Below are 122,130 nucleotides of genomic sequence, written 5' to 3'. Positions count from 1 at the left end.
CAAGAGTCAAGACTGAAGTCCACTCCGCGGGGCAAAAGTACCAAGACAGCAGGCAAGAGTTTGTGGTACAGGCAGGCAGTGGTCAACAAAACAGAAGTCAATAACTTTGGTCGGTAAACAGGTTTGGATCGTAACGGGTAAACAATGGTTTGACAAAAACGCTCAAAAGTGCACTGATGAACAGGAGGCAACAACTCTGCCAAGACCTGACATGAACAATGAGCTTATGTGCAGGTGTAGACAGGTGCAGACAATTAGCTTGAGAGCAGGAAGCGAATGGAAATCAGGTGTGGAGGATTGACAAGTTAACAAGATAATTAGTAATCGTTAGTAATAAACCTATCCTGACCTTGCGTTAGTAAATTAGTAAAAGACATGCACAAGAAACATAAGGTAAACATGAACACATGGTTAGAATGTTAGTATTACCCAATCCTGATCTAAAGTTAGTAGATTAGTTAGTAGACACGGGAAAATGAAACAATTAGGGAAGCGGGAGTGATAGCAGGGAGAGAGGGAAAGCATGAACGCAAGGTTTGCAGAAAGACGTGAAAACGTCTATGCTAATTAATGAACGGAACAACATAACATGAAATAACCGTAAATCGTGTATGTAACGGGACATGACAAGACTAGAAATTACATTGTAACAAGACTAACATAATACGTGACATGACAATAAAATAACTAAGACAATAACTATACATGAAACATGACACGACAAGCATAAAATGTGACAGACTTGGCACCTGCCCACAGCGCCAAAACTACTAGTAACTGGTTTGCTGACCACGGTATTACTGTGCTTGACTGGCCAGCCAACTCACCTGACCTGAACCCCATAGAGAATCTATGGAGTGGGGTACTGTCAAGAGGAAGATGAGAGACACTGGACCCAACAATACAGAAGAGCTGAAGGCCGCTATCAAAGCAACCTGGGCCTCCATAACACCTCAGCAGTGCCACAGGCTGATTGCCTCCTTGCCACGCCGCATTTATGCAGTAATTTGTGCAAAAGAAGCCACAACCAACTATTGAGTGCATAAATGAACATAGTTTTCAGAAGGTCAACATTTCTGTATTATAAATCCTTTTTTTGATTGATAAATTGACCAAGTAGGCTCTTATACAGGATAAAACTGAGGTTGAGGTGCCATTCAGTAAGTCTGAAGCAAAGTCCTTCATACGGAAAAATAATGGTGGAGAGATGGGAGGAAAGGTGGGAAGGGGAGAACAAAGGGGAAGGCATTTATTGAAGATTCAAAGTAGAATTAGGACCCGGGAGAACGGCAGAAAGGAATAGACGAGAAGAAACAATTTATACAAGATTACAGAAAAGGCACGGTGGACTGAACAAAAGACTGCATATGGTTGGGAAACATAATATAGGGTATTGTGAATACTGTTAGGAGGCGCAGCATGTGATACTGCTGTGTGGTCAGTACAAAAGGGAGAGAGAGACATTAAATACGAATCGGAGGGCAAAGGGAATCAAGGAAATAAACAGTAAGATTATAGTACGGGAGTTCATCGCACAGGGAGGCTAATGCACTTTTTGGGTTTCTGGGGGAAACAGGATGAGCGAATAGGATTCAGATGAAGGTAAATATCAGGTTAAGATTCTGAATCAGAAGGTGGTAATGCACCTCTTATGTTGGATGCCAACCCCCGATAAACTCCCCCAAAGAAAGAAGAAGAAAAGCCAAGCAGCACAGATTCAGCAAATGTGCTCAGCAAATGTTCAAGGTAAAAATCCTGCATAGTATGCCCTAAAGAACACATAATTCAACAGGCAATTGAGTTTTACAAATAAAAAGGCCTGATTGAATGTAGAGAGCTCCTGCCTGTGTAACAGGTCCTACTATTTTATATGTGGTTTAACTGTTTGTTTTATTTAATAAAAAACATTTGCATGTAGGATGTAACATCGAAGTATGATATGTTATAATATTATTGTATATGACCGCCTCTATTGGGGATTATGGAATGCACTCACAACAGAACCCAAGGGGTGGAGAAATGTAACAAAACTAATTTATCATCATAATAATCTAAATTATATATAATCTGGGGCATCCCCTTGCCGTTTGCCTCTCTGCCCATTGTCTTTATCTCTCTAATTGCTGGAATTGAACTTCATCAGAAAACCTTTTTTTTAAAACATGAAAAATTATTTGAAACATAATGAGAGAGAATATACACAGAACACTTTTTTATTTTTTATTTTTTTTACTTAACCTGCTGTAGCCTATCCACTTGGAGTTATGATGCGTTGTGTGTTCAGAGATGCACTTCTGCATACCACTGTTGTAATGTGTGATCATTTGCATTACTGTCACCTTCCTGACAGCATCACGACAGGAAGGCCATTCTCCTCTGACGTCTCTCATTAACAAGGCTGCTCACTGGATTTTTTTTGTTTTTTGCACCATTCTTTGCAAATTCTAGAGACTAGTGTGTGCATGAAGATCCCAGGAGCTCAGCAGTTTCTGAGATACTCAAACCACCCTGTCTGCAACCAACAATTTCTACGGTCAAAGTCCCAATTCAGTTAATCCATTACTTACCTGAAGCTCCTGACCCGTATCTACATGATTGTGTGCATTGCACTGCTGCCACACAATTGGCTGATTAGATAATCGCATGAATAAGTAGCTATAATGAAGTTAAATTGTTCCTAATAAAGTGCTCGGTGAGTGTAACTTGTGTATGTTCGAAAGAAAATAAAAACATGTATTTTCTAAAGGAAATAAAAACATGAAAAAATGCTCTACCTCTGATCTAGCTGTTGTTGTTCCATGGCATCACATGCATGATTTGTGCAGTGACCACAGGCAAAGAAGGAAAATTAAGAGGTAGCTATATATCATGGTTTAGGAGGCTTATTATAGTGTTGTTGAGATTAGCAGAGATGAGAGGAAATGTGGAATATTCATATATTTTCTGAAAGAGACAGGGTTATCAATGAGATTGTAGGAAATAATGGGAAATGAGAATGAAGTAGGATGAAATCATCAGGTTTCCTGGCGGAGTCGGGGAATCCGTTTTTTCTGTTCGTTTGTTGGTTTGTTTGTTTGTTTTCTTTTTGTAATATATTGTATACCAACAGAGGGCGATAATACGTCACGAATGTAAAACGACCAAGTACAGCCAAAGCCCAAGGCTACATTCAACTGAAAAACTACTTTGCATACAGTTTGTGAAGCAAACATTACAAAGATGTTCGGAGATAAAACGTTTAAGTCCTTTTCAATAGATTTCGACGCACCGAATGGGATTCACCTTTTCTCAAGCGGCGATGTTGTTTCAGGGCGAATTATTTTCGAATTATCAAAAGAAATAAGAGTTAATTTGATCTCTGTGATTGGAAAGGGAAAAGCGAAGGTTGCGTGGAGCACCGGGTCGAGTAAGAATAGAAGACATTATTCTGCAAGAGAGGACTATTTTAACATGAAGTGCGACATCATACAACAAAACGGTTTGGCAGCTTTGTATCTTGTGTAGCTCCCATTAGCTTGCTGTCTTTGCGAAGTGTTAAATTACATTTCCGTGTTTTTCGTTTACTGTGCAGTTGTAGTAGGGCAATTAACCAACAGCGTGTGCATTGTATGATTGCATTTGAGCAATTTTTTCCCCATCTTTACAGGGGCTATTGGTGGTGGCGAGACGGTCCTTTGCGAAGGAACGCATGTCTACCCATTCACAATGCAGCTGCCACAAGGGTGTGTCCACAAATCCACTTTCAGGACAATTCACTCATTATGTTCGAATACTGTAGTTCAAGAGATTATTCGGAAATGCCAACCATATGATGATACGTTTTTCTTGATTTTGCAAATAGAAATTTTCCGTCAGCATTTCAAGGGGTTCACGGCAGAGTGACCTACGCTTTGGTAGTTCAGATACACCGACCATGGCATTTGGCCAAGGAGTTCCGGGCAGAATTGAATTTTGTCAGCCACATAGATGCCAACCACCCACAACTGCTGGTAAGGCATTGTCTGTGCATGTCCATGTTGTCATAAAATGTCCACTTACCGTGAATAATAAGGAACAGTTTACATTCTGGACAGATGCAGGGGAGACTGGGGACCAAACACTTTTATTTTTTCGTTTAATTAAAAAATATATACACATATTAGAGCAAAAAGTGAATCGATAATTTGAGTATGGAACATCCGTATAATACAAGGATATTCCTGGCGATTACTACAGTTCAATCAAAAGTAGCGGGAGTTCAATTTTCAACGTGCCCCGACTACGGGTCTATATTTAGTTTGACTGCATTTGAAACCATTCATATGTAAATAATGTATCGGGAAAAATTGATTAGAGTGAGTGCTACATAAGACCGAATAAGTGCACGTGGAATATGAATGGTAAATGGTTGGAATTTATATAGCGCCTTTATCCAAAGCACTGTACAATTGATGCTTCTCATTCACCCATTCACACACTCACACACTCACAGGTGTCTTGCTCAGGGACACTTCGACACAGCCCAGGCAGGGAATCGAACCGGCAACCCTCCGACTGCCAGACGACTGCTCTTACTGCCTGAGCCAATGAGACGACTGCTCTTACTGCCTGAGCCAATGAGACGACTGCTCTTACTGCCTGAGCCACGTCGCCCTTTATAGGCCTACAACGTTACATTTAAATATATTGCGGCTGATGCATTTATAATGTGTTGGAACACGTTACTATAGTTGTACTACTGCATGGCTCACAGTTTCTGTTGGCTTGTGACAATGTGTCAAAACTGTACCATCTTATGAGCCACAAGCCAGTGATTTAAATGACGCATATGTGGTGTTCACACATTTTCAGTCATTATCATGCGACAAAACATTACTTGCATGGTGCAAAAACACAGATTTGTTAATAACTCAACGTGTTCAAATCGTCCTGCCGCTCACACATGATAATATAGAGATAAGAAGTGAAAAGAAAGCCATCATTCTTGCATGTTGTCTCAACGTCTCCCCTACCTGAAAGGAAGTGATGGTTGACTTTCCAGGAACCATTGGCGGCTTCCAATAGCAAGGAGCTGTGTTGTCTCTGCTGTACTTCCGGGCCCATCTCCATGAATGCTGGTCTGGAGAGGAAGGGTTATGTTCCAGGTACTGGAAAACTCCTCACTAATGCAACTTTTACTGTACTGTAGAATGACTTCACATTCACCCAGGGTTGTGTCCCAATACTCAAAAACATTTATTCTCCTTTCCTCCACTCGTCACCTTCTAGTAACATGAAGTATGGTGAGAGGAGACAAGTGGAGGAAAGAAGGATACATTTTTTTGAATATATGTTGAAATGTCACCCATGGTATACAACTTTCTGTCTTGGTCCAGGTAAACGGCACTGGTTTGTTGTTGTCTCACACCGTCTCTTGCAGACACACAATTTGCCTGCTCAAAATGACCCTGAATCGCTTCTCTTTTACAGGAGAAATGATTCAGATCATCGCAGAGTTCGAGAACTCCTCTTCCCGGACAGTCATTCCCACGGCAACACTCGTACAGACGCAGACCTTCTATACAATCAGCAGATCATCAAAGACACTTGTACCTAAAGAACTCGTCAAGATTGAGGGAAGGCATCTCATGCCCAATAGTACAGGAGTGTGGGGCGACCAAATGCTGCAGATACCTGCTAATACACCCCTCACCATCTCAAACTGCCAGATTCTGGAGGTGGACTACTATCTGCTGGTAAGCATCAGTGTTGGACCAGTTTATGGCATCCTTACATTAATTTGAGTGTTAATTCCTGACCATATTCACATCTTGATTCACGTGACTATTGTTCATGATGTTGTCCTAACTTGATTACAGGTGAGTCTGAAAATTCCCAATGGAGTCAACCTCAAAGTTATCATCCCTCTGGTGATTTGCTCTATTCCTGTGTACCGTCCTCCCGCAGACTTCTAAAAACCTCACAGATGCCATGGAAATCAGACTGCCACTATCCTCAGTACCTGAATGGGTCTGTGCCTTGTGTTGCTTTTTTACATATTCTATGCCTTGTGTTGCTTTTTTACATATTTGTAGGTTATGTGATATCACCACTTTTTCCATTCAAGCCAGGTCTGTACAGAATCTACAATTTCAGGGTTGCATTTTCTGTCTGGAGAATTTTGTAATCTGCCATTTTAATCTGGTTTAATACTCAGAGCAACTGACGTGCGAACACTTTTTGATTTTATAACTTTGAAGCTATTTACTGCACAAATCAATTTCCTTACCTCAGCGAAGGTCGGAGTAGTGCTACAGAAGTATGTGTTTGCCGGATATCGCCAGACGAAAGGTCTCGTATTTGATTTGTAGATATTTACTGTGAATCTTTTATCTAGTTTTGAACGTTGATGCTCTTTTTAATCCTGATGACTCGAGAGTGAATGTGGCAGTCGACATTGGCTCAGGAGGTTAGAGCAGTTGTCTGGCAGTTGGAAGGTTGCCGGTTTGATCCCACCCTGGGTGTGTCAAGGTGTCCCTGGGCGAGACACCTGACCCTCAAGTGCTTCTGACGAGCTGGTTGGTGCCTTGCATGGCAGCCAATCACCGTTGGCGTATGTGTGTCAATGGGTGAATGAGAATGAGATCAATTGTACAGCGCTTTGGATAAAGGCGTGATATACAACATGCAGATCATTTACCATTTGACATTTGATGCTAGGTGAGATTTATCTTCATAAATAATAATTAATTCCATGCATATGTAAAAACATACCTGTACTTTTCTACATTATCTTACACAAGTAATGTGTAAAAATGATACATTTCACATTCATATCCAAAATGCCATCTATAGTGTCTGCTGTATGTCTACATGCAGCATTTGTAACTGGTGCCATACAGGCTCATATCGGATATAACAAACTGCTTTGACCTGGGCTTGGGTAGCAGATGACTGACATTTGCAGTATTTTCGTGAGTTTTAGTGTCTAGAAAAGTGCTATATACACTCAGTGATCACTTTATTTGGTAAACCAGCTTGTTAATGCAAATATTTAATCAGCTAACCATGTGGCAGCAACTAAATGTATGCAAGCATGCAGACGTGGCAGAGAGGTTAAGCTATATTTCAGACAAAATGTCAGATTGGGGGAAAAAAAGTGATCTAAGTGACTTTGACCATGGAATGATTGTTGGTGCCAGACAGGGTGGTTTGAGTATCTCAGAAACTGTTGATCTCCTGGGATTTTCATGCACAATAGTCTCTAGAATTTGCAGAGAATAGTGCGAAAAATAAAACCCTTCTAGTGAGCAGAAGTTCTGTGGGCAGCAACACCTTGTTAATGAGAGAGATCAGAGGAGAATGGGCAGACTGATCGAAGCTGACAGGAAGGTGACAGTAACGCAAATAACCACACATTACAACAGCGGTACGCAGAAGACCATCTCTGAACAGAGAACATATCAAACCTCTAAGTAGATCGGCTGCAGCAGCAGAGGACTTAAGAAAAAAAAGAAGTCTAATAAATACCTAATAAAGTGCTCACTGAGTGTAAATACAATGATCTATCTTTCTATCTACATCTAAGAACAGGGAGAGGAGTACAGATTTGGCAAATTTGGTCAAAGACAGATGGCCAGTGCATCATGCCTGAGATAGTTGAAAGGAAAAATATTGCATGGTATGCCTTAAAAAAGAGAAAAATGTCAATCCCTGATCCTTCAACAGGCAATTGAGTTTTACAAATAATCTGTATAATCTTATGTAATAATTATATACATTTGTATAATCTGTATAATTTGTGGACCAGGTCGTGTCATATAAAATGCTTTGCAATTGTCCTGTTTTCGTTTTCATTAAAAATATATCATGCAAGTCTTCCAAATGAAATAAAAACATTAAAAATGCTCTACCTCTGATCAAACTGTTGTTGTTCATGACATCACATACATCATTTCTGCAGATGCACAATTACCACAGGCAAAGAAGGGAAATTAAGAGCAACTGTATATAGCATTGCTAAGAAGGCTTTGTAAGAAATGAAGGTTAGTATGCATGTATTGTAGGGTTAAGTAGATAAGCCAAGCAGTTAGTGTGGAGGAAGGCAATGGGGATGTGGCGGTTGTGCTGGGATATATTATGACTGTAAGGTACATGAGTCAGCTATCTTCCAGTTATAGAAAACAAAGATTGCTAAATTGCATTAACATCACATACATTTTTCCTACAGACTCCTTTTCCCTAGTTTTCCATACTTCACTGTCACATGTGCCCACATTGCACAATTCTGTTTCTTTGCCTTGTAAATAGGGTTTTTGAAAACTTCCCTTTTGTCTTATTTGCTGTACCGAATGTTCAAAAGGAATTCTAAAAGGAATCCCAGGGTCCTACCCTTGGTCCACAAGTTAACATTGACTGCAGCAGAAGTCATGGGACCAACTGGCTCATTTGACTACTTGCAAGGTAAGCAAAATAGTACAGAATTTCAGTGAACTGATAACTTTTAATTGTCCATCCATCCATCCATTATCACCCGCTTATCCGGACTCGGGTCAAGGTGGCAGTAGGCTAAGCTGGGTATTCCAGGCGTCCCTCTCCCCAGCAATGCATTCCAGCTCCTCCTGGGGGATCCCAAGGCGTTCCCTGATATATAATCTCTCCAGCGGGTTCTGGCTCTACCTCGGGGTCTTCGTCCAGTTGGACGTGCCCGGAAAACCTCCAAAGGGAGGCGACCGGGAAGCATCCTGATCTGATGCCTGAGCCACCTCAACTGGCTCCTTTCGACACAAAGGAGCAGCGGCTCTACTCCAAGCTCCCTCCGGATGTCCTCACCCTATCTCTAAGGTGAGCCCAACTATATCTAGTTGGTACCATTCTGCCTCCCGCACCAGCTCCAGTTCCTTCCCCACCAGAGAGGTGACATTCCACATCCCAAGAACCAGTCTGCGATGCCAAGTATCAGCGCACCCGGATCCCCACCGTTGCCCAACGCCCATTGGGCAAAGCACCCGACTCCGATGCTGACCCCTGCAGGTGGTGAGCCCACAGGGCGGTGATTCCACATTCCCAATTCAGGGTGTGGGATAAGGCCCGGCCACCAGACGCTCGCCGACAAGCTCCCCTCCCGGGTCTGGCTCCAGAAAGGCTTCCCTTTTCCGGGCGAGGTAGCTTGGTAATTGTGTGCCCGTATCATGTCTTTGAATTGAATTCAACTTTAATTGTTGATAAATTAATACATTTAGTAAGTGTACCTCACCGGTTTAAAGTCCACTTTCTACTTGTCACTCTAAAAATATTAAAATAATGACATAAAAAAATACTTGAGACTTGCCCTGTAAGACTTGAGACTTGACTTGGACTTGCTCTGTAAGACTTGAGACTTGACTTGGACTTGCTCTGTAAGACTTGAGACTTGACTTGGACTTGCTGAAAATGACTTGGGCACAACTCTTTCCCCAACGGATCAAAAGATCCACATAAAGGTAGAGCAGGTTCGATTCAAGGGGTGCCAGAATTTGGGATCTTTGGTGTCAAGAGGCTTTCAAACCATGTGTCTGGCTATACTGCAGAGATGGTGGCAATATTGTTTGCACTGCAATGGATGGAGGAGAGGAAGCCAGTTAAGGTGATGATTTGTACTGATTGAACTTCAATGCTGCAAAGCTTAGACTCATTATAGCAGACATGATATACAGGTGCATCTCAACAAAGTGGAAAAGTTCCTTTTTTTCCATAATTCTAAAAGTGAAACTTTCATATATTTTCCAAATCCAAAAAATTATATTCTATATATTCAAAAATCAAGTATCTCAAAATATTAGAATATTACATAAGACCAATCAAAGAAAGGATTTATAATACAGAAATGTCGACCTTCTGAAAAGTATGTTAATTTATGCACTCGTACTTAGTCAATCATGGGAAAGACTGCTGACTTGACAGTTGTCCAGGAGACACTCATTAATACCCTCCACAAGGAGGGTAAGCCACAGAAGCTCATTGCTGAAAGGGCTGGCTGTTCGCAGGGTGCTATATCAAAGCATATTCGTGGAAAGTTGACTGGAAGGGAAAAGTGTGGTAGGAAAAGGTGCACAAGCAACAGGAATGACAGCAGCCTTGAGAGGATTGTCAAGCAAAGCCAATTCAAGATCTTGGGGGAGATTCACAAGGAGTGGACTGAGGCTGCGGTCAGTGCATCAAGAGCCACCATGCACAGACGTGTCCAGGAAATGGGCTACAAGTGTCACATTCCTAGTGTCAAGACACTCTTGAACCAGAGACAATGTCAGAAGCATCTTACCTGGGCTAAGGAGGAAAAGAACTGGACCGTTGCTCCTTACTTTACTTTCAGATGAGTAGATTTTGCATTTCATTTGGAAATCAAGGTCCCAGAGTCTGGGGGGAAGAGTGGAGAGGCAAATAATCCAAGTTGTGTGAAGTCCAGTGTGAAGTTTCCATAGTCAGTGATGTTTTGGGGTGCTATGTCATCTGCTGGTATTGGTCCACTGTGTTTTATCAAGTCCCGAGTCAACACACTGTCTACCAGGAGATTTTAGAGCACTTCATGCTTCCATCTGCTGGCAAGCATTATGGAGATGCTGATTTCCTTTTCCAGCAGGATTTTGAGACGGGTGCATGGGGGTTGGACCCAAAATGCACAACTCAGACAACAAAGATGTGATAAAGTTCCATCAGGGCTTTATTAGGGAAATGTCGAATGAGTGTAGTCGAGAAACAAGCCAAGTTCATACATGTATAATCCAGCCAAAAACAAAGTACAGTACCGAGGGAGAAGGCAGTCTCAAAATCAGTACACCATGCAAAAATTCCAGTAACCAGGAAAGCTGTCAGTGGGGCAGTAGTGCAGACGGATGGCAGGCAGGCTCGGAGTCGAAGGCGGTCCAAGAGTCAAGACCGAAGTCTACTCCGCGGGGCAAAAGTACAAAGACAGCAGGCAAGAGTTTGTGGTACAGGCAGGCAGTGGTCAACAAAACAACATGAACAATGAGCTTATGTGCAGGTGTAGACAGGTGCAGACAATTAGCTTGAGAGCAGGATGCGAATGGAAATCAGGTGTGGAGGATTGACAAGTTAACAAGATAATTAGTAATTGTTAGTAATAAACCTATCCTGACCTAGCGTTAGTAAATTAGTAAAAGACATGCACAAGAAACATAAGGTAAACATGAACACATGGTTAGAATGTTAGTATTACCCAATCCTGATCTAAAGTTAGTAGATTAGTAAGTAGACACAGGAAAATGAAACAATTAGGGAAGCGTGGGAGAGAGGGAAAGCATGAACGCAAGGTTTGCAGAAAGACGTGAAAAAGTCTATGCTAATTAATGAACGGAACAACATAACATGAAACAAACGTAAATCGTGTATATAACGGGACATGACAAGAAAATGAAACTTAACAAGAAATAAAACATTAAAACATGGAGACACTAGACTAACATAATACGTGACATGACAATAAAATAACTAAGACAATAACTATACATGACACATGACATGACAAGCATAAAACATGACAGACTTGGCACCTGCCCACAGCGCCAAAACTACTAGTAACTGGTTTGCTGACCACGGTATTACTGTGCTTGATTGGCCAGCCAACTCACCTGACCTGAGCCCCATAGAGAATCTATGGAGTGGGGTACTGTCAAGAGGAAGATGAGAGACACTGGACCCAACAATACAGAAGAGCTGAAGGCCGCTATCGAAGCAACCTGGGCCTCCATAACACCTCAGCAGTGCCACAGGCTGATTGCCTCCATGCCATGCCGCATTGATGCAGTAATTTGTGCAAAAGGATCCACAACCAAGTATTGAGTGCATAAATGAACATAGTTTTCAGAAGGTCAACATTTCTGTATTATAAATCCTTTTTTTGATTGATAAATTGACCAAGCAGGCTCTTATACAGGATAAAACTGAGGTTGAGGTGCCATTCAGTAAGTCTGAAGCAAAGTCCTTCATATGGAAAAATAATGGTGGAGAGATGGGAGGAAAGGTGGGAAGGGGAGAACAAAGGGGAAGGCATTTATTGAAGATTCAAAGTAGAATTAGGACCCGGGAGAACAGGAGAAAGGAATAGATGAGAAGAAACAGTATACAAGATTACAGAAAAGGCACGGTGGACTGAACATATGGTTGGGAAACATAATACAGGGTATTGTGAATACTGTCAGGAGGCGCAGCATGTGATACTGCTGTGTGGTCAGTACAAAAGGGAGAGAGAGACATTAAATACGAATCGGAGGGCAAAGGGAATCAGATGAAGGTAAATATCAGGTTAAGATTCTGAATCAGAAGGTGGTAATGCACCTCTTATGTTGGATGCCAACTGCCAATAAACTCCCCCAAAGAAAGAAGAAGAAAAGCCAAGCAGCACAGATTCAGCAAATGTGCTCAGCAAATGTTCAAGGTAAAAATCCTGCATAGTATGCCCTAAAGAACACATAATTCAACAGGCAATTGACTTTTACAAATAAAAAGGCCTGATTGAATGTAGAGAGCTCCTGCCTGTGTAACAGGTCCTACTATTTTATATATGGTTTAACTGTTTATTTTGTTTAATAAAAAACATTTGCATTAGGATGTAACATCAAAGTATGATATGTTATAATACTATTGTATATGACCGCCTCTAATAGAGATTATGGAATGCACTCACAACAGAACCCAAGGTGGTGGAGAAATGTAACAAAACTCATCTATCATCATAATAATCCAAATTATATATAATCTGGGGCATCCCCTTGTCATTTGCCTCTCTGCCCATTGTCTTTATCTCTCTAATTGCTGAAATTGAACTTCATCAGAAAACTTCAGGTGGTGATCAGTTGACTGCTCTGCTCCTCTCTTCACCCGAGTTTCCAAGACATACAGCCGTTTTCATCAGGAATTTATTATTTTTTTTTAACATTAAATGAGAGAGAATATACACAGAACACTTCTTTTTTTTTTTACTTCACCTGCTGTAGCCTATCCACTTGGAGTTATGATGTGTTGTGTGTTCAGAGATGCACTTCTGCATACCACTGTTGTAATGTGTGATTATTTGCATTACTGTCACCTTCCTGACAGCTTCACGACAGGAAGGCCATTCTCCTCTGACATCTCTCATTAACAAGGCTGCTCACTGGATTTTTTTTGTTTTTTGCAAATTCTAGAGACTAGTGTGTGCATGAAGATCCCAGGAGCTCAGCAGTTTCTGAGATACTCAAACCACCCTGTCTGCAACCAACAATTTCTACGGTAAAAGTCCCAATTCAGTTAAAATTACCTGAAGCTCCTGACCCTTATCTACATGATTGTGTGCATTGCACTGCTGCCACACAATTGGCTGATTAGATAATCGCATGAATAAGTAGGTATAATGAAGTAACAATGTTCCTAATAAAGTGTGTATATAATATAATATAATATAATATAATATAATAACTTGTGCATGTTCGAAAGAAAATAAAAACATGTATTTTCTAAAGGAAATAAAAACATGAAAAAATGCTCTACCTCTGATCTAGCTGTTGTTCCATGGCATCACATGCATGATTTGTGCAGATTTGCGCAGTGACCACATGCAAAGAAGGAAAATTAAGAGGTAGCTATATATCATGGTTTAGGAGGCTTATTATAGTGTTGTTGAGATTAGCAGAGAAGAGAGGAAATGTGGAATATTCATATATTTTCTGAAAGAGACAGGGATATCAATGAGATTGTAGGAAATAATGGGAAATGAGAATGAACTCGGATGAAATCATCAGGTTTCCTGGCGGAGGCGGGGAATCCGTTTTTTCTGTTCGTTTGTTGGTTTGTTTGTTTATTTTCTTTTTGTGATATATTGTATACCAACAGAGGGCGATAATACGTCACGGATGTAAAACGCCCAAGTACAGCCAAAGCCCAAGGCTACATTCAACTGAAAAACTACTTTGCATACAGTTTGTGAAGCAACCATTACAAAGATGTTCGGAGATAAAACGTTTAAGTCCTTTACAATAGATTTTGACGCACCGAATGGGATTCACGTTTTCTCAAGCGGCGATGTTGTTTCAGGGCGAATTATTTTCGAATTATCAAAAGAAATAACAGTTAATTCGATCACTGTGATTGGAAAGGGAAAAGCGAAGGTTGCGTGGAGCACCGGGTCGAGTAAGCAAAGAAGACATTATTCTGCAAGAGAGGACTATTTTAACATGAAGAGCGACATCATACAACAAAACGGTTTGGCAGCTTTGTATCTTGTGTAGCTCACATTAGCTTGTTGTCTTTGCGAAGTGTTAAATTACATTTCCGTGTTTTTCGTTTACTGTGCAGTTGTAGTAGGGCAATTAACCAACAGCCTGTGCATTGTATGATTGCATTTGAGCAATTTTTTCCCCACCTTTACAGGGGCTATTGGTGGTGGCGAGACGGTCCTTCGCGAAGGAACGCATGTCTACCCATTCTCAATGCAGCTGCCACAAGGGTGTGTCCACAAATCCACTTTCAGGACAATTCAAACAAGAGATTATTCGGAAATGCCAACCTTATGATGACACGTTTTTCTTGATTTTGCAAATAGACATTTTCCGTCAGCATTTCAAGGCGTTCACGGCAGAGTGACCTACGCTTTGGTAGTTCAGATACACCGACCATGGCATTTGGCCGAGGAGTTCCGGGCAGAATTGAATTTTGTCAGCCACATAGACGCCAACCACCCACAACTGCTGGTAAGGCATTGTCTGTGCATGTCCATGTTGGCATAAAATTTCCACTTACCGTGAATAATAAGGAACAGTTTACATTCTGGGCAGATGCAGGGGAAACCGGGGAAACAAACACTTTTATTTTTTCGTTTAATTAAAAAATATATACACATATTACAGCAAAAAGTTAATCGATAATTTGACTATGGAACATCCGTATAATACAAGGATATTCCTGGCGATTACTACAGTTCAATCAAAAGTAGCGGCAGTGAAATTTTCAACGTGCCCCGACTACGGGTCTATATTTAGTTTGACTGCATTTGAAACCATTCATATGTAAATAATGTATCGGGAAAAATTGATTAGAGTGAGTGCGACATAAGACCGAATAAGTGCACGTGGAATATAAATGGTTGGCATTTTTATAGCGCCTTTTTCCAAAGCACTGTACAATTGATGCTTCTATTCACCCATTCATACACACACTCACATACCGACAGCAATTGGCTGCCATGCAAGGCACCGACCAGCTCGTCAGGAGAATTTGGGGATTAGGTGCCTTGCTCAAGGACACTTCGACACAGCCCGGGCGGGGGATCGAACCGGCAACCCTCCAACTGCCAGACAACTGCCAGCCCTTACTGCCTGAGCCAATGAGACGACTGCTCTTACTGCCTGAGCCACATCGCCCTTTATAGGCCTACAACGTTACATTAAAATATATTGTGGCTGATGCATTTATAATGTGTTGGAACACTATAGTTCTACTACTGCAAAACTGTACCATCTTATGAGCCACAAGCCAGTGATTTAAATGACGCATATGTCATCACACATTTTCAGTCATTATCATGCAAAAAAACATTACTTGCATGGTGCAAAAACACAGATTTGTTAATAACTCAACGTGTGCAAATCATCCTGCCGCTCACACATGATAATATAGAGATAATAGGTGAAAAGAAAGCCATCATTCTTGCATGTTGTCTCAACGTCTCCCCTACCTGAAAGGAAGTGATGGTTGACTTTCCAGGAACCATTGGCGGCTTCCAATAGCAAGGAGCTGTGTTGTCTCTGCTGTACTTCCGGGCCCATCTCCATGAATGCTGGTCTGGAGAGGAAGGGTTATGTTCCAGGTACTGGAAAACTCCTCACTAATGCAACATTTACTGTACTGTGGAATGACTTCACATTCACCCAGGACTGTGTCCCAATACTCAAAAACATTTAGTCTCCTTTCCTCCACTCGTCACCTTCTATTAACAGGAAGTATGGTGAGAGGCGACAAGTGGAGGAAAGAAGGATACATTTTTTAGAATATATGTTGAAATGTCACCCATGGTATACAACTTTCTGTCTTGGTCCAGGTAAACGGGTATAGTTCCGGTATCTATTGCTGAGCTAATTATGACTATCATAGTATTTATGGTGTTGAATTTAAGGGGCATCAAGACAGTACTGAAAGAAAGAGAAAAATGAAACCCAGGGACTAGTATTAAAATCTGCTTTATTTATTGAATATATGCGGTGATCGGCTTAGTAACCGTTTAGTGACAGCTGTTAAGGAGTCATTAGGTGTGGCACTGGTTTGTTGTTGTCTCACACCATCTCTTGCAGACACACAATTTGTCTGTTCAAAATGACCCTTAATCGCTTCTTTTACAGGCGAAATGATTCAGATCATCGCAGAGTTCGAGAACTCCTCTTCCCGGACAATCATTCCCACGGCAACACTCGTACAGACGCAGACCTTGAGGGAAGGCATCTCATGCCCAATAGTACAGGAGTGTGGGGCGACCAAATGCTGCGGATACCTGCTAATACACCCCTCACCATCTCAAACTGCCAGATTCTGGAGGTGGACTACTATCTGCAGGTAAGCATCAGTGTTGGACCAGTATATGGCATCCTTACATTAATTTGAGTGTTAATTCCTGACCATATTCACATCTTGATTCACGTGACTATTGTTCATGATGTTGTCCTAACTTGATTACAGGTGAGTCTGAAAATTCCCAATGGAGTCAACCTCAAGGTCATTATCCCTCTGGTGATTTGCTCTATTCCTGTGTACCGTCCTCCTGCAGACTTCTAAAAACCTCACAGATGCCATGGAAATCAGACTGCCACTATCCTCAGTACCTGAATGGGTCTGTGCCTTGCTTTTTTACATCATATGTGTAGGTTATGTGATATCACCACTTTTTCCATTCAAGCCAGGTCTGTACAGAATCTACCATTTCAGGGTTGCATTTTGGAGAATTTTGTAATCTGCCATTTTAATCTGGTTTAATACTCAGAACAACTGACGTGCGAACACTTTTTGATTTTATAACTTTGAAGCTATTTACTGCACAAATCAATTTCCTTACCTCAGCGAAGGTCGGAGTAGTGCTACAGAAGTATGTGTTTGCTGGATATCGCCAGACGAAAGGTCTCGTATTTGATTTGTAGATATTTACTGTGAATCTTTTATCTAGTTTTGAACGTTGATGCTCTTTTTAATCCTGATGACTCGAAAGTGAATGTGGCAGTCGACATTGGCTCAGGAGGTTAGAGCAGTTGTCTGGCAGTTAGAAGGTTGTCGGGTTTGATCCCACCCTGGGTGTGTCAAGGTGTCCCTCGCCGAGACACCTGACCCCCAAGTGCTTCTGACGAGCTGGTTGGTGCCTTGCATGGCAGCCAATCACCGTTGGTGTATGTGTGTCAATGGGTGAATGAGAATGAGATCAGTTGTACAGCGCTTTGGATAAAGGCCTTTACCTTTTGATGCTAGGTGAGATTTATCTTCATAAATAATAATTAATTCCATGCATATGTAAAAACATACCTGTACTTTTCTACATTATCTTACACAAGTAATGTGTAAAAATGATACATTTCACATTCATATCCCAAATGCCATCTATAGTGTCTGCTGTATGTCTACATGCAGCATTTGTAACTGGTGCCATACAGGCTCATATCGGATATAACAAACTGCTTTGACCTGGGCTTGGGTAGCAGATGACTGACATTTGCTGTATTTTAGTGAGTTTTAGTGTCTAGAAAAGTGCTATATACACTCAGTGATCACTTTATTTGGTAAACCAGCTTGTTAGTGCAAATATTTAATCAGCTGATCATGTGGCAGCAACTAAATGTATGCAAGCATGCAGACGTGGCAAAGAGGTTAAGCTGTATTTCAGACAAAATGTCAGATTTGGGGAAAAAAAGTGATCTAAGTGACCATGGAATGATTGTTGGTGCCAGACAGGGTGGTTTGAGTATCTCAGAAACTGTTGATCTCCTGGGATTTTCATGCACAACAGTCTCTAGAATTAGCAGAGAATAGTGCGAAAAAAAAACCCTTCTAGTGAGCAGAAGTTCTGCGGGTAGAAATACCTTGTTAATGAGAGAGATCAGAGGAGAATGGGCAGACTGATCGAAGCTGACAGGAAGGTGACAGTAACGCAAGTACAGATTTGGCAAATTTGGTCAAAGACTGATTGTCAGTGCATCATGCCTGAGACAGTTGAAAGGAAAAATACTGCATGGTATGCCTTAAAAAAGACAAAATACCAATCCCTGATCCTTCAACAGGCAATTGAGCTTCACAAATAATCTGTATAATATTATGTAATAATTATACAGATTTGTATAGTCTGTATAATTTGTGGACCAGGTCGTGTCATATAAGATGCTTTGCAATTGTCCTGTTTTCGTTTTCATTAAAAATATATCATGTAAGTCTTCCAAATAAAATAAAAACATTAAAAATGCTCTACCTCTGATCAAACTGTTGTTGGTCATGACATCATATACATAATTTCTGCAGATGCAGTTATCACAGGCAAAGAAGGGAAATTAAGAGCAACTGTATATATCATGGCTAAGAAGGCTTTGTTAGAGATGAAGGTTAGTATGCATGTATTGTAGGGTTAAGTAGATAAGCCAAGCAGTTAGTGTGGAGGAAGGCAATGGGGATGTGGCGGTTGTGCTGGGATATAGTACGACTGTCAGGTACATGAGCCAGCTATCTTCCAGTTATGGAAAACAAAGATTGCTAAATTGCATTAACATCACGTTAATTTTTCCTACAGACTCCCTAGTTTTCCATAATTGTCATTGTTACATGTGCCACCATTGCACAATTCTGTTTCTTTGCCTTGTAAGTAGGGTTTTTGAAAACTTCCCTTTTGTCTTATTTGCTGTACCGAATGTTTGAAAGGAATTAAAAAAGGAATTCCACGGTCCTACGCTTGGTCCACAAGTTCACATGCAGCAGAAGTCATGGGACCAACTGGCATATTGACTACTTGCAAGGTAAGCAAAATATTACAGAATTTCAGTGAACTGATAACTTTTAATGTTGATGAATTAATATATTTTGTTAGTGTAGCTCACCGGTTTAAAGTCCATTTTCTACTCGATAATGCACGATAATCACAATTACTCAACTTTTCACCCTAAAAATATTCAAGTAAAGACATTTAAAAAAAAGACTTGACTTGGACTGGCCTTTTCCGGGCGAGGTAGCTTGGTAATTGTGTGAAGTTGAATTGAATTCAACTTTAATTGTTGATAAATTAATACATTTAGTAAGTGTACCTCACCGGTTTAAAGTCCACTTTCTACTCGTCACTCTAAAAATATTAAAATAATGACATAAAAAAAGACTTGAGACTTGCCCTGTAAGACTTGAGACTTGACTTGGACTTGCCCTATAAGACTTGAGACTTGACTTGGACTGGCCCTGTAAGACTTGAGACTTGACTTGAACTTGCTGAAAATGACTTGGGCACAACTCTGTCCCCGACGGATGAAAAGATCCACATACAGGTAGAGCAGGTTCGATTCAAGGGGTGCCAGCATTTGGGATCTTTGGTGTCAAGAGGCTTTCAAACCATGTGTCTGGCTATACTGCAGAGATTTTGGCAATAGTTAGCACTGCAATAGATGGAGGAGAGGAAGCCTTAACTGGTGGTGATTTGTACTGATTGAACTTCAATGCTGCAAAGCTTATACTCATTATAGCAGACATGATATACAGGTGCATCTCAACAAATTAGAATTTCGTGGAAAAGTTCATTTTTTTCACGTAATTTAATTGAACTTCATATATTCTCGAAATCCAAAACATTATATTCAAAAATCAAGTATCTCAAAATATTAGAAGACCAATAAAAAAAAAAGGATTTGTAATACAGAAATATTGATTTTCATGATCTGTAATCATCAAGATTTAAAAAAAGGCCTGAAATATATCATGAATCTCGAATATATTAATTGAATTTTAATTAAATTAAGGAAAATTAACTTTCCCACGATATTCTACTGAAAACTAAGGTTGAGGTGCCATTAAGTAAGTCTTTCATATGGAAAAATAATGGTGGAGAGATGGGAGGAAAGGTGGGAAGGGGAGAACAAAGGGGAAGGCATTTATTGAAGATTCAAAGTAGAATTAGGACCAGAGAGAACGGCAGAAAGAAATAGACGAGAAGAAACAGTTCATACAAGATTACAGAAAAGGCACGGTGGACTGAACAAAAGACCGCATATGGTTGGCAAACATAATACAGGGTATTGTGAATATTGTTAGGAGGCGCAGCATGTAATACTGCTGTGTGGTCAGTACAAGGGAGAGAAAGACATTAAATACGAATCGGAGGGTAACGGGAATCAAGAAAATAAACAGTAAGATTTTATAGTACGGGGAGTTCATCACAGAGGGAGGGGCTAATGCACTTTTTTTGGTTTCTGGGGGAAACAGGATCAGAAAATAGGATATAGATGAAGATAAATATCGTGCTAAGACACTGAATCAGTAGGTGGCGCTAATGCACCTCTTATGTTGGATGCAACCCGCCGATAAACTCCCCCAAAGAAAGAAGAGGAAGAAAAGCCAAGCAGTAGCTATCTTTAACTGGAAAATTACTTTGTGTATTCTTTACTTTGAAAAGCAAACATTACGAAGATGTTCAGAGATGCGTTTAAATGTTTTACAGTAGATTTCGACGCACCAAATGGGAGAGACGTCTTCACATGTGGCGATGTTATTTCGGGGCGAATTATTTTCGACCTATCAAAAGAAGTAAGAGTTACTAAGATCAGTATGACCGCAAACGGAAAGGCGAGGGTTGCGTGGACCGCTGACCGTCGAAAGAATAGAACACATTATTCTGCAAAAGAGGACTATTTTAACACGACATGCGACATCATGGAACAAAAAGGTTGATAGTTTCCTAAATTGTATACATTAGCTCGCTGTTTTGGCGAAGTGTTAAATTAATTGTCCGTGTTGTGCATGTAGGCTACTGTGCCTTGTCGTTGGATAACTATCCAGCACCATGTACATTGTAGGATCGATTTTGACTGTTAATTGTTCTTTTTATTTCCAACTTTACAGTGGCTATTGGTGCTGGCAAGATTCTCCTTCGCGGAGGAACGCATGTCTATCCATTTAGATTCCAGCTACCACACGGGTGTGTACATGCCGATTTATGAACTCCGCTTTCTGGACATTTCACTCACTGTAATGGCACAATATTGTATTTTTACAAATTACTCCGAAAGCCCAACCCGATGCTGATACACACGTTTTTTCCTTGGTTTTCTAAATAGAAATTTCCCGTCAGCATTTCAAGGAGTTAAAGGCAGAGTGATGTACACTTTGGTCGTTGAGATACATAGACCATGGCATTTCGCCAAGGAGTTCCGGACGGAATTGAATTTTGTCAGCCACATAGACGCCAACCACCCACAACTGCTGGTGAGACATCGCTCCGTGCATTTACATATTGTCACGTGTCCATTGTTAGTATTTGTAATACTGCATCATGTGTTGGATGAATGAAAAACTTTTGTTATCCGTGCTATTTGAATTGCCTGGTTCTCTGTTGGGGTGAGGCACTTTGTTGTCTGACAACTATTGACCCTTGTTATCACGTCGTAAGGAGCTGACGGTAATTTATCTTGTATATGTAAACATTTCAAGATAAAGTTCTAAACTAACTGTTAATTGGTTCGGAAAATTTCTGCATTTTGGTTTGGGGCAAGTGTTTTACGTTTTAGAAGTGATGTGAGGTGACCTGGTGCAAAATGGCCGCCATGCATCACCAAGATGAGTGCTTCACATTGGTTGCAGTTGAATTCCCCCTTCAATGTAAGGACTAAGGAGGACTAAGCCACCTATGCTGCCAGTCTCCATTGAAGGGGTCAATGTGGAGGTGGTCAGCACATACAAATACCTAGGGGTACACCTGGACAATAAACTGGACTGGTCAGCCAACACTGATGCACTCTACAGGAAAGGGCAGAGTCGGCTCTACTTCCTCAGGAGGCTGCGGTCTTTCAATGTCTGCAGTAAGCTGCTCTGGATGTTTTACCAGTCTGTCATCGCCAGTGTCCTTTCTTATGCCGTTGTGTGCTGGGGAGGCAGCATTGAGAAGAGGGATGCTGGGCGACTGGAAAGGCTGGTAAGGAAAGCTGGCTCTGTAGTTGGAATGGAGCTGGAGTGCTTAATATCAACAGCAGAGAAAAGGACACAGAACAGGATGCTGGCAATCCTGGACAATGACCGCCATCCACTATATAACACACTTAACAGACAGAAGAGCATCTTCAGCAGCAGACTCTTGTCTCTGACATGCTCAACAGACAGGTTAAGAAGGTCCTTTGTTCCATGGACCATTCAGTTATACAGTGGTGAGAAAGTATTGCCCCCTTCCTGATTTTATTTTTTATTTTTTTGCATGTTTGTCACACTTAAATGTTTCTGATCATCAAACAAATTTAAATATTAGTCAAAGACAACACAAGTAAACACAAAATTAGTGTTTTTATTATTAAGGTAGACAAAAAATCCAAACCTACATGGCCCTGTGTGAAAAAGTGATTGCCCCCTAAACCTAATCACTGGTTGGCCCACCCTTAGCAGCAACAACTGCAATCAAGCGTTTGCGATAACTTGCAATGAGTCTCTTACAGCGCTGTGGAGGAATTTTGGCCCACTGATCTTTGCAGAATTGTTGTAATTCAGCCACATTGGAGGGTTTTCGAGCATGAACCGCCTTTTTAAGGTCATGCCACAGCATCTCAAAAGGATTCAGGTCAGGACTTTGACTAGGCCACTCCAAAGTCTTCATTTTGTTTTTCTTCAGCCATTCAGAGGTGGACTTGCTGGTGTGTTTTGGATCATTGTCCTGCTGCAGAACCCAAGTTCGTTTCAGCTTGAGGTCACGAACAGATGGCCGGACATTCTCCTTCAGGATTTTTTGGTAGACAGCAGAATTCATGGTTCCATTTATCACAGTCTTCCAGGTCCTGAAGCAGCAAAACAGCCCCAGACCATCACACTACCACCACCATATTTTACTGTTGGTATGATGTTCTTTTTCTGAAATGCGGTGTTACTTTTACGCCAGATGTAATGGGACACACACCTTCCCAAAAGTTCAACTTTTGTCTCGTCAGACCACAGAGTATTTTCCCAAAAGTCTTGGGGAACATCAAGATGTTTTCTGGCAAAATTGAGACGAGCCTTAATGTTCTTTTTGCTCAGCAGTGGTTTTCGTCTTGGAACTCTGCCATGCAGGCCATTTTTGCCCAGTCTCTTTCTTATGGTGGAGTCATGAACACTGACCTTAACTGAGGCAAGTGAGGCCTGCAGTTCTTTGGATGTTGTTGTGGGGTCTTTTGTGACCTCTTGGATGAGTCGTCGCTGCGCTCTTGGGGTAATTTTGGTTGGCCGGCCACTCCCGGGAAGGTTCACCACTGTTCCATGTTTTCGCCATTTGTGGATAATGGCTCTCACTGTGATTCGCTGGAGTCCCAAAGCTTTAGAAATGGCTTTATAACCTTTTCCAGACTGATAGATCTCAATTACTTTCTTTCTCATTTGTTCCTGAATTTCTTTAGATCTCGGCATGATGTCTAGCTTTTGGTCTACTTCACTTTGTCAGGCAGGTCCTATTTAAGTGATTTCTTGATTGAGAACAGGTATGGCAGTAATCAGGCCTGGGTGTGGCTAGAGAAATTGAACTCAGGTTTGATAAACCACAGTTAAGTTATGTTTTAACAGGGGGGGGCAATCACTTTTTCACACAGGGCCATGTAGGTTTGGATTTTTTTTCTCCCTTAATAATAAAAACCTTCATTTAAAAACTGCATTTTGTGTTTACTTGTGTTGTCTTTGACTAATATTTAAATTTGTTTGATGATCTGAAACATTTAAGTGTGACAAACATGCAAAAAAAAAAAAGAAAAGAAGAAATCAGGAAGGGGGCAAACACTTTTTCACACCACTGTACAACATCACACAAAACGGGAGGAGAGAATTGGACTTTTCAGCATGAGTCTCTTTCTGCTCCTTCCACCACATCACCTTTGTCTACCATCCTCTATCCATTATCTGTCTGACTGTCCTAACAGGCTATATTAGCCCCCTACACAATCTGGACTGTAATCCTCTCTTTTACCCCTGTTGACTTTTCTACATGCTGTACCTTTATAATTTTATTTGACCTTCCTTAGCTCTTTTATGCTTAAATTATATTATTATTATTATTATTATTCTTTGTTAAGCAATTATTTTATGTTCACACTCATTGTATGCCCCTAGTCATACTTAACAACAAGCACAACCTGCACTGAGTAAATCCCTGCACTCTTTTCTGTTTACTGTTTACTTTGTGTGCAATGGTGGTAGTGCAAAAGTACAGTCTACCATAGCACCTTATCATGGTCAATATATCACAGGGCCAGTCCCTACTAGGCCTTTGTAATCACTTCACATGCTCTTTACTTCTTACTTTTCTGTGAGTGATTTTGATCTTTATGTGTGTGAGATATGTGTGTATATGTGTGTATGTATAAGCTACTGGATGCCTAAAATTTCCCTCGGGATGAATAAAGTATCTATCTATCTATCTATCTATGAAAGGTGATGTTGAAATATTCTTCTTATTATTATCTCCTCGATTCACTTGAAATATGCCATGCTTCAGATTTCACCCTGGTCCAGAGAGCCAGAGACACTGCTAGTCTTTTACATTTTTTATGGATTAGGGGACAATGGCAACAATTTCATCTGACAGTAATATTGAGCAACATATGAAACTTGATTTTAAAGATGCCTTTTGGATTTTAGGCGCTTGCTCTTTTGCATTCATTATGCAAGTCCCTGTGCATGTGTTATCATATTTGAATACTTGGCAGGATTTTCACACCCGAGACCACCAGTGGAAAATGGCATACTGAGGGGAGAAATTTCAGAATGCAAATGCATTGTATCCATATTGCTACCAATATGTGCCAGTATGAAGAGGTATCCAAAGTGGTGTTTTTTTTAAATATGCAAAAATGAAGGATTGCCACTTTACCTGTAATTGGCATCCTCTTCAGGTCCAAGAAACTAGGTTAGGTGATTTACCTGTGTAAGTAAATGTTTTAATTCATTAATGAAGTACTGAGCATCAGATATGCACGGTCTGTGGCTTTTAGCATACCTTAGCTTACATACCGCCACATAAATCGTAATGGACTGATGGTTGACTTCTCACCTTTCTTATCCAGGCACCGCTGTCTGCGTCCAAAAGCAAGGAGCTGTATTGTTTCTGCTGTGCCTCAGGGCCCCTCTCCATGGACGTTCGTCTGGAGAGGAAGGGTTACGTTCCAGGTACAACTCCCCACTAATGCAATTTTTAATCTACCAAGAAGGCAACATGTGTTCTGCAGAGAATTCATTAATATTGATGAAGCTAAACCATTCTGGTTCTACTGCTGAGGTAATTATGACTTTATTACAGTATTTGTGGTGTTCAATTTAAAGGGTGTCAAGAGATATACTGTGTACTAAAAGACATCTTTCCAGGGTGTTGATATAAAGTAATACATTTTTGAATACAGTTCAGTATATATGGAGAATGCAAGGTAAAGCATTGACACTTTTAGGCTTAGTGGCCTTTTAGTGACGGCTGTTAAGGAGGCACCCTAAATCGCTCCTCTTTCACAGGAGAAATGATACAGAGAGTTCGAGAACTACTCTTCCCGGACAATCGTTCCCAAGGCAACGCTCGTGCAGGCGCAGAACTTCTACACTACGAACAGATCAGAAAGGAGACATGTACCTAAAGAACTCGTCAAGGTCAAGGGAAGGCATCTCATGCCCAATAGTACAGGAGTGTGGGGCGACCAAATGCTGCAGATACCTGCTAATACACCCCTCACCATCTCAAACTGCCAGATTCTGGAGGTGGACTACTATCTGCAGGTAAGCATCTCCAGAGTGTTGGACCAGTTGGCATCCTTAAGGCAATTCCACAGTCACTGACTTTACAACTGCTGGATATTTTGGTGGTAAAGCCCAATAAGACATAATAGACTGATAAGAGTTATTGACACCTGAGTGTTATAAAGGCATATGCCAGTCTCTTATGTAGCTGTATTGGGCTTTACCACCCAAATATCCGGCAGTTGTAACATCAGTCACTGTGGAATTGCCCCTTACATTAATTTGAGTATTAATTTCTGACCACAGTCACATATTGATTCAGGTGATTCATATTGTTTACAGGTGGGTCTGAAAATTCCCTATGGAACCAAACTTGAAGTCATCATCCCTCTGGTGATTTGCTCTATTCCGGTGGACCGTCCTCCCGCGGTCTTCTAAAAACCTCACAGATGCCTTGGAAATCAGACTGCCACTATCCTCAGTACCTGAATGGGTCTGTACCTTGTGTTGTTTTTATAGGTTTTTGTAGGTTGTGGGATATTGCCACTTTTCCAATTTACATGAGGTCTGTACAGGACATTTCAGGGTTATATTTTCTGTCTGGGTTTTACTTCTGCCATTTCTGTACAGTAGAACCTCAGAGAACCCAAACCCAAAGTCCGATATTGCAAAAGGTATGGAATCGGAATACAACATAAATACCCAATGACGACTGCAAAACGTGAACGTGTGACACTATTAAATGCGAGAAATCTGTAAATGATATTAGAATGACAGTAGTTAGGGCGTGGTGCTGTCGCGTGGCTAAGCGTTGGACATTCGTGCAGGGACTTGGCCGGGAGGTTCACTGCATGCGGTTCGGAGCTTGAGACCATGCGGCTTGAAGAAGGCATGTGGATCTCTTTCCAGCTGCGGCAGTGTTTCCTCAATATGCAAGGGCGATTTAAATAAATGGTACAATTGGCCACCAAAAGTACAGTGGTTACTCCCTGTGGACAAGGGAATGAGCTTAACGGCTCTTGCTAAAGAAATGCCTACAAGAAAAGTTTGCTGTCGGATGGTAGTGAGAAGCAGGCAAATAATTTTAACTTCAGGAAAGGTTGCGCCTCTCTGATGGCTGTGGCCGATGCGAGTGGCAGCTTTCACTTCCACTTTCCATTTGCGTTCATCCACAAGAGTGTTAAACCTTGTTGCGTTGTCAACATCTCGACGGATTTGATTCTGATTTCGCTATTTTACAAGTTTAGCCTATTGTTGGTTATTTGATTGCCCTTTATATGACCGTTACTGTTTGGCCATTGTGGTTATTGATTTATTATTACTCAAAATAAACTGAGCTTAAGTAAATATTTAATATTGAATATTTAATGAATATCCAATTTTGAGTTTCAGAGTTTTCTCTGAAGTTCTATTGTATCTCGTACCGCCTGGTCCTTGATTTAATATTAGAGTTGCTCCGATACCAGTATCGGAAATGCCTCCGATACAGCCCAAAAAGCTGGATCGGGTATCGGCGAGTACGCCTGTCTATTCACCGATCAATAAGTATCTTGGCAATATGGCAATATTTTACACTGGAAAATTCCGCCAGTAAAACGGCGATGAGCTTTGGTTTCGAGGGGTGGCACTAGTGTTGCCAATTTCAACACCAGCAATCTTATAAAGCATTTGAAGGTGCATCACACGGCAGTGCACGATCGGAAGTAAAGGGGAATGGAGTTTTAAACATTAGGTTCACAGAAGATCTGCGGTAAACTGAACGTGAATTCAAACTACCGGCAAACTGAACGTAGCGCTCCACTATGCTGTATCTACATAAAAATAAAAGTAGCTCATACATCATTGGACAAATGCTGCATGGAATATTACAATACGCTGTTTCCATTCTGAACTAGCAATATGCAGCCATTTCAGAGGGTTAAGAATGCAAACACCGCAGGGAATTGAATGCTGAAGTACTATAGTTATCAAATCTTTTTTGTGTGTTTTAAATCTAACTGTTTCACTTATGGCTCATTGTATAGCATTTCTTCATCCACTATGCGATATCTGCATAAATAAATGAAGCAATACATTATCATTAGTCTATTTATCCATTGGATATTGAAAGCGAAAATTCCCTGATTTCAGAAAAACATGGGCCATGTTAATCTCACCACCACGATTGTCCCACGCCATATAAAATGCATTGGCAAAGTTTACCGTTCCATAAAAATATATGAAATTGTATAGAAACCTGTATTGGCATAAAAGTAAAATCATTATACCTATGGTATAATAGACCCGCATATTATATCAGGCAAGTTCTTAACAGCAGCATATTTACAGATTTAATGCCAAATCAAGTCTATAAAAACATGAAGAATTATCATTTTAACTGATGCATTTAAAAAAATGACACACAATTGACCAGCATGCCGTAAACTACGGCAATTAGGCTATTATCTGACTTACAATGTTAACATTTAACTATTGAGATGGCCCTAAATTAAGTTAGAAAATTAAATTTAAATTTGTCAGTACTCCAGTTAAAAAGAAAAAAAAGAAAAGATACGACCCCTAGCGGTTATAAGCAGTATAAGTTACACATGGTTAAATGTTATATACGTATATATCTTTTATTTATTTATTAACGCACAGGTATAGGATCGGTACTCGGTATTGGCCGATATGCAAGTTCAGGTATTGGAATCGGTATCGGGAAGGAAAAAAAATGGTATCATTACATCTCTATTAAATACTCAGAACAACTGACCTGCACACTTTTAGTTTTTTCATTTTGTGCTGTTCGAAGTGCTTCCAGATCCTTTCCCTGGATCCATCAATTGCCTTATTTCCGAGGTCAGAATACTACTCGTATTTGATTTGCAAATATTTACTGTCAACCTTTGATCTGTTTTTCAGTGTTGCTCCTGTTTTTTATCTGATGACTGGAGAGTAAATGTGGTGTTATTAATTCCACACAAACACAAAGATACTTTTCAACATTAAGTAATACATTGTGTTTTATTTATACCTTTTCATATTGTAACTGTTTGACAATTTTCAGTCTTGCTGGGATGCTGATCCATTTTTTAACAGAGAAATTCAGGGAACAACATGTGTGTTTGCTTGGATGTGACATCCAGGCAGTACCTTTAGCTGAAGTAATGAAGATTAAAGTGAAAACATTCAGCACAGTCCGCAAAACAAGCCAAAACTGTCCAAAATACTTATGGACTGCACTCTGTGTGGCTTGGTGATATAGACAAGCTGTCGTTTATCTAAGAACAGGGGAAATAATGTTTTGGTGTGTGTGTGTTGTGTGAAGAGCTGAGCTAGTAATAGCCAATATTACCAATAGCGTTTATAAATTAGGGTAGAAATTGTGTATATACAATTAAAGAAATACAAGTATTTACAAATATATAGCATCTAAAGCTTCAGAATGGGCATATCTTAGGGGGCATTTTAAAGGCATACTATATAGGATGTTTGGCCTTGCTTTTGTCCTGTGTTTACAATCAAAGAAGTCTCCTCTGTCCTCAACCCCACCCTCTCACCTCAGATTTTATCTGTTTTTCCCATAGCTGTCACCATTGAAGAAGAGCAGTTTTTTTTTTGTTTTTTTTAATGAGCCCTGCTGGCTTGTGATGTTGCTTGTGATTCCCCTCACTGGAGTAACTAGCTAGCTACAAACACTCTGCTGAAACCTGATCCCATCCCACAGGCTCAAGCCACAACAACCCATGGTTGTTGTACATTTCCGAGGCAAAAATCCTCCATAGCATGCCTTTATTTGCATAATTAAAAAGGCCTGGCTGCTGTTTGTGTAATAGTGACTATTTCATAGGTGGTTAATTTAAAAAATGTTCAATGAATAAGAATATTAGCATTTAGGATGTAATCTCTCTTCTCAGTCTTTTCTACACTTTTCAGAGAAGCAGAAAAGTCTGGTATTTCTTTTGAATACCAATGTAATCTACCTCTTCTGTAACATATTATGTTTAGTATCGCTGCGGGTTTTCCTCTTGACACGGTAACGTAGATTTTTTTAAATTGCTCATTTGAACAGCAAGGGTTAGGGCTTGAGCCAGGTTGTTTGTCTATTACCTGTTAATCACTTCTACTGGTTGCATGCCTGTAGAGTGATTGAACATTTGTCTTAGGTAACTTAAATAGCTGTGGAATTTATCAGTAGATTAGCTTTGATTTGGTATTGCTTGTGAGCAATTGTAGGCCATTTAAATAGGCGTGTCAGAGCGACGCTAGCGTATATTAGACTGGCGAAAGTTGTCCTTAGTCAGTAAGTGCATCATTCTGACCAGGTGTTTAGTATCGCTGCGGGTTTTCCTCTTGACACGGTAACGTAGATTTTTTTAAATTGCTCATTTGAACAGCAAGGGTTAGGGCTTGAGCCAGGTTGTTTGTCTATTACCTGTTAATCACTTCTACTGGTTGCATGCCTGTAGAGTGATTGAACATTTGTCTTAGGTAACTTAAATAGCTGTGGAATTTATCAGTAGATTAGCTTTGATTTGGTATTGCTTGTGAGCAATTGTAGGCCATTTAAATAGGCGTGTCAGAGCGACGCTAGCGTCACTCCGTCCCCGTTTGTGATGTTATGTTTCTCCCCATCCCAGTCTGCTCTCTCCCTCGAAGACCCCCTCTGCGACGTGGGCCTCCACGGCGTCGGAACCCCTCAAACCTCAGCTATCCCCCGCTGACCCCCTGTGAGGACTTTGCTGTCACAGGGGGACTATGGAACTGCCAGTCTGCCACTCGGAAGGCTGACTTCATCCCTGCGTATGCCTCCCTCCAGTCCCTACAATTCCTTGCCCTAACTGAGACCTGGATCACACCTGACAACACCGCCACTCCCGCTGCCCTCTCATCCTCCTTCTCCTTCTCGCACACTCCCCGGCCTTCCGGCCGTGGCGGTGGTACTGGTCTTTTAATTTCCCCCTCGTGGAAATTCTCTGTTCTCCCCCTCTCTGACCTGTCCATATCCACTTTTGAATTCCATTCTGTTGCAGTATCCTACCCTACTAACCTTTTCATTGCAGTTATCTACCGTCCTCCAGGGCCCCTGGGAAACTTCCTTGATGAGCTAGACACCCTTCTCAGCTCCTTCCCTGAGGATGGCACCCCACTGATTCTCCTTGGAGACTTCAACATCCACCTAGAAGCCTCCCAGTCTGCTGCCTTCCTACCGCTAATCCACTCCTTCGGCCTCTCCCTGCAACACTCTCCTCCAACCCACAAGGCGGGCAATGTCCTAGACCTTGTCTTTGTAAGGAACTGCTCATGCTCCAATTTCACGGTTACCCCTCTGCATACATCTGATCACCACTTCATCTCATTCTCCCTCCCTCTTCCTCCCCATCCTCCTCCCCCTCCTCCCTCCCACCCTTCCTCAGCCCGCCGTAACCTCCGCTCCCTCTCACCCTCTTCCTTTGCCAGCACCGTCACCGCCTCACTCCCCCCTCTCGAATCCTTCTCCAAACTCCCCGCTGACTCTGCATCTGCCACCCTCCTTTCATCTCTCTCCTCCGCCTTTGACTCTCTGTCCCCCTGTCTCAAAGCCACCTCGCACATCCCCTCCCAGTCCTTGGATATCTGACACCCTCCGTACCTCCAGGGCCAGCCTCCGCGCAGCGGAGAGGAAGTGGGGGAAATCCAGAGACGCTTCCGACCTCATGACTTACCAGTCTCTCCTGGCGGCATTCTCTTCCGATGTCACTGCCGCCAAAGCAAAATACTATCAAACGCAAATTCAGAACTCTGCTTCTAACCCCCGGAAACTTTTCTCCATTTTCTCCTCTCTCCTCAACGCACCGCCTCCTCCTCCTCAGTCCTCCTTCACTGCTGATGACTTTGCTGATTTCTTCGATGAGAAGGTCGCAGTCATCCGCAGATCCTTTACAACCGCCGCCCCCCTCACTCTGCCCTTCCCCCCCTCTAGGCCCATCCCTTCCTTTTCCACTTTCTCCCCCCTTACAGACTCTGATGTTTCTCAACTCCTGCTCTCCCACCGCCCTACAACCTGTGCCCTTGACCCTATCCCCTCTTCTCTTCTCCAAACTATCACACCTGACATTCTCCCATTTGTCACCTCCCTTGTCAACTCCTCCCTGTCTTCCGGCTGTTTTCCGGCATCCTCCAAGAGGGCCCACATCACTCCGCTGCTAAAAAAGCCTACCCTGGATCCCTCCATCATCCAGAACTACCGCCCGGTATCTCTTCTTCCTTTCCTTTCTAAAACTATAGAACGAGCCGCTTCTACTCAACTTTCTTCCTTCTTTTCTAACAACAACCTGCTAGACCCCCATCAGTCTGGCTTCAGATCGGGCCACTCGACAGAGACTGCGCTCCTCTCCGTCAGTGAGTCACTTCATGCCGCACGAGCAGCCTCCCTCTCCTCTGTCCTCATTCTTCTAGATCTCTCTGCTGCCTTCGACACTGTGGATCACTCCATCCTCCTGTCTGCCCTGTCAGCAACGGGCATCTGTGGCACAGCCCTGGACTGGATTGAGTCCTACCTCTCTGGTCGCTCCTTCCAGGTTGCCTGGGCTGGTTCGGTATCGACACCTCGGCCCCTCGCCACAGGAGTTCCCCAGGGCTCGGTCCTTGGCCCGCTTCTTTTTTCTCTCTACACTCGCTCCCTTGGCCCTGTGATCACTGCACATGGGCTATCCTACCACTGCTATGCGGACGATACCCAACTCTTCGTCTCGTTCCCGCCGTCTGATACGCAGGTTTCAGCCCGTATCTCTGCTTGCCTGAGGGACATCCAGAGCTGGATGGACAACCACCATCTAAAGCTCAACCCAGGTAAAACTGAAATGATATTCATCCCTGCTAATACCTCTCCCCATCTGGATCTCTCCATTTCCCTCGGGGATACCACACTCACGCCGTCACCCAGTGCAAGGAACCTCGGCGTGGTGATGGACAGCAGACTGTCCCTTTCCGAGAACATTGCGGCGGTGACCCGGTCTTGCAGGTTCTTCCTATACAACATACGGAGAATCCGCCCCTTTCTCACCCCCTACTCGACCCAGCTCCTGGTCCAAGCGATGGTTCTGTCCCGCCTGGACTACTGCAATTCCCTCTTGGCTGGCCTCCCAGCGTCTGCCATCAGACCCCTCCAACTCATCCAGAATGCAGCAGCTCGTCTGGTCTTCAACCTTCCCAAATACTCACACGTCACCCCCCTGCTTACTTCCCTCCACTGGCTGCCTGTCATGGCTCGCATCAAATTCAAAACATTGGTGCTAGCCTTCCAAGCAGTTAAAGGGTCTTCCCCAGCTTATCTGCAAAAAATCATCAGACCCTACACCCCTGCCAGACCTCTTCGTTCAGCCTCCACAGGCCGCTTGGCACCTCCCCCTCTCAGAACCTCCACCTCACGCTCACGACTACTGTCTGTTCTGGCTCCACGGTGGTGGAACGAACTCCCCGTTGAGGTCAGAACTATAGAATCCCTCCCCACCTTCAAGCGCAAGCTGAAGACACACCTCTTCAAACAGCACCTCTCCCCATCCCTCCCTACCTCCCTGTGAACCTTAATTGTTGTCTCTGTGACTTGTGTATCAGTATTTTAGTTGGCTAGGTAAGCAGTGTTCGGATAGTTAACTTTGGTGACTTTTGCTCTTTGTTTGTTTGTTCAAAAAAAAAAAAAAAAAAAATGGCCCTTGTCCTTATCTTTGTTGTACAGGTAGCAGTTGAAATTGTACTTACCTCTAGGGTCTTTCAGCGAACTTATCCCTGGTTATGGGTATGCACTTTGTTGTACGTCGCTCTGGATAAGAGCGTCTGCCAAATGCCAATAATGTAATGTAATGTAATATTATAATTAATAACTACCTGAGGGCTGTTCAGATCTGGCTGGTGGCTATATCCGCAAGCTTCTGTTCAAGCTTTGAAACCGTGGGCCACCTGTTTCACACGATCACTGTCCCAGCTAAACTGGCTTTGCTCGCCATGTCTGAACCCGATTTAGAACGGCTATAGAATCTGCTCTGAGGGTCACCGGGAAAGTATGGACCACCACAGAAGGGCATTCTAAACCACAAAAGAAAAAGAAAACTCATTTTGTATGGAGCCCATCAGACCTGTTCAGGAGCAGTGGGTCTACCCTGCATTTAGATGTAGTGCTCCTCATGTCTGGAATGAGTTACAGTGCACATTAAAGCTGAATTCTTTGAGTACCGGGGGCCAGTTCAGGATCCTGATCATTAACATGGTCACCTTTGAGTGTAAATGTTCAAATGAATTGTTTGATTATTTTTATTCAAATATTTGTATTCATTTTTGTATATTTGTACTCATCTCTTGTTACCTTTAGCCTTTGATACCTTTTTAGAACACCTCGGTTTTATTTTATTATTATTTTTAATAATCAGGGCTCCGTTGAAAAAGAGACCCACTGTGTCTCAATGTGATTTCCCAGTATAGATTAATGTGCCTTTTTAAGTTTTCTCAGCCATGGAAGTGGGTTCAGAGAAGAGCGGCGAACAGGCTAGCCTGTCGTCTTGTTTATTTCACTCACTGGGAGCCGGGCTTTTACTTTCGGGAGTGCCCTTTGAGACCATAACAGGTCAAATACAATGGTTTTTCTGGGGGGGGGGGTTTTCAATTACTGGCAAAAAGCATAAATACATATTTCTAAAAGGTCAAATATAAATAACTTTTTTATGTAAATGAAAATATATGCATATAAAAAAATGGACAGAGCTTAGATTGCGATGTACACATTGCAATGACAGACACATAAAACTCATTAGCATGAAGTAGTTAACAATTAGTAACACAAGGACGATCATGAAATAATACTCTGATCTGGATTTGAATTCTGTGTGATGAGTAAGAGACTATTTTAACATATTGTAAGTAATTCTGTCTGTAAGGGGCATTGTAACTATATGTGGTTTTACCCAGTTTACTGGAAACAAATGCTACCTCTAAAACTAATCCTGAGCCTCCGTATTGTAATTTGAGGTATTAATGTTCATTCAGTGCAGTGTTAACTTATGTGGGAGGGTTTTAAAAAATAACATGTTTTTCTGTTCTCGCATATAAACGATCCCATAAACTAAACAGAAAGTGTATTGTACATTAAGCTGAAAAGATCTGTTTATAAATCTGTTTATTTGCTGCTATTTTAACTGTTGTGTGCCTATCTTGTCATTGCTCTTATTGCCCAAATGAATGTTATGTATTTAATGTGCCATGCATATTAGTATTGTATGTCGCTGTTGACGAGAGAGTGCTACTTATTCCTCAGACTTATCAGATGAAATGACTGGATCACTACAACCAGTGGCAGCTTTATTTACCTTTGTGTTTCATTGTATTTAGTAATGAAACCAATGTTTAATTGAAACTGACTGCTGCTGTTTTTACTACGTAAACAAATAAACTTTCAGATCGCCTGTTTGTTTCATTTACCAAGGGTTTGCTTTCCTAGATATTCTGAATTACTTGTATCGGTTTTATGTTTATATTTGGTCAGTTTTGGGCCTCTTCGGAAATTGCATCTCTGATGTCTTAAGGCTCTGAGCCAAGTGTGTCCCAATAGCTTATTGGCCATTAGCAGAGGGGTCAAGGTTCCATATGCCACCTCACCATGTTAATAAACACTTAACATAACCTGATTAATGTACAGCATTCATATTCATATGAACAGTTTGCAAATAAGATGGAAATAGAAATGTGGTGGAAATTGCTGAGGTAGTCAAAAAGCTTCTCAGCGGCAAGTCGCGGGGTGGGGATGAGATTCGCCCTGAGATGCTGAAGGCTCTGGACATTGTTGGGCTGTCTTGGCTGACACGCCTTTTCAGTGTCGTGTGGAGGTCTGGGTCTGCTCCAATTATCGGGGTATCACACTTCTCAGCCTCCCCGGGAAAGTTTACTCTAGGGTGCTGGAAAGGAGGCTCCAACCAATGGTCGAACCTCGGATTCAGGAGGAGCAATGTGGCTTCTGTCCTGGCCGTGGAACAGTGGACCAGCTCTTCACCTTGGCGGGGTTGCTGGGGGCATCGTGGGAGTTTGCCCATCCAGTCCACATGTGCTTTGTGGACTTGGCGAAAGCTTTCGACCGTGTCCCCCGGGGAACCCTGTGGGGGGTACTACGGGAGTATGGGGTACCGGGGCCATTGTTACAAGCCATCCGGTCCCTGTATAACCAAAGTGAGAGCTGTGTCCGCATCCTCGGCACAAAGTCAAGCACATTTCCAGTGGGTGTGGGACTCCACCAAGGTTGCCCCTTGTCATCGGTCCTGTTTGTGAAATTCATGGACAGGATTTCAAGGCGCAGCCGAGGTGAGGAGAGTGTCTGGATTGGTGACCTCAGAATTCCGTCTCTGCTTTTTGCGGACGACGTGGTTCTGCTGGCTTCATCGGACCGTGACCTTCAGCACGCACTGGAGCGGTTTGCAGCCGAGTGTGAAGCGGCCGGGATGAGAGTCAGTACCTCCAAGTCCGAGGCCATGGTTCTCTGCCGGAAAACGGTGGATTGCTCCCTCCGGGTTGGGAATGAGCCACTGCCCCACGTGAAGGAGTTCAATTATCTTGGGGTCTTGTTCATGAGTGAGGGAGTGTGAGATCGACAGGCGGATCGGTACAGCGTCAGCAGTAATGCGGGCGTTGTGCCGGACCTTCATGGTGAAGAGGGAGCTGAGCCGGCAGGCGAACCAACCCTCACCTATGGTCACAGACTTCACGTCGAAAGGAGCCAATTGAGGTGGTTCGGGCATCTGATTAGGATGCCTCCCGGGCGCCTCCCTTTGGAGGTTTTCCAGGCACGTCCAACTGGGGGGAGACCCTGAGGTCAGCTCAGAACCCGCTGGAGAGATTATATATCTCTCCTGGCCTGGGAACGCCTCGGGATCCCCAGGAGGAGCTGGAATACCCAGCTCAGCCTACTGCCACCGCGACCCGACTCCGGATAAGCGGGTGATAATGGATGGATGGATGGATGTTGTCAAACTGTTCCATGTCTAGCACTGTCTATTAGCACTAGATAAAACATCTCGTATTTGGTTAGTAAATGGTTTATCTGTTCTCGGTTGTTGTGCCACCTTTTAATCTAGTCCGGTTTTAAATTACATTTAATTGCCGTGTTTTTAGTGCTCTGAATCTCAAACTTGACTATTTCCAACATCTTTTTGATCGTGTTTTGATCTTAACAACTAAGATCCTCTGTGTGAGATAACATAACCTAGTTAATTTCACTTAAGTTTTTGCTTTACTCAGTATTTGTCCAGGGGAGTTTCTTTCAAATAGACATTTCTTTTTGAAGGGAGCCCAAGCAAATATGTTGCTAAATATATTTATTTAAACATCAGTGGTGAGATCTGTCCCTTAGCTTGTCTGCTGCACAGGCAATGCAGGGTACATTACATTACATTATTGGCATTTGGCAGACGCTCTTATCCAGAGCGACGTACAACAAAGTGCATATCCATAACCAGGGATAAGTTCGCTGAAAGACCCTAGAGGGAAGTACAATTTGAACTGCTACCTGTACAACAAAGATAAGGACGAGGGCCAATTTTTTTATTATTTTTATTTTTTTATTTATTTTTTAAAACAAGAAACAAACAAACAGAGCAAAAGTGACCAAAGTTAACTATCAAAACACTGCTTACCTAGCCAACTAAAAAATACCGATACACAAAGCAAGTCACAGAGACAACAATTAAGGTTCACAGGGAGGGATGGGGAGAGGTGCTGCTTGAAGAGGTGTGTCTTCAGCTTGCGTTTGAAGGTGGGGAGAGATTCTACAGTTCTGACCTCAACGGGGAGTTCGTTCCACCACCGTGGAGCCAGAACAGACAGCAGTCGTGAGCGTGAGGTGGAGGTTCGGAGAGGGGGAGGTGCCAAGCGGCCTGTGGAGGCTGAACGAAGAGGTCTGGCAGGAGTGTAGGGTCTGATGATTTTTTGTAGATAAGCTGGGGAAGACCCCTTAACTGCTTGGAAGGCTAGCACCAATGTTTTGAATTTGATGCGAGCCATGACAGACAGCCAGTGGAGGGTAGTAAGCAGGGGGGTGACGTGCGAGTATTTGGGAAGGTTGAAGACCAGACGAGCTGCTGCATTCTGGATAAGTTGGAGGGGTCTGATGGCGGATGCTGGGAGGCCAGCCAAGAGGGAATTGCAGTAGTCCAGGCGGGACAGAACCATCGCTTGGACCAGGAGCTGGGTCGAGTAGGGGGTGAGAAAGGGGCGGATTCTCCGTATGTTGTATAGGAAGAACCTGCAAGACCGGGTCACCGCCGCAATGTTCTCGGAAAGGGACAGTCTGCTGTCCATCACCACGCCGAGGTTCCTTGCACTGGGTGACGGCGTGAGTGTGGTATCCCCGAGGGAAATGGAGAGATCCAGATGGGGAGAGGTATTAGCAGGGATGAATATCATTTCAGTCTTGCCTGGGTTGAGCTTTAGATAGTGGTTGTCCATCCAGCTCTGGATGTCCCTCAGGCAAGCAGAGATACGGGCTGAAACCTGCGTATCAGACGGCGGGAACGAGACAAAGAGTTGGGTATCGTCCGCGTAGCAGTGATAGGATAGCCCATGTGCAGTGATCACAGGGCCAAGGGAGCGAGTGTAAAGAGAAAAAAGAAGCGGGCCTAGGACTGAGCCCTGGGGAACTCCTGTGGCGAGGGGCCGAGGTGTCGATACCGAACCAGCCCAGGCAACCTGGAAGGAGCGACCAGAGAGGTAGGACTCAATCCAGTCCAGGGCTGTGCCACAGATGCCCGTTGCTGACAGGGTAGTTCCATAAGGGACATGTCACAGCTGCCTGTCACCATACCTGTTTAATTAATGTGCTTATACAATGGTTGATACTGTAATTATGAGTCTAGCATGCCTATATGATGCAAGGCATGTGGCTGAAAAGTAGATCCGCCTTATATAAACTACTGTGTTGATCACATGAGTAGTGAGTCAACATAGTTTCACCTAAAGAATTTCCGATTGCAAGCGGCGGTGTGTTTCCGCTGAGAAAAGTTCCATTACCTACATCACAATCTTTATTGGCAAGGCAGTAAACCATCCGCCACTGCATGTGGTTTTACTGTCAAGTCAATGAAGCTTATCTCGGTTACTTTCCTGTGTGGGTGGAATTAACTTTCAGGTGACACAAAATGTGACGCATGCCACAATACAACTGCTAGAATGTGGGATAAACAAGACACTGCCAGTACTATATTTTCTTGTACATTAGTCATTTAGCAGACACTTTTAATCCAAAGCGGTTTACAAGGGCCTAAGTTCCGCAACAAGTGAAAAGGATCAAATCCAGAAATGGTAAAACACTTGTAGTGCATTCATAAATATGAACAATAGTCAAACATAATAATAGTTCTTTTTGTAGAGGACTGAGTATGGGGGGAGGGTACTTGGGTACAGTCTGAAAATGTCTGTTTTATACAATTCAGATGACCAATACACATGACACTAGTATTTATGTTTGAAAAGAACACTCTGGGCTAATCTGACATTTATGTTACATGTTGTGCATGAGTTATCCAAAGTGATATACAATGCAAATAAAAAAGCAACAAGAAAAATGTGGATGGGTGGCAAATGCAAGAGGAAAAGATCTAAGTGACTTTGAAAGAGGGCTCATTATCGGGCACGGGCGGCATGAGCTTCAGCCACAAAGACGCCAGAGACTAAAGTGACGTTTGCATTCAGATCTATGGGAAATATCTCAGTGCCAGCCACGGATCTATTGTTTTGATCTGTTCAAAGGCGTAGTCGTAGGCGTGTCAATTTGCCTCGCTCGTTCCCACCCCTCGGACGTCTCCGGTTGCAGAGCAGACGCCCAACGAGATGTATCATCTAGTTCCGGTTCGAAATCTTGCACGTTTGTTTTTTGTTTCAGATCATTTGGGGACGAACTGCGTAATACCGTAAACATTTAACGGACTGCAAAATGCTGTCATCAACTGTTAAAAGTCTCTCGATAAGTTACGATCCTATAAACGAGCAAAACACATTCTCCAATGGAGATACCATTTCAGGACGACTAATGCTGGAACTTACAAAAGAAGCGGAAATAAATTCTCTGTCAGTTAAGGTGAAAGGAAAGGCCGACGTACACTGGACAGAAAAACAGGGAGATAGACATGAGTCTTATAACGCAAAAGAAGACTACTTCAAGCTAGAACACTTCATATACAGAAAAGCAAAGAATGACGGTAAGGTATAACACATTTTAGCGATGTTTATCAATTATTAATGTAGATTAAGGTAGCATTGGCTAACCACAAAAAAAGAAGTTAACTTTGCTAAGCGTTTGCATGGATTTGAATCGGCTAATTATTATTAGTGTAGACTCAGTACGGGTTTGATTTAATTACATGACGATAGCTGACTGAGAAACGGGAGGAACGGTAAACCACGTGCTGCTATGATCTGAGGCGATAGGTTACATTGGCATAATTGCGACAATAGGGTGACGGAATAACCATTACATTATAACATTAATAGCATTTGGCAAACGCTCTTATCCAGAGCGACGTACAGTCAAGGGCCCAACGGCTGTGCGGATCTTATTATGGCTACACCGGGGATCGAACGACCGACCTTGCGGAACAGTTGAACACAGAAGCTAGTTCTTACGAAATGTTGCTGGGTCATAAACATTGCTAACAACGGCAATGGTCTTTCAAAAATTGTATCTCTTTTTTTTCTCTATATATAAAGAAGTCAGTAATGCCTGTAATGCATTCTTATAGTTTGAACTGACTTGGTCATTGCAACTATGCCTGAGGTTTTTCTAACTAAAGCTACTACGGAGCCTGCAGCCCAGTCGTGGTTAACATGTTGCTTATCCGTTTCTGCTCATCAAGTCAACTCATGACCTTAATTGCGTAATTAGCCCAAGCATTGAGGCCATCTGATATTTTAACTATATTTATTGTAAGCGCCTTAATGGCAGCCGAAGACAGTTCTTGTGTCCCTATATTAAACGTTTTACTATGATGTAATCTACGAGTGGACCAGCATTGGTGTATACAGCCAATAAACTAAAGCTGAAAAAGAGACCCGCTGTGTCTCAATGTGATTTCCCAGTATAGAGTAATGTGCCTTTTTAAGTGTTCTCAGCCGTGGAAGTGGGTTCAGAGAAGAGCGGCGAACAGGCTAGCCTGTCGTCTTGTTTATTTCACTCACTGGGAGCCGGGCTTTTACTTTCGGGAGTGCCATTTGAGACCATAACAGGTCAAATACAATGTTTTTTTGTTTTTTTTTGGGGGGGGGGGGGGGTCAATTACTGGAAAAAGCATAAATACATATTTCTAAAAGGTCAAATATAAATAACTTTTTTTATGTAAATGAAAATATATGCATATAAAAAAAATGGACAGAGCTCAGATTGCGATGTACACATTGCAATGACAGACACATATAAAACTCATTAGCATGAAGTAGTTAACAATTAGTAACACAAGGACGATCATGAAATAATACTCTGATCTGGATTTGAATTCTGTGCGATGAGTAAGAGACTATTTTAACATCCATCCATCCATCCATCCATCATCTTAACCCGCTTATCCTGAACAGGGTCGCAGGGGGGCTGGAGCCTATCCCAGCATACATTGGGCGAAAGGCAGGAATACACCCTGGACAGATCGCCAGTCCATCGCAGGGCACACACACCATTCATTCACACACTCATACCTATGGGCAATTTAGACTCTCCAATCAGCCTAACCTGCATGTCTTTGGACTGTGGGAGGAAACCGGAGTACCCGGAGGAAACCCACCTATTTTAACATATTGTAAGTAATTCTGTATGTAGGGGGCATTGTAACTACATGTGGTTTTACCCAGTTTACTGGAAACAAATGCTACCTCTAAAACTAATCCTGAGCCTCCGTATTGTAATTTGAGGTATTAATGTCCATTCAGTGCAGTGTTAAATTGTGGTAGGGTTTAAAAAAATAGAAAAAATAACATGTTTTTCTGTTCTCGCATATAAACGATCCCATAAACTAAACAGAAAGTGTATTGTACATTAAGCTGAAAAGTAAATCTGTTTATTTGCTGCTATTTGAACTGTTCTGTGCCTATCTTTTCATTGTTCTTGTTGCCCCAATGAATGTTATGTATTTAATGTGCCATGCATATTAGTATTGTATGTCGCTGTTGACAAGAGAGTGCTACTTATTCCTCAGACTTATCAGATGAAATGACTGGGTCACTACAACCAGTGGCAGCTTTATTTACCTTTTTGTTTCATTGTATTTATTAATGAAACCAATGTTTAATTGAAACTGAAACTGACCGCAGCTGTTTTTACGACGTAAACCAATAAACTTTCAGATCACCTGTTTGTTTCATTTACCGAGGGTTTGCTTTCCTAGATATTCTGAATTACTTGTATCGGTTTTATGTTTATATTTGGTCAGTTTTGGGCCTCTTCTGAGCCAAGTGTGTCCCAATAGCCAATTGGCCATTAGCAGAGGGGTCAAGGTTCCATATGCCCCCTCACCATGTTAAAAAACACTTAACATAAACTGATTAATGTACAGCATTCATATTCATATGAACAGTTTACAAATAAGATGGAAATTGAAATTGTGGAGGCTATGGAGAAGGAAGTTGGCCTTGAGGAAGTTCTGGCAAACCATCCAACGACTCAAAGGGAAAGCAGGGCTTCTCTCAGGCTGTTTTCAGCAGGGGAGGAGAACTACTGACCCGGACTGGGGATGTTGGCGGTGGAAAGAGTACTTCGAGGAGCTCCTGAACCCAACCAACACATCCTCTGTGGAAGAGGCAGAGCCCAAAGACTCAGGGGAATCAGCACCTATATCCCTGGCGGAAGTTGCTGAGGTAGTTAAAAAGCTCCTCAGCGGCAAGTCGCCAGGTGTGGATGAGATCCGCCCTGAGATGCTGAAGGCTCTGGACATTGTTGGGCTGTCTTGTCTGACACGCCTCTTCAGTGTCGCGTGGAGGTCGGGGACAGTACCTGAAGAGTGGCAGACCGGGGTGGTGGTTCCCATTTTCAAGAAGGGGGACCGGAGGGTCTGCTCCAATTATCGGGGTATCACACTTCTCAGCCTCCCCGGGAAAGTTTATTCTAGGATGCTGGAAAGGAGGCTCCGACCGATGGTCAAATCTTGGATTCAGGAGGAGCAATGTGGCTTCCGTCCTGGTCGTGGAACAGTGGACTGGCTCTTTACCTTGGCGGGTTGCTGGGGGGGTCATGGGAGTTTACCCATCCAGTCCACATGTTCTTTGTTCCGCAACAAGTGAAAAGCATCAAATCCAGAAGTAGTAAAACACTTGTAGTGCATTTATAAATATGAACAATAGTCAAACATAATAATAGTTATTTTTGTAGAGGACTGAGTATGGGGGCAGGGTACTTGGGTACAGTCTGAAAATGTCTGTTTTATACAATTCAGATGACCAATACACATGACACTAGTATTTCTGTTTGAAAAGAACACTCTGGGCTAATCTGACATTTATGTTACATGTTGTGCATGAGTTATCCAGAGTGATATAAAATGCAAATACAAATGCTTCAAGAAAAATGTGGATGGGTGGCAAATGAAAGGAAAAACCTGAATACGAGCGCAGATGCTTCAATACAGGTGTGCTGCATGACATAATTAAGCAATTAGCATTTCTATAATGCTTTGTGGCATGTATACAAATGCAGGGCTCTCAAGTCTCATGAGTGAGATTGCAAATCACGGCTGGAGCAAATCGACATTGTGTATGTTTTGGTCGCAGAGGCCCCTTGGCCGAATCCACTTCTCCCAATTATAATTTAGTTTATAATTGAGTTTATATAAACTATATGAACTATAATTTAGTTTATAATTAAGTTTATAATTGACCAGCACAAATAAAACAAATAGAACCGAAAATGACGGGCCAAACCAATAAAACAAACTCAGCTGAATAAAATAAATTGATTTAGTTACAAATGTAAGAAAAAAATTAATAGTTTGGGAGAGGTGATCTTTGTGAGGGCGGCACGGATGGTGCAGTGGGTAGCACTGCCGCCTCACAGCAAGGAGGTCCTGGGTTCGAATCCCCGTCGGCCGGGGCCTCTCTGTGTGGAGTTTGCATGTTCTCCCCGTGTCTGCGTGGGTTTCCTCCGGGAACTCCGGTTTCCTCCCACAGTCCAAAGACATGCAGGTTAGGCTGATTGGAGAGTCTAAATTGCCCATAGGTGTGAGTGTGTGAGTGAATGGTGTGTGTGCCCTGCGATGGACTGGCGACCTGTCCAGGGTGTATTCCTGCCTTTCGCCCAATGTATGCTGGGATAGGCTCCAGCCCCCCTGCGACCCTGTTCAGGATAAGCGGGTTAAGATAATGGATGGATGGATGGATGGATCTTTGTGAGCATTTGTGCAAGGGTGTGACTGACTGTGTGACTGACTGTGTGTGTGGGTGTGTGTGTGTGGTAGGGATGAACCGATATGAAATTTTACGGTACGATACTATATCTTCAAGATATTACGATATAACACGATATTGCCCAGTGGCGTAACGCAAAATCTCGGGGGCCCCCGCAAGGTTTAGGCAGGGGGCCTTTTTCAACGAGGGGGTAGATTGGTGCAGTGTCAAGTAAATTGAATTTTAATAAATTAATAAAATACTTCGTGTTTTTCTTGTAAAATTGTCTGGTAGACTGTAAACCCCTGTCAGTAAACATTTAAATTCGAATTAACATCAATTATCTCTATCATTTTCGCAGGGGCATCTTTTTATTGGCTGCACAAGCAAAACATAAGGCATTGCATTTAAACTTTCATATTTGCGCATATTTAAGCAATGTTACCAAACATAGGCTAATAGCAGCTAGTAGCTAACGTTAAGTTTGCGTAAAATTCTTCGACATTGGGACTTTGTATTGCAGCCAAACACTACAATTCATAGAAAAAAATGACGTGACACATGAAATATGTCGAAATTTTCAACTGAAACAATATTTTACTATTTAAAACGTACTAACTTACTGGAGCGCTGTTCACAATATACCTACCCATCAGAGCACACCGCCTTTCTGAGCGTGCAGATACAAACGCGGCAGATCCTCACAGTAACCCCGCCTACCGGCCAGACGGGTAAAGATCACCAAAAAATGTCAAAAGATCCTCAAGTGTCCAAACGTGGCTCCAAATCCAACGAGACTGCTTTTAAAATCATGTTTATTTCCGTGTAGTGGGTTTTATCCCTGTATCCCTTATCGGCCGACTCACCGTGAGAAAAGACAGGTGTGGCGTGTGAGCGTGTGAACTGGTTGAAATGCGTGTGTCTTACGGTCAATGGGTGAGACTTGAGAGCTTTGCAAATGCTGAGCAGGCCAAATTTATCTCGATTTTATATAAAGATGAAAGCAAGAGGAAAAGAACTAAGTGACTTTGAAAGAGGGCTCATTATCGGGCACGGTCGGCATGAGCTTCAGCCACAAAGACGCCAGAGACTAAAGTGACGTTTGCATTCAGATCTATGGGAAATATCTCAGTACCAGCCACGGATCTATTGTTTTGATCTGTGCAAAGGCGTAGTCGTAGGCGTGTCAATTTGCCTCGCTCGTTCCCACCCCTCGGACGTCTCCGGTTGCAGAGGAGACGCCCAACGAAATTTGCCGTCAAGTTGTTCGAAATCTTAAACGTTTTGCTTTGGGTTCAGATCATTTTGGGCGAATTGCGTAATACCGTAAACATTTAACGGACAGCAAAATGCTGTCATCAACTGTTAAAAGTCTCTCGATAAGTTACGATCCTATAAACGAGCAAAACACATTCTCCAATGGAGATACCATTTCAGGACGACTAATGCTGGAACTTTCAAAAGAAGCAGAGATAAATTCTCTGTCAGTAAAGGTGAAAGGAAAGGCCGACGTACACTGGAGAGAAAAACACGGAGATAGACATGTGTCTTATAACGCAAAAGAAGACTACTTCAAGCTAGAACACTTCATATACAGAAAAGTAAAGAGCGACGGTAAGGTATAACACATTTTAGCGATGTTTATCAATTATTCGTGTAGATTAAGTGAGCCTTGGCTAACCACAATACCGAAAATGTGAACTTTGCTAAGCGTTTGCATGGATTTGAATTGGCTAATTATTATTAGTGTAGACTAATTACATAATTACTTAATTACATAACGATAGCTGACTGAGAAACGGGAAGAACGGTAAACCACGCGCTGCTATGATCTGAGGCGATAGGTTACATTGGCAGAATTGCGACAATAGGGTGACGGAATAACCATTACATTATAACATTAATGGAATTTGGCAGGTGCTCTTATCCAGAGCGACGTACAGTCAAGGGCCCAACGGCTGTGCGGATCTTATTATGGCTACACCGGGGATCGAACGACCGACCTTGCGGAACAGTTGAACACAGAAGCTAGTTCTTACGAAATGTTGATGGATCATAAACATTGCTAACAACGGCAATGGTCTTTCAAAAATTGTATCTCTTAATTGTATCTCTTTTTTTTCTCTATATATAAAGAAGTCAGTAATACCTGTAATGCATTCTTATAGTTTGAACTGACTTGGTCATTGCTACATAGGCTACTACCTCTGCAAAACTGGCAGAACTACTCACTCGCTATGCCTGAGGTTTTTCTAACTAAAGCTACTACGGAGCCTGTAGGCCATCTGATATTTTTAACTATATTTATTGTAAGCGCCTTAATGGCAGCCGAAGACAGTTTTGTGTCCCTATATTAAACGTTTTACTGTGATGTAATCTACAAGTGGACCAGCATTGGGGTATACAGCCAATAAACTGGTTTAGCCAGGGTGGAAACCAAAACCTGCATACACTGGCCCTCCAGGACTTGGACCGGAATTGCCCACACTTGAACTCCCGTAAATCCTCAAATTGTGGCCGGGGTCTTTTATTTACTTAGGCTGCACAAAGCACAGACCTTTATTTGGGGCAGGCTTGTATTCGAGGCTTCATAAAATACCAACTTGCCAGACACGCCTTCATGAACAATAACAAATTAGCGTAGATAACAGCAAGTTAAGGATCTTTTTATTGTGCGTTTTATTGTGAGACATGCGTTTCGTTTGGAGCAGCATACCGGTAGGCTATCAAAAGATTTTCGCTTTGGTTTGGGATTTAATTTACTTTTGGACTGTTTGATTCAATTGCTAAATGTTTGGACTGATGGGCACTGAGATCTGGGGGGGTTTTGATGGTTCACTGTTAAGTTTTATGTTGTTGAGGGGATTGTGTCGGGATTTCCACCCGTCTGTTTATTTCGAGTCAAGGCAGCCGCTTTCATTCATTCATTGAACGTGCGCTGTGCTGTAAATACATGGAAACCTTATTGCGTAGCCAAGTAGCCTAAATTGAGTTAATTTTTAATTTTGCCTGATTTACATTTATTAAATTCGTAGGCTGGAATGCCTCGCGGCAACAATTGTGTTTAAATGTATACTGCTTCAGCCTTTGGCAAGCTACTCAGAAGGGGGCGGCAAGCGACTGGTAGCTTGAGAGCAACGTGTTGGAGACCCATGGTGTAGGACAACGACTTTTCATTGGCGACAGTATTAAACCAACCAACAATATAAAATATTAAAAGAGCTCTTTTATGTCATTGAGTTAAATCGAAACAATGTCTTCTAGTGCTCATGGACTGATAGCCCTACTGGTAGGCAATATTACCCCGGCTTGTATTTGGGGGCCGGCCTTTATTTGTCCGAATCGACCACGCCCCCGGCTATTATCCGAGGCCCAGCTTCAAATAGAATCCCGGACACAATTTGAGGATTTACTGTAGAAAACAATGGGGTATTTCACAAAGCAGAGCCCTGTTTCACTAAGAAGGATTACTGAGTTAGCAGGATAACTGTGCTGAATAAAACCCATAGCAACTGTTTTTTTAGTTCAGTAAATGTTACACGTTTGGGAGGGAACTAGATTTTATACAGTGCAGTTATCCAGCTAACTGTAGGGGCGACATGGCTCAGGCAGTAAGAGCAGTCGTCTGGCAGTCAGAGGGTTGCCGGTTCGATCCCCCGCCCGGGCGGTGTCGAAGTGTCCTTGAGCAAGACACCTAACCCCCAAATGCTCCTGACAAGCTGGTCGGCGCCTTGCATGGCAGCCAATCGCCGTCGGTGTGTGAGTGTGTGTATAAATGGGTGAATGAGAAGCATCAATTGTATTGTGCTTTGGATAAAGGCGCTATATAAATGCCAACCATTTACCATTTACCATTAACTCAGCAATCCTGCTTCATGAAATACCCCTTGAGTGACACTACAGCCGATGTGTGCAGCCGTGGTCCTGTGCAACACAGCCCTCCATGGTATGGAGTTTGAGACCACTGATTAAACCTTGCAGATAATCCAGTTATGCAGCTATGGGTTCACATAGACAAAACCAGGAACCCTTTGGCTCTTCAGAACCATGGCTTCCCAGTGCCCACCCATGCACTACAAGGCAACCTTGCCTGTGAACTGGGTGTGTGCTTCTACAACGATCCCTGGAAGGCGAGTCTGTGTGCTGGTGTTTGTTTTAACTATTTACCTTGGTTTTAGCTCTCTAACATATCAGTGAACTACGCTATGACAATCCTGTACTTGAGCACAGTAAAATCTTTAGGACACACTTGCAGACTGCAGCTATGTCTATCCTTAATTTTACTGGTTGGGTGAATTTAGCAACATCTGTGTGTGACTGGTGGCACTGAAATTCATTTTCACACTCCAAATACCACAGTTCCTTTCTAAATGAAACCATTACTTGCACATCGAGTGCTTATTTTTCTTAGAATATAATTGAGCAGTAGGATATTTGGAATAAGAAGACTGCTTGAGACAACCAATAATATTGTCTGACACGGTAATATTGAGCACCTATCAAACCTTGGGCACATTCAATTGTAAAATGTTCATTTGACTTGTTGTATTGTTATTTAAATAGAACAACTGTCAAAAGAAATCTCTAGTGGAAAGAAAATGTCAAGCTTATACAATAACCTATACTGTAGTCTCAAGCCAGTATTTCAGTAACCAGGCAATGTGTTCAATCCTCAATCTTTTCCTCAGCACTGAACGCACAGAAAAATGTGATATCTTTTAGGATGTTCATTTTTCCGGACAAAGAATGTCCAATGTGTCGCACCCATCCCATGTTTCTTCCTTTCCCTCCAGTAAAACACTGAACTGAGCCTCTACTCTCAGACTGTACATTTTAAAAGACTGATGTCAGCACTGATGAGTGCGCATTTTACACTGTTATGGTGATGACATTATCTGGTTTATTTCTATTGATTTCTATACTGGTTTATTTCTGCAGGAGGCCAGAAGGACAGGTTGGTGGATCATATGGGAGAGACTTGTAAGTGTTCGTAGGAAGGGGTGGTGCTGTTGGTGATCTGAATATGTTTACTGTATCAACTGCGGATTGGCCTGCTGTAATGATCAATTTGGGTTTCATTTGGAAGACATTTGAGTGGCAGATTTATTGCTTATCTTGTGAGAGGAGGCCAAGTAGATTGTTATATTTATTTTCTATTAAAGGAAAACACAGACATTTTGGGAAATATACGTTTTTTTCAGCTTACCCAGACTTAGACGAGATGTTCCATTTCATTTTCATTTTTGTGCATTCACTGGCTCTGTTTCCATGTTAGCATGACATGTTAGCTTAGCAAAAAGACTTGAAGCCTATAGGAGCCAGTAGCCTACCTCCTTTAAAGTGAAGAAATACACCTTCAGAAACTCCAAAGTCTTATTTACATAAGGTATCATGTGTATTTGAAATACACGTGGTGAAAGAAGGTTACTTTCCCAAAATGTTGGTGTTTTCCTTTCATCACTTTTAGCTGTCTCTATTGTAAAAATATTTTGCCATTGAAACTTTCTTTTTTTAGATGGTAAAGCAATTCCAGCGGGAAAACACGTGTATCCATTCAGTTTCCGGATTCCTGATGGGTAAGAGCATGCAAGGATGAGGAATTCTGTGGCTAAACGACATTTGAGATGAAAGGGAAAAGTGCGTTTCACTGAGGAAATTCTCCTCATTTTGACCCATGTGCTTTTCCCCTACAGAAAAATGCCATCATCCTATAAAGGGATCCACGGCAAAGTGCTCTACACAGTCACGGGTAAACTCGACAGGTCAATGCGCATGGATCAGAAAGAAACGGTTGTGTTCAACTTTCTTTCCAGGGTGGACATGCACAATCCTGTGAACATGGTATGTGTGTGACAATTTGAAACGGTCTTGCCTTAGCAGGAGTCTCAAAACAAAACAGACATAATTTGCATGCTTATTTCCTAGATTTTACACAGGAAAATGTTTCGTGTTGCATCAACCCTGATGGGCTTTCGCTCATTTTATACAGTTGCCACAATCTGGTATGGAGAATAAGAAGATGAAGCTGTTCACCAAAGGAAGTGCCAACATGAAAGTTAGCATCAATAAAAAGGGTTACATGCCAGGTAAGCTGCGATAAAATACTTTTCCGTTGTGTGTCACTGTTTATGAGTACTTCCTTTTACTTTGTAACCAAGTAGCTGTTTCAGTGGCAACAACTAGTTGGGCGTACAACATTGCCATCAGTGGCGTCTTCAATTTTTTACTTTGTGGCTTCTTCAACAGAGCACGATTATGCAGGTAGGTGCCCCTCGTCAGGTAATGTTTACCTTTGAACGCTTGTTCTCTGGGTCTTCCGCCACAGGTGAATCAATAATGATCACAGCCAACATCGAGAACGACTCTTCACGTGACCTTGTGCCAAAGTTTTCTCTGGACCGAGAGGAGAGCTTCTATGCCAGATCCCATCAGAAACAGTTCAATAAGCGGATCCTGAAAGAGGAGGGAGAGGCCATCCCGTCAAAGTCTCACCAGACAAACAATTACATGGTTAAGATCCCATCTGATGTGATGGTCTCCATCACTCACTGCCGTATTATCAAAGTTCTGTACCACCTGAAGGTGCGTAGACCATATGCAGGCATGCCTCTAGGCTTTCTGCCACCCTAGTTCTGTGATCTTCATTCCTGCCACTGGGGGGTAGCAGAGTTTGCTGGCTTTTGTTGTTACTCAGCACGTAATTGAGCAATTGACTGGTTATAATTGGTCAATTAAGTTGCATTGCTTGGTTTCTTGGGTCTGAATTGGATGCTAATATTGAGGTGTAAACAAAAACCAGGGCCATCAGCTCATTCTGTTTCTTGTGAAATAACAGTTCAGTTCTACCAATGAAGTCCCAACTGAACAAGATTCAAGCTCTTGCAGCCATGCTAGCCACATTGTAAGAAACCTAGCAGGTCGAGAATTCTATGCTATGGATCCTGGCAAAAAAAAAGAAAGAAAGCTTGGATTCAGCAACCCTTGAAGGAACAATATTATGGCCAGGTTGTCCTTTAAAATGGCTTTTTATAGAAGATGCAATCTCAAGTGTGGGTTTACTCTTATTTGCATCATTAACCATGTACAATGTAAGAATCGTGACTAATACAAGATTCTTGTTTTACAGGTCTATCTGGATGTTCCCTATGCTTCAGACCCAGAGATAGTTTTTCCATTGATTATTTTTCCTCCTACTAAAGGGTATAGCCCAATGCCACCACCAGGTCCACCCAGTGATTTTGAAAACACAAAAGAAGGGGGATGGACCAGCTATCCACCCCCATCTGGGGTTGGGGGGTTTGCACCGCCATCTGGCCCTGGAGGGTATGCGCCCCCATCTTACCCTGGAGGGTATGCTCCCCCACCTGGGCCTGGAGGATATGCTCCCCCACCTGGGCCTGGAGGGTATGCTCCCCCAACTGGGCCTGGAGGGTATGCTCCCCCAACTGGGCCTGGAGGGTATGCTCCCCCAACTGGGCCTGGAGGATATGCTCCCCCAACTGGGCCTGGAGGATATGCTCCCCCACCTTATCCTGGAGAGGATCTGCCTCCATCTTACCCAGGAGGGTATCCACCCCAATCTGGGCCTGGAGGGTATCCACCTCCAAATGCCCCTGGAGGTTATTCAGCTTCAAATGCCCCTGGTGGATTTCCACCCCAGTCTGCATCAGGATCTCATCTTCCTCAGACTGTCCCAGGATCTAATCCACCTCAGATTGCACCTAGTGCACCACCACCCCAAATTGCCCCAGTAGACTTTTTGTCCCAGTCTGGCCCTAGTGCACCTCCACCCATGACTGGGCCAGTAGATTTTCTATCCTCAAATGCCCCAAGTGCACCTCCAGCTGGGGACACATCTGGGATATATCCATCCCTGTCTGATTTTGGAGGAAAAGCATAATACCTTTGGGGTTCTTTCAACAAAATTAAGTAACATTAGGAATGTAGAGAGAAATCACAGGCTATTTCTTTCAGATGCATATTTGAAACTAGGTTAGCCTAGGCTAATACTACCCATGGAGGGACAATTGTTTTTCTGTACTTTTTCAGACTACCACTCCCCTTAAATGCATATGTATTTCTAGGAAATTAGAAAATGATGGTGCCTTTTTTGATGTCCATCACCATTGTTTGTGATCCCTGGTCTTTGGTGTATCCCTGCTCTTTTGGATGCATGCTTTCTTTTGATCAGTTGCAAGTGTTTTTTTTGTTATGATGTACAGTGCCAGTCAAAGGTTTGGACACACCTTGCCTTTTTCTGATCAATGTTTTATTTCCACTGTTTGTAATCTCAAGCAATTCATATGTGGTCAAAGTGCAGATTCTCATATTTTATTAAACCATGTTTTTATACATTATTTATACATAGCCCCCCATTTCAATTTTTGAGAATTTAATATAATGTTAAATTAAATAGTCATGTTTTGTATTTGGTTGCATGACTTTGATGTCTGTGACCTATCAACATCACCAGAGTCTGGATATCTTGTTCTCAGGTTGCCCTACAGGCGATACTATAACTCTTTGCATTTTAATGGATCTCTATGGGAATTGGAGGGTGGGACTAGATTCGGCTGTAAATTATGCTGATACAGTATAGAACACGTTTGGCTAAATGGCTTTATGTCATCAAGGGTCCAAGGTATCAGGTGAGCCTCAAACTATCCTTCTGCTGCCAGATATGCTATAGATACTACAAGGGACATTTCTCCTGACTAATTTTTCTGTTGAACTCAATGGAAGAATTGTTCAGGAGAAACAACCCTTGAAGTATCTACTGTATATCTGGTAGCAGCACGGTTGTTTGAGACTGGTTTGATACCTCGGACTCTTGATGACTTGAAGCCATTTAGCCAACAAATGTGTTCTATACTATATCAGCATAATTTACAGCTGAATCTACTCCCACCCCCAAATTATTATTCAGTATGCTTACAAATAACGAGCAACCCTGCTTTTGAATAATAAATAGCATGTGAAATTGTGGATGGGGGTTGGGTCTTTGACAGAGATGTCAATCAATGGACCAATAATGACTATATTACTATACAAGATATTATTGTGATTATTGTACTTTATTTTTACAATCTTCTTGACTTGCTGCTATCTGAGTAGACTTAAGAGGAGAGGGAGAGGTAAGGGGTGGGGTGGGACCAATGGATCCATGAGGATCCATTGGTCTCGTTATAGGCTAGTGATAAAGGGAGGGATTGTGTGTGTGAGGCACCTCCCCCCTATTCTCTGATGACAGCCAGCAGACTTTGGTTCATGGCACCTGTCGTCTAAGTGATACTCTGACCTTCAAACCTGTGGTTTAGGTTACTTAAGGACAGTTCACATTATAACACCACATTTTGGTACTTACAAATGTGAATAAACTACACTTCAACATTTTCTTATTCCTGCTTTAATGATATGTCTGTTTTCCAGTCAATGACAGGATCGCCTTAGTGACTGCATAACGGTCCCCCGCTACGCGTGGGTTGTTACTCGGTTGCATTCTAACATGCATAAGTATTGTCCATGTTTTTCGCATTTCTCTATGATATAGCCATCTAAATAAAGGCTTTTACTTTATGCCAGAAGAGTGTCTTGGACCTTTTGTTCCCTACCAAAGAGCACCTTCACCACACTTGTTTGAACTTCCTGAGCACTCTGGACCTTTTCTTTCTGGAGATACTTCAGAATAATATTTGTTGTGGGATACCAAATTGGAAGTTTTTCTTCCTGCATGGTCCATATTTTAACGGTAGCATTTTTGCTCCATAAAATATGTTCTAAATAAGTAAAATGTCAAATGAAATGATTTCTGGCCCAGGGTCTGGTTGAAGTTCTTTCCTGTCCTGCTCAATAAATCACTTTTCTGACTTTAGGAAGTGTGAATTTCTGGAAGGTGAAAAGTTCAAAAGACAAAGCCAATGCCTGTGGAAGCACAATTTGTCCAACACACTACCCATATTCAAATATATATTCTATGTCTTACAGTACATTTCACCTACTTTCATAACTCACAAAGTTCAATTCTTGGTTCTTAACCCCCCCTCCCCTCCCCTCCTTCAACCAGCACATTCACATTTATCCGTTTGACTACGCACTGAAGCTGGAAAACCCCAGTGGTTACTGGGGGTATCGCAGTTCGCCTACCTCATGAATGAACTGCCCCAGACTCCTCCTCGCTACCGCCTTATTAAAGCATGTGCTGTGAATTTGACTGAGAATGACCACGATTGTGTTTCTTTTCTCTTTCAGTTCAATATTGTGGGGGTGATGTTTCTGTCCATCTTGTTCTCATGTAATTTCAAGCTGGTCATAGGTGGATTTTACACAAGGGTCATACCGTGCAATTTAATTTGTTAAATGTGTTGTTTACAAAAGTGACGTTTCTAAACATCTTAGCGGGGATCAGGGAGCAGGTAACAAATTCCGGGAGAGTCTCGGACCTACTGGGAGGTGGGTGATGCCTGTGTTTATGCATGTATGCATATAGACCATGATCAAATTTTATTTATACATTTTATTTTAGCCTATCACACTGTCCAAAAGAAGCAGCCTGTAGCCTAGTTGCTAACGTACATGACTGGGACCCTGAAGGCTGGCGGTTCCAGCCCCGGAGTAGCCATGATAAGATCTGCACAGCTAACCCCTCATTGCTCCAGGGGGGGATTGTCCCTGCTTAGTCTAATCAACTGTAAGTTGCTTTAGAGAAAAGTGTCAGCTAAATAACATATTATTATATAAGGGAATATGCAAATGTTAGAACAACTACATTTGAACCTAGCATTTGAACCTTCTTGAAACAGCCCTCACCCTAGAAATTAACAACAGAATCATTCTGTCATTCGGCCTGTAAAGGGAAGGTTTTTGTACCCCTCCTCCCCAGTAAACTGTTGTATAACAGTGCTCCACCCCCTACGGTCTCATGCCAGCCTTGTTCCAGTTCATGAAACCTGTAATTTAGGCTGTAGCTACTCTGAGCTTCTAACTTTTGTATTATGAAAGGGCAGTTTGGGAAGTTACAAATTTGAATAAACTACACTTCAACATATTTGTTAGTACTACTTTAATTAACGATATGTTTGTTTTCCAGTCAAAGGACGGATGTCCTCGGTAATTGCATAACGGTCCCCCCTGAGTAGTAGGCGAAGGCTGGGCACTGCAAGAACACGGAAAGACACGCCCGCTTCGGGATTCTGTATAAAAACAATTCACACTTGAGACGTTTGTTTGTTTTATGTTAAATTTTTAGCGACTGGATATCTGGGAAATGCCAAGTTCCATAAAAAGTATTTCGTTTAGATACGATGCAATTAATCCGGAAAACACGTTCTCCAGTGAAGATTTCATATCGGGTCGTCTCATTTTGGAAGTTGGCAAACGAACTAAAATCGATTACCTCTTCATTAAAGCCAAAGGTAAAGCGAAGGCGTTGTGGAGTGAAACCCACGGCAAAGTAGTCGTGGTATACTACGACGTAGAAAAATATTTCACACTGAAGAACTACATCATTCAAGATCAGAAGGCTGAAGGTAAGATTTTTGTAGTGGCCTATCTTAACACTAAAAAAAAAAAGTATGTTTTTTTTCTTTTACATACACTCACTGAGCACTTTATCAGGAAAGATTTTACTTTATTACACCTACTTATTCATGCGATGATCTAATCAGTCAATTGTGTGGCAGCAGTGCAATGCACACAAGCATGTAGATACGGGTCAGGAGCTTCAGTTAATGTTCACATCAACCATCAGAATGGGGAAAAAATGTGATCTAAGTTACTTTGACCATGGAATGTTGGTGGCAGACAGGGTGGTTTGAGTATCTTAGGAACTGCTGATCTACTGGGATTTTCACGCACACTAGTCTCTAGAGTTTGCAAAGAATGGCGCAAAGAACAAAAAAACAGTGAGCAGCAGTTCTGCAGACAGTTGAGAGGAAGGTGACAGTAACGCAAATAACCACACATTACAACAGTGGTACGCAGAAGAGCATCTCTGAACACAACGCCTCATAACTTTAAGTGGATAGGCTACAGCAGGTGAAGTAAAAAAAATACCTAAAAAAGTTCAGTGTATATTCTCTCTCATTATGTTTCAAATAATTTTCAATGTTTTTACAGAGTCATAGCAGTTTAAATGGATCAATGGTGTAATTGTTCCCATGTGGTCATAGGGCCATGTATATTTACTGCCAATGGAAACAAACATCCTTAAAATAAGGGGTTTGTCTAATTTGTCCAGTAGGCCTATATAGGATGGCCAGACGTCCGTCAACCCATTCCTCCAATCATTCAAAGTTCAAAAGTTGGTTATTTTAGACACATCTAGAGATGGTGTAATTGTGCTGGTTTGTTTCTTCAGGACAGGACTACCAAACACTGTTGAGTGGGAATGGAGAGACATGTGAGTGTGTTTAACTGTCCAGTTCTGGTCCTTTCACTTTGTTTTCAGGCCAGTGGATTGTAATAAATTGAATAATTATTGTTTTACAGACTCTAATGTTGTGGGACCTGGAGTCCATGAGTACCCGTTCACGTTTCAGATTCCGGAAGGGCAAGTGTCCGAATTGTCTCCAGACATCTTTCAGCAAAAGCTTTGTTCTTTGTTTTTCAATCATTTTGATACAAATAATTGAACATTAGTTGATATTTAAAATGTCTTCAGCAACTCGTTTTTAAATTTCCCTTCACAGAAACATGCCGTCATCATTTAAGGGTTCTTGTGGCAAAATTGTCTACACTCTGGAGGCAAAGCTGAGCAGGTCAATGAAACTGCCATGCAAAACCAAGACAAAATTCATCTTTCATTCAAAGACTGACCCCTACATTCCCCAGCTGCTGGTATGCACGTTAATTCCAGTCTGTTAAACTTTTACAACTGTATAGATGTGTAGATATGAATGGATGTTTGTAAGCTTCCTGCATCCTGATGTATTCAGAAATTTACCCTTTGATTCTTACCCATAGAGCACCATTAATTCCACATCCCACTGGGACTACACAGTACAGTCTTTAATGAAATGACGATGTGCCTTCTTTTGTACAGGAACCCCAATTTGCCATGAAGGAAGAAAAGATGAAAGTCTTCACATCTGGAAATGTCACCATGAACATCAAAACTGAAAGGATGGGATACCTGCAAGGTGAGGTGTCCCAAGGTTCTTTGGTGCATTTGTTTGTTTCTAGAAACCTAAACCATTGGATGCCTCATTTGGTTCAGTGACGACTGTTGGTGGTAGCTCTGTAGGATAACAAGCAATTAGCAATTGTGTTGCCCAGGGAACAAGGGTTCAGGCAGATAGGGTTCTGCATGTATCGTTATCTAGTGACTCCTGCTGGTTGATTGGGTGCCCATAGATTACAGGCAGTCAAAGGTTTTCCTCCGAGCACTCTATGCAAGTTTAGCTGTAGTCTGCGCTGGGGTGAGAGGCAGCTGTTTCGCCACGCGTTTCGGAGAAATGTGGATACACTCTCCCGAATCAGCGGTGGGGATCATGGCTGCAGATACAGGCAGGTGATTGGCCATTCCAAATTGTGGTAGGAATGGGATATTCCTACTTAGACCTTACTCAGTGCTGGTCTCCTCCAATTTCCCTCCATCTGCAAATTGTAGAAGCAGAAGTTTCTGTTACATGACAGAAAATACCAGGGATTGGTATGCCGGTCTTTCCTTCATACCCTTCCTTAGACTATTCTCAGTAGCATTTATGAGAAAATATCACAGGATTGTTTTTTTTTTTACAAATTCTTACAATTTTTTTTGGGAAAACCTCTATGTGAAAAATGAAAACAAAACTTTCAGGTTTGCAGAGTAATTGCCACTTTCAATTATTTGATTATGTAAAAAGCAAGATAGTATTTACACATTGCACATACTCCTGAATAAACAACAGTATATTTTCCCCATTTTCTGCAGAGAGGATACTTCAACCATACTATAAAGTAATTAGTTAGTATGGTGGCTGAAGGTTGAGAAGAAAAGCTTATTTTGTCTTTAATTCCACTGTTTCCCTTACCCTATCTGATCATTTTGACTTTTTGCACTGGACTGATGCTGTCGCTATTTTGTTTAAAGTGTTTCCTGTGTGAACTCTCCACCCACAGGTGAAGGGTTAAAGGTCACCGCAGAAATAGAGAACAACTCCTCACGCAGCATCGTGCCCAAGTTCTGCCTGTACCAGAAGCAGAGCTTCTTTGTCCAAGACAATAGAAGGGTCCACACACATAACATCTTAAAGGAAGCTGGAGAGCCAATCTCTGTGTCCACACGTCAGAAAGTCACCAAAGTGCTGAGCATCCCTCATGACGTGTCTCCCACTATCCTAAACTGCAAGGTTGTGCATGTGGAGTACAGACTAAAGGTACTGTACCTGTCTTTCTGGTGTAGAACTCTAAAACACAGATTGGCAAGATCCTTTGAGTTACTGGTGAACAAACTCTGTTTGTATAGGCCAATGGAAAAAGAGCACTTGCTTGTAAGGCAAATTTTTTATGAAAAGATAGATATCATTTCAAGGTAAAATTTGTGTTTTGATGCTATGTTATGCACTGGATGCATTATTTACCTGGAAAAGATGGTTTCAATGCAATTCAAATCAAGGATCTAAATCAGTTTTGAGACTTGGTCCTGGTGAACTCTCAGGCAAACTACAACACTGGGTATTGGTTAATGGCTTGATCTAAGATGGGTCCCTGTTCAGAGAAGTGACAAACACTGGATTGTTTTCCCCCTTGCTGGCTCCTCCTCTGTGCCTACCAACTGTATCTTTGAATCAGCACTTGAGTAGCCTCGTGAGTAGGCACAGCATTAGGGTGTAAAAGCTTCTGTCAGACTCTTGCAAAGTTTCCATTCCGCAGAAGGGTTGGGACATCTTAATCTCTCTGGACTATGAACGTGAGGGTCATTGCAGGTGGCTATCAGATGAACCGTTGAGAAATGACAGTACCTTTTGTACATGGTCCCCCCCCATTTTAAGATACTACAAGTATTTGTTGAATTGGCTTCACAGACGTTTTACATTTGGCAGGTGTATTAATTGATTCTAGACAATTGCCTTTGGAGATTGTTGTTGGGGTGTGACAACATGAGGAGGCAGTGTCGATGCAACATTGCAACATTGCAAAAACCCTGGGCCCAAGTGAATAGTTTTGTTCATTATTAACAAGAAAAAAAACAACTGCTCAAATATGTCAAAAGACCCTATAGACCAATGAAGACCACTGTAGTGGATGACCAGAGAATACTCTCTATGGTGAAAAAAAAAACCCTGACAACAGCCCAACAGCTCAAAAACACTCCTGGATGCAAGTGTAGATGTGTCAAAGTCTACCATTACATTACATTATTGGCATTCGGCAGACGCTCTTATCCAGAGCGACGTAAAGTTGATTAGACTAACCCTGTCTACCATACGTAGAAGACTACACTAGCAGCACTACAGAGGGTACACTACAAGATGCAAACCACTGATAATCCTGAAGAACAGAAAGGCAAGATTACAGTTTGCTAAAAAAGCATCTAAAAGAGCCCCAACATTCTGGAAGTCTTGTGGGCAGATGAGACAAAGATGAACATGTACCAGAGTGATGGAAAGAGGAAAGTGTAGAGAAAAAGGGAATGTCGATGATCCAAAGCTTACCACGTCATCTGTGAAACATGGTGGAGGGGGTATTATGGCTTGGGCCTGTATGGCTGCCAGTGGAATGGGCTCATTTCATTGATGATGTGACTGCAGAAGAAGTAGAACAATTAATTTGGAAGCCATCATAGGTTTGTTTACATCTGGTAATGCGTCTACAAAAATATTTTATCTGCTCAGATGTAACCAACTGCCTTCAAACTTATTGGACTTTATCATGCAACAAGACAATGACCTGAAACACATTGCAAGACTGCAAAAAAGTTGAAAATACGTGACTGGCAGAGTCAATCACCAGATCTGAATCCAATTGAACATGTATTTCACATGCTGAAGAGGAGACTGAAGGCAAAAATCCAGGAAACCAGCAGGAACTGAAGATGGCTGAAGTAAGGGAAGATACCCAGTGTCTGGTGATGTCTATGGAATATAAAATACCCTCAAATTAAAGCTGACAGTCTACGCCTCATTGTATCCTTCCTAACGGAGTGCTCGAGTATAGAACCAAAATAAGAACAAAACAAAAAACATTTCAATGTCCAATTAATTATGGTGCTTACTTTATGTTGGATCTTGTGCTCCTGAAAAGGTACTCACCATTAACTGCTCTTGAAAGGAGGAGTTTTCAAATGAGTTTCATACCTGAACAATTAAGCATTAATTAGGTACCTCCAGAGAAGGTACTCTACACACCCAAGTAAAATCACTTGCTAAATGCTTTGTTAATAACATTAAGGGATGAAATGCTCAGTTATGTCCTTCATCCCATTTGATCTATAAAGCCATTGTATCGCCTCTGACAGCTCTGCTTGTTTTACAGCTCTACCTGGACATCCCATTTGCTAAAGACCCAGAGATTAAACTACCTGTGGTGATACTTCCTGCCGATTCGGCGTTTGCAAAGATGGTGCAGACGTGGCCCCCATCATAAGAGAGATGCAAATGTGACAGAAGACACCATGTAGAGCATGCACGCACTTCATCACGTCAATAGGGATCACATCACAGGGAAGCGAGTGCTCATGTTGACTTGATTCATGCCTGTACAGATGCATTTTCTTCCAGCAAAAGCGTGGTTGAGCTTGACTAGGGACCCATTGGCACAGTAGCAGCGTTTCAAACTACATGAGGTGTACATGAGTTTCTCAGAGAAACTGTAACCCAGTAAACATTGGTTTGATGCACCAAGCATTTTCTAAAAGGATTATACCTGAAGTGTATTCAAAATTATAATTCTATATCAAACATATGTAAAAATGCATAAATACATAGAAAACATATATATATGTATATATTCAAAGCGTCAAGCTTTTATCAGGTCAAACCATGACATTAAGTGACTGAAGGCAAGTAGGGAGTTACTTTTAGACATGGATCTCTCCATTTCCCTTGGGGATACCACGCTTACGCCATCACCCAGTGCAAGGAACCTCGGCGTGGTGATGGACAGCAGACTGTCCCTCTCCGAGAACATTGCGGCGGTGACCCGGTCATGCAGATTCTTGCTATACAACATACGGAGAATCCGCCCCTTTCTCACCCAGCTCCTGGTCCAAGCGATGGTTCTGTCCCGCCTGGACTACTGCAATTCCCTCTTGGCTGGCCTCCCAGCGTCTGCCATCAGACCCCTCCAACTTATCCAGAATGCAGCAGCTTGTCTGGTCTTCAACCTTCCCAAATACTCACACGTCACCCCCCTGCTTACTTCCCTCCACTGGCTGCCTGTCATGGCTCGCATCGAATTCAAAACATTGGTGCTAGCCTTCCAAGTCTTCCCCAGCTTACCTACAAAAAATCATTAGACATCATTATGAGTATTATTCGTATATTTTTATATTAGAAGTATATTTTTATTTCAACACCAAACACCAAAAAAAAAACTCATGTACTACCCTTTCCAGAATTTGAATTCAAATTGCAAAAAATGTTTGTCACATACCTATAATACATTGGACCACTAAAAGTAAATGAGTAAATCACACATTTAATTTTCTTTACAATGTGTTACAATATGACCTTGTTAACCAAAAAAGATTTTTTTCGTATTTCAGAGTAATATTTTTCTTGCTTGCTTTTTTTCTGTCAGATCCATGTTTTAACATTGACATTTTTGCTCATGTTGAACATATTTCATGGAGTACTTGACAAATAAATAAAATATCAAATGAAATGATTTCCCGCCCTGAATTTTTGCCTTTCATATCCCACAAAGTTCAATAATCAGATCTTAATCCCCCTCACATCCTTCAACATGTACTCATTAAATATTTCCAAATCTCCCAAACTCATCCTAAAAAAAGTTGTCTGTTTATCTGTTTGACAGCACACTGATCACTCCGCTTTGTTTCATATGTGGAGCACTGCATTATGGGATCCCCTTTCTTGCTGGAAGCTTGCATTGTACACCTTTGGTGGGAGGCATGAAAAACAAGAGAGCAATGGTATGTAACTGCTCCCTCCCTTTCATAATTTGGACTGCCCCCTGAAGCTTACCAGAGGTGTCTCAGTTTATTAACCTACCTCATGAGTGAACTGCGGGAGATACGACGCCTCTTTGTTTTGACCTAATTGAATGTGAATCTGAGTGAGAATGGCCGCCAGCCATTGTGATTTTCGCTTTTTCAATCAAATTTTGTGCTATGTGGGGTGATGTTTCTGTCCATCTTGTTTTCATGTAGTTGTCTTTCTTTTTCATTAGTCGGACAGTATTGATGTCGGCTACTGTACATTTTAATTTAATATGTCTCTGAGTGAAGTTTCTAAACTTTAGGCCAAGGCTATGCAGTCTTACTGTCTGCACACATTTAATTTTTTAAATAGCCAACGAATATTAAGGCAACTAGCCAACACTGGAATCTAATCAGCTGCCTCACCCTAAAAATGTACATCAGAATGTCAGTCCATGGGTATCCATTCAGGTTTCTGTGTGTGATGCACCCTCCTCCCTACTGTCTCATGGCAACCTGCAGACCTGTTTTGGTTCATGAAACCGTCGTTTAGGCTATACTCTGAGCTTCTGACTTCTGGATGTGGAATGGGCACTTCTGGAAGTGACAAGTGTGATTAAGCTACACGACAACATTGTGTATTATTGCTGTACTTTCATTAACGATACATTTGTTAGCCGGTCAATGGTCGAATCGCCTTAGTTATTGCATAGGGGGACAGGTAAGCGAAGATCAGACACCAGACACTGCAAAAACACGCCTAGAGACACGCCCTCCCCTTCGATACGGAAGAGGTAATGTTATATGAAAACTTGAGAGCCCTGGAGCGTTTGATTTAAAGGTTTTAAACGTAGCCAGACTGATCCGAGTGAGGGACTAAATTCGAGTTTAGCGCTCTTTGTTTGGATATCTGGAAGATGCCAAGTTCCATAAAAAATATTTCGATTATTTACGATGCAGTTAATAAGGAAAACACGTTCACCGCTGGAGATTTCATATCAGGACGTCTCATTTTGGAAGTGGGCAAAGAAACAAAGATCGATTATCTCTTGATTAAAGCCAAAGGGAAAGCGTGGGCGTTGTGGACTGAACACTACGGCCAAGTAACGGTGACACACTACGATAAAGAGAAATTTTTCACACTGGAGAACTACGTCATTCAAGAACAGAAGGGTGAAGGTAAGGTATTTCTAGTAGCCTATCATAGTCATTTCAAAAGTAGCAATGCAGTTTGTTATTCCGTAGGCTAAAAATATTATACAGTCGCGGGAAATTCTTCGGTAATGCCCGGTAGACCTAATACTACTATCTATACTAATATGGTCCGAGTGCCACAGTGCCAACGGACGCTATCAGACTTAAAGAAAGGGTTTGTCAAACCTGTCCTGCAAGTGCAGTGCATCGGGAAAGTAGTCACAGCGCTTCACTTTTCCCACATTTTGTTATGTTACAGCCTTATTCCAAAATGGAATAAATTCATTTTTTTCCCTCAAAGTTGTACACGCAACACCCCATAATGACAACATGAAAGATGTTTTTTTGAAATTTTTGCTAATTTATTAAAAATAAAAAATAAAAAGAAATACATAAGTATTCACAGCCTTTGCCATGAAGCTCAAAATTGAGCTCAGGTGCATCCTGTTTCCACTGATCAACCTTGAGATGTTTCTACAGCTTAATTGGAGTCCACCTGTGGTAAATTCAGTTGATTGGACATGATTTGGAAAGGCACACACCTGTCTATATAAGGTCCCACAGTTGACAGTGCATGTCGGAGCACAAACCAAGCATGAAGTCAAAGGAATTGTCTGTAGACCGCCGAGACAGGATTGTCTCGAGGCACAAATCTGGGGAAGGGTACAGAAAAATTTCTGCTGCTTTGAAGGTCCCAATGAGCACAGTGGCCTCCATCATCCGTAAATGGGAGAAGTTCGGAACCACCAGGATTCTTCCTAGAGCTGGAAAAAAATGAATTTATTCCATTTTGGAATAAGGCTGTAACATAACAAAATGTGGGAAAAGTGAAGCGCTGGGAATACTTTCCGGATGCACTGTAGGGTGTCCGCGTGATAGTAATCCCATCTTATTCACGTCACCCTACCTGCAAGCTAGATACCCCTTCTATGATAAAGACAGGGATTTTCAAACTCGTCCTGTGGACATTTGTCATTACATATTCATTATTTCCATTTTTACATTTTAAACTAAAATCAAATAAACCTATAAATATGGGGTACAAGATATATTTGGATTATCTTTATTTTCTGGCAGTCTACCCAAGCTAGTTCACCACTACTTATTGGTCTCTCGTTTCCCCTTTAGCTACCTCCTCTGAATCCCCCTGCCTCAAATTTTCAATTCTTCTTTGGTGTGTTTCGTGTACAGAGTTGAAAAGTTGGCTATTTTAAACACGCCTACAGGTGGATATGGAATAATTGTGCTGGTGTATTTCTTCAGGACAAGAATACCAAACACTGTTGACCGGAAGCGGAGAGACATGTGAGTGAGTTTAACTGTGGACCCTCTAGTCCAGTTGTGGTCCTTTTACTTTGACTTTTTTGACCTTTTACTTTGATGTTACTTTGATGTTATTTATTTACAGGCTCATGTGTTGTGGTACCTGGAATCCATGAGTACCCTTTCACTTTTCAGATTCCGCAAAAGTAAGTGTCTTGAACATTGCAGCAATTTTTTTTTTCCAGTAATAAAAAAAAACGTCTTTATGAACTCCTTTCTAAACGTCCCTTCACAGAAACATGCCGTCATCATTTAAGGGTTCTTCTGGCAAAATTGTCTACACTCTGGAGGCAAAGTTGAGCAGATCAATGCGAGCACCAAGCAAAGCCAAGGCAAAATTCACCTTTCTTTCATTGGCTGGACCGGTTCACCCGAACATTCCTCAGCTGATGGTATGCATTTAGTCAATTCCAGTCTGTTAAACTTTCCCAACTGTAAATAGAGGATATGGATTAACTTTATGGCTCTTGCATGCAGACAGTCTTTAATTAGAGATGACATGTCTTCTTTCGTACAGGAACCCCAAATTGGTAAGAAGAAAGAGAAGATGAAAGTCTTCACATCTGGAAATGTCACTATGAACATCAGAACCGAAAGGATGGGATACCTGCAAGGTGAGGTGTCCCAAGGTTCTTTGGTGCATTTGTTTTAGAAAATGAAACTGTGTGGTGCTGGATGCTTTGTTTGGTTCAGTGGCGCCTGTTGGCAGTAGCTCTACAGGACACTACAGAATTGGCAATTGTATTGCCCAAGGAATTGGGGCGTTCAGTCAAAGATGTAAATCTTAACTATCAGCTCCTATTCCGCTTTAGCCTAGCCATACATGAGGCTGGGATGAGCCATGAGCATGTGCAATTATGCAAGCCTACTGTTCCTCTCTGAGAAATGTAAGAGAACACATTCAATTTCAAGACATTGTGCATGTACATGTGCGATGGTGAACAACTGTCCGATAAATTGCTTTTTATTTGTGCGTTAACACTATATTTGGTTCTAAAAACCTTCAGTTTTATACCTAACAATATGGGCTATCAAAGGACTCGTGTGAACCCAATAAGAACTCAGAAAGTAAGGATCAGAAGCTCATCGCAAGAAACTTCCCCATAGGGACCCATTGTAAAAACAATGCTGAGGTCTGCATCAGCAGATGTAAGCGTGGAGCAATTTCTTCCAAAGGCCTTCCTTAAACTGCTGTGCAAGCTTAGCTGTAGTTGGACTGGAAAGAAGCGCTGGCGACACCATGTGTTGGCTCTTTCCATGTTTTCAATCTGCGGTGTATTCATTAGTCTTTCATGACAGGAAATACCAGGGATTTGTGAAAAGAATTGGCAATTAACAGTAAACACACACAAATGGCATTGGGAGTTTTGTTTTGACAAAAAAAAAGTACACTGCTCAAAAAAATCAAGGGAACACTTAATCATCACCGTGTAACACCAAGTCAGTTAAACTACAGGGATATCAATCTATCCATTTATGAAGCACAAGTGATCAATTTCACCTGCTTTGGTGCAAACGGAAAAGTGACAACAGGTGCAATGGAGATGCAAAAGCAAGACAACCCCCAGAAAGGTAATGGTTTTGCATGTGGTGGCCAAAACAATTGCCCTCTCCTCATCCTTCCTTACTGATTCTTCTCTAGTTTTGTGTTCTGCTAGTGTCCTTGTCACTACTGGTAGCATGAGGCGGTACCTGCAGCCCAATCAGGTTGCACAGGTAGTCGTCCAGCTCCTCCAGGATGGCACATCCATATGTGCAATCGCAAGAAGGTTTGCTGTGTCTCCCTGCACAGTCTCAAGAGCATGGAGGAGATACCAGGAGACCGGTTACACAAGAGCTGGAAAGGGCTGTAGAAGAGCATCAACCCAGCAGCACGACCGGTATCTGCTCATTTGTGCGTGAAGGAACAGGAGGAGCACTGCCAGAGCCCTACAAAATGACCTCCAGCAGTTTCTGACCAAACTGGGTCCGACGTCCTCTAGTGGGACCTGTGCTCACAGCCCAACAGCTGATTGGCATTCGTGAGAGACCACCAGAATTGGCAGGTCTGCCATTGGTGCCCTGTTCTCTTCACAGATGAGAGCAGGTTCACACTGAGCACATGTGGCAGGCGTGAAAGAGTCTGGAGACGCCGTGGTGAACGTTACGCTGCCTGTAACATCATCCAGCATGACCAGTTTGGTGGTGGGTCAGTGATGGTCTGGGGAGGCATATCCTTGGCGGGTCGCACAGACCTCCATGTCATAGCCAACGGTACCCTGACTGCTGTTAGGTAAAGGGAGGAAATCCTCAGACCGATTATGCTGGTGCAGTGGGCCCTGGGTTACTCCTTGTGCAGGACAATGCCGGCCTCATGTGGCCAGAGTGTGTAGGCAGTTCCTGGATGAGGAAAGCATTGATGCCATTGACTGGCCCTCACGTTCCCCTGACCTAAATCCAATTGAGCACTTATGTATTGGTGCATCCGACGCCGCCAAGTAGCGCCACCGACTGTCCAGGAGCTCACTGATGCCCTCATCCAGGTCTGGGAGGAGATCCCCCAGGACATCATCCGCCAACTCATCAGGAGCATACCCAGACATTTATGAGAGCGTGCAGGCACGCGGGGGCCATACACACTACTGAGTCACATTATTAGTTGCCGTGATAAAATTCACACAAGTTGGATCAGCCTGTGATTTCAATTTTTTACTTAGATTTTCGGTGTGATTTTGAATCCAGCCCTCAATGGATTGATGATTTTGGTTTCCTTTGACCAATGTTACGTCATTTTGTTCTCAACAAATTATACAATGTACGTTAGATTGTAAGATTTTCAACTTGAATAAATCGTTCATCAAGGTCTGATGTGTCCCTTAAGTGTTCCCTTAATTTTTTTGAGCAGTGTATTATTTACACATTCCACATCATCTAAAATTAACAATGCTAAGTGGATAGTTGGCATGGTGGCTGAAATTTTTATTTAGCCTCTTTCTTTCCCCTGTTAACATGGTGATTTTTTGTTTTTTTGCACTGGAAGAATGTTGTCAGAGTATTGTTTGTGAACTCCCCACCCACAGGTGAAGGGTTAAAGGTCATCGCGGAAATCGAGAACAACTCCTCGCGCAGCATCGTGCCCAAGTTCTGCCTGTACCAGAAGCAGAGCTTCTTTGCCCAAGGGAGAAGGGTCCACACACATAACATCTTAAAGGAAGCTGGAGAGCCAGTGTCTGTGTCCACACGTCAGACAGTCACCAAAGTGCTGACCATCCCTCATGATGTGTCTCCCACTATCCTAAACTGCAAGGTTGTGCATGTGGAGTACAGACTAAAGGTACTGTACCTATCTTTCTGGAGCAGAACTCCCCCTCAAACACAGATTGGCAAGATCCTTTGAGCTACTGGTGAACTTGCCAAACTGTTTGTACAGACCAATGGAAAAAGCACTTTTTTATCAAAAGTTAGACATAATTTCAAGGTAAAATTGGTGTTTTGATGCACCCTATGTTATGCATTGGATGCATTCCTTACCTGGCAAAGATGGTTTCAATGCAATTCAATTTCATTCCTCTGATTTGTTTTGTAAAACCACCACATCTACTCTGACAGCTCTGTTTGTTTTACAGGTCTACCTGAACATTCCACTTTCTAAAGACCCAGAGATTAAACTACCTGTGGTGATACTTCCTGCCGATTTCACGTTTGGAAAGATGGTGCAGACGTGGCCCCCATCATAGAGACCTGCTCACAGATAAGCCTGTTTCTTCCAGCAAAAGCATGGTTGAGCTTGACAAGAAACCTATTTTCCCAGTAGCATCTTTGACAAGTACACAAGGTGGTTCTCAGACACACAGAAAACCTGAAGTACCAAGCCTTATATAAAATGATCAAAATATAGACATTATAATTCTATATCAAACGTAGACATAAAAATGCATACATATATATAAAACATATATATAAAACCATAGAAGATGGTTTATGCTATAATCCTGTAAATCATTGTGTAATGGTTGTTTATGGACCTCTTTATGTAGTCCTCTTTGCTGGCTATTTTCTCGCCATTTTTGTAGAATATATCAGAAATAATAATACAAAAGGCATTATAATTATATTTCTATATTTCAAGAACATTTTTATTTGAATGCCGATCCCAGAACTATAACTATTTTGATATCCCTGGTATACAATCCAGCTATGACCTGCTACCAGCTGTTTCAAAACCTAGCTTGAGCTGGCCAAACAGTGTTGAGTATGGAGCTGGTCTGAGCTGGTCCAACCAGCTACCAGCTACCAGCTGTTTCAAAACCTAGCTCCAGCTTTTTTTGCTTCAGGGATTCTTTCCAGAATTTGAAAACCAATTGTACAAATGTTTGTCACATGCCTGTAATACAAGAGAATAATAAACATAATTTTATAATACACACATTTCATTTTCTTGAATTCAAAGGACTTGCCACATGACCTTGTTAACCTAAATTATAAACATTAACCGTACTAAAATATATATTCTACCTCAAACCTTTCATCTACTTTCTACTACTAAAAGACTTTTGCTAGAATGAGAACTGAGACAAAAACTTGACTGATTTTGCAAGATAGGCAGCCTCCCAAATGCAGACCTTTCTCTCAGATCAATATTTCCATAAACAACCTGAAGGTTTACAGTGTAAGAAACACAGTGCTCTCTATGCCATCAGATGATTCATAACATATGTTATATTATATAATATTATATAATATGTAAATGCCCATGTGGAGGGACAAATTCACAGCATCACTGACAGCACACATCCAGGAATAGCACGTCCTAGCTGTAAGAACATATGCAGAAAATGGGAGACCAGGGTTGCAATGCACAAGGGCACGTACATTTACATTTAGTCATTTGGCAGACGCGTACATGAAAGTGTTTCTTAGAGTAAAACATTATATATATTATAATATATATTTCCCTCATTTAAGTAACTAAGAGGAGCCTAGGAATAAAAGGGCATCTGAAACACCATTACGGGGCACTGAAACAGTGAAACGGTCACAGCGAATGATACACGGGCTCAGTTTTCTCTGGGGCTCAGAGCACTACACCGTGTTGTTGTAAGGAGGCCACAGTCTGTGGTGGGTTTGCATGCAGGGAAGGAAAAAAGCAGTCAAACAGCATTCCTGCGACAATAAGGAGGAGCCAGCATAGACAGGTCTCATTTAGCCCCTGTTTGTTTTGACCAAGTTGAAGCCAGGTGTTGTGAATCTGAGTGAGAATGGCCGCCAGCCAGTGATTTTCGCTTTTTCAATCAAATTTTGTGCTATGTGGGGTGATGTTTCTGTCCATCTTGTTTTCATGTAGTTGTCTTTCTTTTTCATTAGTCGGACAGTATTGATGTCGGCTACTGTACATGCAATTTAATATGTCTCTGAGTGAAGTTTCTAAACTTTAGGCCAAGGCTATGCAGTCTGCACACACTTAATTTTTTTAATAGCCAACGAATCCCAACATATCACTCTGTCCAAAAGAAGTGAGCAAATGGCTAAATGAAATGAGAAAATATTAGGCCAACTACCCTACACTGGAATCTAATCAGCTGCCTCACCCTAAAAATTTACATCAGACTGTCAGTCCATGGGTATCCATTCAGGTTTCTGTGTGATGCACCCTCCTCCCTATTGTCTCATGGCAACCTGCAGACCTGTTTTGGTTCATGAAACCGTCGTTTAGGCTATACTCTGAGCTTCTGACTTCCGGTTTAGGAGAGTCACAAGTGTGAATGAACTACACTAAAATATTTTTGTTATTGCTGTACTTTCATTAACGATATATGTGTCAGCCAGTCAATGGTCGAATCGCCTCTGTGATTGTATAATGGCCCACCTGACAGGTAGGCGAAGGCCAGACACTGCAAAACACGCCTAGAGACACGCCCTCCCCATCAATACGGGAATTATGTATAAAACTTGAGACCAAGGAGCGTTTGAAGGGCTCATTTCATTGGGGATTCATTTCGAGTTTAGGTTTCTTTGTTTTGATATCTGGAAGATGCCAAGTTCCGTAAAAAATATTTCGATTAGTTACGATGCAATTAATAAGGGAAACACGTTCACCGCTGGAGATTTCATGTCAGGACGTCTCATTTTGGAAGTTGGCAAAAAAACAAAAATCGATTATCTGTTGATTAAAGCCAAAGGGAAAGCGTGGGCGTTGTGGACTGAACGCCGCGGCCAAGTAACGGTGACACACTACGATAAAGAGAAAATTTTCACACTGAAGAACTACATCATTCAAGAACAGAATGGTGACGGTAAGGTATTTATATTGACATATTATAGCCATTTTTATTCCATAGGCTAATATAAATATCTTCGTTAATGCCTGGAAACATCTAATCTATGCGAATATGGCTCTAGTCAGGGTCGTGCACAGACATTTTGGGGGGCAGGGGCTCAAGCAAAAGAAAAGGCCACTCACCCCACCGACATACACTAGTCCCACCCTGAGGTTGCCACACCGCCACCAGCAATAATTACACACACATAAACCCCCTGAATTTGGGGTTTCAAAACTTTCTTCTGTTTTCATGTTCTGTATCATTTTGTTACACTGCATTTATTTTATAAATGAGACATACGGTACTGAACTACAGTTTGATTTTAGAAACGTTTTTGAGCATCACACAGAGGAGGAAAACAAACCACAGTATTACATTATACACACACACACAGCTTAACCACACTCATATTTGTTACATCTACGCATATGACTGAAAAACTGATCCAGGGAGATGAGAAGTATTTTTCATTTAATTGAGGACAGGTGTATTTGCCTCTTCTAGCAGTGTTTATGCTGCTCTTATTTCCCAATCAAAATCGATTGATTGATTGACTTTTATTTTAACAGGGAAAACACACTGCGACATGCCCAAACAATCATACCCTTTTAAACCTCACGTTTTTAGAAAACTGCCTATAAAGAAAAGGGGGTGACTAATCGCCGAACTACCGAAACTATTCAAAACATAACTACCTGCTTCAGAAATTAATTGCGTATTTGTAAATTGCTCGCGAGTACCGAGGCTAGTAATGACGAAATTACAGCGTGAAGGTGGAAACAATTAAGTCCTACTGATCAACTTAATCGTTTTTAACCGATATATAGGCCGAACGTAAAAAGTAAGTGTCGTTTAATCGTGGTTTCATAATTAAAACGGTGCCTACCTGAGTGATATAATTCACCGTAACCGAACTGAGGCTGCTGATGGGGTGCTTTTCATGACAAGTTGTAGTCGGAATGTCGGATGATGCGACGTTGACTGATTGATTGATCGATTGGGACAAAACAATTTGAAACCCCTAGGGCCCCTTCTGTGCACGTGCCTGGTTTTAGTGTCGATGTCAACGGAAGATATGAGCTTTAAAGTAAGAGGTCAAACTTGTCCTGCAAGTAGGGCGCTCATGTGATCGCTCAATTCCTCAATCTCATTCACGTGTTTTTAAGCTTTTGCGCTCTTCTCTCATGGCCACCGTACCTGCAAGCTAGATACCCGTTCTGTGATAAAGGCAGGGATTTAGTAATTTGCATCTGTAATTATATATTTAAAAAATGTAAACTAAAATCAAATGAATCTATATATTGGGTACAAGATATATTTGGATTATCTTTATTTACTGGCAGTCTACCCCGGCTAATTCACCACTACTAATTGGTCTCTCATTTCCCCTTTAACTACCTCCTCTGAATCCCCCTGCCTAATTTTACAACCATTACAACCCTGTGTTTCATGTACACAGTTGACAAGTTGGCTATTTTAAACATGCCTAAAGGTAGAGATGGCATAATTGTGCTGGTGTATTTCTTCAGGACAAGCATACCAAACATTGTTGACCGGAAGCGGAGAGGCATTGTCAATGGGTTTAACTGTGGACCCTCTAGTCCAGTTGCGGTTCTTTTACTTTGATGTCAGGGCAATGGATTATAATCAATTTAATTTTTTTACAGGCTCATATGTTGTGGTACCTGGAATCCATGAGTACCCTTTCACTTTTCAGATGCCGCAAAAGTAAGTGTCTTGAACATTTTGCAGCAATTTTTCCAGTAATTAAAAAAATGTCTATCAATTCCTTTCTAAACTTCCCTTCACAGAAACATGCCATCATCATTTAAGGGTTCTTTTGGCAAAATTGTCTACACTCTGGAGGCAAAGTTGAGCAGATCAATGCGAGCACCAAGCAAAGCCAAGGCAAAATTCACCTTTCTTTCACTGGCTGGACCGGTTCACCCGAACATTCCTCAGCTGATGGTATGCATTTAGTCAATTCCAGTCTGTTAAACTTTCACAACTGTAAATAGAGGATATGGATTAACTTTATGGCTCTTGCATGCAGACAGTCTTTAATTGGAGATGACATGTCTTCTTTCGTAAAGGAACCCCAAATTGGTAAGAAGAAAGAGAAGATGAAAGTCTTCACATCTGGAAATGTCACTATGAACATCAGAACCGAAAGGATGGGATACCTGCAAGGTGGGGTGTCCCAAGGTTCTTTGGTGCATTTGTTTTCGAAAATGAAACTGTGTGGTGCTGGATGCTTTGTTTGGTTCAGTGGCGCCTGTTGGCAGTAGCTGTACAGGACACTACAGAATTGGCAATTGTATTGCCCAAGGAATTGGGGCGTTCAGTCAAAGATGTAAATCTTAACTATCAGCTCCTATTCCGCTTTAGCCTAGCCATACATGAGGCTGGGATGAGCCATGAGCATGTGCAACAACCCTACTGTTCCTCTCTGAGAAATGTAAGAGAACACATTCAATTTCAAGACATTGTGCATGTACATATGCGATGGTGAACAACTGTCCGATAAATTGTGCGAGGGACCAAAACAATAGACCTAGTAGCAAGACCATAGGAGTAAGCTTTAAAGTCTTTAACTTTGCAGCAGAGTAAACAGGCTGCAGTCAATAAGCAGCAAGCAATAGCAACAGAGATCAGGCAGTTTATAAACGCGAGTCCAGGCAATGGGTCGATACGCCAGCGGACAGATGCAGCAGGGATAATCCAAGACAAAGTCGATGTCACAGGCAAAGGAGTTGATGTCCTCAACTCCTCCAACCCATCAACAACTATATTGTCTTAGAGGAGGAGGCTTTAATTACAATTTATCCACTGCACCACCATGTGCCACAACTCGTACTACAAATCTCTCCATGAAAAATGTCGATACACAAATCTCATGAAACTGTGGGTGGAGATGTGCAATGGGCTGATTTGAAATAGATGGAAATTGAAACTGATGCAAGTTCCATTTCTCAGATTTTGCGCATTCTTAATACATATCATAATAACCCCATACAATGTAATCTGAATCCATTCACGGATTTCACATGAGCAGTCCAAACAAACATAGAATCCAAAAAAGAACAGGAGGGGAAATCCCAAAAACAGTGGTCTACAACAAAATAGGTCAAAATGAAGCTCAATTGGAAAATAACGCTGGCGACTATGGTTGGGACACATAACAATCTGGCAAAGAACTAAACTAATCGTGGGGATTAAATGCACAGACTTAACAAGCATTACAATGAGGAACAGGTGAGTGTGTGTATATATATATATATTCTAAAAACCTTCACTTTCATACCTAACAATATAGGCTATCCAACGACTCATGTGAACCCAATAAGAACTCAGAAAGTAAGGACCAGAAGCTCATCCAGAGGGACCCATTGTAAAAACAGCAATGAGGCCTGCATCAGCAGTCATAACTCTAACTAACAATTATTTAGCCTCTCTTTCTTTCTACTGGTAACATTGTGATTTTTTGCACGGGAAGAATGTTGTCAGAGTATTGTTTGTGAACTCCCCACCCACAGGTGAAGGGTTAAAGGTCATCGCGGAAATCGAGAACAACTCCTCGCGCAGCATCGTGCCCAAGTTCTGCCTGTACCAGAAGCAGAGCTTCTTTGCCCAAGGGAGAAGGGTCCACACACATAACATCTTAAAGGAAGCTGGAGAGCCAGTGTCTGTGTCCACACGTCAGACAGTCACCAAAGTGCTGACCATCCCTCACGATGTGTCTCCCACTATCCTAAACTGCAAGGTTGTGCATGTGGAGTACAGACTAAAGGTACTGTACCTATCCTTCTGGTGTAGAACTCTAAAACACAGATTGGCAAGATCCTTTGAGTTACTGGTGAACAAACTCTGTTTGTATAGGCCAATGGAAAAAGAGCACTTGCTTGTAAGGCAAATTTTTTATGAAAAGATAGATATCATTTCAAGGTAAAATTTGTGTTTTGATGCTATGTTATGCACTGGATGCATTATTTACCTGGAAAAGATGGTTTCAATGCAATTCAAATCAAGGATCTAAATCAGTTTTGAGACTTGGTCCTGGTGACCTATTGTGTATACTGTATATACTAAGGGTGGCATGGATGGTGCAGTGGGTAGCACTGTCGCCTAACAGCAAGGAGGTCCTGGGTTTGAATCCCGGTCGGCCGGGGCCTCTCTGTGCGGAGTTTGCATGTTCTCCCCGTGTTTGCGTGGGTTTCCTCCGGGTACTCCGGTTTCCTCCCACAGTCCAAAGACTAGGCTGATTGGAGAGTCTAAATTTCCCACGGGTATGAGTGTGTGAGTGAATGGTGTGTGTGCCCTGCGATGGACTGGCAACCTATCCAGGGTGTATTCCTGCCTTTCGCCCAATGTATGCTGGGATAGGCTCCAGCGACCCTGTTCAGGATAAGCGGGTGAAAATAATAGATGGATAGATGGTTTTTATCTAAGCCAGCATATTGTAAAAATGAAGGTTATAGAAACAAGTTTAAGTTCTTACGTAATATTGTACTTTCACTTATTTAAACAATGCAGGTTTGGATATTGGCAAAGTATGTTTTTATTTATGTTGCTGGACTATGAACATGAGGGTCATTGCTGGGGGCTCCTGCACATATGTTATATCTTGTACTCTTGATAAAGGTCTTATCATTAACAGCTTTCCAAAGAATGCATTATTTCAAATAAATTCCATGACTTAACAGTTAAGCATTGTAAATAAAGTCAGTTGGTTTTAAACTCTTTGTTCATAACTTGAGACGGGGCACTCAGTTATGTCATTCCTCTCATTTGATTTATAAAGCCACCATGTCGACTCTGATAGCTCTGTTTGTTTTACAGGTTTACGTGGATATTCCACTTGCTAAAGACCCAGAGATTAAACTACCTGTAGTAGTACTTCCTGCCGATTTCACATTTGGAAGGATGGTGCAGACGTGGCCCCCATCATAGAGACCTGATTCTGCTCACAGCAAAGCCTCTTCCAGCAAAAGCATGGTTGAGCTTGACAAGAAACCTATTGTCACAGTAGCAGCTTTTAACATGAGGTGTTTCTCAGAGACACTGAAAAGCATCAGAGAAGATGGCTTATGGTATATTCCTATAAATCATTGTGTAATGTTTTTGGACCTCTTTATGAAGACCTCTTTGCTGGGTATTTTCTCTCACAATTTTTAAATAAATATCAGAAATAATTTAAAAAATGAAATGGTACTATAATTATATTTTTTGGAAGAACATTTTTATTTGAATGCTGATCCCAGAACTATTTTAATATCTCTGGTGTATCTCAGAAACTGCTGATCTTCATGTACAGTAGTTTATAGAGTTCGCAAAGAATGGTGCAAAAACCCCACAAAAAATCCAGTGAGCAGCAGTTCTGCAGACAGAAACGCCTTGGTAATGAGACCTCAGAGGAGAATGGCCAGACTGGTCAGAGCTGAGAGGAAGGTGACAATAAGGCAAATAACCACACATTACAACAGTGGTATGCAGAAGAGCATCTCTGAACATTATATATATATATATATATATTAGGGTGGCCTGTAGTGTAGTGGTTAAGGTAAATGACTGGGACACACAAGGTCGGTGGTTCTAATCCCGGTGTAGCCACAATAAGATCCGCATAGCCGTTGGGCCCTTGAGCAAGGCCCTTAACCCTGCATTGCTCCAGGGGAGGATTGTCTCCTGCTTAGTCTAATCAACTGTATGTCGCTCTGGATAAGAGCGTCTACCAAATGCCAATAATGTAATGTAATATACACTACACAAACATTTCCCTCATTGAAGTAACTAAGAGGGGCCTAGGAATAAAAGGGCATCTGAAAGACCATTATGGGGCAATGAAACAGCGAATGATACACGGGCTCAGTTTTCTCTGGGGCTCAGAGTACTACACCGTGTTGTTGTAAGGAGGCCACAGTCTGTGGTGGGTTTGCATGCAGGGAAGGAAAAAAGCAGTCGAACAGCATTCCTTAGGGAAGGAGGGGCCAGCGTAGACAGAGGGAAACAGATCTTATTTAGCCACACCCCCCAAAATGAGTTTGTTTCTGTTTTTTTAAACGTGAGCCAGCCTACAGGACATCCTGGTCAAACTTGTCAATTAACATAGCAGAAGTTTGTCATTCCATGTGTTGTCATTGAGGTCTAGCATGATAGCAACCCCAAGGCCATTCAGTGAAATGCTGAACATAACTTTCCAAACTGGATGAGTCACACGTTGCATAGTCGAAAGCTATGTTGACATTTTTTATGCTTGCATCAACTAGCGAGACGTGCCGTTTAATTGGATGGGTACGTCAGTGCATTAAAACTGTATTTGGTGTGGTTTTCCAATCGAAAACAAAGATTCCTAGACTTTTTGTCGAATTTCTTAAAAGTTTTTCAGTCACAAGGACAAGGCAGAATCTTCCAGAATATCAGACTTTATTCTCTGACTGCGATCATAAAGCCGTGGTGTCTCTGCAGAGTGACCCAAAATCGTTCAGTTACAGACAGGCTTTTATACAGTTTCCAACAGTTGTTTCTTTTCACCGCGCCACAGTGACACAGTGACACCGCGCCACACGTGATAAGGAAAGTCAACTCTGATTGGTTTGGCACCATATTGTGGAATCAATATGGTTCTAAAAATACATGTTCCCTCCACCATTTCCTCGGGGGCCTGCAGGATCCCAGCCACAGCCCCCCTGGAAGAGTTCCAAACTCTGCAAAACCCTGCTAGCCAAAGGGACCAAGCCCCAGGGGGGCCTCTAGTGGTCTTCTTCTTAAGTGCATATAGACAGTGGAAATAAGACTCAGTGAATACCTAACAGTAAGTGGCTTCATCCAACAATATACTTTCACACATCTATATGGGTACATATATTGTCTATGCATGTCTATTTATCACTTTCATCTGGATCTAAGTGCATGCACCAATCATGATTTCACATTTGTGGCTACCAATCAAGGGTGGCACGGTGCAGTGGGTAGTTGACTCCTGGGTTCGAATCCCGGTCGGCTGGGGCCTCTCTGTGTGGAGTTTGCATGTTCTCCCTGTGTTCACGTGGGTTTCCTCCCACAGTCCAAAGACATGCAGGTTAGGCTGATTGGAGAGTCTAATTTGCCCGTGGGTATGAGTGAATGGTGAATGGTGTGTGTGCCCTGCGATGGACTGGCGACCTGTCCAGGGGGTATTCCTGCCTTTTGCCCAGTGTATCCTGGGATAGGCCTGCAACCCTGTTCAGGATAAGCGGGTTTGGATAATGAATGAATGAATGAATCCAAATCCGGCCCTGGCTTTCTTTTTTCCTGAGTAATTAACTGAACAAATACTGTTACTGATTTCATACTGATTTGATTGAGTAATTGGTGACATAATGAATCAGTGAATTAATAACAAACCAATAATCACATTGGAATATGTAATGGGCTATATCCTTTGCCTTTAAAACAGCTGCAGACACCCGGTGGGCAATCAGCAGCATGTGCATTGAGTAGGGTACAGCAAGAAAAGTAATGCAGTTCCAAACATTTTTTTCACAAATGTTGAAGTCATATCTAAGTAATTTAATTTAAATTCATGTAGGCATTTTTATTCAGATTATTTATTTATTCAAATGTCAGGTAAAATTACTTTGTTGATGTATTTGGACATTACTTTTTCAAAGTAAATACTACCTTCACATTAACCCTTCTAACTGTCAATTTTAGAAATATGCCAATTCTTTTCAAATAAATGGAAATAAGAGGTTTTATGGGGTGTTTTTCACGGACTGACTGACTTGATTAAAGGTTACCATGGTCTCCTTGAACTGATAGGTGAGAATGACTTTAATCTGCATCAGCACAATTCAAGCTATGGATTAACAGCACTTAAACAAGATTTTCCTTTAGAGATGAGATTCTTTAGAAACAAAACCCAGGCTTGTGTTCTCTTTTGTGTGTGTGTGGGTGTGACACATGGTGTGACAACAGTGATAAGGTGAGTTGTTGTGTGTGTGTGGGTGTGACACATGGTGTGACCACAATGATAAGGTGAGTTGTTGTGTGTGTGTGGGTGTGACACATGGTGTGACCACAATGATAAGGTGAGTTGTTGTGTGTGTGTGGGTGTGACACATGGTGTGACCACAATGATAAGGTGAGTTGTTGTGTGTTTTGTCTGCCAGGCGGATGTTCCCATGACCCAGTGATGTCACATGAATTGAATAACGGTGGAGGGTAAAACTTCATTGGTGCATTTTTAACCAATGGCAATCAGTGTTATGTACCATTCAGGAGACCCAAGCACAGACCAGGGGATAATCCGAAATTGTTGTTTATTAACAGTCCAAGATCAAAAACCGGAAATCCAAGACAAAGCCAAAATCGGGATGCCAAAGAATAGTGGTAAAACAGTCCAGAGTTGAAAATCCAGATAATCAGAAAGGCAAGGTACAAAAAGAGCAAGGCAAGAGCGTAGTCAAAGAGAATATAAAGAAGATCAAAAATCATAACATCAGTTGGGAGGACTAAAGTATAGTCCTAAAGTAGGACTAAATTATATGCCCAGGTCGGCTCATGTCACCCCACTCCTCATTGGCCTCCACTGGCTTCCTTTTGCCACACACATCCGCTTCAAGGCACTAGTGTTGGCATTTCAGGCTGCTAAGGGGACTGCCCCACTCTACATCCAATCTTTAATTGCTCCCTACACCCCAGCAAGACCACTCCAGTCTGCCAGTTCTGGTTGACTTGTGGTTCCCTCACTACGAGCACCTGGCGGTCAAGCTGCACGTTCACGCCTGTTTTCTGTTCTGGTTCTCCTCAGTGGTGGAATGACTTGCCTACCACTGTCAGGACAGCAGAATCCCTCCCCATATTTCAAACTATACTTTAGTCCCCCCCCCCCCTTCCGATATCCCTCTTGTCTAACCCTAACCCTGAAAAATAAAAATGAAAAGACAATTTTGTACTTATGATGACTGTCTTTTTGTTTTGAACAGCCCTTCATGCGTATTTTACTAGTTATGGATTTGATGTGACAAGTTCTGTTTCCATGAAAATATGGGGAGACAGTGGCAGGCAAGTCATTGCACTACTATTACTCTTGCGAGGCGACATTAGCTCAGGTGGTAAGAGCAGTTGTCTCATTAGCTCAGGTGGTAAGAGCAGTCGTCTCATTAGCTCAGGTGGTAAGAGCAGTCGTCTCATTAGCTCAGGTGGTAAGAGCAGTCGTCTCATTAGCTCAGGTGGTAAGAGCAGTCGTCTCATTAGCTCAGGTGGTAAGAGCAGTCGTCTCATTAGCTCAGACGGTAAGAGCAGTCGTCTCATTAGCTCAGACGGTAAGAGCAGTCGTCTCATTAGCTCAGGTGGTAAGAGCAGTCGTCTCATTAGCTCAGGCGGTAAGAGCAGTCGTCTCATTAGCTCAGGTGGTAAGAGCAGTCGTCTCATTAGCTCAGGCGGTAAGAGCAGTCGTCTCATTGGCTCAGGTGGTAAGAGCAGTCGTCTCATTAGCTCAGGTGGTAAGAGCAGTCGTCTAATTAGCTCAGGTGGTAAGAGCAGTCGTCTCATTGGCTCAGGTGGTAAGAGCAGTCGTCTCATTAGCTCAGGCGGTAAGAGCAGTCGTCTCATTAGCTCAGGCGGTAAGAGCAGTCGTCTCATTGGCTCAAGTGGTAAGAGCAGTTGTCTGGCAGTCAGAGGGTTGCCGGATCGATCCCCGGCCCGGGCTGTGTCGAAGTGTCCCTGAGCAAGACACCTAACCCCCAAACGCTCCTGACGAGCTGGTGCCTTGCATGGCAGCCAATCGCCGTGAGTGTGCGTATGAATTGGTGAATGAGAAGCATCAATTGTTTGCGTTTGCATTTGCGTTTGCGGTTGCGGTTGCAGTTCGCTGCAGTTGCACACCGGGGACCGGGGTTCGATTCTCGGTCCTGCCAAAAAGCCAAGTTTGGCCGGCTCACGTGGAGCAGCAATAATTGGCTCCCTGCTCCAGAGGGAGGGACTTGGCAGGGTTAATAGATCGCCGCACAAAAAACAAGCACCTCGGGCGCCTCGGAATCACGGTTTCAACTTGGTAGGCGAGACAGCTTGAAGAAGGCGTGTTGCTCTCCCGTTGGCCGCCGAGGGACGGGGTGTGGGCGGTGTATCTAATACTAGCTCTAATTGAATCAGACGGGGTCCAATTGGCTACCAAATTGGGAGAAAAAGGGAAAAATCGGATAAAAATTTATTTTAAAAAAAAGAAAAAAGAGAAGCATCAATTGTACAGCGCTTTGAATAAAGGCGCTATATAAATGCCAACCATTCACCATTTATATTCCACGTGCATTCCTTATTCAGTCTTATTTAATCACTTTTTCCCGATACATTATTTACATATGAATGGTTTCATATGCAGTTAAACAAAATATAGACCCGTAGTTGGGGCACGTTGAAAATTTCACTCCCGCTACTTTTGATTGAACTGTAGTAATCGCCAGGAATATCCTTGCATTATACGGATGTTCCATAGTGAAATTATCGATTCACTTTTTGCTCTAATATGTGTATATACAGTATTTTTAAATTAAACGAAAAAATAAAAGTGTTTTGTCCATAATGTAAACTGGTCTTTATTATTCACGGTAAGTGGAAATTTTATGACAACATGGACATGCACAGACAATGCCTTACCAGCAGTTGTGGGTGGTTGGCGTCTATGTGGCGGACAAAATTCAATTCTGCCCGGAATGCCATGGTCGGTGTATCTGAACTACCAAAGCGTACGTCACTCTGCCGTGAACCCCTTGAAATGCTGACGGAAAATTTTTATTTGCAAAATCAAGAAAAACGTGTCATCACATGGTTGGCATTTCCGAATAATCTCTTGCAGTATTCGAACATAATGAGTGAATTGTCCTGAAAGTGGATGTGTGTACACACCCTTGTGGCAGCTGCATTGTGAATGGGTAGACATGCGTTCCTTCGCGAAGGACCGTCTCGCCACCACCAACAGCCCCCGTAAAGGTGGAAAATAAAATGCTAATGTGAGCTACACAAGATACAAAGCTGCCAAACCGTTTTGTTGAATGATGTCGCTCTTCATGTTAAAATAGTCCTCTCTTGCAGAATAATGTCTTCTATTCTTACTCGACCCGGTGCTCCACGCAACCTTCGCTTTTCCCTTTCCAATCACAGTGATCGAATTAACTCTTACTTCTTTTGATAATTCGAAAATAATACGCCCTGAAACAACATCGCCGCTTGAGAAAACGTGTATCCCATTCGGTGCGTCGAAATCTATTGTAAAGGACTTAAACGTTTTATCTCCGAACATCTTTGTAATATTTGCTTCACAAACTGTAAACAAAGTAGTTTTTCAATGGAATGTAGCCAATTGCTTGGGTTTTTTTGGGTTTTTTTTTACCAATTGCTTGGGCTGTACTTGGGCGTTTTGCATCCGTGACGTATTATCGCCCTCTGCTGGTGTACAAAAAATAAACAAAAATAAAACAAACAAACAAGCAGAAAAAACTTATTGCCCGCTTCCGCCACGAAACCTGATGATTTCATCCTACTTCATTCTCATTTCCCATTATTTCCTCCAATCTCATTGATAACCCTGTCTCTTTCAGAAAATATATGAATATTCCACATTTCCTCTCATCTCTGCTAATCTCAACAACACTATAATAATAAACCTTCTAAGCCATGATATGTATAGCTACCTCTTAATTTTCCTTCTTTGCCTGTGGTCACTCTGCACAAATCTGCACAAATCATGCATGTGATGTCATGAACAATAACAGCTAGATCAGAGGTAGAGCATTTTTTCATGTTCTTATTTACTTGAAAAAATACATGTTTTTATTTTCTTAAGAACATACACAAGTTACATATGTACACTCACCGAGCACTTTATTAGGAACTATTACACCTACTTATTCATGCAATTATGTATTGTCATAAGTGCCATTGCCTCACAAATAAAGCATTTTTTAATGAAAATGAAAACATTGAACATTGTCAATTTTATGTAAAGGCGTTTTATATGACACACCCTGTCTCCACACATTTCAGGCATGTATATGAAGTTGGCCTAAATTTGGCATTTCTTTGGAAGTTAAGCAACTCATTAGATTAATTAACTTATTTAGCCTCATTCCTGTATTCTACTTGAATTTTAAATATTCCTATATTATTTATATGAACTCAGATTATATATAATTTGGATTATTATGCTATTATGCTGATAGATTCGTTTTGTTAAGTTTCTCCACCATCTTGGGTTCTGTTGTGAGTGCATTCCATTATCCCAAATAGAGGTGGTCATATACAATATTCCATCCATCCATCCATTATCTTAACCCGCTTATCCTGAACAGGGTCGCAGGGGGGCTGGAGCCTATCCCAGCATACATTGGGCGAAAGGCAGGAATACACCCTCCAGTCCATCACAGGGCACACACACCATTCACTCACACGCAATTTAGACTCCCCAATCAGCCTAACCTGCATGTCTTCGGACTGTGGGAGGAAACCCACGCGAACACGGGGAGAACAGGCAAACTCCGCACAGAGAGGCCCTGGCCGACAGGGATTCGAACCCAGGACCTCCTTGCTGTGAGGCGGCAGTGCTACCCACTGCACCATCCGTGCCGCCATATACAATAGTATTATAACACATCATACTTAGATGTTACATCCTACATGCAAATGTTTATTTATTAAACAAAACAAACAGTTAAACCACATATAAAATAGTAGGCCCTGTTACACAAGCAGCAGCTCTGTACATTCAATCAGGCTTTTTATTTAAAGCTCAATTGCCTGGGATTGGCATTATGTCTTTTTAAAGGCATACTATGCAGATTTTTCACCTTGAACATTTGCTGAGCTCATTTGCTGAATCTGTGCTCCACTCCCTGTACATGTACAGCAGACAGAAAGATTCCTGCATAAAACTGTACTTTTCTAGACAATCAAATCACTTTACAGTGATGAGGGGAAGCTTGCATCAACCACCACTAATGTGTAGCACTTGTGGTGGGATGCACGGCTGCCATTATGACACCACAACACTTACCAGCTGAAGTGGAGAGAGATCAGGGGATTATTAGGTGGCTGGTTGAAAGTGCCTGGTTGGGAATTTAGCCAGGACACTACCCCCTACTCTTTTGAGATGAGTGTCAAGGGATCTTTAATGACCAGGACCTCACTTTCACGTCTCATCTGAAAGACGCTGTCTCCTACAGCAGTGTCCCCATCACTGCTTTGAGGAGTTGTGGGTAATTTGACCAGAGGAAAGATCACCCCCTGCAGACCCACCAACACTGGTTCCAGCAGCAACTTAGTTTTCCCAGGAGGGCACCAAGCACTAACCAAGCCCCACCCACTTAGCATGATCCTCTTTTCTGTTTGAGGAAAAAGAGGGAAGGGTGGAGTTGAGGACAGAGGAGACTACTTTGATTGTAAACAGGATGACAGGAAGGCCAAACATCCTAATAGTATGCCTTTAAAATTCCCCATAAAATATGCCCATCGTGAAGCATTAGGTGATCTGTATATACTGCAATACACAATTTATACACTGGTAAAAAGCTATTGGTTTCACCATTATAAATACATTGACTCCCTGGGCTCTTCAAATACAGTAACAGAAACAAACTTGCACAAAACCTGCGCCTGTTCTTGGACAAACCACAGAGCTTATCTTTATCACCAAGCCGCATATACAGTACCATGTGTAAATATTTGGACAGTAATACAATTTTTGTTGTTTTTGCTCGTTTTGGAACACGAAGACAAAACATCAAATATTATTGCTACAGTGGAGTGAAGTCTTGTCACGTGATGAAACGGTGATGTAACTACGGTCGCAAGAGCCGCAAGAGGTACTGCCTCAACCAGCTATAGCTTCAGCTTGCTTACTCATCGCATTGATTCAGAAGTTTTTCATGATTTTTGATAATCTCTATTTCCTTTTGATTCACCCTAGAAACAACATGGACCCTGGAATAATACAAAATGATGTTACCTACTTCTATTGATGATAGAATGTGAGCTTTGGGGCTGTAATTCACGCTGGAACGAGTATGATGAGTTTAGACAACGCTCATAGAAAAGTAACGGCAGGCTCACCAATAATTCTATTTCTGGGCGGTGCCACTTGCTGAAGCACCATAGCGTAGTGAACATTGGTCCGAGAACATTGCGGCGGTGACCCGGTCATGCAGGTTCTTCCTATACAACATACGGACAATCTGCCCCTTTCTCACCCCCTACTCGACCCAGCTCCTGGTCCAAGCGATGGTTCTGCCCCGCCTGGACTTCTGCAATTCCCTCTTGGCTGGCCTCCCAGCATCCGCCATCAGACCCCTTATCCAGAATGCAGCAGCTCGTCTGGTCTTCAACCTTCCCAAATACTCACACGTCACCCCCCTGCTTACTTCCCTCCACTGGCTGCCTGTCATGGCTCGCATCAAATTCAAAACATTGGTGCTAGCCTTCCAAGCAGTTAAGAGGTCTTCCCCAGCTTACCTACAAAAAATCATCAGACCCTACACCCCTGCCAGACCTCTTCGTTCAGCCTCCACAGGCCGCTTGGCACCTCCCCCTCTCCGAACCTCCACCTCAAGCTCACGACTACTGTCTGTTCTGGCTCCAAGGTGGTGGAACAAACTCCCCGTTGAGGTCAGAACTATAGAATCTCTCCCCACCTTCAAGCGCAAACTGAAGACGCACCTCTTCAAGCAGCACCTCTCCCCATCCCTCCCTACCTCCCTGTGAACCTTAATTGTTGTCTTTGTGATTTACGTAGTGTTTCGGTATTTTTAGTTGGCTAGGTAAGCAGTATTTGGATAGTTAAGTTTGGTCACTTTTGCTTTGTTGTTTGTTTATTTGTTGATTTAAAAAAACGGGTAGCAATTGAAATTGTACTTCCCTCTAGGGTCTTTCAGCGCACTTAGCCCTGGTTATGGGTATGCACTTTGCTGTACGTCGCTCTGGATAAGAGCGTCTGCCAAATGCCAATAATGTAATGTAATGTAGTGGGACGACCCAATGAGATTGAACAGAACCACGTGACCGCATTTCCTTTCCAGTTAGAAATCAGTTCAATGAAACGGGTCCTCGTTTGTCGTTGATCACGTGATTTTATGAAACCACTACACGCCTAGAGGCTTTCCCGGGAAACTAACTTAATCGGCACACGCCTCGGTATTTTCCGTAACATCACTAGTTCGCACACCCAGTTAACTGAAGCCTTGCTGACTTCCTAATAATGACGAAAATATCACTAAACTATGATGCCATTAATGAGGACAACGTCTTCTCGTGTGGCGATTTTATCACAGGACGAATAATTCTGGAACTGTCGAAAGAAATAAAGATAAATTCCCTCTCAATTAAAGCTAAAGGGGAAACCGAGGTTTTCTGGACAGAGACGGCACTTACTCTGCACACGAACGATACTTCAAATTGAAATATTTCTTCATAGATAATGACAAGGGGAAAGGTAATGTACAAAGCTGTTTAGAATCCATTGTCGTTTTTACGAAAGGGCTATTATATGTGTGATGCTTTAAAGGGCAATTCAAAATTATCCGTATTTGGATTACGTTAAATTATATGAAGTGATTAGCTCTGGTACAAAGGATAACTTCTTTGTAACTGTTGAACTTATTTCAAGAATTGGTTAAGTAGTTGCTTTCCACTTTATCTGGGACAGAACTCAAGTAGAGGCTAATACGCTACTATCAGAAAATAGGTTCAGCACTTGAAAGGGGGAACGTTATCGACAACTATAGTATAGCTAACCAGCCTAGTATTATGTAATTATTAGGAATGCAAGATCATTCTTGCTCTCATTTGCAACAATTATCTCTGTATCCTTTCCAGGAAAAGACGGCGAATTGCTGTTGACAGGGCAAAGTGGAGAGACATGTAAGTCTGCTTTTACAGTTGTAACAGTAGCTGTCAATGTTATGAGCCAGCTATGGTGTTTATAGCAGGAAAACAACTTTAATGAAACTGGCAATGAAAGCCCCTCTCCAGGCAGAAGGTCGGATAACATATAATTACTGTAATGAAATTAAACAGTAAAAATAAATGTAAATGATGAATCAGAAATGTATATTTCTAGCTTGGTTTATTCAAGAAGGTGCAGGACTCCAGACTAACTTTTTGAGCTGGTGGCGCTGGTGTCACTAACCTGTTCAACTGCTGGCGCATTCACGAAATTTGGTGGCACATTTCTTTGTGGCTTCGCACATTTAAGTTATTTTTTGGTACATTTTGCATTAATCTATATGACTTGTCATTACGGATTACATGAAATGTGCAACATTTTATTTAAAGGTACAATAGGTAATTTCGCACTTCTAACGGTCAAGAGAGGAATTGCAGAACACTGTCAAACCACTGTTTATCTCTGTGAACCATTGAAACCCCCAACTCTATTGGCTGTACCAATTAGAACCGATTTTCAACCAATGAGCTTGAATTATTGTAGCGCTCTACAATGTTTTGGTACAGAGTGTCGGTCTGTCAACTGTATATTTTGAAACCTGAATGGGTGAGTCAACATGTCAGTGAGCCTTTTTCAATTATAGGAAGGGATTTACAATGTTTTAACAAAAATCTTACCTATTGTACCTTTAAGAATAACGTTGTTTTTGAGTAAACATTATGAGGCTATTCAAAGTTCTAGGCGTTCTTTTAGAGAATGAGGGAGGCTTATTTTACTACCAATGTCACAGATTACCCCAATACTACCCTTCTTGCACTGCAAATATATGCATAGATGCATGTTTTCTGATGCCAAATACCTACAAAATTATACCGGGATATTAAATATTTTTTTACTTACACAGTTATGGACCTTTAATAATCACATTTTCATCACAACACCCGGCTAATTTCAAATGGCTCTCCTGGCAAAAATAAAAGCAACACACAGAAAAAGAAAAAAATAAACCCAAGAGCTGCTGTGGTGTAACCTTGTGGAGTTGGCTTGGAATGACCCAGGTTCATTTGTGGAGTTCAGATATGCAGGGCTACAGATGTGTTGGACATTCCATTCTGAGGGAGAAATTTTCATATTTTCCTTTCAGATCCAAATGTTGTTGCTCCTGGAACCCATGTGTACCCATTCACCATTCAGATCCCTCATCGGTAAGAGCTTGCATTGAGAGCTGTTAGTGAACATCTGTGTACATACACTCAGTGAGCACTTTATTTGGTATTCATTAGACTTTTTAAAGGGATTCCTCTGCTGCTGTAGCTTGTCCACTTAGAGGTTTGACATGTTGTGTGTTCTGAGATACTCTCCTGCATACCAATGCATGGTTATTTGCATTACTGTCACCTTCCTGTCAGCTTCGATCAGTCTGGTCCTTCTCCTCTGACCTGTCTCATTAACAACCCATTTCTTCCCACAGAACTGCTGCTCACTGGATGTTTGTTGTTTTTTGCACTATTCTCTGCAAAACTCTAGAGACAGTTGTGCCAGAGATCAGCAGTTTCTGAAATACTCAAACCATGCAGTCTGGCACCAACAATCATTCCACGGTCAAAGTCAGTTATATCACATTTCTTCCCCATCCTGACATTTGGCCTGAAAAACAGCTGAACCGCTTGACCACATCTGCCACATGATTAGCCGATTCAATACTTGCATTTGCAAATCAGATTAAATCAAACGAAAAAACACCCATTCATGTTTACTGTATTTTTGTGCGTTGGTAAACCTATTTGTAAGTTTGTTAATTAATGCTGATGTTTCCTTCATTTTTAATGTGCCACCAATGCATGCTTTCTGTCATCACAGGGACATGCCATCATCCTTTCAGGGAGCTCAAGTTCTCTACTCACTGGAGGCGAAATTGAGCAGGTCGATGCGGTTAGGGAAGACCGCATACACCAATTTCACTTTTCTCTCAAAGACAGATAAAATAATCCCTCCCTCGATGGTATGCACTATGGTTTTTCCGGACTAAATATTCCAGCAATTAAAAACCATAAATGTATAAAATACGGCCCTGTATTTGATTTACAATAACTTTACAATAAGGATCATGAATTATTAATGTAGTTGTTAATTATGAATTAATGATGTACAAATACATTAATTAGGCAGGAAAATAACTTTCCATTAGTAAATGTATTTGTGAACTACTAACTAATGTACTAGCTACATAAATATTTATACAATAGTAAACCATATGATAAACCTTTATTAGACAACCAATAACAAATACATTAAGCTTCTTTCATTCCAATCTGAATTGGGATTAACTAATGTAGTTGGTAACATGAATTAATGATGTGCAAATATATTAACAAAGCAGTACAAATTAACTTCTCTATAGTTGGTTAACAACTAAATTGATTAATGCCTATTCATGTAATCTTAATGTAAAATGTTGCCATTTACTGTTTTTTGTTATGCAGGAACCTTGTTCTGGATATGTAAAGAAAAATATGAAGTTGTTCACATCTGGAAGAGTCTCCCTGAGGGTTAACATCGACAAGGCAGTGTACACAGAAGGTAAGCTATTTGGGTTGATCCAGCATCTCTTTCTGTAACTTCTTGAAGATCCAGTGTTGTTGCCACCAATTGACCCAGATCAGTTAGTTAGAAATGTAGCTAAAAAGTGAATACATAAATGTTTAGACTAGCTAAATAATAAAGAGCAGACATTGGCATCAAGCCCTGTAATGGCCCTCCTTGTCTTACACTATTGTTCAGGTCTGTTGTATAGCACACGAACCAATCAAAAGTTCATCACATGGCATGCATAAGTCTCCAAACTTAAATCCTCCTTCACTGCTTGTGTGTCTCTTCTTGACTTTCCTTTTGGTTCCTCTGAAGGTGAAACGTTAAAAATCTTGGCAGAAATTGAGAACAACTCTTCACGTGCGCTCACACCCAAGTTCACCCTGCAACAAATGCAGATCTTCATAGCAGGTTTCTCAAAAAACACTGTATCAAAAAGAATTTTCAAAGAGGTCGGAGAGCACATTCCTTCATCCTCACAACAGAGCGTAACCAAAACCCTGGGGATCCCGCTAGACCTGACGCCCACACTGTTTCACTGTGGCATCATCCAGGTCCAATACACACTGCAGGTAGTTCACACATTTACCTTCGCATGACTGTTTACACACATTCCAAAATAATTTTATCCAAACTTGTAAGACCAACTGTACAATTCCATTCAGATGCTGTTATCCAATGCGACTTGCAATGAAAGTAAACAGTCTTACCTGTCTTTTTAGCCAAATCATCTTCACCATTTTCTTATTAATATTACATTACATTACATTACATTAATGGCATTTGGCAGACGCTCTTATCCAGAGTGACGTACAACAAAGTGCAAAATGCATACCCATAACCAGGGATAAGTGCGCTGAAAGGCAAGCAGAGATATAGGCTGAAACCTGTGTATCAGATGGTGGGAATGAGATGAAGAGTTGGGTATCGTCCACATACAGTGGTAGGATAGACCATGTGCAGTGATAACAGGGCCAAGGGAACGAGTGTAAAGGGAAAGAAGAAGCGGGCCTAGGACTGAGCCCTGGGGAACTCCTGTGGCAAAGGGCCAAGGTGTCGATACCGTACCAGCCCAGGCAACCTGGAAGGAGCGACCAGAGAGGTAGGACTCAATCCAATCCAGTCCAGGGCTGTGCCACAGATCCCTGTTGCTGATAGAGAGGACAGGAAGATGGAGTGATCCACAGTGGCGAAGGCAGCAGAGAGGACAGAGGAGAGGGAGGCTGCTCGTGCGGCATGGAGTGATTCATTGACGGAGAGGAGTGTGGTCTCTGTCGAATGGCCAGATCTGAAGCCAGACTGATGGGGGTCTAGCAGGTTGTTTTTAGAAAAGAAAGAAGAAAGTTGACTAGAAGTAGCTCGTTCTATGGTTCTAGATAGAAAAGGAAAAAGAAGAGGTCTTAAAGGGTCTCTGGATTTTCCCCACTTCCTCTCCACTGTGCGGAGGCTGGCCCTGGAAGTATGGAGGGCGTCAGATATCCAAGGACTGGGAGGGGATATGTGAGGTGGCTTTGAGACAAGGGGACAGAGAGAGTCAAAGGCGGAGGAGAGAGATGAAAGGAGGGTGGGGTGAGAGGGAGTGGAGGTTACGGCAGGCTGAGGAAGTGTGGGTGGGAGGAGGGGGAGGAGGATGGGGAGGAAGAGGGAGGGAGAATGAGATGAAGTGGTGATCAGATGTATGCAGAGGGGTAACGGTGAAATCGGAGCATGAGCAGGTGGATGTTGAAATCTCCAAGGAGAATCAGTGGGGTGCCATCCTCAGAGAAGGAGCTGAGAAAGGTGTCTAGCTCATCAAGGAAACTTCCCAGGGGCGCTGGAGGACGATAGATAACTGCAATAAAAAGGTTAGTAGGGTAGGATACTGCAACAGAATGGAATTCAAAAGTGGATATGGACAGGTCAGAGAGGGGGAGAACAGAATTTGCATGAGGGGGAAATTAAAAGACCTGTACCACCGCTATGGCCGGAAGGCCGGGGAATGTGAGAGAAGGAGCATGAGGGCAGCGGGAGTGGCGGTGTTGTCAGGTGTGATCCAGGTCTCAGTTAGGGCAAGGAATTGTAGGGACTGGAGGGAGGCATATGCGGGGATGAAGTCAGCCTTCCAAGTGGCAGACTGGCAGTTCCATAGTCCCCCTGTGACCGCAAAGTCCTCACAGGGGGTCAGTGGGGGATAGCTGAGGTTGGAGGGATTCCGACACCATAGAGTCACAGGGGGTGTCTTCGAGGGAGAGAGCGGACTGGGATGGGGTGAAACATAACATAACAAACTGGAACGCACACCTATTTCAATTGGCTACAATCACTTACAAGGAATAACAAATCAAGGCTAATCTGCAGACAAATTCCAGTGCTATTTTAAAACTCAATCACTTAACAGGTATGCAACCAGTTTCAGTGATTAACACAGTGATAAAAACAAACTAGCTCAAGCCCTAACCTCCGCTGTTCAAATGAGCAATTTAAAAGCCTACTTTACCGCGTCTAGTGGAATGGCCCGCAGCGATACCAACACACCTGGTTAAAATGATGCACTCACTGACTAACGACGACTTTCCCAAGTCTAATATACTCAGCGTCGCTTTGTGCACACCTATTTCAATTGCCTATTTCAATTGGCTTCCATATGAACAATCGATGATTGCAGTATCCATTCCAGTCTATTGTAGTAGTATAGTAATAATGGGTACTATTATGTGATAAGACAATCACAAAGCAAACATTCCACTGCAATTCATGGTGAAAATGACATTGTACCTTCAATGAGGTTTGATGAAACACATCTCCAAATTTGTATGTTTCAATACTGAGACTTTCAATTGGTGGTTTATTGACAGGTGGTAAGTGGTGAATAAGAGAAGAAACACTGTATTCTCTGGTTGAAGTTCTGCTTACTTTACAGGTCTACCTGGATGTCCCCTTTGCTAAAGACCCAACAGTGATTATCCCTTTGACGATTCTCCCCAAGACTATTGGATTTGAGCAGATGACACAGCCAAGCATGATGATGGGGTTTGAACCTTATGGGAACAATGACCAAGCTGGATGGAATAGCTATCCACCTCCAAGTGCCTCTGGAGGATATCCACCCCAATCTGCCTTTGGAGGGTATCCACCCCAAACTACCTTTGGAGGGTATCCACCCCAGTCTGCCCCTTGAGCGTATCTACTATAGAGTTACGCTGGTGCACCTCTGACCCAAGCTGTGTGAAGACTATCAATTTCTCTTGCTTATTTAATATTTGCAGATGCTTCAACATTAATGGGAGTTTTTATGGAACTTGATATGCACTATTTTGCATGTCGCTTTGGATAAAAGTGTCTGCTAAATGTGATGTAAAGTAAGCACCTTTTCAATGAATTGAGCTGCGTATTTTTACATATAAACAGTTTTACTGTGCTCTCGAAGATGTAAATCAAGCATTTAAAATTATTTTAAACCATGTTTTATACTTTCATTTACCATAGGCACCAGGCCATGGCCTCTTCAATGTAACTTGTATGGGGCAACTTTCTTTCCATTATGCTGCAATACCCAAAATGACCTCAAAAGATTGCGTTCCATCTCAAACTACAGTGGGCTCCAGAATTATTGTGTAAAGTAGTGTGCTTTATTAATGATTCAGCTGAATCAACCAAAGTCTTAAAGTCTTTCGATAATTATTTTTTTTTTTGACCATTCCTCCATGCAGAAGCTTGGGTTTGTGCTTATGGACCCCGTCTTCAGTTCAAAGCACAGGTTTTTGATGCAACTTAAGTCTGGAGACTGAGATGGCTATTGCAGAAGAATTGTTTAAATTTTCGGTGTGGATTTTGATGTATGTTGGGAGTCATTGACTGGCAGGACGATCTACCTACAACCAAGTCTCAGCTTCCTAGCCAAAACAACGAAATTTTCTGCCAAAATGTCCTCAAACGTTGTTGAATTTATTTAGCCATTGATCTTTAACAGTGCATCTGGACCACTGGCAGCAATACATCTCCAAAACATCAACGAGCTACCTCCATATTTGACAGTAGGCATTAGGTGCTTCTCCTTGGCCTCCACTGGCTTCCTATTGCCGCACGCATCCGTTTCAAGGCCCTAGTGTTGGCATGTCAGGCTGCTAACGGGACTGCCCCACCTTACATACAATCCTTGATCACTCCCTACTCCCCAGCTAGACCACTCCGGTCTGCCAGCTCGGGTCGCCTTATGGTTCCCTCTCTACGTGCACCTGGCGGTTGAGCTGCACGTTCACGCCTGTTTTCCGTTCTAGTTCCTCAGTGGTGGAATGACTTGCCTACCACTGTCAGGACAGCAGAATTTCGACACAGACTCAAAACCCACCTTTTCAAACTCTACCTTAGTCCTCCCTCCTGATTTCCCCCGCCGCTCCTTTCTGATATCCCTATCCTTGTCTAACCCCCCCCAAAAAAAATGTTTGACTATGTTTAGAACAGCATTCCATGTGTGTTTTTCCTAGTTCTGGATGTGATGCTTTGACTTATGGTAGAACCCATGCACTTGTAAGTCGCTTTGGATTAAAAGCGTCTGGCAAATGACAAAAAATGTTGTATGCATTCCTCTTTTGCCACCAAACATGTTGATGGTTATTATGGCCAAAACATTCAATTTTGGTCTCATCTAAACCATAGCACACTAATCCAGTCATGATTCCAATGAAGTCAGGCAAACTCCACATGCTTGGTTTTGTTTATTGCACTCAGGAAGGGCTGTCTTCATACCGCCCTACCAAAAGTTTGCTGGTATGGAGGTGCCATTTTATGGTTCTTTTTGTGACTTGGTGATCTTCTTGGTGAGACTTGTTAAACTGTGATCCCTGGATTCTTTATGGTCTCCCTCACCATGTGCACTTGCATCCACTTCCAGGCAAGTTTGCAATGAGTCCATATGTGTTATTATTATTATTATTACCCTTACAATGCTAAGTGGTATGTTTAACCATTTGTGTCATTTTTGTACACATTACCAGTCATGGTCCGTTACCATCTCTCTCTTCTGAATGGACAGTTCTTTGGTTTTTCCCATGCTAATGGCTAGTTGTAGGCGACACGGATGGTGCAGTGGGTAGCACTGCTGCCTCACAGCAAGGAGGTCCTGGGTTCGAATCCCCGTTGGCCGGGGCCTCTCTGTGCGGGGTTTGCATGTTCTCCCCGTGTTCGCGTGGGTTTCCTCCCACAGTCCGAAGACATGCAGGTTAGGCTGAATTGCGTGTGAGTGAATGGTGTGTGTGCCCTGTGATGGACTGGAGGGTGTATTCCTGCCTTTCGCCCTTTCCTCCGGGTACTCCGGTTTCCTCCCACAGTCCAAAAACATGCAGGTTAGGCTGATTGGAGAGTCTAAATTACCCATAGGTGTGAATGGTGTGTATGCCCTGCAATGGACTGGCGACCTGTCCAGGGTGTATTCCTGCCTTTCGCCCAATGTATGCTGGGATGGGCTCCAGCCCCCCTGCTACCCTGTTCGGGATAAGCGGGTTGGGATACAATTGGAGATGACATGTCTTTTGTACAGGAACCCCAAATTGGTGAGAAGAAAGAGAAGATGAAAGTCTTCACATCTGGAAATTTCACAATGAACATCAAAACCGAAAGGATGGGATGCCTGCAAGGTGAGTTGTCCCAAGGTTCTCAAGGTGCATTTGTTTTAGAAAATTAATGAGCATGTGCAATTGTACAACCCTACTGTTCCTCTCTGAGAAATGTAAGAGAACACATTCCATTTCAAGACATTGTGCATGTACATGTGCGATGGTGAACAACTGTCCGATAAATTGTGTGAGGGACCAAAACAATAGACCTAGTAGCAAGACCATAGGAGTAAGCTTTAAAGTCTTTAACTTTGCAGCAGAGTAAACAGGCTGCAGTCAATAACCAGCAAGCAATAGCAACAGAGATCAGGCAGTTTATAAACGTGAGTCCAGGCAATGGGTCGATACTGTTATGTTCTGTGTGTTAGTGTATCATTGTTTAGTATCATTTATTCTTGTAATTTATTATTTTTCATATTTCAGGTCTGGTTCTGTTCATATTCACTAGTCTTTGCACTCGTCTTCCCCTGTGATGTCTGAGTCTGAATGTTTACCAGCCCAGTCACTCCCTTGTCTGCGTGCCCCACTATTTGAGTGTTTACGGTAGTTCCGGGGTTCAATCTTCCTTCCACTCGCATTCCTTACTTCCTGCTTTCTCTCCATTTCATGTTTGTACATAGCACTAATATACTAATCCCAACTAACATACAATTTGTACAGTACTAATTATACTAACACACTAATGTTTGTCAAACTAACAAACTAACATGCACTAGTTTTGGGTATTTGTAATTTAAATCACTTGACTAACTCTGCATCTCCTGATTCTCTGCAATTGTCTACTCTCTAGTCCAGAGCCGTTTGTTTTACATGTGTCTTTGTGAATCCAGTCCGCGTTTTTGTTTTACCCCTCGTTATTGTCCTATTACCCTTTCATGTGTCTCACCTGATGTTAATTTGTTAGACCGCCCTCACTCCCATGCCCCGCCTAGTTTGTCTCATTTCCCTGTGTATTTATACCTGTCCTTTTCAGTTGCACGGTGCTAGTTCGTCTTGTCCTGTTCTGTTCCTGAGCCCTTGTATTCCGTCCCCCAGTTCTAGCCTCCTTGGTTTCCTTGCCCTTGCCCTTGCCCTTGTTCCTGAGTCCTTTCCCTTGCCCTTGGTTATCTGGTTTTCTGGTTTTGACCCCTGCCTGCTTCCTTGGACTCTTCTTTGTGTTTTGGATTTTTGTACCTCTGCCTTTTTGGACGGACCCCCTGGTTTTGACCCTGGCATGTTTTTTGACTCTGCTCTGTCTACCTCTTTTGATATTTGCCATTTTTCTGCACCCCTGTCAAGGCAAATTTTTAATAAAAAGATAGATATAATTTCAAGGTAAAATTTGTGTTTTGATGCTATGTTATGCACTGGGTGCATTATTTACCTGGAAAAGATGGTTTCAATGCAATTCAAATCAAGGATCTAAATCAGTGGTTTTGAGACTTGGTCCTGGGGACCTATTGTGTATACTGTTTTTATCTAAGGGTGGCATGGATGGTGCAGTGGGTAGCACTGCCACCTAACAGCAAGGAGGTCCTGGGTTTGAATCCCGGTCGGCCGGGGCCTCTCTGTGCGGAGTTTGCATGTTCTTTGCGTGGGTTTCCTCCGGGTACTCCGGTTTCCTCCCACAGTCCAAAGACATGCACGTTAGGCTGATTGGAGAGTCTAAATTGCCCATAGGTATGAGTGTGTGAGTGAATGGTGTGTGAGCCCTGTGATGGACTGGCGACCTGTCCAGGGTCTATTCCTACCTTTTGCCCAATGTATGCTGGGATAGGCTCCAGCCCCCTGCGACCCTGTTCAGGATAAGCAGGTTTGGATAATGAATGAATGAATCCAAATCTGGCCGTGGTTTTCTTTTTTCCTGAGTAATTAACTGAACAAATACTGCTACTGATTGGCCACACTCACTTCACACCTGAATCCCAGGTAAAGGGAGGGTGGAAAACCAGCAGTTCTCAGACCTTGAGGACTGTGATTTGATGATCCCAGGAAAAGATAAAGACAATGGGACATCCTCCGTTATAAGTGGCCTAATTGGTCAGATCTTACAGGGTTAATATAGCCCTTCTAAAATCTGGAGAATGTGATCACTCCTAGATTGGCTACATCCTGGTTAGTGAATAAATTGATTGAGTAATTGGTGACATAATGAATCAGTGAATTAATAACAAACCAATAATCACATTGGAATATGTAATGGGCTATATTCTTTGCCTTTAAAACAGCTGCAGACACCTGGTGGGCAATCAGCATGTGCATTGAGTAGGGTACAGCATGAAAAGTAATGCAGTTCCAAACATTTTTTTCACAAATGTTGAAGTCGTATCTAAGTAATTAAATTTAAATTCATGTAGGCCTTTTTATTCAGAACAACACTCTTTAAAAGTAAATACTACCTTCACATTAACCCTTCTGTCAATTTTAGAAATATGCCAATTCTTTTCAAATAAATTGAAATAAGCGGTTTTATGGGGTGTTTTTCACGGACTGACTGACTTGATTTAAGGTTACCATGGTCTTCTTAAACTTTTAGGTGAGAATGACTTTAATCTGCATCAGCACAATTCAAGCTATGGATTAACAGCACTTAAACAAGATTTTCCTTTAGAGATGAGATTCTTTAGAAACAAAACCCAGGCTTGTGTTCTCTTTTGTGTGTGTGTGGGTGTGACACATGGTGTGACAACAATGATAAGGTGAGTTGTGTGTGTGTGTGGGTGTGACACATGGTGTGACAAGTGATAAGGTGAGTTGTTGTGTGGGTGTGACACATGGTGTGACAACAATGATAAGGTGAGTTGTTGTGTGTGTGTGGGTGTGACACATGGTGTGACCACAATGATAAGGTGAGTTGTGTGTGTGTGGGTGTGACACATGGTGTGACAACAGTGATAAGGTGAGTTGTTGTGTGTTTTGTCTGCCAGGCGGATGTTCCCATGACCCAATGATGTCACATGAATTGAATGACGGTGGAGGGTGAAACTTCATTGGTGCATTTTTAACCAATGGCAATCAGTGTTATGTACCATTCAGGAGACCCAAGCACAGACCAAGGGATAATCCGAAATTGTTGTTTATTAACAGTCCAAGATCAAAAACCGGAAATCCAAGACAAAGCCAAAATCGGGATGCCAAAGAATAATGGTAAAACAGTCTAGAGTTAAATCCAGATAATCAGAAAGGCAAGGTACAAAAAGAGCAAGGCAAGAGCGTAGTCAAAGAGAATATAAAGAAGATCAAAAATCATAACATCAGTTGGGAGGACCAAATATAGTCCTAAAGTAGGACTAAATTATATGCCCAGGTCGGCTCATGTCACCCCACTCCTCATTGGCCTCCACTGGCTTCCTTTTGCCACACACATCCACTTCAAGGCGCTAGTGTTGGCATTTCAGGCTGCTAAGGGGACTGCCCCACTCTACATCCAATCTTTAATTGCTCCCTACACCCCAGCAAGACCAATCCAGTCTGCCAGTTCTGGTTGACTTGTGGTTCCCTCACTACGAGCACCTGGCGGTCAAGCTGCACGTTCACGCCTGTTTTCTGTTCTGGTTCTCCTCAGTGGTGGAATAACTTGCCTACCACTGTCAGGACAGCAGAATCCCTCCCCATATTTCAAACTATACTTTAGTCCCCCCCCCCCCCCGATATCCCTTTTGTCTAACCCTAACCCTGAAAAATAAAAAAAATAAAATAAAAAGACAATTTTGTACTTACGATGACTGTCTTTTTGTTTTGAACAGCCCTTCATGCGTATTTTACTAGTTATGGATTTGATGTGAAAAGTTCTGTTTGCATGAAAATATGGGAGGGAGTCTTGACAGCGGCAGGCAAGTCATTGCACTACTATTACTCTTGCGAGGCGACATTAGCTCAGGTGGTAAGAGCAGTCGTCTCATTGGCTCAGGTGGTAAGAGCAGTCGTCTCATTGGCTCAGGTGGTAAGAGCAGTCGTCTCATTGGCTCAGGTGGTAAGAGCAGTTGTCTCATTAGCTCAGGTGGTAAGAGCAGTTGTCTCATTAGCTCAGGTGGTAAGAGCAGTCGTCTCATTGGCTCAGGTGGTAAGAGCAGTCGTCTCATTGGCTCAGGTGGTAAGAGCAGTCGTCTCATTGGCTCAGGCGGTAAGAGCAGTCGTCTCATTGGCTCAGGCGGTAAGAGCAGTTGTCTCATTAGCTCAGGTGGTAAGAGCAGTCGTCTCATTGGCTCAGGCGGTAAGAGCAGTTGTCTCATTAGCTCAGGTGGTAAGAGCAGTCGTCTCATTAGCTCAGGTGGTAAGAGCAGTCGTCTCATTGGCTCAGGCGGTAAGAGCAGTTGTCTCATTAGCTCAGGTGGTAAGAGCAGTCGTCTCATTGGCTCAGGTGGTAAGAGCAGTTGTCTCATTAGCTCAGGTGGTAAGAGCAGTCGTCTCATTAGCTCAGGAGGTAAGAGCAGTCGTCTCATTGGCTCAGGTGGTAAGAGCAGTTGTCTGGCAGTCGGACGGTTGCCGGTTCGATCCCCGGCCCGGGCTGTGTCGAAGTGTCCCTGAGCAAGACACCTAACCCCCAAATGCTCCTGACGAGCTGGCGCCTTGCATGGCAGCCAATCGCCGTGAGTGTGCGTATGAATTGGTGAATGAGAAGCATCAATTGTACAGTGCTTTGAATAAAGGTGCTATATAAATGCCAACCATTTACCATTTATATTCCACGTGCACTTATTCAGTCTTATTTAATCACTTCTTCCCGATACATTATTTACATATGAATGGTTTCGTATGCAGTTAAACAAAATATAGACCCGTAGTTCGGGCACGTTGAAAATTTCACTCCCGCTACTTTTGATTGAACTGTAGTAATCGCCAGGAATATCCTTGTATTATACGGATGTTCCATAGTCAAATTATCGATTCACTTTTTGCTCTAATATGTGTATATACAGTATTTTTTAATTAAACGAAAAAATAAAAGTGTTTTGTCTATAATGTAAACTGGTCTTTATTATTCACGGTAAGTGGAAACATGGACATGCACAGACAATGCCTTACCAGCAGTTGTGGGTGGTTAGCGTCTATGTGGCTGACAAAATTCAATTCTGCCCGGAATGCCATGGTCGGTGTATCTGAACTACCAAAGCGTAGGTCACTCTGCCGTGAACCTCTTGAAATGCTGACGGAAAATTTTGATTTGCAAAATCAAGAAAAACGTGCCATCACATGGTTGGCATTTCCGAATAATCTCTTGAACTACAGTATTCGAACATAATGAGTGAATTGTCCTGAAAGTGGATGTGTGTACACACCCTTGTGGCAGCTGCATTGTGAATGGGTAGACATGCGTTCCTTCGCGAAGGACCGTCTCGCCACCACCAATAGCCCCTGTAAAGGTGGAAAATAAAATGCTAATGTCAGCTACACAAGATACAAAGCTGCCTAACCGTTTTGTTGAATGATGTCGCTCTTCATGTTAAAATAGTCCTCTCTTGCAGAATAATGTCTTCTATTCTTACTCGACCCGGTGCTCCACGCAACCTTCGCTTTTCCCTTTCCAATCACAGAGATCGAATTAACTCTTATTTCTTTTGATAATTCGAAAATAATACGCCCTGAAACAACATCGCCGCTTGAGAAAACGTGTATCCCATTCGGTGCGTCGAAATCTATTGTAAAGGACTTAAACTTTTTATCTCCGAACATCTTTGTAATATTTACTTCACAAACTGTAAACGAAGTAGTTTTTCAATGGAATGTAGCCAATTGCTTGGGCTGTTTTTTTTTTTTTTTTTTTTTTTGCCAATTGCTTGGGCTGTACCTGGGCGTTTTACATCCGTAATCCGTATTATCGCCCTCTGCTGGTATACAAAAAATAAACAAAAATGCCCGCCTCCGCCACGAAACCTGATGATTTCACCTACTTCATTCAATCTCATTGATAACCCTGTCTCTTTCAGAAAAGATATGAATATTCCACATTTCCTCTCATCTCTGCTAATCTCAGCAACACTACAAATAATAAACCTTCTAAGCCATGATATGTATAGCTACCTCTTAATTTTCCTTCTTTGCCTGTGGTCAATCTGCACAAATCATGCATGTAATGTCATGAACAATAACTGCTAGATCAGAGGTAGAGCATTTTTTCATGTTTTTATTTCCCTTAGAAAATACATGCCAGTCCATCACAGGGCACACACACCATTCACTCACACACTCATACCTATGGGCAATTTAGACTCTCCAATCAGCCTAACCTGCATGTCTTTGGACTGTGGGAGGAAACCCACGCAAACACGGGTAGAACATGCAAACTCCGCACAGAGAGGCCCTGGCCGACAGGGATTCGAACCCAGGACCTCCTTGCTGTGAGGCGGCAGTGCTACCTACTGCACCATCCATACCGCCATAAACAATAGTATTATAACACATCCTACATGCAAATATTTATTTATTAAACAAAACAAACAGTTAAACCACATATAAAATAGTAGGCCCTGTTACACAAGCAGCAGCTCTGTACATTCAATCAGGCTTTTTATTTAAAGCTCAATTGCCTGTTGAAGGGCCAGGGATTGGCATTGTGTCTTTTTAAAGGCATACTATGCAGATTTTTCACCTTGAACATTTGCTGAGCTCATTTGCTGAATCTGTGCTCCACTCCCTGTATTTCTTCTTCTAATATGTACAGCGGATAGAAAGATTCCTGCATAAAATTTTACCTTTCTAGACAATCAAAGCACTTTACAGTGATGAGGGGAAGCTTGCATCAACCACCACTAATGTGTAGCACTTGTGGTGGGATGCACGGCTGCCATTATGACACCACAACACTTACCAGCTGAAGTGGAGAGCTATCAGGGGATTATCAGGTGGCTGGTTGAAAGTGCCTGGTTGGGAATTTAGCCAGGACACTACCCCCTACTCTTTTGAGATGAGTGTCAAGGGATCTTTAATGACCAGGACCTCACTTTCACGTCTCATCTGAAAGACGCTGTCTCCTACAGCAGTGTCCCCATCACTGCTTTGAGGAGTTGTGGGTAATTTGACCAGAGGGAAGATCACCCCCTGCAGACCCACCAACACTGGTTCCAGCAGCAACTTAGTTTTCCCAGGAGGGTACCAAGCACTAACCAAGCCCCACCCACTTAGCATGATCCTCTTTTCTGTTTGAGGAAAAAGAGGGAAGGGTGGAGTTGAGGACAGAGGAGACTACTTTGATTGTAAACAGGATGACAGGAAGGCCAAACATCCTAATAGTATGCCTTTAAAATTCCCCATAAAATATGCCCATCGTGAAGCATTAGGTGATCTGTATATACTGCAATATACAATTTATACACTGGTAAAAGGCTATTGGTTTCACCATTATAAATACATTGACTCCCTGGGCTCTTCAAATACAGTAACAGAAACAAACTTGCACAAAACCTGCGCCTGTTCTTGGACAAACCACAGAGCTTATCTTTATCACCAAGCTGCATATACAGTACCATGTGTAAATATTTGGACAGTAATACAATTTTTGTTGTAAAAACAAAAATTGAAGTGAAGTCTCGTCACGTGACGAAACGGTGACGTAAGTACGGTCGCAAGAGCCGCAAGAGGTACTGCCTCAACCAGCTATAGCTTCAGCTTGCTTACTCATCGCATTGATTCAGAAGTTTTTCATGATTTTTGATAATCTCTATTTCCTTTTGATTCACCCTAGAAACAACATGGACCCTGGAATAATACAAAATTATATTACCTGCTTCTATTGATGATAGAATGTTAGCTTTGGGGTTGTAATTCACGCTGGAACGAGTATGATGAGTTTAGACAACGCTCATACAAAAGTAACGGCAGGCTCACCAATAATTCTATTTCTGGGCGGTGCCACTTGCTGAAGCACCATAGTGTAGTGGGACGACCCAATGAGATTGAACAGAACCACGTGACAACATTTCCTTTCCAGTTATATATCAGGTCAATGAAACGGGTACTCGTTTGTCGTTGATCACGTGATTTTATGAAACCACTACATGCCTTGAGGCTTTCCCGGGAAACTAACTTAATCGGCACGCGTCTCGGTATTTTCCCTAACGTCGCTAGTTCGTACACCCAGTTAACTGAAGACTTGCTGACTTCCTAATAATGACGAAAATATCACTAAACTATGATGCCATTAATGAGGACAACGTCTTCTCGAGTGGCGATTTTATCACAGGACGAATAATTCTGGAACTGTCGAAAGAAATAAAGATAAATTCCCTCTCAATTAAAGCGAAAGGGGAAGCCGACGTTCGCTGGACAGAGGGCACTGGCGAAGACGAATCTACTTACTCTGCACACGAACGATACTTCAAACTGAAACATTTCTTCATACATAATGACAAGGGGAAAGGTGATAACTGGGCGAAATGTACAAAGATGTTTAGAATCCACTGTCATGGCTATTATATATGTAATGGTTAAAGGTATCCGTATTTGGATTACGTTAAAGGATATGAAGTGATTGGCTCTGGTACAAAGGATAACTTATTTATAACTGTTGTACTTATTTCAAGAATAAACAATCAATAACATGAATGAATTGGTAAAGTAGTTGATTTCCGCTTTATCTCGGCCAGAACTCAAGTCGAGGCTCATACGCTACTATCAGGAAATAGGTTCAGCACTTGAAAGAGGGAACGTTATCGACAACTATAGTATAGCTAACTAGCCTAGTATTATGTAATTATTCGGAATGCAAGATAATTTTTGCCCTAATTTGCAACAATTATCTCTGTATCCTTTCCAGGAAAAGACGGCGAATTGCTGTTGACAGGGCAAAGTGGAGAGACATGTAAGTCTACTTTTACAGTTGTAACAGTAGTTGTCAATGTTATGAGCCAGCTATGGTGTTTATAGCAGGAAAACAACTTTAATGAAACTGGAAATGAAAGCATCTCTCCGGGCAGAAGGTCGGATAACATATAATTACTGTAATGAAATTAAACAGTAAAAATAAATGTAAATGATGAATCAGAAATGTATATTTCTAGCTTGGTTTATTCAAGAAGGTGCAGGACTCCAGACTAACTTTTTGAGCTGGTGGCGCTGGTGTCACTAACTTGTTCAACTGCTGGCGCATTCACGAAATTTGGTGGCACATTTCTTTGTGGCTTCGCACATTTAAGTTATTTTTTGGTACAATTTGCATTGATCTATAAGACTTGTCATTACGGATTACATGAAAAGGCTTTCAAGGCAGAAATAATGTGCAACATTTTATTTAAAGGTACAATAGGTATTTTCGCACTTCTAACGGTCAAGAGAGGAATTGCAGAAGCAAACACTGTCAAACCACTGTTTATCTCTGTGAACCATTGAAACCCCCAACTCTTTTGGCTGTGCCAATTAGAACCGATTTTCAACCAATGAGCTTGAATTATTGTAGCGCTCTACAATGTTTTGGTACAGAGTGTCGGTCTGTCAACTGTATATTTTGAAACCTGAATGGGTGAGTCAACATGTCAGTGAGCCTTTTTCAATTATAGGAAGGGATTTACAATGTTTTAACAAAAATCTTACCTATTGTACCTTTAAGAATAACGTTGGTTTTGAGTAAACATTATGAGGCTATTCAAAGTTCTAGGCGTTCTTTTAGAGAATGAGGGAGGCTTGTTTTACTACCAATGTCACACATTTCCCCAATACTACCCTTCTTGCACTGCAAATATATGCATAGATGCATGTTTTCTGACGCCAAATATGAATTCTACCTACAAAATTATACCGGGATATTATATATTTTTTTACTTACACAGTTATGGACCTTTAATAATCACATTTTCATCACAACACCCGGCTAATTTCAAATGGCTCTACTGGCAAAAATAAAAGCAACACACAGAAAAAGAAAAAAAACAAAACAAAAAAAAGCGGCTGTGGTGTAACCTCGTGGAGTTGGCTTGGAATAACCCAGGTTCATTTGTGGAGTTCAGATATGCAGGGCATACAGATGTGTTGGACATTCCATTCTGAGGGAGAAATTTACATATTTTCCTTTCAGATCCAAATGTTGTTGCTCCTGGAACCCATGTGTACCCATTCACCATTCAGATCCCTCATCGGTAAGAGCTTGCATTGAGAGCTGTTAGTGAACATGTGTGTACATACACTCAGTGAGCACTTTATTTGGTATTCATTAGACTTTTTAAAGGGATTCCTCTGCTGCTGTAGATTGTCCGCTTAAGAGGTTTGACATGTTGTGTGTTCTGAGATACTCTCCTGCATACCAATGCATGGTTATTTGCATTACTGTCACCTTCCTGTCAGCTTCGATCAGTCTGGCCCTTCTCCTCTGACCTGTCTCATTAACAACCCATTTCTTCCCACAGAACTGCTGCTCACTGGATGTTTGTTGTTATTTACACTATTCTCTGCAAAACTCTAGAGACTGTTGTGTAAGAGATCAGCAGTTTCTGAAATACTTAAGCCACCCTGTCTGACACCAACAATCATTCCACGGTCAAAGTCAGTTATATCACATTTCTTCCCCATTCTGACATTTGGTCTGAAAAACAGCTGAACCTCTTGACCACGTCTGCTTTTATGCATTTAGTTGCTGCCACATTATTGGCCAATTCAATATTTGCATGAACAAGCTGGTGTACTGGTCTACCTAATAAAGTGCTCACTGAGTGTATACGTGTGTACAAGGACAGGAGTAGTATTCCTGGGACAATCCCTAATAAGAAAACAAAAGGGACGAAGCCAGAACAAATTGGATTAAAGCAAATTTAAAAAGTATGTTTATTGTATTTTTGTGCGTTGGTAAACCTACTTGTAAGTTTGTTAATTAATGCTGATATTTCCGTCATTTTTATTGTGCCACCAAAGCATGCTTTCTGTCATCACAGGGACATGCCATCATCCTTTAAGGGAGCTCACGGCAAAGTTCTCTACTCACTGGAGGCGAAATTGAGCAGGTCGATGCGGTTAGGGAAGACCGCAAACACCAATTTCACTTTTCTCTCAAAGACAGATAAAATAATCCCTCCTTTGATGGTATGCACTATGGTTTTTCTGGACTAAATATTCCATCAATTGAAAACCATAAATGTACAAAATATGGCCCTGTATTTGATTTAGAGTTCCGTGGATGCGACTGGTTTTCATCTTGCTCAATAAGGACACACTTTACAATAAGGATCATGAATTATTAATCTAGTTGTTAATTATGAATTAATGATGTACAAATACATTAATTAGGCAGGAAAATTTGTAAATGTATTTGTGAACTACTAACTAATGTACTAGCTACATAAATATTTATACAATAGCAAACTATATGATAAACCTATGATTAGATAACTAATAACAAATACATTAAGCTTCTTTCATTCCAATCTGAATTGGGATTAGTAGTTGGAAACATGAATTAATGATGTACAAAAATATTAACAAAGCTGTATAAATTAACTTCTCAATAGTTGGTTAACAACTGAATTAGTTAAGATTATTCAAGTAATCTTTTTGTACAGTGTTGCCCTTTACTGTTTTTGTTATGCAGGAACCTTGTTCTGGATATGTAGAGAAAAAGATGAAATTGTTCACATCTGGAAGAGTCTCCCTGAGGGTTAACATCGACAAGGCAGTGTACACACAAGGTAAGCTATTCGGGTTGATTCAGCATCTCTTTCTGTAACTTCTTGAAGATCCAGTGTTGTTGCTACCAATTGACCCAGATCAGTTAGGTAATTATCTGAGTGCACCAAGGCTGGTTTAACTGAAAATTAAACTACAGTAACAGACAAGCAAGTTCTCATTTGCAAGCATATCAAGAAATGTAGTTGAAAAGTGTATGCATAAATGTTTAGGCTAGCTAAACAATAAAGAGCAGAAGTTGGCATGAAGCCCTGTAATGGCCCTCCTTGTCCACCCCATGTCTTACACTATTGTTCAGGTCTGTTGTATAGCACATGAACCAATCAATATTTCATCACATGGCATGTGTAAGTCTCCCAACTTAAATCCTCCTTAACTACTTGTGTGTCTATTCTTGACTTTCCTTTGGGTTCCTCTGAAGGTGAAATGTTACAAATCGTGGCAGAAATTGAGAACAACTCTTCGCGTGTGGTGAAACCCAAGTTCGCCCTGCACCAAAAGCTGATCTTCAAAGCAAATAAAAATACAAATGAAGCATCAAAAAGAATTTTCAAAGTGGTCGGAGAGAACGTTCCTTCATCCACACGACAGAGCGTAATCAAAACCCTGCGTATCCCAGCAAACCTGATGCCCACACTGTTTCACTGCGGCATCATCCAAGTCCAATACACACTGCAGGTACTGCACACTACTGCCTTCACATGACCGTTTACACACATTCCAAAATAATTTCATCCAAACTTGACAGACCAACTGTACCATTCCATTCATTAATCAGATGCTGTTATCCAATGCAACTTGCAATGAAAGTAAACAGTCTTGCATGTCTTTTTCAACAAATCAACTTCACCATTTTCTTATTAAAATAAATCAAATGATTGCTGTATACATTCCAGTCTATTGTAGTAATAATGGGTACTAGCTATTATGTGGTAAGACAATCACAAAGCAAACATTCCGCAGCAACTCATGGTGAAAATGACTTTGTACCTTCAATGACGTTTGATGAAACGCATCTCCATATTTGCATGTTTCAATACTGAGACTTCAATTGGTGGTTTATTGACAGGTGTGAAGTAGAAACACTGTATTACATTACATTACATTACATGGAATTTAGCAGACGCTCTTATCCAGAGCGACGTACAACGAAGTGCAGATCAAACACAAGTACAAGTGTGAAGAGGACCTGAGAGGACAGAACAGTTCCGAGTCCTAGTGTAAACATACAGATAATCAGAACCCTTGAAGAATAGAATCAACTTCCAAACTAGCATACCACAGTTGGCAGCTAGAATACCCTGAGTACAACAATACGATAGCTAATACAAAAAAAAAACTGTTGTCTCTGGTTGAAGTTCTGCTTGTTTTACAGGTCTACCTGGATGTCCCCTTTGCGAGAGACCCAACAGTGATTATTCTTTTGACAATTCTCCCCAAGACTATTGGATTTGAGCAGGTGACACGGCCAAGCATGAAGATGGGGTTTGAATCTCATGGGAACAATGGCCAAGCTGGATGGAATAGCTATCCACCTGCAACTGCCCTTGGAGGATATCCACCCCAAACTGTTCCTGCAGGATATCCACCCCAAAATGCCTCTAGAGGATATGCACCCCAGTCTGCCTCTGGAGGATATCCACCCCAATCTGCCTCTGGAGGATATCCACCCCAATCTGCCTCTGGAAGATATCCACCCCAGTCTGCCTCTGGAGGATATCCACCCCAATCTGCCTCTGGAGGATATCCACCCCAATCTGCCTCTGGAGGATATCCACCCCAATCTGCCTCTGGAGGATATCCACCCCAATCTGCCTCTGGAGGATATCCATGCCAAACTGCCTTTGGAGGGCATCCACCCCAATATGCCCCTTGAGCGTATCTAGTATACACTGCCACTGGTGCACCTCTGACCCAAGACTGTATCCATCTCTCTTGCTTATTTAATACTTGCAGATGCCTCAACATTAATGGGACTTTTTTCTCTCAAATTTCATTGCACATAGGCATATGAATTAAAGCCTACCTACCTTCTGTTTGTTCTATGAACTTGATATGCACTATTTTGTATGTCGCTTTGGATAAAGGTGTCTGCTGCTTTTTCAAGGAATTGAGCTGCGTATTTCTACATATAAACTATGAATTTGTTTTACTGCGCTCTAGAAGATGTAAATCAAACATTTACAATTATTTTAAACCATGTTTTATACTTTCATTTACCACAGGCACCAGGCCATGGCCTCTTGTAACTTGCATGGGGCAACTTTCGTTCCATTATGCTGCAATACCTAAAGCTACCACTAGAGGTAGATAGCCTTCCATCTCAAACCACAGTGGGCTCCGGAATTATTGGCGCTCTTGATAAATATGCACAAAATTAAACTAAAAAAATCATTGTTATTGGCATAAGATTTTTTGCAACATGTTTGAAGGAGCGTGCTTTATTAATGATTCAATTGAATCAACCAAAGTTTTTAATTCTTTAGATAAAAATATATATTTTTGACCATTCCTCCTTGGGTTTGCGCGTTTGGACCCCCCTCTTCAGAGCACAGGTTTTTGATGGAACTTAAGTCTGGAGACTGAGATGGCCATTGCAGAACAATGATGTTTTAATTTTCTATGTGGATTTTTATGTATGTTAGGAGTCGTTGACTGGCAGGACAATCTACCTACAACCAAGTCTCAGCTTCCTAGCAGAAACGACCTGATTTTCTGCCAAAATGTCCTGGAACGTTGTTGAATTTATTTTGCCATTGATCTTTAACAGTGCCTCTGGACCACTGGCAGCAAAACATCTCCAAAACATCAACGAGCTACCTCCATATTTGACAATAGGCATTACGTGCTTCTCCTTGTATGCATTCCTCTTTTTTCGCCAAACACGTTGATGGTTTTTATAGCCAAAACGTTTCATTTTTGTCGCATCTAAACCATAGAACACTAATCCAGTCATGATTCCAATGAAGTCAGGCAAACTCCAGATGCTTGGTTTTGTTTATTTCACTCAGTAAGGGCTGTCTTCATCCCACCCTTCCAAAGAGTTTTCTGGTATGGAGGTGCCATTTTATGGTTCTTTTTGTGACTTGGTGATCTTCTTGGTGAGACTTGTTAAACTGTGATCCCTGGATTCTTTATGGTCTCCCACATCATCTTCCTCTCCATCTGTGGGGACAATGTGCACTTGCATCCTCTTCCTGGAAAGTTTGCAAGAAGTCCATATGTTTTACTTTTTATTATTATTATTGCATGAAAAGGTTTTGCATAAGCACTAAACAGTATACGTTAGATTAATTTGTCTCAAACATTATGGGGGGCTATGGATACAATATGTGTTAATTTCTACAAGATTAAACCAAAGTGGATGAAAAATTACCTGTAATAAAAGCTAAGAATGTGAACTTTAACCATTCGTGAGTTGAGTTTGTTCACAAATTTAAAAATGGAGTACAAAACCAAGTCAATAGCCTTTATCAACTAGTGGTGCTGGTGCACTAACTTCACAAAATTTGGTGGGGCAACATTTTTCAATGAACATCTGAAATGTTGCTTGCACAATGTTTAAAGTGACTGTGAAAGGGGCTGGGAATAGTTTAAATAACCATAACCTATCACAGAGGGATGTATCCACTCCACATCCACCAATTATCTATTCAAAACAATGTAAATAACAATAATAACACATATTTCAAGCAGTCACAAATCTGCTAAAAATATTGTCAGGATTTTACGGGCACCTGGACCACCTCAGCACCTCACCTTCCTCCTCAGCTCCTCCAACCCACCCACAACTATATTGTCTTAGAGGAGGAGGCTTGAATTACAAGTTATCCACTGCACCACCATGCGCCACATAACTCACACAAATCTCTCCATAAAAATGTCTATACACAAATCTCATGAAACTGTGGGAGGAGATATGCAATGAGCTGATTTGAAATAGATGGAAATTTCTCTGATTTTGCTCATACTTAATACACACCACAATAACCTCATACAATGTAGTCTGAATGCATTAATGGATTTGCCTTTAAAGTGACTTTAAAAAGCCTGTTAGGATCACTTGATTATGCAGTTCATTTGTTTAAGTATAATTTGGCAAGTTGCCAAAACATTAGAATATCATTGTTTAGTCGTTGTAAATTAAAATGTAAGTAATATTTGAGTATAGCTGAGCACTTTTCCATCTGTAGTCATAACTCAACTGATATTTTCATTCAAGTATAATTAGTATATAGTAGTATATAAGTAGTATATAGTTGAGTACAGCTGGGAAAACTCAACCTTCAAAAGTATAATGTTCATTGTTTTATCTGAGATTGCAGCCTTGCCTTTAAAACAGTCCTGTGGAGTGGCATTACCCCAGCCGCATACAATGAAATGTCGCCATAAATGCGCCAGCCTTTCGGCAACTTCCGAACGCATGCAATGTGCAACAGATAATGGTCGTGAAGGCGTCTGGTCCGTCCGTTGTTGCAATCGATTGATCATCCACTAGATGGCAAGCATTTTCTGCAGCGCAAGTTTGGTAGCTAGGTCGCAGTCTAGCAGACCTTTTTGAAAAATGCAGTTTCCATCGGCACAATGAGCGAATATAGGATGTATTCTTGAATTACCATTTCATTGTCTCTGTTTGTGGTCGTGAATCCTGAAGTAACATCTGACGTAGACCCACATTTTTAAACTTTAGACCTTACACACTGAAAATGATATTCTACCCTTTTAACATCACCTGATGAGGCTGTGCTTGTGCACCTTCACCTGAACCAGTTTTATTCAGTACAACATGGCAACTTATCTTCACACGCTACTTCACGCAATGTATGAAAATACATTTTACACACTTTAAGATAATTTTTAAGATGACAAATACGGGTCTTTGCCAACTTAAGGTGGGTTATTTTTCCCTCCATCCAAAGTGTGACAATGGAAATATAGTGGAGGAAATATTTTAGTGGCGCTATTAAAACAGTTAAATGTATGAGATTTGTTCCCTACAAGTCTATCAGCTGGTCATACACACCCGTCAGCTGGCACGTAGCCCTCAGCTTGCACGAAGAACTGCCCCCCTTCGCTACAGAAGACGAGAAGAGAGGACGGATAAACTGTCACGCATGCGCTGTAGGGTTGTTTTTCAGAAAATCCTCCCTTAAAGTGAGCTGAGAGACATGAGTAGCTTGTCTTCGAACAGAGACCATAGCGCCGAGAGGTGTGCAATAACAGCAACAGTGCTGTTATTTCATCCCCCAAATCTCAATGAACTGTTTCCTAAGAAAGCACTGATCTTGCCTGCAGCTTTTGCAGGGCAAAGGCATTGATCAGTGTAACCAAAAGTACGTTTCCTTTCCTTATGAGATTATTTTCATAGACTTTTATTACTAGCTATTTGTAATATAAATTCATACAACAATGGTGCTAGGGAAGGTTAAGAGCTTCACAGTAAGCTACGACTGTCTGAATGACAGCAACGTCCCCGTTTTTTCGAGCGGGGATTCGGTCTCAGGAAGGGTGGTCATCGAAGTCACCGGAGAAATACGCGTGAAATCGCTCAACATTCACGCCAAAGGAATTGCTAAAGTTCGTTGGACTGAATCACGAAATGCTGGATCCAATACTGCCTACACTCAGAATTACACCGAAGAGGTGGAATACTTAAACCATAGTGACATCTTAATCGGACACGAAAGAGGTAAGATGGACCAGGATTTATTTGTACAACTGTCATCTGTCCTTTTTCTGAGTGACCAATGGATGTTTAATTGCACCTTGTAGCTAGATTGCCAAGTTAGGTTGCTGGCAGGAGGATGCTCTGGTCTGTTCTTGCAGCTCAAACAATAAGCAAGCTCACCTTTGTCACTTCTATAAGGCTAGAATATACGCTGTACACAGACTTGATTAGCAACAGTAGCCAAGTTTGTTCTTCATTTAGTAACCTATTATGAATGTTCTAAGATTAGAACTGTCGCTTGCATTAAGTAATATATATATATATATTTTAAGTCTGTCAGTGTAAAACTGCATAGCTAACTGCAGTTCTTGTCTACACAATCCAACATGTTAGAGACAATAACGTGACATTAAAATGTCTTGTAGCCCTCTAAAGTAGTGATATGTAAAATCAGGATTTGTATATATTCTTGTAAATGTATATCTTTCATATGCAATAATCAGGTCAAGAAATGCCTTTGAATATTTTTCAATGACGGATAATAGCATTAATGAATACGAGCAGACAAGTTTTTGGATTATTTAATTTGTTACAGAGCGCTAACAGTTCGGATATAACATTGTTTTAAAACATTGTTGAGCTGAATGACCAACATTACCTGGCTAACATTTAGAAAAGCACCAGCTGATTACCAGCTAGATAACCTACGTGTTCATTTGGCATAAAATGGTGAAATAAACACTAAATAAAACAAATAAAAAATATGCACGCACAGTTTTGTGTGCCGATTTTTATTACATATGAGATAATGTGATTTTTTAAATTCACGTTTCAGAAAAAAAAATGCTAAGATGATTTCCTTAAGTTTCCACCCTTTGTTAAAAGCGGTTCAATCCTGTTTAGAAACTGGTTGCTGAGAGAGGGGGTGAGAGGGACTTGCCGTTCTGTTTCCTGATTGGTTTAGGTGCTCGTGCGTTTTCTATGACCTCATGCTATTGCAGAAAGTGCCCGAAGACCCTACAACTTTACATCTGTCAACTGAACATAATAGCGAAAGGCAAAGTTTGGTTGGTCATTTCACCAATGAATTTTCATGCAAGTGTTGAGGTCATTTAACGCTTCTACAATCGGATCAATACTTGATACCATTGAACGTCTGCTAAATTTCTATTTTAAAATAGCCTCCACAATCTGAAATATTCCCGATGGTACACACACACTTCATAATTTTCCATTAAATTGGGTAATGCGTATGTTCTAATACTGCTAAATAAAACATTCCGTAATTGTACAACACTTGCTTGGGCAGACTGCAGAAGTTGTAATTTATAATTTGCCATTCAACTGAGTTGTCTCGAAGTCTTTGCTCACGTTTGCACCTCTCATTCAAGCTTAATTAATGTAACTATCCTAAATAATTGGCGGAACTGGTTTGTTAGGCCCTGTTGCCAAGGTAGTTCTTTCAATCGATTGGCTTCAGTAAATCGTCATTCTGGAGGGTGGAGGCTCATATCAATTGTTCCTGTCAGATGGCGGTCCGTTGTTTGTGCTTATCAGTATTAGAAACTTGCAAACGTTCCAGGAAAACACGTAGTTATGACTCTCAGCATCGTTTGGAAGATAGTGCTGCTTGAGCAAAAGTATTTAGAGCTTGTTTTGTATCACCATTTTTGCCTTGTAATTCACCGATTAGTGTAGAAGAACCCATTTATATTGATTGCTTGCTTGTGGATTGTACTTCGATGCATGCACATTAGTTGAAATGTAATTCCTTTATACTTTTGTAATTATTTGTAGAAACAGCTGTAAAATCTGTGTGCAAAAATGTACGACCTCTGCATTTTTATCATGTGCTTACTTCTGTACGGAAAAAAACAATAAAAGGTGGAATCAATTAAACTCTTTCTTGTCAGTCTTCATTTCTCTCAAATAAGGGTGTCTTTTTCTGGCTTTTATCCTCATTTCTCACAAGAAAAAATGGTTGGGTGAGGTGAATTATCCCTTCTCTGTCCAAGCTGCAATACACGAGTTAGGCCAATGGGGGGCTGTCCCTGGGCGCGAGCAAGATAGGTTGCGCCTCAATCTTGAATGCCGCGCAGTGCATGCATACGAAAAACCGGCTGAGGGAAGCTGCTCGCTCCGGTTTTGGCCGGTCCTCTCCTGCTAGAGTCTGCTTGTGATTGACAGTCCAGGACTTGTTTACCACAGTCTGCCGCTGCTAAGGCTGCGAGGTATCGCTGAGCTGGCAAAACGCGACCTGTAGTTTGGCGCTGTGGTTTATACTGATAAAGTTTACAATCTATGGATATATTTTATTTCAAATTGAACAAGCAATTGAAATTTAACACTGAAAGCTACCCCCCCACCCCCGACTTCCCGCCTGAACCATTACTGCTCTCATTTGTAAAAAGGCTGCAATGTAAAAAAAACACAAATTAGTATGATATTATTATAATATATTGTTGTGGTACACAGATATTTTTATACTTCATTTTATTTGCATGTTTGGGACATGGGGTGTGGCTGTGAACAGATTAGGATATTTAAAAATGCATACAGACAAATTACTGAATGGGAATAATTTTTTTTTAAATGTGAATGAAATGCAATGTGTCTAATATGAATGGACTGTTTTCTTTGTAAAGAGAATTATTTTGTATTATTTATTAGAATCCTGTTAAATCTCACCTGCATTTATATATTTTTCCTTTTGAAACATTTTCATTTCATGTTAACTGCCCTGTTCTTGCACAAATAACAGGACTGTCCGTGTGTTTTATATGCAAGAATCACCGTAAAGCATAATTCTGAAGGTATGGTATACACGTGTTTGGAATATTCTTTCCCCCTTTGTTTCAGATGAGGATAACTCGGAGGAGAGTCTCACCACTCTCCATTCAGGAAGACACGAGTATGCATTTAGCCTTGAGCTTCCACAAACGTGAGTAACTTCATCATCACCCCATTGTCAAAATAAATGGTTATTTTTTCATCAGGTCCACTTTGTAATTTCTTTTTTTCATCCCTGCATGGTGTTTCTACTGAAAACCAGATGCACTTGTGCTGCAAAATATTTCTTACACAGGTTCCACCCCCAAAATTTTTTAAAAATGTTTTTGTTCTTATTTTTTCTAATTTTGCCTTCAGACCTCTGGCTACCTCCTTTGAAGGCAAGCATGGCAGTGTCCGGTACTGGGTGAAAGCCGAACTGCACAGACCCTGGCTACTACCCATGAAAGTGAAAAAGGAATTCACTGTCTTCGAACACATCGACATCAACACTCCTCTGTTACTGGTAAGAACGATGTGGTGAAGATGGCTCTGCTACCGGCCCTCGGCCATGGGCTCCACAGGGTTACCGGTAAACACAATTAACGGCAGAGACGGAGGAGCAATGTTTCTTGAATCCAAACATGGGCTGAATAGCATGTGCGCTCAGTCACTCGCAAATTTGAACCAATCATTGGGTTTTGCTCTAGAGAGCGCCAGCTCAAACCAGTTGATGATTGACATGATTCTGGATGACATAACATCCATCACAGGCTTTTTGAACCATCACTCATTAAGTAGACTGGTTTCAAATCCTTTTGATTTCAAACACTTATTTATTTTTATGAATACAACACTGATGAGTTGTCAATTTTAGAGCCTTGCTTAGTGTCAAAAAACATGTTGACAGAGAAATGTCTGGGCACGCTTTGTCAATTTGCATAATGATGTGTATTTTCTAGATTTTTCTTGCAAAGCTAACTTGTTCCTCCTCTGTTTGCAGTCTCCCCAGGCAGGCACAAAAGACAAGACATTGTGTTGCTGGTTCTGCACCTCAGGCCCCATCTCCTTAAGTGCCAAAATTGAGAGGAAGGGTTACACCCCAGGTGAGGACAAGACCTTGGGCAACCTGTAAAAGTTGTGATGCCCAAGCTTTTATGCCCTGTGCTTAAAACACATTTGAGGTCCTGATAACATGACGCCGACTGTTAAGAGCATGGGAAGAGTCATTTAAAAGGGTCCATGGTTTTAGGTGGACGTGTCATATGAAATAAGGAGCAGTTGAGCTGACCAGATGCGTTGTCTCTCACAGGAGAGTCCATTCAGATCTTCGCTGAGATCGAGAACTGCTCCTCCCGCATGGTTGTGCCAAAGGCAGCCGTTTACCAAACACAGACCTTCTACGCCAAAGGGAAGATGAAGGAGGTCAAACAGCTAGTTGCCAACTTGCGGGGGGAGTCGCTGTCCTCCGGCAAAACAGAGACATGGAGTGGGAAAATGCTGAAGATCCCCCCCGTCTCTCCCTCCATCCTGGACTGCAGCATCATCCGAGTGGAGTACTCTCTGATGGTGAGCAGAACTGTCGCTGGCCCACACACAGCCACAAACACAAGCGCACTCTCCTCACTGATATTCGAACACCATCTTATTTAGCTGTGGTTTGGCAAACACCAGTATCTATGCTAATGCTAACATCCCATCCATGGCATTGTAAACCAGGCCTGAAGTACTGTCTGAGGTGTAGAACAAAGTGGATCCAAATGCCATTGGCCATCTCTCACTCAAAAAGGGCTCTGTGCTTTCAAAGTATGGAAATGGATCCATCCATCATCCGTCATTATCATGACAGAAATCATTGAGAACATATCAAATCCCAAATCAAGTCATGTAGTCGTAGGTGCCATCCTGTCATGATGACTCATGGTTTCCTGTGTAGCTTTATTCAAGCATCTGTAGGAGGTGAAGTTTAAGCAGAAAATCCAAGGTATCAATCCATGCACTGGCAATTAGGTCAGCTTAAAATATCTTCTGAAATATGGGTCATATACAGGCTAATGACCCACTTACCCGATTAGCTAACACACCCAGCTAACATTACATCTATGGGCAGTAACTTTAAGGAGATCCTAACTTGCATCTGTTGTATTCATCCCCGCAGGTGTATGTGGACATCCCCGGAGCGGTGAACCTGTCCCTCAACCTGCCGTTGGTCATCGGCACCATCCCCCTCCACCCCTTCGGGAGCCGCACGTCCTCCGTCAGCAGCCAGTGCAGCATGACCATGAACTGGCTCGGCATGGCCCTGCCGGAGAGACCCGAAGGTAGGCTGGGTCACCGCTCCTTTGGGCTTCACCGCCTCACTGTTTTGTGTGCATGCGTGTCGGTTCTCCAGCCTGGGCACGGTCACCGTGGCGTTGCTAACACGTCTCTGTCTCTGTTCTCAGCGCCACCGAGCTATGCAGAGATTGTCACGGAAGAGCACAGGCGGAGCGGTCAGGAAATGGCTGCCGCTCGGGATGAATTGGAGGGCCCGCTGTTCGCTTACATACAGGAGTTCCGTTTCCAGCCGCCTCCGCTCTACTCCGAGGTACGTCCTGTCATTACCTCAAAGACTTGGGCCATTTGGAACGTTGAACAGTAATTCAAAATCGCATTACCTTTAGATTTCTTAGATTGCTTTTATGCAAGAATCTAAAAATCTGGTTATGAATCACCCCAGCCGCCATTTAAAAAACCCAGCAGGCATAGAGTAAAACCACTATAGACCGTTCAAATAGGAAAAAAAGGTCCAACCGTTTGTGGTTCAATATTAATGGCAGCCACTTGCAGCTTATGGTTCATCAGTTTTCAGTTAAGAGCTTTATAAATTTGCCAAGTGGTGTGACGAGTCTTTTTTGCATCTTCCTTGGGCAGATTGATCCAAATCCGGATCAGGTCAGCGGAACCGAGGAAAGGAGGCCCGACACCTGTCCGTCACGCTGAAGGACATGCCCAGCACCCGCCCAGTGTTGGCGGTCCTCTCGTCAGTTCTTTTTTTTCCTGCGATGGCGTCCTCAAGTAGCTGCCAATGTCGAGAGAAAAAAAAATATATATATCCAAGGTGGACACGGTCCTCGCCCAGAGATGTGCAGGAAGTGTCCGACAGGTCCCTTCCTGTCCACCCTAGGTCAGACGCATACAGACACGTCAGACTTCTGCCTGTTGAGTGTTTTTTTTAAATTTTATATTATTCTTTTTTCCTGGTTACCCTGTGACCCTGGCATATACATGACTCTAACCCAGTAGAGCAATCACATTTAAAAATTGCCGAAAAAAGGAAACAAATGAAAAAAAAGAAACAAACATCTGTAGCGCTCAGCAGCAGTCGACTACGGAGCTACAAGACTACACGCCTCCTGCCTCATGTGGAATTTTGCACATATTATTCTTTGCTTGTGTTGTGTGGTTCCATTTTAAAAATCACTAATTATTGTTTTTGCCACTCGTATATGCTGGACTAAGTGACTGCAGGCTTTAACTCCTAGCTAACTCCTTATCCGCACAACTATGAACAATGCAAAGGAGAAATGTAAGAAGAAAAACTGAATAAGACAAAAAAAAAATGCACTGACTCTGAAGCTGTTTTTTGGGACTTTCCTTGAAAAGAGAATAGCCTGGACTCTCTACATGGTTTCATAAGCTTGGATCAAAGGATGGCTTCCCCTTACTTCCTTATGGTATCGTTTTCATTTTTAGTTTTTTTCCAAACATTGAATGCCTTCGAGCCTATATTTTTGTTTAGTGTCATTTTTCTCCTCATTTCCCTGCTGTGAAGCCTCTTTTAGTGGAACAGCAACACGTGTGGAGCACACAACGCTTGCGTGCATCCTGGCACAGACTGCCCCCCTCCCAAACCCCGCCGCCCCCACCGTCCTGCGGACAGACGTGGGGCGCGGAGGCGGAAAACGGCAGCGCGTCCACCGCCAGCCGCAGAACGTCTGTTGCCTTTCTGCTGACACCACAGAGCAGCGCCATGTCACGTACATACTGCCTAAAAGCACTCAAAACTCAGGAGACCTTCTCACTTTGCCAAACATGCTACGTTTTGTTTTGGTTGCACTGTTTGAAATGGCGAAAGTAAGAAGGAAAAAAAGCAAACAAACAAACCAACAACATTTTGGGAGGGGGGGGGGGGGGGGGTTCGAGCACACACAGAGATGCAAGGTAGCTTTCAAAGACGAACGACATTCCCTTTTTGTCCTGCTTTTCCTGCAGAATCCACCAACGTTTCCCTTCCAGCCAAAAAAAAAAACAGAGGCCTTGTGTCCTGGCAGCGACGCAGAACGCAGTGGAACCACGGTCCGAGCGGGTCAGAACAAGTACTTGCATGTTGAAATGAGTAATACATTGGTTTTCAAACTCATTTATTGATAGAAGATCTGCAAGACCGTGGTTTCAACTGAGCCTTAATTAAAGAGCACTTTTAAAAAGAAAAAAAAAAGAAAAACATTTAAGGTGAAGGACAGGGAAACGTTTGGTCATCACATAGGTTTCCCTGATGATATGTTCTCATTAATTAAGCAGTGTTGAAAAATGAATGCATTAATCTGTTAAGAATATGAATAGTATTATAAAAAGTTTACACTTAGCTTTAAGCTATTTTTTGCGCGTTTGTGCGTGCGCATGTGTGTTGAACCAGCAAGAAATTCTGAGAACACTTTATCAACATAACCAATGGATTTCCAATAAAAAAATAAGTGATCTTATCTTAGTGGCCTTGACAAAGAACGGAACTTAAATCTGATTCTTGACGGAGTGCTTAATGTCTTTGAGAGCTGTGTTTCATTTTACATTGTGCTGAATGTTAATGAGGTCTGTGTTTTTAATTTTTTTCCATTGGGACAAAAAGGGAAAACTAATACTCCTTAAAAGCAAGTTCTGAAATGGTTATTCCTGAATCGGCGTTTCACTTGGTTTGGTTTTGTAACTGGGATTGTTGATAACCTTGGGCATTTAGTGTTTGTTTTCCCAGTCGGACCCCCTCCCCCCCCACTCCCCCTTTTTGTGTTTCACTTAAACTTTGGGAACAATGGTAGTTTTTACTTAACATACATCTCCACAGAGAGAAAGGCAGTGACAGCTGGAATTGCAATTCCAAGAAAAAGTGACCCTTTCCACTTTTCCGTGTTTATGTTAATGGAGTCTTGACGCATGGTTTTTGACGGGCGGTGACAATTTTTTTTTTTATGGAAAAGCTCAAAATAAATTATGCTTTTGAAAAAGAAATCTTATGTTTCACGCCGGTCGTGTCCATAGTCCGTACCATGGGCTTCCGTCATAGTCAAGTACTTTTAAATCTCATTTCCTGAATTCCACTGTCAGGAACCAAAACTTTTAACGTCAGGGAGAGGGGATCTGACATGTTTTAGAAACAAAGTGCAATATTACTTGTTTGATAGAATTTATTTTGTCACTTTTTTGTTGGTCCAGTTTCTCACTCTTATTTTTCACATTTAAGGCATTGTTTTTAATGTCTGTTTTTTAGTTGGTACTGTCTCTAGATCCTCTTGTTGGATTAATACATGTTATGAATGATTTGGACTTTGTCTGGTTCTTCCTTGTGTAAAATAAAGACTTTTTTGTTAAAAATGTAAATGTACTGGTATTTACTTTTTCATACATTGTTTTGAATGTGTATTACTTATTGGCTGGTTGGTTAACACACCATTATAGACCAATTTGATGCTGAGGATAGTGCTTCACTGTGGTAAGCTTTCTCTGAGTATTGTACGTAAATAGTTTAGACTATTGGAACAACACTTTTTTCGCAAACGTTCTCACTCACTCATTTATGACACCTACACTTTACTCTGCTCCGTTGTAAAAATATGAAATCATAGTTGGCTAACTTGCTGAGAGTTTCACCAACCATGGGGGTGGGAATAATTAAATTATAATATTAACTTGAATGGAGGAACAAGGATCAGAAATCAATTATTACTTTCAAGCAGGATCATTCTAAAAAATTCCCAGGCAGCATTTGAATTGTTCCCAAAGTTGGTCACTGTTGCTACAGGACTGTTATGTATATTATGTATATACAGGGCATTTCCTCCTCTTCCGTTGCTGTCACCTCCCTGTTACAGCTGCACAGCGGAGTGTCATTTTGCCGCCTATCATATACAGCCTACCTCTGGACCCTTTGAATGACAACAGGGTTAAATGATATTTAAGTTCAGTCAGTTTGGAAAATCAACTGTAATCCAGTTCACCAACTGAAAAATGCCCTGCAGTTTCACCATGACCTAATTTTTTTTAAATGTTGCTCAAGGGCCAAAAGTTGTTCACCAACTACAGATAAAACAATGCATGGAGAAGATGTGCTGTGAATGTGTTTAAACAAAGTAGATGATTTTATTAAATTATGCATAGCTGTTACTCGTTATTCTAGCACTAGTGCACTAATAAGGGGTGTGGTGACACTATGCATATTCAAACATTGACATCCTGTCACAGGTTTTTTCTATTTCAAAAAAAAAAATTGAAGTGAATCAGTGGCCAGCTACATTTTAGCCACCAGGCTAAATCAGGAATTTTCAATGAACTAATTTCCATTACTTTCTTCAATTTACAGACCTAAAATGAAATTAAGGCCAATGTCTGATGTACAGGACTTCTCTTAGCTGAATACAAAGGCCTACAGCCAGTGGGAGTATAAAGGATGAAGAAGCATTCGGTTTTAAGCAATACAGGGTAAGTCCACCACTAACATGATTCTCTTTTCTGGGAGGCCTTTGTTACGGAGGACAGAATTCATTTGACAATGAAGATTTCATTTAATTCCCAAGAGAGAACCAGAAACTAAAAAGTGAAGCTAAATGTTACCCTTTGTTTAAAGTGTTAACAACAAGTAGATCTAT

At 41.9% G+C, this 122,130-nt stretch overlaps 9 protein-coding genes and 1 long non-coding RNA gene across 10 annotated transcripts; all 10 read left to right on the top strand.

Moving 5' to 3' along the window:
- Positions 1–3,232: 3,232 nt before the first annotated feature.
- On the top strand, positions 3,233–5,969 carry LOC133140033 (arrestin domain-containing protein 3-like). The gene is made up of 6 exons (XM_061259552.1): positions 3,233–3,478; positions 3,647–3,722; positions 3,842–3,989; positions 5,021–5,123; positions 5,449–5,714; positions 5,838–5,969. Exons 1-6 carry the CDS (start codon positions 3,451–3,453, stop codon positions 5,931–5,933), a joined length of 717 nt encoding a protein of 238 aa, XP_061115536.1. The 5' UTR covers positions 3,233–3,450; the 3' UTR covers positions 5,934–5,969.
- Positions 5,970–13,934: 7,965 nt separating this feature from the next.
- On the top strand, positions 13,935–17,499 carry LOC133140022 (arrestin domain-containing protein 3-like). The gene is made up of 6 exons (XM_061259538.1): positions 13,935–14,193; positions 14,362–14,437; positions 14,534–14,681; positions 15,694–15,796; positions 16,326–16,536; positions 16,660–17,499. Exons 1-6 carry the CDS (start codon positions 13,935–13,937, stop codon positions 16,661–16,663), a joined length of 801 nt encoding a protein of 266 aa, XP_061115522.1. The 3' UTR covers positions 16,664–17,499.
- Positions 17,500–20,538: 3,039 nt separating this feature from the next.
- Positions 20,539–25,667, top strand: LOC133139914 (arrestin domain-containing protein 3-like; the record flags this gene model as incomplete). The annotated part of the gene is made up of 5 exons (XM_061259390.1): positions 20,539–20,872; positions 21,049–21,124; positions 21,264–21,411; positions 25,215–25,317; positions 25,654–25,667. Coding segments are annotated over exons 1-5 (597 nt in total), but the record flags the coding sequence as incomplete, so codon positions are not given.
- A 6-nt stretch (positions 25,668–25,673) lies between these two features.
- LOC133140651 (uncharacterized) lies at positions 25,674–28,421 on the top strand. The gene is made up of 2 exons (XR_009710020.1): positions 25,674–25,911; positions 26,215–28,421. It is a non-coding gene; the product is annotated as an uncharacterized LOC133140651 (long non-coding RNA).
- Positions 28,422–45,472: 17,051 nt separating this feature from the next.
- LOC133139913 (uncharacterized) lies at positions 45,473–62,028 on the top strand. Its single transcript, XM_061259389.1, has 14 exons — positions 45,473–45,840; positions 49,165–49,206; positions 49,742–49,802; positions 49,920–50,067; positions 50,216–50,312; positions 50,552–50,808; positions 51,353–52,120; positions 55,472–55,751; positions 56,582–56,623; positions 56,713–56,773; positions 56,913–57,060; positions 57,266–57,362; positions 58,324–58,580; positions 60,679–62,028. Exons 1-14 carry the CDS (start codon positions 45,576–45,578, stop codon positions 60,787–60,789), a joined length of 2,634 nt encoding a protein of 877 aa, XP_061115373.1. The 5' UTR covers positions 45,473–45,575; the 3' UTR covers positions 60,790–62,028.
- A 1,070-nt stretch (positions 62,029–63,098) lies between these two features.
- On the top strand, positions 63,099–69,182 carry LOC133141121 (arrestin domain-containing protein 3-like). Its single transcript, XM_061261526.1, has 7 exons — positions 63,099–63,484; positions 64,763–64,804; positions 64,908–64,968; positions 65,058–65,214; positions 65,340–65,436; positions 67,882–68,135; positions 68,428–69,182. Exons 1-7 carry the CDS (start codon positions 63,223–63,225, stop codon positions 68,536–68,538), a joined length of 984 nt encoding a protein of 327 aa, XP_061117510.1. The 5' UTR covers positions 63,099–63,222; the 3' UTR covers positions 68,539–69,182.
- Positions 69,183–70,755: 1,573 nt separating this feature from the next.
- Positions 70,756–76,278, top strand: LOC133140328 (arrestin domain-containing protein 3-like). Its single transcript, XM_061260186.1, has 6 exons — positions 70,756–71,094; positions 72,789–72,849; positions 72,933–73,089; positions 73,215–73,311; positions 74,658–74,911; positions 75,961–76,278. The coding sequence occupies exons 1-6, from the start codon at positions 70,833–70,835 to the stop codon at positions 76,069–76,071; spliced, it is 942 nt and encodes a 313-aa protein (XP_061116170.1). The 5' UTR covers positions 70,756–70,832; the 3' UTR covers positions 76,072–76,278.
- A 10,226-nt stretch (positions 76,279–86,504) lies between these two features.
- Positions 86,505–93,111, top strand: LOC133141254 (arrestin domain-containing protein 3-like). The gene is made up of 7 exons (XM_061261739.1): positions 86,505–86,578; positions 86,962–87,006; positions 88,176–88,236; positions 88,892–89,033; positions 89,515–89,611; positions 89,936–90,192; positions 92,520–93,111. The coding sequence occupies exons 4-7, from the start codon at positions 88,896–88,898 to the stop codon at positions 92,775–92,777; spliced, it is 750 nt and encodes a 249-aa protein (XP_061117723.1). The 5' UTR covers positions 86,505–86,578; positions 86,962–87,006; positions 88,176–88,236; positions 88,892–88,895; the 3' UTR covers positions 92,778–93,111.
- Positions 93,112–103,197: 10,086 nt separating this feature from the next.
- LOC133140596 (arrestin domain-containing protein 3-like) lies at positions 103,198–110,201 on the top strand. The gene is made up of 7 exons (XM_061260631.1): positions 103,198–103,546; positions 103,943–103,987; positions 105,197–105,257; positions 106,047–106,194; positions 106,700–106,796; positions 107,216–107,472; positions 108,170–110,201. Exons 1-7 carry the CDS (start codon positions 103,297–103,299, stop codon positions 108,668–108,670), a joined length of 1,359 nt encoding a protein of 452 aa, XP_061116615.1. The 5' UTR covers positions 103,198–103,296; the 3' UTR covers positions 108,671–110,201.
- A 1,787-nt stretch (positions 110,202–111,988) lies between these two features.
- On the top strand, positions 111,989–120,865 carry LOC133140377 (arrestin domain-containing protein 3). Its single transcript, XM_061260287.1, has 8 exons — positions 111,989–112,483; positions 115,322–115,403; positions 115,610–115,757; positions 116,235–116,337; positions 116,544–116,800; positions 117,390–117,552; positions 117,676–117,818; positions 118,145–120,865. Exons 1-8 carry the CDS (start codon positions 112,204–112,206, stop codon positions 118,211–118,213), a joined length of 1,245 nt encoding a protein of 414 aa, XP_061116271.1. The 5' UTR covers positions 111,989–112,203; the 3' UTR covers positions 118,214–120,865.
- Positions 120,866–122,130: the final 1,265 nt, after the last annotated feature.

This window comes from Conger conger, chromosome 11 (genome assembly GCF_963514075.1).
Source record: "Conger conger chromosome 11, fConCon1.1, whole genome shotgun sequence".
Taxonomy (NCBI): domain Eukaryota; kingdom Metazoa; phylum Chordata; class Actinopteri; order Anguilliformes; family Congridae; genus Conger; species Conger conger.
Note: the sequence above shows the minus strand (reverse complement) of the source record. Positions and strands in the feature narration are given on the sequence as shown.

Excerpts from the sequence above, each read along its gene's own strand:
- LOC133140328 (XM_061260186.1), top strand. The coding sequence starts at position 70,833 with ATGCCAAGTTCCGTAAAAAATATTTCGATTAGTTACGATGCAATTAAT. Across the intron at positions 71,095-72,788 it reads TCAAGAACAGAATGGTGACG|GCTCATATGTTGTGGTACCT; the intron begins GTAAGGTATTTA and ends ATTTTTTTACAG. Across the intron at positions 74,912-75,960 it reads ATGTGGAGTACAGACTAAAG|GTTTACGTGGATATTCCACT; the intron begins GTACTGTACCTA and ends TTTGTTTTACAG.
- LOC133141254 (XM_061261739.1), top strand. The coding sequence starts at position 88,896 with ATGCCATCATCCTTTCAGGGAGCTCAAGTTCTCTACTCACTGGAGGCG. Across the intron at positions 89,612-89,935 it reads CAAGGCAGTGTACACAGAAG|GTGAAACGTTAAAAATCTTG; the intron begins GTAAGCTATTTG and ends GTTCCTCTGAAG. Across the intron at positions 90,193-92,519 it reads AGGTCCAATACACACTGCAG|GTCTACCTGGATGTCCCCTT; the intron begins GTAGTTCACACA and ends CTTACTTTACAG.
- LOC133140377 (XM_061260287.1), top strand. The coding sequence starts at position 112,204 with ATGGTGCTAGGGAAGGTTAAGAGCTTCACAGTAAGCTACGACTGTCTG. Across the intron at positions 115,758-116,234 it reads TCAACACTCCTCTGTTACTG|TCTCCCCAGGCAGGCACAAA; the intron begins GTAAGAACGATG and ends CTCTGTTTGCAG. Across the intron at positions 117,553-117,675 it reads CCTGCCGGAGAGACCCGAAG|CGCCACCGAGCTATGCAGAG; the intron begins GTAGGCTGGGTC and ends CTCTGTTCTCAG.
- LOC133140033 (XM_061259552.1), top strand. The coding sequence starts at position 3,451 with ATGAAGTGCGACATCATACAACAAAACG. Across the intron at positions 3,990-5,020 it reads CCAACCACCCACAACTGCTG|GAACCATTGGCGGCTTCCAA; the intron begins GTAAGGCATTGT and ends TTGACTTTCCAG. Across the intron at positions 5,715-5,837 it reads AGGTGGACTACTATCTGCTG|GTGAGTCTGAAAATTCCCAA; the intron begins GTAAGCATCAGT and ends ACTTGATTACAG.
- LOC133141121 (XM_061261526.1), top strand. The coding sequence starts at position 63,223 with ATGCCAAGTTCCATAAAAAATATTTCGATTATTTACGATGCAGTTAAT. Across the intron at positions 63,485-64,762 it reads TCAAGAACAGAAGGGTGAAG|GACAAGAATACCAAACACTG; the intron begins GTAAGGTATTTC and ends GTATTTCTTCAG. Across the intron at positions 65,437-67,881 it reads AAGGATGGGATACCTGCAAG|GTGAAGGGTTAAAGGTCATC; the intron begins GTGAGGTGTCCC and ends CCCCACCCACAG.
- LOC133139913 (XM_061259389.1), top strand. The coding sequence starts at position 45,576 with ATGCTGTCATCAACTGTTAAAAGTCTCTCGATAAGTTACGATCCTATA. Across the intron at positions 56,774-56,912 it reads ACGTTTCAGATTCCGGAAGG|AAACATGCCGTCATCATTTA; the intron begins GCAAGTGTCCGA and ends TTCCCTTCACAG. Across the intron at positions 57,363-58,323 it reads AAGGATGGGATACCTGCAAG|GTGAAGGGTTAAAGGTCACC; the intron begins GTGAGGTGTCCC and ends CTCCACCCACAG.
- LOC133140596 (XM_061260631.1), top strand. The coding sequence starts at position 103,297 with ATGACGAAAATATCACTAAACTATGATGCCATTAATGAGGACAACGTC. Across the intron at positions 105,258-106,046 it reads ACCATTCAGATCCCTCATCG|GGACATGCCATCATCCTTTA; the intron begins GTAAGAGCTTGC and ends CTGTCATCACAG. Across the intron at positions 106,195-106,699 it reads AAATAATCCCTCCTTTGATG|GAACCTTGTTCTGGATATGT; the intron begins GTATGCACTATG and ends TTTGTTATGCAG.
- LOC133140022 (XM_061259538.1), top strand. The coding sequence starts at position 13,935 with ATGTTCGGAGATAAAACGTTTAAGTCCTTTACAATAGATTTTGACGCA. Across the intron at positions 14,438-14,533 it reads TCAATGCAGCTGCCACAAGG|ACATTTTCCGTCAGCATTTC; the intron begins GTGTGTCCACAA and ends TTTTGCAAATAG. Across the intron at positions 15,797-16,325 it reads GAGGAAGGGTTATGTTCCAG|GCGAAATGATTCAGATCATC; the intron begins GTACTGGAAAAC and ends CTTCTTTTACAG.